The sequence below is a fragment of the Myodes glareolus genome, chromosome 7 (assembly GCF_982192425.1).
Source record: "Myodes glareolus chromosome 7, mMyoGla1.1, whole genome shotgun sequence".
Taxonomy (NCBI): Eukaryota; Metazoa; Chordata; class Mammalia; order Rodentia; family Cricetidae; genus Myodes; species Myodes glareolus.
In genome coordinates this window covers 51,212,873-51,347,063 of record NC_142032.1, presented here as the reverse complement: position 1 = coordinate 51,347,063, position 134,191 = coordinate 51,212,873, and the positions used below count along the sequence as shown (strand labels likewise).

General features: G+C 41.5%; 4 protein-coding genes and 2 long non-coding RNA genes across 14 annotated transcripts; 2 read left to right on the top strand and 4 right to left on the bottom strand.

Moving 5' to 3' along the window:
• Positions 1-24,808: 24,808 nt before the first annotated feature.
• On the bottom strand, positions 24,809-37,104 carry LOC125405902 (B-lymphocyte antigen CD20). 2 transcript variants are annotated; one of them, XM_048442692.3, is made up of 7 exons: positions 36,947-37,103; positions 31,790-31,963; positions 31,230-31,349; positions 29,754-29,813; positions 27,987-28,223; positions 26,794-26,895; positions 24,809-25,576 (listed from the first exon to the last, which is right to left on the bottom strand). In XM_048442692.3, the coding sequence occupies exons 2-7, from the start codon at positions 31,946-31,948 to the stop codon at positions 25,358-25,360; spliced, it is 897 nt and encodes a 298-aa protein (XP_048298649.3). In that variant the 5' UTR covers positions 31,949-31,963; positions 36,947-37,103; the 3' UTR covers positions 24,809-25,357. The 2 variants fall into 2 exon arrangements, with proteins under 2 accessions (XP_048298649.3, XP_048298652.3); XM_048442695.3 differs by lacking the exon at positions 29,754-29,813 and having other exon boundaries at positions 36,947-37,104.
• Positions 37,105-37,483: 379 nt separating this feature from the next.
• On the top strand, positions 37,484-111,293 carry LOC148121409 (uncharacterized). Its single transcript, XR_015738374.1, has 2 exons — positions 37,484-37,717; positions 109,125-111,293. It is a non-coding gene; the product is annotated as an uncharacterized LOC148121409 (long non-coding RNA).
• LOC125405905 (membrane-spanning 4-domains subfamily A member 5) lies at positions 41,592-58,789 on the bottom strand. Of its 2 annotated transcripts, none has more exons than XM_085693644.2 (5): positions 58,515-58,789; positions 49,052-49,180; positions 47,323-47,379; positions 46,074-46,141; positions 41,592-42,461 (listed from the first exon to the last, which is right to left on the bottom strand). In XM_085693644.2, the coding sequence occupies exons 1-5, from the start codon at positions 58,665-58,667 to the stop codon at positions 42,443-42,445; spliced, it is 426 nt and encodes a 141-aa protein (XP_085549770.1). In that variant the 5' UTR covers positions 58,668-58,789; the 3' UTR covers positions 41,592-42,442. The 2 variants fall into 2 exon arrangements, with proteins under 2 accessions (XP_085549770.1, XP_048298659.1); XM_048442702.3 differs by having other exon boundaries at positions 41,597-42,461; positions 46,074-46,226.
• Positions 73,704-94,241, bottom strand: Ms4a14 (membrane spanning 4-domains A14). Of its 2 annotated transcripts, XM_048442691.3 has the most exons (7): positions 92,452-94,241; positions 91,526-91,680; positions 89,698-89,826; positions 86,983-87,036; positions 81,696-81,845; positions 79,572-79,670; positions 73,704-76,349 (listed from the first exon to the last, which is right to left on the bottom strand). In XM_048442691.3, the coding sequence occupies exons 2-7, from the start codon at positions 91,661-91,663 to the stop codon at positions 73,935-73,937; spliced, it is 2,985 nt and encodes a 994-aa protein (XP_048298648.3). In that variant the 5' UTR covers positions 91,664-91,680; positions 92,452-94,241; the 3' UTR covers positions 73,704-73,934. The 2 variants fall into 2 exon arrangements, with proteins under 2 accessions (XP_048298648.3, XP_085549765.2); XM_085693639.2 differs by lacking the exon at positions 92,452-94,241 and having other exon boundaries at positions 91,526-91,805.
• On the bottom strand, positions 96,356-120,588 carry Ms4a7 (membrane spanning 4-domains A7). 6 transcript variants are annotated; one of them, XM_085693642.2, is made up of 7 exons: positions 120,455-120,588; positions 105,537-105,692; positions 103,057-103,191; positions 101,676-101,732; positions 100,255-100,461; positions 97,619-97,720; positions 96,356-96,527 (listed from the first exon to the last, which is right to left on the bottom strand). In XM_085693642.2, exons 2-7 carry the CDS (start codon positions 105,630-105,632, stop codon positions 96,465-96,467), a joined length of 660 nt encoding a protein of 219 aa, XP_085549768.1. In that variant the 5' UTR covers positions 105,633-105,692; positions 120,455-120,588; the 3' UTR covers positions 96,356-96,464. The 6 variants fall into 6 exon arrangements, with proteins under 6 accessions (XP_085549768.1, XP_048298654.1, XP_085549766.1 ...); XM_048442697.3 differs by lacking the exon at positions 120,455-120,588 and adding an exon at positions 119,607-119,760; XM_085693640.2 differs by lacking the exon at positions 120,455-120,588 and adding an exon at positions 119,607-119,699 and having other exon boundaries at positions 105,537-105,758.
• Positions 120,589-123,631: 3,043 nt separating this feature from the next.
• Positions 123,632-129,117, top strand: LOC125405907 (uncharacterized). Its single transcript, XR_007233721.3, has 2 exons — positions 123,632-123,789; positions 123,941-129,117. It is a non-coding gene; the product is annotated as an uncharacterized LOC125405907 (long non-coding RNA).
• The last annotated feature ends 5,074 nt before the right edge of the window (positions 129,118-134,191 follow it).

The following is a 134,191-nucleotide window of genomic DNA, read 5'->3' as shown; positions in this document are numbered from 1 at the left end:
GTTATCCTTTACTTTACAGCTAATACTTACTTATGAGTGAGTACATACCATGTTTACCTTTCTGGATCTAAGTTATCTCACTCAGGATGATTTTTTTTCTTGTTCCATTTATATGATTGCAAATTTCATGATGTTATTGTTTTTTTTTTTTTTTACAGCTGAGTAATACTCCATTGTGTAAATGTACAACATTTTCTTTATCCGTTCTTTAGTTTAGGGGCATCTAGGTTATTTCCAGGTTCTGGATATTATACATAATGCTGCTATGAACATAGTTGAACAAGTGTCCTTGTGATTTGAACATTCTTTGTATTTATGCCTAAGAGTGGTAGGTCTTGAAGTTGATTGGTTGATAATTTTCTGAGAAACCACTTTATTGATTTCTAAAGTGGCTGTACAAGTTTGCACTCACACCAGGAGCTGAGGCATGTTCCCCCTTACTATACATCCTTTCTGGCATAAGTTGTCTTTAGTGTTTTTTATCTTAGCCATTCTGACAGGAATAAGATGGTATCCCAGAGATGTTTTGATTTGCATTTCCCTGATGACTAAGGATGTTGAACAATTCTTTAAATGTATCTGGGACATTTGAGATTCTTCTGTTGAGAATTCTCTGTCTAGATCTGTACCCCATTTTTAAACTGGATCATTTGGTATTTTGATGTCTATTTTCTTGAGTTCTTTATGTGTTATGGAGAACATCCCTCTGTCAGATGTGGACTTGGTGAGGATCTTTTTCCATTCTGTAGGCTGTCATTTTGTCTTGTTGACAGTGTCCTTTGCCTCACAGAGGCTTTTCCGTTTCAGAAGGTTCTGTTTATTAATTGTTGATCTCAGTGTCTGTGCCACTGGGGTTACATTCAGGAACTTGTCTCCTGTGCTAATACGTTCTAGGCTACTTCCCACTTTCTCTTCTGTCAAGTTCAGTGTGGTTAAATTTATGTTGAGGTCTTTGATCCACTTGAACTTGAGTTTAGTGCATGGTGATAGATATGGATCTATTTGCATCCCTCTACATGCTGACATCCAGTATGCCAGCACCATTTGTTGAAGATGCTTTCTCTTTTCCATCTATATTTTGACAAATAAGTCAAAATGTTCACAAGTATGTGAATTTATGTCATGGTCTTCAATTTCATCCATTGATCCACCTGTCCAGCTGTTTTTTTTAGTACTATGCTGTTTTTATTACTATAGCTCTATAATAGAGCTTGAAGTCAGGGATGGTGATACTTCCAGAAGTTCCTTTATTGTATAGGATTGTTTCAGCTATCCAGTTTTTTGTTTGTTTTATTCGTTTTTCCATATGAAGTTAAGTGTTGTTCTTTTGAGGTCTGTGAAGAATTGTGTTGGAATTTTGATGGGTATTGTATTGAATCTGTAGATTGCTTTTGGTAAGATTGCCATTTTTATTATGTTAATCCTCTCAATCTATGAGTATGAGAAATTTTTTATTTTCTAATATCTTCTTTGGTGTAGGAGGCCCTTCTGTATTTGTATTGCTTTTATTGGCTATTAAAGAAACTACCTTGGCCTAGTTGATAGGGCAGAACTCAGATAGGCAGGGAAGACAGAATGGAATTCTGGGAGGAAGAAGGCAGCAGAGAGAGAGCCTCCATGAAGTTGCAAAGTCAGACATGCTCAATCTTTCCCAGTAAACCATGATCTCGTGGTGACATACAGATTATTAGAAATAGGTTGAATCAAGATGTGAGAGTTAGTCAATAAGAGGCTAGAGCTTATAGGCCAGGCAGTAATTAAATTAATACAATTTCTTTGTGGCTATTTCGGGGGTTAAGCTAGCCGGGTGGTCGGGATGACAAGCAGCCCGCTGGCCCAGGTGTAAGCCAGTCTGGGACTGGACGCAGCCCATTCTTCCTTAGTAAATGGACTATGGTTATTTTTCTTTGTTTAAAAAAAGGGGGGGGGAGAAGTGGTGCAGGAGAATTGTCTGTATTCTGTCAATCATGTTTTAAATAAACGCTAATCTTTCTGTCTGTCTGTCTGACTCTGTATGGTTTTGTGTATCTACATAAAATTCAGGGTTTACAAATGAGAAAAATACAATATTTATCTTTCTGAATCTGGTTTATCTTACTCACCCATTTTTCTGCTGATAGACACTAGGCTAATTCCTAACTTGGCTCTTTCGAATGCTGCATTCCTGAACCCAAGGGAAGCAGAAGGGTACTATTTTAAGACTGCAATATATGAATCTAAATTTATTTCCACAAAATAAAAGCAAAAACAATGGAAGATTTAGTATGTAAGGTCTTACATGGGAGGATTACAAATAGTGTTTGGAAAAAGAAGAAGAAAGTGCCCATGAGAATGAAGAACATTATGAAACCTAATGCAGACATTTCGTTTCTGATTTCTCTTTCTACTCTGTTTTCATATAACCCAGGGCAGTCTGGCTAGCCTCCAGGTGATAGAGAAACATCAGTATCTCCCTCAAAGGGTGGTTGTGAGGGTGAAATGGGGTGAGTACATCATCTGATCAGTATGCTTGCTGCCTAGAGCAGTTGCTAAGATGTCCCATTATTGTCTTAGAGGCAGGAAAAGAACCTTCAAAGCTTGAGTTGAAATCAATGTGGGGAGCAAAGGCAGTGGGGGGCCCTAGAGGAGGAGTAACAGACTTGTCATGGGGACTGGAGAGATTAGGAGAACAGCCTGCTCTGAGGCGCACCAATGGAGTCTGCCTGTTTGCTTTAGGTCACAGGGCTTTACGAAGAATCAGAAAAGAGGATCCCAGGAATATGCTGCGAAATACCTGTTCCTCTCAAAACATTTGACCCAAGAGAATGAAAACTCAGTGTACTTAGCATTGATCTCTGAGTTAAATTATTAATGAGCTTGACTCATTAACACATCTGTTCACACACATGCTTCTCCTTTGTGGGGAAGTTTGTGAACGTTTTTGTGTTTGAATCTGAGGAGTCAGTGTTGCTGAAGGAAATTGTAATGAGGTGATTTCCCCGGGGTTCTTGAAGAACAGAATCTGATGTAGTTATTTAAAGATTATTGACTGAGCAGGTGCTCAGGAGGCTGAGGTTAGGAATGAACGGTTTTGTTCTCATGAAGCTTTCCTCCTGGTGATGGAGGCTGACCCAAGTACGGTGTTTTGAGTAAGAATGGCTCCCTTAGGCTCATGTATTTGAATGTCTAGTCACCAAGGAGTAGACTACTTGGAAGGATTAGGAGGTATGATCTTGTTAAAGAAAGTGTGTCACTGGGGGCAGGCTTTGAGGTTTCAAAAGTCTCTGACAGTCCAGCTCCTGACTTCTAGCCTGTGGGTCAGGATGTAGCTCTCAGCATCTTCTCCAGTGTACGGCATGCGGCCATGCTTTCTGCCATGGTGGACTAATCCTCTGAAACTGTAGACCTGCCCCAGTTAAACGTTTTCCTTTTAAGAGTATGAGGGTCTAAGTAGCCTCACAGACACCATTTGAGAGCGACACCCATCTTGAGACATCTAATGACGGGGAGTTGAACCTAGTTCCAGAAAAAATAGCTACAAAAGGTGCTGTGACAATGAAACTTGAGCAAATACTGTAGATGCAGCCAATCAGAAGACAGGGCAATAAAACTTAACGAGGTTCAGATATTTCTGCGGACATCCTGCTAGCAACCTGTGGTTTTGTGCCACTAGCCTGACCAATGATTTTAAAAATCGCCTTGTCAGCCGGGTGGTGGCACACACCTTTAATTCCAGCATTTGGGAGGCAGAGGCAGGTGGATCTCTGGGAGTTCAAAGCCTTCTTGGTCTACAAGTGTCAGTTTCAGGACAGGCTCCAAAGTTACAGAGAAACCCTGTCTCGGAAAAAAAAAAAAAATGAAAGAAAGAAAGAAAAAAGAAAAAAAAATTGCCTTGTCCCATACCTCCGACCCAATCCGGAAATATAACTTTCCACTTGTGAATTTTCCTTTAAAAATCTCCCCCTTCCCTGTGTTTGGAGCCACACTCCCTCCATCCACTGTGTCTGTGTGTTGGAGGGCTGAAGTTCTGGCACGAGCTTGTCACACAAAAACCCTTGTGTATTTTCATCAGAAATCAGCTCCGTGGTTTCCGGGTTGGGGGGCGGGGTGGATCCCGTGACAGGGGCATAACAAGAGTTCTCGGAAAAGAAAAAAAAAACAGAAAGATTTGCTTTGATCCCAGTGTCTCTTCACAACAGTAGAACAATGACTAAGACACCAGGGCAACACACAGTTCTGAAATCGAGCCTCCCCATTAGAGAGGCACATCGGGTCCATAGGTAGCCATTACCTGGAACCTGCATGGGGTCAGGCCTTGCTGTGAGGCACAGGGCCTATGGTGTCTCTGTGGCGCAGGAACAGTCCTTGGTTTAAAAGCAGAATTTCTCTTGTTTCACACACTCTTGGCCATGAGTGTCAGCTTTGTACTCTTTCACTGTCTTAGTTACTTTTCTGTTGCTATGATAAGACATCATTTCCAAAGTAACTTACTGAAGAGAGAGTTGGGGCTTCCGGCTTCAGAGGGTGAGCTCATGGCCATGTGGCAGCAAGTATGGCAGCAGGCCGGCTGACTGGCAGGCAGGCAGGCAGGCAGGCAGGGAGATAGGCAGGCAGCAGGCAGGCAGGCAGGGAGACAGGCAGGCAGACAGGCAGGCAGCAGGCAGGCAGGCAGGGAGACAGGCAGGCAGCAGGCAGGCAGGCATGGTGATGGAGCAGCAGCTAGAGAGCTCCCATCTTGAGACACATCCACGAGGCAGAGACCTGACTGGGAACCACAGGTGTGGGTCTTTGAAACCTCAAAGCCTGCTCCCAGTGGCACACCTCCTCCAACAAGGCTGCACCTCCTAGTCCTTTCCAAATAGTTTTACCAACTGTGGAACAAGTATTTAAATATATAAGCCTTTGGGGGTCATTCTTATTCAAACCACCACACTCATTGATTCTTCTCCAGTTCAGAGCTCTACTTATTTAAAAGAATGAGAGTCCTGATTGGTGGTCTCTTTCCATATTATCCTTTAGGATTGGAGGGAAGGAGTGGAGCCCCATCCTATCTTTCTGTCAGAGAGTAGAAGTGAGGAATTGAACACAGGGCATCCCTGACCTGCATCATCCAAGGCAGTTTCACTCCCACTACCGTGCATTGATCCCTGGAGAAGAGGTGAGAAAGGTACAGAGAGCCTGGCATATCTCGAAGGCCATCTTTTCTTGCTCTTGGTCCTTCTCTGATATTACAGTATCTTAGCTTTTGCATTGTTAACAACAGTTTTTTTAATTTAATTTTATTTTTTTGGGTAGGTATAGTCTATCTTAAAACATCAAAATAAGCAAAGCAAAGAACTTAGTGAAATGTCCTACTTAGTTTTCTGTCTCTGTGGTAAACACCACGCCCAAAAGAACCCCAGGCAGGGAAGGGTTTATTTCATCTCACAGGTTATATTCTTTGTGAAGGGAGTCACAGCAGGAACTCCAGGCAGGAAATTGGGGATAGAAACTGAAGCAGAGGCCGTGGCAGAGTGGTGCTTGCTGGCTTGTTCTCAGGCATGCTCAGTCTGCTTTCTGTGCAGCCCAGGGCACCTGCCTGGGGTGGCACTGCTGCTGTTTTCTAGGCCCTTCCTACATTAGTCAAGAAAATGCTCTACACATTTGCCTACAGGAAATCTGACCAAGGCATTTTTCTGAATTGATGTTCCTCTTCCCAGAAAACTCTAGCTTGCGTGTTGAATGGCAGACTATTTTAGAATGAAATGTTACTGAAGTAAGTGTGGGAAACTTAGAGTCAAACCAAGTCATTTCTTGGGGACTTTTTATATTATGGCCTCTGACTTTCATCAAAGTGAATCTCTGGCTCTATGTTGTTTTATTATTATTATCATGGTCATCATCATTATGTTTTTTTCAAGACAGGGTTTCTCTGTGTATACCTGGCTGTCTTGGAACTCACTCTGTAGTCCAGGCTGGCCTCAAATTCACAGAGATCCCCCTGCCTCTGCCTCCCTGGTATTAAAAGCATGCGCCACCATCGTCTGGCTCATCATTAATATTTAAATATCTCTTCCAGCACTTTTCTTAAGAGTTAGTCATGTAACTAAATACTTCATTGAGTCTGTCATATCAGGTTTGGTAAGACATGCTATTATTTTGCTTATCCCAAAGAAAGAAAAACTCTGCTATTCATGTCTGGTACTGTAAAATTTCAAACATGGTACAGTGTGAGGAAAAATTAAAGAATTAATTCAATACAGTGCATCTAGGAGAAAGATGTCCAAATGACTCCCTTGCAGTTCCGTGTTGGTAAAAGGTCTATAAACACCCCCGAGGATGACCTTTACTTACTATTTTTGACAAGCACCTGTATCAAGTTTATTTAAAATAAAAAAATGTGTCATCTGACTTAAGTCATTTTAATAATGTTTTCTAACATATTGCAGCACACACTTCTCCTGTCATATGCTAAGACTCATCACGGCTGTTTCCTGTAACACGCAAAAGCCAATTTTTAACAAGTTTCATTTCCTCCAAAGATGAAAGCAGAGCTGTAGGTCACAAGCGGTGGACGGCCCCTTACCGTGAGAGCTAATGACCACTAATGTCTGAGCTGTTACAGGACAAGAGCTTTTGGACATTTTAGAGTCATCCACTTCTCAACTGAGCCTGGGAGCTGTGTCCTTGTCCTTGAGGCTGCAACCTGCAAATTTATTTTGACTGTGTTGGCCGTAGTGGTCGTTTCTGTCAAAGCTGAGGATCCAGAGCATGGTGCCTACCATACACACACTACCGTCAACACAGCATTAGGACTTCAGTTAACTGGAAATGACACCTGGAAGTGTGTTAGGACATCAGTGATAACCAGAAGTGACATGAACAGTGTGTAGTGCCAGGTATGCATTGCATCCTCTGCTCTACAGCTGTTGCTGGGATGCAGACTAACATCAGAATTCTGGGTACCTACGGGAGACAGAATCTGTCTGTGCTGGTGCGGCTAGTCTCTGTCCTCAGAATGACACTGCATGGTAGCAGGCAATACATTTTGTTCATTTTGCTAAGAAACGTGGCCATGGTCTTGTACCTACTTGTACCTAGTCTGAACAGTTTCTTGCCTGGCTGCTGATGATTCTTCTTCTTCTTCTTCTTCTTCTTCTTCTTCTTCTTCTTCTTCTTCTTCTTCTTCTTCTTCTTCTTCTTCTTCTCCTTCTCCTTCTCCTTCTCCTTCTCCTTCTCCTTCTCCTCCTCCTCCTCCTCCTCCTCCTCCTTCTTTTCTTCTTCTTTTCTTCTTCTTTTCTTCTTCTTCTTCTTCTTCTTCTTCTTCTTCTTCTTCTTCTTCTTCTTCTTCTTCTTCTTCTTCCTCTTCCTCTTCCTCCTCCTCCTCCTCCTCCTCCTCCTCTTCCTCTTCCTCTTCTGAAAGACTCCCCGCTGGGCGTCTTCCCTCGGGAAGGACCCCGTGCCCAGAGACCAGTCGAAAACACGCAGCCGGATGCAAACAGCAGGAGGTTTATTGGTGGATACATAGGTACCTGCGGGCGACAGAGTCTCTCGGGGACTTGCGCGCCTGCAGGTTGGGGATGAGGGGTTTTTATAGGGGAGCAAAAGCATGGGTACAGAAGCAGAAAAGCTTTCATTTCATTGATCAGTTCAAATAAGGCTAAGCTGAGTGGCACATTCTTGACCTTTTACCTAAATACCAAGGAGGGGGTTGTCCAGACCCACCTGGATACCAAGGAGGGGGTTGTGCTACCTGTTTTTCTTATCTCTTCCTGCCTTCCTAGCTTGGCTGGCGACTCGATGTCTGATTTGCACAGCCCCTGGCTTGTGACGAGCCTCGCTCTGTACGTGACTCAGGCCTCGCAATCCTCTCTTCCTCCCTTGAAGTCTTTGTTCCTACTCATGTCAGTTCATAAATCTCCTGTCCTGCTGCCAGATAAGGCTGTCCTCGTTCTAATCTCAGGTGTCTTTGCTTTAGCATTCTGGAGGTCTTGAATTAAGCCTGTTATTTGTTCAGCACTCTGGAGGTCCTGACTCCGGAGGCCTTAATGGAGCTTGCTATCTGAAAACCTTTGCAGAGCGTTATAACTGTGGTTAAAGTTAAAACCACAGTTTTAACTGTGACCCCAATGAAGTTGGGGTCCTTCATTCCCCCATTTTTCTCTTATAACTGGAGTTAATTCTTTAACTCAAATTGATCATGGTATTTCTGTCTCCTATTGCCTCAGTTGCTAATATTGGAGGGTCAGGACCGGAGTCTGGATAACTAAAAGCCTGTCTTTCATAGGTTGCACCAGGTGATTTAAAATGCAGGGGCCGACTGTATTTATAAGAAGCAAAATAAGTAGGGGCCCAGCTATATATTGAAAACAAAATCAAAAGGCTTGCTCAGACAATAACCACATGAAAACTAGCATTACTTCAGAATAGCTCTTAGCAAAATTATCTGATGAATGAAGCTTGAAAGTAACTACATGGTAGACATTGTGAACCATTGCAGACCTGGGATTAGCACCCATCATTGTGGCAATAGTCTATTGACTACAAAGAGCTTATCTCAGTCCTAAGAAACATATGGATGCCTTATCATTGTAAAACAATGTTTCCCTTAAAAGGCAAGTTCAGTATTATGAAGACAAATCTCCGTTGCTGTAGACACTGGGAGTGTTGATCCTCAATTCCAGAGAATGCTCCTGAGAGGTTAGCTTCAGCCCAGCTGGCACCATATGACATTCACCGGCTTCCATTATGTTCTATAGCATCAGCTTCATCCAAATGTACAAGGGTTGTGCCTATTGTGAGAACTTCAACAAGCAATGAAAGAAAATTCAATACAGAATGATAATGTTTAAAACAAACAATGAGCCCTAAAGCCAGAGGACAGTCAATGTGGAAGCAGAAATCAAGAATTAGGTTTACATTCCCAACACTGCCTACATTAACTCAGACATCTAGCGACCCTCCACAAGCACAACTCAAAAAAGGAAAACACATACATGCTACTACCCAAAAAAATGACCGGAGTCATCGATCACTGGTCATTAATATCACTTAATATCAATGGTCTCAACTCACCTATAAAGAGGCACAGACTTAGAGATTGGATACGAAAACAGGATCCAACATTCTGCTGTCTACAAGAAACACACCTCAACCACAAAGACAGACACCTACTCAGAGTAAAGGGTTGGGAAAAGGTTTTCCAAGCAAATGGTCCTAGGAAACAAGCGGGTGTGGCCATTCTAATATCTAACAAAATCGACTTCAAACTAAAATCAATCAGAAGAGATGGAGATGGACATTTCATACTCATAACAGGAACAATTCATCAGGAAGAAGTCTCAATCTTGAATATCTATGCCCCTAATATAAAGGCACCCACATATGTAAAAGAAACTCTTCTAGAACTCAAGGCAGTCATCAAACCACACACACTAATAGTAGGAGACTTCAACACTCCTCTCTCACCAATGGACAGGTCAATCAGACAGAAACCTAACAGAGAAATAAGAGATTTACTGGAGGTACTGAATCAAATGGACTTAACAGACATCTATAGAACACTCCACCCAAATAGGAAAGAGTATACCTTCTTCTCTGCAGCTCATGGAACCTTCTCGAAAATTGACCACATACTTGGTAACAAAGCAAACTTCCACAGATACAAAAAAATATTAGTGACCACCTGTGTCTTGTCAGATCACCATGGATTAAAATTAGAATTCAACAACAATGGTACTCCCAGGAAGCCAACAAACTCATGGAAGTTGAACAGTCAACTACTAAATCACCCCTGGGTCAAGGAAGAAATAAAGAAAGAAATTAAAGTCTTCCTTGAATATAATGAAAACAAAGACACAACGTATTCAAACCTATGGGACACAATGAAAGCAGTGCTAAGAGGAAAGTTCATAGCACTAAGTGCCCACCTAAAGAAAACAGAGAAAGCACACATTGGAGACTTAACAACACACTTGAAAGCTCTAGAAAAAAAAGAAGCTGATTTACCCAGGAGGAGTAGAAGACTGGAAATAATCAAACTGAGGGCTGAAATCAACAAAATAGAAACACAGAAAACAATTCAAAGAATCAATGAAGCAAAAAGCTGGTTCTTGGAGAAAATTAACAAGATTGACAAACCCCTATCCAAACTAATCAAACGGCAGAGAGAGAACTTGCAAATTAATAGGATCAGAAATGAAAAGGGGGACATAACCACAGACACAGAGGAAATTCAGAGAATCATTAGATCTTACTACGAAAGTTTATATGCCACAAAGTTGGAAAATGTAAAAGAAATGGACATTTTTTTAGATAAGTACCATATACCAAAGTTGAACCAAGACCAGGTGAACAATCTAAATAGACCTGTTAGTCATGAAGAACTAGAAGCTGTTATCAAAAATCTCCCTACCAAAAAAAGCCCTGGACCAGATGGTTTCAATGCAGAATTCTACCAGAACTTCCAGGAAGAGCTAATACCTATACTCCTTAATGTATTCCACAATATAGAAAAAGAAAAGTCACTGCCAAACTCCTTTTATGAAGCTACAGTCACCCTAATACCAAAACCACACAAAGACACAACCAAGAAAGAGAATTACAGGCCAATCTCACTCATGAACATCGATGCGAAAATTCTCAATAAAATACTGGCAAACCGAATCCAAGAACACATTAGAAAAATCATCCATTATGATCAAGTAGGCTTCATCCCAGAGATGCAAGGATGGTTCAACATACGCAAATCTATCAATGTAATCCATCATATAAATAAACTGAAAGAAAAAAATCATATGATCATTTCATTGGATGCTGAAAAAGCCTTTGACAAAATTCAACACCCATTTATGATAAAGGTGTTGGAGAGACTGGGGATACAAGGATCATACCTAAATATAATAAAAGCAATTTACAGCAAGCCGACAGCTAACATCAAATTGAATGGAGAGAAACTCAAAGCCTTTCCACTAAAATCAGGAACACGACAAGGCTGTCCACTCTCTCCATACCTCTTCAATATAGTGCTTGAAGTTCTAGCAATAGCAATAAGACAACATAAGAGGATCAAGGGGATTCGAATTGGAAAGGATGAAGTTAAACTTTCGTTATTTGCTGACGATATGATAGTGTACATAAGCGACCCCAAAAACTCTACCAAAGAACTCCTACAGCTGATAAACACCTTTAGTAACGTGGCAGGATACAAGGTCAACTCCAAAAAATCAGTGGCACTCCTATACACAAAGGATAAAGAAACGGAGAGGGAAATCAGAGAAACATCACCTTTCACGATAGCCACAAACACCATAAAATATCTTGGGGTTACTCTAACCAAGGATGTGAAAGACCTATTTGACAAGAACTTTAAGCCTTTGAAAAGAGAAATTGAGGAGGATACCAGAAAATGGAAAGACCTCCCCTGCTCTTGGATTGGGAGAATCAACATAGTAAAAATGGCAATTCTACCAAAAGCAATCTACAGATTCAATGCAATCCCCATCAAAATCCCATCAAACTTCTTCACAGACCTTGAGAGAACAATAGTCAAGTTTATATGGAAAAACAAAAAACCCAGGATAGCCAAAACAATCTTATACAATAAAGGAACTTCTGGAGGCATTACTATCCCTGACTTCAAACTCTATTACAGAGCTACAGTATTGAAAACAGCTTGGTATTGGCATAAGAACAGAGAAGTCGACCTATGGAATCGAATAGAAGACCCAGATACTAACCCTCAAACCTACGAACACCTAATTTTTGACAAGGGAGCTAAAGGTATACAATGGAAGAAGGAAAGCGTCTTTAACAAATGGTGCTGGCATAACTGGATGTCAACCTGTAGAAGAATGAAAATAGATCCATATCTATCACCATGCACAAAACTCAAGTCCAAATGGATTAAAGACATCAACATCAATCTGTCCACTTTGAACCTGATAGAAGAGAAAGTGGGAAGTAGTCTACAAGATATAGGCACAGGAGGCCACTTCCTAAGTAGGACCCCAGTAGCACAGACAATAAGAGAAACAATGAATAAATGGGACCTGCTGAAACTGAGAAGCTTCTGTAAAGCAAAGGACACTGTCAGTAAGACAAAAAGGCTGCCTTCTGACTGGGAGAAGATCTTCACCAACCCCTCATCAGACAAAGGTTTGATCTCCAGAATATACAAAGAACTCAAGAAACTAGACACTAAAACTCTAATTAACCCAATTAAAAAATGGGGTAATGATCTGAACAGAGACTTCACAACAGATGAACTTCGAATGGCCAGAAGACACTTAAGGTCATGCTCAACCTCCTTCGCGATCAGGGAAATGCAAATCAAAACCACTTTGAGATACCATCTTACACCTGTCAGAATAGCTAAAGTTAAAAACACCAATGATAACCTATGCTGGAGGGGATGTGGAATGAGGGGAACACTCATCCATTGTTGGTGGGAATGCAAACTTGTGCAGCCACTTTGGAAATCAGTGTGGCGGTTTCTCAGGAAACTGGGAGTCAACCTCCCTCAGGACCCAGCAATTCCTCTCTTGGGAATATACCCTAGAGATGCCCAAACATACTACAAAAGCGTTTGTTCAACTATGTTCATAGCAACACTATTTGTAATAGCCAGAACCTGGAAACAGCCTAGGTGCCCCTCAATAGAAGAATGGTTAAAAAAGGTGTGGAACATATACACATTAGAGTTTTACTCAGTGGTAAAAAATAATGACATCTTGAATTTTGCATGCAAATGGATGGACATAGAAAACGTTTTACTGAGTGAGGTAAGCCAGACCCAAAAAGAGGAACACGGTATGTATTCACTCATAAGTGGTTTCTAACCATAATTAAAGGTCTTTGAGCCTATTATTCGTGATCCTAGAGAAGCTAAATAAGAAGACGAACCTGATGAAGATTATTTAGCTATCTGCCAGGAGGTAGGAAATAGTCAAGAGTCCCAGGTAACCTTGGGTGCATGGGGGGGGTGGGAGGGTTGTTGGAAGGGGAAAGGGTTAGAGAGAAGGGAGTAGGGGAGGAATGGAGAAAGCTCGGTTGACCGGGAGGGGGGGGGAAGGGAAGAAGAATGAATGTGGGATCAGGGAAGAATATATTTCAACTAAGGGAGTCATATTAGAGTTTACAGGAAACTTGATTATATATGGGATCCCTGGTCCAAGGAGAGATCCCCAGATTGTTCTCTGGACAGAGGAGGGGGTGCCTGAACCGGCCTTGGCCCGTGACCATACTGATGAATATTTTGCTTATCACCATAGATCCTTCATCTGGCGTTGGATGACGATACAGATGGAGGCCCGCGTTGGAGCACCGAACTGAGCCCCCCAAGATCCAAACGAGGAGCAAAAGGAGGAGGAAAATGACGAAGGACTGCGAGGGATACTATCACCCACTGATACAAGGGGTCGGATCTAATGAGAGTTTACCAAGACCAGATGGACCGTGACTGAACGAGCATGTGATCCAACCAGATTCTCTGAATGTGGCCGGATTTTCTGAATGTGGCTGGCCTGCAGTCTTTATGAGAAGCCATTGACAATGACACTGGGACTGGCTTCCTCTGCATATACTGGATTTTTGGGATCCAGTCTGTTTGGATGCTCACCTTCCTGGACCTGGAGTGAGGGGGGAGGAACTTGGACTTCCCACAGGGCAGGAGACCCTGACTGCCCTTGGGGACAAAGAGGGAGGAGGAGAGGGAGGGGGGGAGTGGGAGGGCATTGGGAGGAGGGGCGTAAATGGAAACTTTTTATAATTTAATAAAATTACTTTAAAAAAAAAGAATTAGGTTTAGTTCGTAAGAGGTACAGAAAAATAAATATAATTAACCCAGTAAGTCCTAAAAGCTCAACATGTCGTTAACACATTAGGCCAGCTTGGTCCTAGGGACAACATTCAGAAATAAAATCCATGGGAGTGTAAAAGGGAGATGGCGTATTAGGATTTATGTTCAGAACTAAAACAAAAATAGAAGAAAAGGCTCAGCAGCATCTTGAGAACCCAGACAGTGGTTCTCCAGCCTTAGCACTAAGAGGGACTGGAATGGTGATCGTAAATAAAACCATATTTGTTTATCTTTTGAAAATTAGGCCATTATATAATCTAAAGCAAAATTTTCCTGTAGAAAAGCAAAACCAGTCAAGAGGTGAGAAAGATTTAAGTGTGCTTGCTTTTCTCTGCCAATATGGTCTAATCTGGAAAAATCTCAGATCGTATAAAATAATTTCTGTCAATAGGTCCCAGACACATAGGGGAGGAACGGAACAGAATTACTCTTCGCTTCTGTTATCTGTTACCGTGTTTAAAAGACATTAACTCTTAAAAAAAATGAGCAGAGTCCTGTGGGCTTCTGACTTCAGGAAAGAAGAGCCTTAAAGGCGATGCAAACCCATCTTACAGCAGATGTGCCTGTCCTGTGCAGGCCCTGAGCTCAGGATATCCATCATCAGAGTCAGCCTTAGTCAGCAGATGCATGAGTAGCAGCTAACTAGCCAGGTAACAGAACTAGTGGCAGCGATTGCTGTAGCGTTTTAAACCCAGAACAGGACAGAGGGAGGTCTGGCCAGTCATTTTGCTGGTTTCTAGGGCCAATTTTGTCAGTTTATATCCTATCTATCTGACCTGAGCTTTGGGGTTGGTAAGCATAATGTAATTTTTAATAGATCCCCAATTGGGCGGCCAGTCCCTGACTTATCTGGGCCACAAATGCAGGTCCATTATCAGATCCAATTACCTTGGGTATCCCAAACCTTGGGAAGATTTCTTCTTTGATCTTCTTAGCCACCGCATTGGCTGTCTCAGTCCTGGTAGGAAAAGCTTCTACCCAGCCTGAAAAGGTATCTATAAAAAACTAATAAGTACTTGTTGCCATGTCTGGCTGGCTTAATTTCTGCAAAATATACTTTCCAGTAGGCTCCAGGCCAATCGCCCCTGAGCCTCTTCCCAGGAGCATATATGGAGTGTCCTGCATTAATCATAGCACAGTTCTTGCAGTTTTTGACTACTTCTTCTGCCAAGACAGAGAGTCTGCCATCTGATTTTCCTCAGCCATAGCATCTCAAGCTTTTTGGTGTCTTGGACAAGTATATGTCTTTTCCTGCAGATGTTCTGTATATTGCTCCATGAATATGAGCAGTGGCAAAAGCATACCTGTTGTCAGTGTAGATGCTGAGACTTTTCCCTCTGCCATCCATAGAATTTGTGTCAATGTCACAAGTTCAGCCTTCTGGGTGGGCCAATGTCCCTGAAGGGAGACTATTTATCCAAATCATTTGCTTCCTGTTCATCATTCCTGCCCCCATCTTTTGCTTACCTCCAGTCTTGTATACCTGCTTGGCTCTGACTCCCAGCCTTGTGCCCCAGGCAAGCTTCGCCATTATTTCCGGCTCTGCCTGGCGCTGCTCAGCCTGCCATTCTGCCAGCCGCCTGTCCTTTCTGCAGATGCTGATATGATCCATAGTCCATCGACGTGAGCAGGGCACAGGAGCAGCAGCCTGGTGCAGGAGAGCACCTGTGGTAGCATTGTGAGTGCTCTATTGCAGTCTGACACAGGTGAGGGGAGCAGACTGCAAGGTGAGCAGCCAGGGCTCCTGCAGGCTTTAAGACAAGTGTGGCCCCAGGACGGTTGCTAGGAGGCAAGGATTTCTCCGATGGTGATGGCATGGGGAGGTGGTCATCCTGGTGAGGAAGGTGTGGTGAAAGCAGAGGCAGGCAAGCAGCCTGCGTCTTCTGCAGAACTGAAAACAGCAGGAAAAGTAAAAGTCCCTCGTTTGGTCAGCAAAAGCCTTTGGTCATACATTCAGGGATGACCAGGGAGGAATGAGTCATTTATGTGTATCTTTATTTGTCTTTGGTCCTCTTCTGTTGCCCAGGCTCCCTATCTGTCTGAGTCCAAATTTCCTGTCTATGATCCCTCCGGTTTTCTCTTTTCTCTGTCTCTCGTTTAACATTTTCTCTGTCTCCCCAAATTCTGCAAGGTATAATCTTGCAACCTATCTATCTGCTGTAACTTTTTTTTCTTATATCTGATGTTGACTGCCCTATGAAGGCCATGGCTATCGCTGCCTGTTGACTTTTAGAGGTTGGGTAAGATGCCTGTAAATCTTCATTAAACATTTAAGGAACATAGATTCTAACTGGCCCCTGGAGAACCTCTCTTTCCTTGGCCGAATTAGTGGGGTGCCTTGTAGCCCCCCTGAGAATTGCCATGAGCCCAGCATTCTGACTGTCAGTTTCTCCCTTTAAGAATTAATTGGACATCATCATGTAGAAGAATGAAAGTGAATCCATATTTCTCTATGCATAAAACTAAAATCCAAACAAATCAAAGAGCTTAACATAAAACCAACAATATTGAACCGCATAGAAGAAAAAGGGTTTTAAATACATTTTTAAACATAGCCTCAGTGGCATAGACATTGAGAGAAACAATCAATAAATGAGATCTCCAGAACTGAGAAGCTTTCTGCATAGCAAAGGATATAATCAACAGAACATAAAATCCTGTACCAGTACGAAACATTTGAGACCAGCAATTTTTTTTTAACATTAACCAACAATAATTTGTAACCAGCCTCTATAAATGATGACAGATATTTATAACATTTATAACCCATAGGATCTGAAAGAGTTCATCACAGTTGGAGTTAAGCCTTGGCCAGCTTTGACCAGAGGTTTGAGGCGCACAGCTCCCAGCTCACGGAGGAAAAAAGATTGTTAACATCTTTGAGTCATAGCAATTATCCAGCCCAGCCATCCACGTGCTTGGGGCTGAGGCTGACTCTCTTTTTTCTTTTTTTTTTCTTAATATACCCTTATGTTTATGGCCATATCTCTAAAGTCTTGTAAGTGATCACAATATCAAAGTCAAGAAGTCATTAAGTCAGTCAGCGTCAGTCAAAGGCCTTACATATACATACACAGGACAAAGACATCAAACAAACCACAGTCTTCAAGCTGCTTCATGGCTGTGACCAGCCCCGAGTTACTCATCAGGGCCCAGGTTGTGGGCGGAGCCGCCGGCGGGGGAGCCGGCCGGGCCGCACCTTGGGCGCCGCCCCCGCGGCCCGTGAGGGCGGCTGAAAGGCGGGGCGCGCCGCAGCGGCCCACAGACAGCGAGAGGGGGAGGGGAGCGCGCATGCCTTCAGGGCCACGTGGGAGGGAAAGACACTGGAAGGCGGCGGCGGGGCGTGCAAGCGCGCGGGGCCGCAGAGGAGTGCCAGGCCGCGACCATAGCCCGAGTCCTCGGTCCCGCAAAACAATGCTTAGCGTGCGGCAGAGCTCTCCTGGCCCAGGGCGGCGGGGGGCGGGGCGGGGCCATTGTCTTCTCCCCCATTGGAGTCCCGCCCGCTACGGCTTGCAGGCCGAGGGCGGGCGGTCGTGGGCAGGGACTCTGCTGCTTGCCCTGGGCTCGCTGGTAAATCTCGCTCTCCGCGGCGAGCACGGCGGGAGGCCAGGCAGGCTGCCAGCCCTCGTGGTTCCCGGCCGCTCGCTCAGGCCTGGGCGCCCGGGAGCCGGGTCCGCGGTGGGCAGCGGCACTAGCGGCCGGCGAAAGGCCGGCACCCAGGCCCGGGGGGGGGGGGGCCGCTTCCCTAGCCCCCGTGCATGCTGCCGCGCTGGGGGTGGATCATAGGCCAAACTCTCCCAGGTACCGATCTGTAGTAAGCTTAAAAGGGGTAGTCAGAGACTGCCCCCTGCTGGTGTTTCCGTAAACAAACAGACAAAACCATAAAGATGCACAATAGGACAAACAGACTGACAATCAAACATGCTGCGCAAACGGAGGCTTACTACGACGGGGCTCCGGATATCCCCACCTCCCAAACGAACCCCGACGCCTCAGACAAACATCCTACACTGGTCATGGGTTCAAACAAACGAGCCCCGTACCTTCGGACAAAGTCCGACTCTGGTCGTGGGCTCAGACAAATGAGCCCGAAAAATCGGGCTCCCAAACTCCCACGGAACGTCTTCCGGGGTGCGGGGGGGGGGGGGAGTTTCCAAGCCCGTCAGCTCCTTCCGAGGCCCGCCAAAATACAAATCGACCCAGCTGAATTGTACAAATTCAAATTCGCAGCGCAACAATCAAACGCCAAAGACGTAAGACAAGTACATAAAACATAGAACATAGAAATGCTGGCCAGCTCACCTCACCTCCCAGCAGTGATTCGGCGGTCTCTGGGATAGGGGCCTCAATTCCCGGCCAACGCACCAAATGAAAGACTCCCCGCTGGGCGTCTTCCCTCGGGAAGGACCCCGTGCCCAGAGACCAGTCGAAAACACGCAGCCGGATGCAAACAGCAGGAGGTTTATTGGTGGATACATAGGTACCTGCGGGCGACAGAGTCTCTCGGGGACTTGCGCGCCTGCAGGTTGGGGATGAGGGGTTTTTATAGGGGAGCAAAAGCACGGGTACAGAAGCAGAAAAGCTTTCATTTCATTGGTCAGTTCAAATAAGGCTAAGCTGAGTGGCACATTCTTGACCTTTTACCTAAATACCAAGGAGGGGGTTGTCCAGACCCACCTGGATACCAAGGAGGGGGTTGTGCTACCTGTTTTTCTTATCTCTTCCTGCCTTCCTAGCTTGGCTGGCGACTCGATGTCTGATTTGCACAGCCCCTGGCTTGTGACGAGCCTCGCTCTGTACGTGACTCAGGCCTCGCAATCCTCTCTTCCTCCCTTGAAGTCTTTGTTCCTACTCATGTCAGTTCATAAATCTCCTGTCCTGCTGCCAGATAAGGCTGTCCTCGTTCTAATCTCAGGTGTCTTTGCTTTAGCATTCTGGAGGTCTTGAATTAAGCCTGTTATTTGTTCAGCACTCTGGAGGTCCTGACTCCGGAGGCCTTAATGGAGCTTGCTATCTGAAAACCTTTGCAGAGCGTTATAACTGTGGTTAAAGTTAAAACCACAGTTTTAACTGTGACCCCAATGAAGTTGGGGTCCTTCACTTCCTCTTCTTCTTCTTCTTTTGAGAAATGGTTTCCTCTGTGTAGCTTTGGAGCTTGTCCTGGAATTTGCTGTGTAGACCAGGATGGTCTCGAACTCACAGAGATCTGCCTGCCTCTGCTCCTGAGTGCTGGGATTAAAGGTCTGTGCCACCTGATTCTTGCCCTGAGTCTTATTCAAACCCCTGCCCATCTCTCACCTTTACATTAAAGACATCTCAAAAGCAGAGTCAACTCTCAGTGTGAATTCTTTGTAGCTTGTTTACTTTCCAGTGACCTGGACTCTATCTTTCTTTCTTTTTTTTCTTTGTTTAGGTTTTTTTTTTAGAAAGTAATTTTATTAAATTATAAAAGTTTCCATTTCCACCCCTCCTCCCAACACCCTCCCACTCCCCCCACTCCCTCTCCTCCTCCCTCTTTGTCCCTAAGGGCAGTCAGGGTTTCCTGCCCTGTGGGGAGTTCAAGTTCCTCCCCGCTCCCTCCAGGTCCAGGAAGGTGAGTATCCAAACAGACTGGATCCCCAAAATCCAGTATATGCAGAGGAAACAAGTCCCAGTGTCATTGTCAATGGCTTTTCAGAAAGGCTCCGGGCCAGCCACATTCAGAGAATCTGGCCACATTCAGAGAATCTGGTTGGATCATGTCCTCGTTCAGTCCCAGTTCAACTGGCCTTGGTGAACGCTCATTAGATCAGTCCCCTTGTATCAGTGGGTGATTGCATCCCTCGCAGTCCTGATTTACTTTTTCATTTTCTTCCTCCTTCTGCTCCTCATTTGGACCTTGGGGGGGCTCAGTCCGGTGCTCCAATGTGGGTCTCTGTCTCTATCTCCATCCATCGCCAGATGAAGGATCTATGGTGATAAGCAAAATATTCATCAGTATGGTTATGGGCCAAGGCCGGTTCAGGCACCCTCTCCTCTGTCCAGAGAACAATCTGGGGATCTCTCCTTGGACCTGGGATCCCATATATAATCAAGTCTCCTGTATACCCTAAAATGACTCCCTTAGTTGAAATATATTCTTCCCTGATCCCATATTCATCCTTCCTCCTTCCCCCCCATCCCGGTCCACCGAGCTTTCCCCATTCCTCCCCTACTCCCTTCTCTCTAACCCTCTCCCCTTCCAACAACCCTCCCATCCCCTCATGCACTCGAGGTTACCTGGGACTCTTGTCTATTTCCTACCTCCTGGCGGATAGCTAAATAATCTTCATCAGGTTCATCTTCTTATTTAGCTTCTCTAGGATCACGAATGCTTTCCTACACACGCGTCCCCTAACCCTGGTCCCAGTGGCCCTTGCTCAGCTCTCATTCTCGAGAGTGTCTCCGTGGTAGTATTCTGCATCTCTTCCTTGCCCCTTGAGGCTTTTTCTTCTTAACTACCTGTGCTGGCTTGAACAGAATGGCTACTGTAGGCTCATAGGTTTGAGTACTTGTTCTCCAGTTAGTGGAACTATTGGGGAATTATTAGGAGGCCTGGTCTTGGAGGAGGTGAATCACTGGGGGCAGCCTTCGAAGTGGCAAAAGACCCAAGCCATTTCAATGTGCTCTGTGCCTCCGGCTTGTGGATGGGATGGGAGTTCTCCACGGCCGTACCAGCCTAAGGCTACGCCTTCAGTCCACCTTCAGAAACTCTCTGGAGTCGTAAGCCCAATAAAACTCTTCTTTTTATAGGTTGCTTTGGTCATGAATGGTTTATAACAGCAACAGAAAAGTAACTGAGACACTTCCAAAACAGGACTGTAAGTCCTCACCTTACCTTCTTAGATGTTCTCAGTCTCATCTTCATGAGTTGCCTTTTCTCTGACAGGTAAATGCAAGCGTTCCTAATGAAGCGCCACTGTCCTCTGGGGACTTTCAGTCCATCAAGTTTCGGAGACTCATTCATGTACTTTCATCTTCCTTTTAGGGATCGCCTTTCTTGAGAAGGAGCGGTGGGCCGCTTCCCACCTCCCGCCTCCCAGCTAGCTTTACCCCTGAAATAATTACACGGAAACTATATTCATTTAAGCACTGCCTGGCCCATTATCTGTAGCCTCTTTTTGGCTAACTCTTACATATTGATCTAACCCATTTTTAATCATGTATGTAGCACCACGAGGTGGTGGCTTACCAGGAGGATTCTAACCTGTGTCTGTCTCAGAGAAGAGAGTCATGGCGACTGTCTGCCTCTGCTTTCTTTCTCCCACAATTCTGTTCTGTCTACTCCACCCACCTAAGGGCTGGCCTATCAAAAAGGCCAAGGCAGTCTTTTTATTAACCAATAAAAGTAACATGACCTTTCTCCATCACCTTTCCTCTTTTTCTCTGCATATATTCTCACCTATTCGCTAAGATTTAGTTCAGATACTTCCTGTTTTTTTTTTTTTGTCACAGTTCACCTTCACTGAGTTTCCTCTTATGCTGTATCATTGAGCAATTATTGGATGCTGATCAATGGGGCTTATTATGTCAGTTATTTCTGGTTGCCTCATATTCATGATAGCTTTTAAAACACTTTTAAATACCATGCAATCCATTCTTTTAAGTTTTTTTTTTTTATCAAATTCACAGGATTGAAGAAAGATCAATTAGTAGCCACTCCACCTCCAGTTTCAGGAAACCATTCTGGACATGTCATATAAATGGAATCAAACAACATTTTACTGGCTTCTTGCTCCTTGGCAAGAAGAGTGCATCCTTTTAAGCGATGAGTAAGTTTTCACATGGGTGGGTCATTTTTCCTGCTCATTCATTAGTTGATAGATATTTGAGCTGTTTCCAATTTTTAGTTATTTTTTCTGTGGATAATTGTACTCAGTTTTGTGTGTTCACATTTCTGTTGTCCTTGGGCATCCATCTGCCTGGTAGCAAACTTCTGGGGCCATATAGAAACTTTGCATTTAGCATTTTTTGATAATTAGAAAATATTTTTACGAAGAGATTAATCACATTAGCCTGTGTTTCGATCAGTATTTTATGAACATTCCCTCCAGCTCCTCACCAGCACTTGCTGCCTTCCTTATGTTGGCAGCCACTCTCATGATGTGAAGCTGTGTCTGTCGCTGAGGTTTTCATTCACATTTTCGTAGTGCATAATGAACCATTTATTTGCTTATTGGCTATTTGTACAATGTATTTGGAGAAATCTGTGCTCAAATCGTTTGCTAATTTTAAATAAAATTAGGCCATTTGCCCATGTATTATTTAACTTAAGCTTCCTCTGTGACTTCTAGAGACAGCACCTTTATCAGATTCAGGATTTGTGTTTCCCCCTTACGTGGGTTGCATTTACACTTTTAAAAATTGTGCCTTCAAGTCATAAAATTTCTAGGCCCTGTAGAGGTGGCTCAACTGTTAGTAGTGTTTAACTGTTCTTGTATAGGGCCTGGGTTTGGTCCCCAGAACCACGTGGCAGCTCACAAGCCCCTTGTCCCTCGTTCCAGGGGATCTGACAGCCCTCCCTCTGGCCTCTGCGGACCCCAGCACACACGTGACATGTGTGCTACAAATAAACTCACAAAGGCTCACATGAGAAGATATAAGTCAAATGAAAATATTTAAAAATCACAACATTTAAAATTTATGATGGCTTTCAATTTTTGCTGGTTGTTCATTATTTTGGTATTACATTTAAGAAACTACTGTCTAATTCAAGGTCACAAATCTTAAGTCTGTATTTTTCTTCTAGGTATTTTTTTAATGGCTGCTCTTACAGTTATGGTTCTAATCCATTATGAGTTAGTATTTTCATACTGTATGAGGTAAACTTTCAATTTATCTATTTATATTATTCTCTGTGTAGCTATCATGCATCCCAATGATCATTTGTTGAAATGATTATTCCTTTTCCACTGAGTTTTCCTGGAGTTCAACTCATTATCCTCGTATACATCTTATTGTCTTCAGTCAAGCACTAACATTTTTGAAGTTAAGGTCTTTGTCTTATTTTTAATTATACCTCTCTTAACAGCTGTGCCTTATCACATTATGGTTTGGCTCTTAAGTCCCCTCTAAACGTCCGCTGCTCAAGCTTGGCATGCCCTTGAAGAGCTGTCGGACCCAAGTCTTTTCAGCTGTCTTTCTGCTCCCCGGCTGCCCCAAGGCGAGCAGCCTCATGCCACCTCATGCCTCCGTCCTTGATACTCTTCTGCCTTGTTGTTGGTCCCTAAATAATCGAGCCACTGATGGGTATCTAGTCAATGGGTGTAACTGGCTTCTTTTGTTTATTTCTTTTACATCCCAATCAAAGTTCCCCCCACGCTCTCCCTCCACCTCCCCTTCCCTACCACGCCCATCTTCTCCTTCATCATTTCAGATACAGGCGGGCCTACCATGGGTATCTGCCATGGTATATCAGGCAATTAACTTTTTTTTTTTAAAAGATTTTGTTCCTTATGGCTACAAAATTGTTTTTACAAAAATAAAAATTGAGAGGAAAATCTAACTTGAAGCTAGAGAAATATCTGTTGCTTTGATAAACAGTTCTGCCATTGGGGAATGTTATCGGATGCTGCGTTGGCAGAAGATTCTTGAGGGGAGGTCAGCAAGAATTTTCGTTCTTCTTAAATAGACGTTAAAGTTATCCCATAAAGAGAAGTGAGAATTTGGTAAAAATGGATTATTTGAGAACCTATCAATAGATAAAGCCCTTAAGGAAATGATGAGTTTCAGAGAGGGGAAACTTAGAAACGGAATACTTCTTTTAGAGATTTCTTCAGCTGTTCCTCACCTCTCACCTCTCTCCCCCTTACTCCAGCCACGGCCATATTATTTCATGTAGACAGGGGCAACTTCCATGTGTTGGATGTGAAGAATCATGCTGTGGCTTGCAAGAGGGAGCAGTAATTAGTAATGATCTACTGGATGAATAATTTCCTTGGGAGCCTGCGTGAGGTTTGTAGGAATAGCTCAGTATGCCTCATGTGTCTCTATTCTAACACAGATTGGTTTACATAAATACGAACTGAGGTTGCAGAATTTGATAACATGAATAAGGAAATACACAGAGTGGACTCAGCCATTGCAACCATGAACACACAGTTCTATTCATTTAGAGCTTGTTTGGAATGCTTCACAAGGGGAAATGTTCGACTTCCATTTTCTTTGTAATTACAGGAAGTACCTCCCACCAGTAACTGCTCATAATATGGGAATATTCTGAGGAGTGTGACTTAAGTTGTCCATATACCCGTCATGCCTAGAAGCAAACTGATCATGACATCTGTTTGATAGGGTATAGCAAGATCTTCTTAGGCTGACAATGTTTCTAGGTCAGGTGCTAGACTCCCTGTACATGAACAGAGGGGGTGTGGAAAAGTACGGTGTCCTGAGAGTTGGCATCTTAACTATGTTTTTTCTAAGCTTGACTTTCTGAGATCATTTATAGTGCTTAGTATCTACATCTTATAACTTGCCAGCTGATTGCATGTTAATGTCTTGACTGGTTTTCTGATACTATAAGTATCTAGGTGTTTTTACTCATGTGGTGTCAAATCCAGTTCTGACTCTTCTACGACTCAACACATGGCTCATAGCCATGCGGACATTGGGTATAAATACTTTGGTCGTTTCAAACATCTTCAGGATTTGAAGAGATGGTTCTGACTCACGTCCCCACAACTATTAGGTGCGATGGGTCAGGATACATTGGCTTGCTCCCTATTTTCAGTTTAATTGTAAAATAGTGCTAGGGATTCTGTCATGGTCATGAGAGATCACATGAAAGTGTTCCGTAAACTGTTCTGCGCTCTGGACAACACCCTGTAAGCACAGCTGTTGTCTATAATGTGAGGTTTGGGTACCTGCTATGTCACACCATCCTTTCTTCTCTTGACTAAAGGGTTCGTGGAGGTAAACAATGTGACCAGAAGCCCAGAAACAGGAGTTGGACAAAGTTAAGACACAGAGACTCGCTTATGTGTAAGGTCTGCTGTTTGTACAGAGACAGGGTTAGTTCTTGCCTTTCGCAGCTTTCCAAATGGGATCCAGAAGCTTGAGAAACACGCTACAGTGACCTTTCCCCTGAAAAAATTGTGCCTCATTCCCTCCATCATTGCTTCTATTTTCCTTAAGACGGCAATGCAGAAAGGACTCCACCAGAAATGTAGGTAGAGTTGGAGAGTTCAGAGGTGGGTGGAACAGCCGTGTGTCCTTTCCCTCAGCTGCAGCTGCTGGTGGAAAAATGGAGAAAAAGCACTACCACTACAAAAATGCCCTTCCCAGAGAAAGGTGGATGAGAAGTGAGTCCTGCAGCATCTCTTCCCTCGTAAAACTCCCAAGCAAGGGACAACACAATCTGCTACAATTGTCATATTCTCCAAATGGGAAGGAAAGCTAGACGTGGCTTCTCTATGCAAAGATAAGCTGTAGAAGCGTGGAGAATAGACGTGGAAGACCACAGGAATGGGGTAACTGTGTGTCTTGGAAGCTCTCTAAATGATAATGCTAATAAAGGAAAAGCGCTTAAGGAGAGATCTCATTTTCCACTGGCAAGGATTCCTGTTCCTGGGGAGGTTCTGGAAAGTTCACTTCTGTTTCTTCTTCTTCTTCTTCTTGCACTGGGATGATTTCAATTTCTTCTTCCTTCTTCAGTTGGGGAGATACTCCGCTCAGCTCAATGATTTCTTCTTTCACCTTAATCGTCTGTTCTTTTTTTTGTCCAGCTGCTAGCAGAACCACGTTCTAGAACATAAACAAACGCCTCTTGACATTTACCCTTGACATGCCTCCGAACACTCTACATATATTCAAATGCCAACTTATTCTCATGTCCTTCATTTAATTAGCCATATACTATAGATACCAGGATTGGCCACTTGGACATGCAAATTCTCATCAAATCACCTACTTATTAAATATCGAGTCTGTGTTAATTGTTAAGGACTTCAGGCATTTGCCATTTTCCCCAGAATAATTAGACCACATGGAAAAATAACACCAAAATAGAGGAGTTGTATTCCAGAACTGATTTGCCATTAGTGATCATAATCTTTTAAAGTTAGTCTCAGTCTGCTGTCTCTCCTTCTGTATAATGAAGTAATCAGTAATGGGTTTAAAACTATAAGCTAAATCTTACAGTCTGTAGTTTTGAGGAAGTTTATAAGAGGGTTGCTATTGGAACATTCATATTTCCCAGCTTTGGAGACTCTTTGAAATACATTGCTTTGGAAGTGAAATGAGGTGAAGAGTGTGGGGAGAGGGGAGCACTGCAAAATCCAGGAAGCAGCGACTTTATCGGCCTCCAGCCTTCAACCATCCCTCGTTATAGATTAAGACGGGAGGGGCATGTGATCAAGGTATGAGTAAGAACAGCCCCCCCCGTAGGCTCAAAATTTTGAATACTGATTCTGTGATTGGTTGAACTGTGGGAATGATTAGGAAATATGGCCTTGTGGGAGGAGACGTGTCGCTGGGGTTGGGCTTTGAGGTTTCAAAAGTTGGAGCCATTCCAGTTAACTCTCTCTGCCTCCTGCTTGTGGATCAGATGTGAGCTCTCAGCTACTGCTGCGGAGCCACACCTGCCTGCTGGCTGCCATGCTCCTCCCCGTGATGGTCATGGGCTCCAGCTAATCTTCAGGAGCCGTAATCCCCAAATGCTCTCTCTGATCACTGCCATAGGACAGTAACCAAGACAGGGGGAGTGGGAGTCTGAAGTCAAGGACAGGAAAGCTGGTGGCAGGCGTGGTTAACTCTGGGAGCTGCTTGACCATAGCCTCACTCACCCTTCAAAACATCTGCTGCCACTACTGGTGCTTTCTGTTGTCCGAAAACAGAATAAAACTATTTTATTCCAGTGAAGGTCCTAGTTTCAAATTTTTGTCAGATTATTCTTTGTAAACAGTTCTTTGTAGATATTAATTTTTCTAGAAAGATGTTGTGGACAGGTAACTCCAACTTACAGATTTGGATCTGGAGCACACTCTTTTCCAATCATTTTCCACAACGCCAGCTGTCACAAGTTTCTGGAAGAAGGCAGAGATCAGCATCACTGACAAAATGCCCTGGAAATCAACAGAACAGAGGCAAAGATGAGATGAACGGTGGTCATGCTCAGTGCTCAGTGATGCCTGCCGCCTGCCGCCGGGAACTCGGTGAGCGCCAATTCAGCTCAGTTCTTCAGGTGAGTAAGCTGCACCGCTGCGAGGAATGGCTGCTACAGAAGGAAGCATCTACAGCCCATGTGCCGAACCCAGTAAGGAAGTAAGGTGGGCTTAGGAAACTGAAGAATCAATTCATTGTGAGAAAGAGTTCCACATTAAATTCTGTCACCTTGGTCAGGTATGGTAGCTTATGGGTAGGGTACTCGACCAGCATACTTGAGGTCCTAAGTTCTAGTCCCACTGTGTAAACTAGGTATGGTGGCAGGTGCCTGTAATCCCAGCACAACGGGAGGTGGAGGCAAGGAGATCAGAAGGTCAAGGTTGTTCTTAACTATACAGCAAAGTGAAGGCCAGCCTGGATTACGTGAGATCCTGGAAATTGGATCCGCTTTAGAGGATGTGGTATCACACCAAGGAAACTCCACAACACTTGGGAAATGCATTGCCTTTCCCCTTTAAACTCTGCATTCAAAGTTCTGTGGGGGAAATATGTTAATAACAATTTAGGAATTTCTTTCATATTTTATTAATAATAATAACATTAATGTCACCAATGATATTAACAATGATGAACACATAAAGTGTGGGGGCACATGCCAGTAATTCTAGCGTTCAGGAAGTAGAGGCAGCATTGTTGCAAATTTTAAACTAGTCTGGGCTAAATAGTCAGCAGCAGACCATCCAGGGCTACACAGCAAGCCCATTTGTCAGAAGAAATAATAAAGTCACAGTTAGCATCTTCTGTACCACGATTCCAAGTGCCTTGCTCATGCTAACTAGTTAGTTTCTCAAATCAAACCAAGGAGATATACAGTATCACTCTCACTCTCCATGTTTTCCAGCTGAGGAGATGGAAGCAGTTTAGGAGGAGGGTTTTTGCCCAAAGCCACATTTGGAAAAAATAGCAGACACAGACTACCTGGACACAAAGTCAATGTTCATGGTAAAACATAGCACGGTTCTTCTCTGGAGGAGCCCTCTTCCATGCTTACCAGGAACACAGACTGCATGCTGTAGCAGTACTGTGTCGATGGGGAATTTTTATCCGAGGAGTTAGCCGGTTCACAGTTGTAGATATCAACGTACAGGTTGGGAGTTTTGCTAAGATTCAGGCGCTCCATTTTTAAAAAATGAGAAACTGTAATGTTCAGTATGTCCATGATTGAAAGAATTATCCCAGAAGTGGCAACAAAGAGGCTCAGAGAGTTCATTATCACTTTTGCTTTGACCTGGAACAGAGGCAGGTTTGTTAATTCAATTTGATTTCTGTTCAGAAAACTTAAAGCTGGGTGTGGGGTTCCAGCTGCCATCAGCCTGACTCACAAATGTGCCACACCTGAATTCTGGTTCTGTTCTCCGGATGGCTTTTAGCCTCTTTGTCACTGTGAAGCATATTGTTTAGCCTCCTTCTCCCTCCTTTTCCAGTCTTCCCATCTTATTCAATCACCACCCACCCAATTTCGAATTCATAATTCCAGCGATCCCTTACCCACATGCTGTATCCCTGAACTTCTTTCATTGTCCCCACCTTCCCAGACATGCAGTAAAGACTTAATGAACATCCAGATTATTATCACTTTGCATAATGAGGCAGTGGGCAGAGGGATAAGAAGGATTTTATATCATGACTAAAGATGGTTGATGTAGCTATAGATAGAACCTTCTAGGTTTGTACCATCCAGTAAAAAACAATGCATCAGCCATAATAATGCTTCCACTCCTTACTGACAATGTCACCCCCAATCAGCTGTCTTCCCCCAATACCATTAGGGCTGTCTCTTGATACACAGGCTAGAGGACATGGTTGTGACTGCTCTGTCCTACGTATCGTATGCCAAGTACCGCGATGATATGGCATTATTGACGGCTGTTTCATGAAACACATATTTCATTCCTAGCTACATGACCTATTAATGGCAATTTGGTAGTTTTGGTTGTATTTGATATTTGTAAACACTTTGTCTCTTCCCCTAAATTGAAATTTTCAGACCGTGTATAGAGAAGAGCCATCCCAGTCCTCTGAGATCCTTACCAGCTCACAGTGACTTAGGTTGGCAAGTGAAGGTATTGTTAGAGGATTTTCTGGAGAGAAATTTGGTAGTGCGATCTGGTCACCCATCCAGATTTAGGAATTCTGTATGTTACTCTTTTTAAGATGCTATAAACGGATCCTTAAGGACAGAACACACTGTAGGCCTTACAGATTACATCATACTGTCACACACAACACCCACTTCATCGTTATCTTGATCTCCTATGTAGGACTAGTCCTTCCATTCATGGGGTGAAAAGTCAGGGGTACCCCTGTATTAACTTACTCAGGGTTCTGACTTAGCAAGAACCTGACTCAAGCATATGGATCAAAACATTTTCCTAAATAGTGTTGGGGAGAAATGACTTTTTCAGAATATGTCAGATCTATCATCTCTACAGGGAGCTTAGCATGGGAAGACTGTTAAGTACTGTCTTCTGAGCTCTGCCTTGGATTCTCTTGCTATGGATAGACTTAAGGCAGATACCAGTTGTAGTTTTTATGAAGAAAATTGTATCGTAACTAGAATGAGATAGGATCCTTTACTCCTAGATAATTTATGATAGCTGAGCTCTTCAAGGGTCCCCAGGACTTGTTTTCAACTGAGAAAGTAGCTATTGTGTCCGGTGTGTGGGAAAGCCATAAAGTAGCTATTGTGTCTGGTGTGTGGGAAAGCCATAAAGTAGCTATGGTGTCTGGTGTGTGGGGAAGCCATCCGATTACTTGCCAAGCTCTTCCTGGAGGTTTGCTCTGCTGCTGCTGCCAGGAGTGATCCCGAAATAATATACTGCAAAGAAAGTGGTGGGCGGGGAGGGGGTGGGGGAGGAAAAGGGAGCAGAGGGAGAGAGGCAGAAAAGGGTCACTGTTTTCCACTGATGATTTATTGAGAAGGAATCACCTACATTTTCAGTATCTTTCATTAAACTATGTGTCAAATTTTATCTCATTAAGTTATTTCTAGATAGCTGTTTTTCTTTGTTATTTAGGCTCACATACCCACTCTGTGCTGTTCAACCCCGGGGGACCATTAGTTAGGAAGACAATAAGAGAGACAGAATTCACACTTCCGTGTCAGTGAGAACCCTTTGGGCCTATATCATCAAATAGAAACATAAGAAATCACCCTCGGTAACATGATTTATTCCTTATCTACACAGGCTGCAAGTAGACTTAGTCACTAGTTTTAAAAACACAGTTAGGACAGGTGTCTGGGAGACATAGGAAGGAGAGAATGTCAGTGTGAATTAAAACACTTATTCTCCTCCTTCTTAAAATAAAAAAGTAAATTATTACTTATTTTATGTGTGTGGATACTGTGAATTGAACCCAGGTCCTCTGGAAAAGCAGTCAGTGTTCTTAATCACTGAACCATCTCTCCAGCCCATCTCTCTAATTGTAATAAGTGAAAATGTTCTTTTGGGGTCATAGTTATTTAACAGCGTTAACGTAGTGCATAAGGCCATACTTATCTTGAGTATATACATTTCACCAAAACGTTGGCCACTATAGGAAGTAATAGTGATTATTTCTCAACTTCCTTTCCTAAGGTTCAAGTGCAGAAAAGTCTTATAACCAATCTGCCTCCATTCTGAAAGCTTCAATTCTGGACTCACCCTTAGAGGGACACAGTCATGAAAAGTGTCCTGTCAAAAAACAAAAAACAAAAAAAAAACAAACAAACAAACAAAAAAACACTACCTAGCCTCATGGCACACACAGAATTATAAGTTTGGGAAACATGAACCTTAAGTAGACCAGAAGAGTGTTGCTGTATTCAGACGTACAGAGGGGTTATTTGGGATTGGAATAATTTCATCAGGTTCCATAGTAACTAACAAGTTGTAGTGAGATGTGGGAGCTGAGGATGTTCCCTTATCTCCCCTCCTTCCCAAATACAAATATCTGGTGTCTCCCACCCTACTGGAGTTAGCTGTGGAGAGACCCTGCTTTGTGCAGTCTTCCTTCCCTGGGAACAGCCGGCAGAGCTCCATTCTGTGAATCTACACGAAGCATGGCCATGTTCAACCACACGAGCCTCATGTACATCATGTAGTCTGTCTTCTTCTCACTTAGCTATGTCAACCTAGTAACCTTCTTCCTGCCAATCCTACTTTCATTAACACAGAAACAATCTAAATCTTCTTGGACATCTTTTTTCTCTCCTTTAACATCTTACAAATGATTGCTGTTTATTCTAACTTACCATGATGCCTCCCCAGAGAGGGTACCATACACTCAGACAGATGGGCGCAAAGACTCCCGTGGGGATCATCAGCAGTCCCCCCAAGGAAATATGGAAGAGGCCATTCATGATCTGGACAGCCTGGGGAGAGAAGAAAAGCACTGGTGGTGAACTGAGCCCATCACTGGTGGAGGTCAAAGGCAAGGTGGGAAGCCTGAGACCAGATTAAAGACTGTGCAAAGGTACCAAATGGAGCAGTAACACTGCTAAGAATTTTGCCTTCGCATTCTCTCCCACTTCACAGGGCATTTCCAAGGAACAAATGTGCCTGGAATTTGAACAATGGATCAGACTGGAAGGTGCTTAACCTCCAAGCCAAGAGATGCTATAAGATCATCCTTCAGTGATCTGGGGGGTAACTCCCCTGAACCCTCTGGCTTAGCCCACTGTGTGAGATATAAAGAACACACAAACTTAGATCTGCCTGTGCAAGGCAGGCTGAATTCCATACACAGCTGGAAACATTAACATCTGTAGGCCAGAGCATCTCCAGGGCAGGGAATGGAAGAAAACAGCCTTACCCCCAAAGCCTTCGATTCCCTCATGAAGAACCTTTGTGTTGGGCCCACCAGTGAAGAAGTCCTCCTGAGGTTCACCGTTTGAGAAGGCTGCATGGCAAGGGGGCCTTTGGTAGACTGTATTGGGAAGGTTCCACTCACTGAGTTTCTGGGTGTTGTCATTCTCTTCTCAAACTCCTAAAAATAAAACAGTCAGGTGAGATCAATGACAAAATCTTGGGCAATCTTATCTTCTGTCACCATCTAAGACTTCTCTTAGTGTTCTCTGGATGGTGCCACTGAGGCATGCCATCTTCCTAGTAGCTTCCTAGTAGGTGTGAGGCAAGGTCTAGCCCTGTGTTCTAGGGAAGGATCTGGAGGGTCTATCACAGGCAAGGCCATACGGGCCCAGGAGTCTGAGCTAGCATGCCTGCTAATCATGTCTGGACACATATTAATGTTCAAACACCACTATGCCGTCAGTTACTCTACCAATGAGCTATACTCCCATAACAACTATGAATTTATGTTCATATGAATTTTTGTCTGTGCTGGTGCTTGGGCCAAGGCCTTGTGAACGTTAAGAAAATATCACTGAAATTCATTCCCGATCTGTGCGTTTTCCCAGCTGGTCCCTCCTTTGGTGTTCTTCTTATGATTTCTGCAAAACATATTTTTTATTGACTTTTTTATTTGTCTCTGAACAGCATAGTGGCCCACAGGTGTCATGCCTGATTATGGTAAGGACTGTCCTTACGGTCAGGAAGGGATAGTTCTAGGCCCCTCTCTCTCTCTCCAACTCTGACTTTGAGCAGGTCACATCAAGAATGTTCTATGCCGTCACATGTAAGATCACAGCCCTTGAGTCAGAGCAGGTCACATCAAGAATGCTCTCTGCCGTCACATGTAAGATCACAGCCCCTGAGTCAGACTGTCTGCTTTTAAACATTGATTCTAATTACTCTGAGGTACTGGACAAGTTCTCTGGGTCTCAGGTTCTTCCACTCTAGACCAGAAGTAGTAATTATTCTTGTCTCCCAGCTTGTCTGAGATAGATAGTGATGGTTCATGTTCGTGTAACTTTTTTCACCCAGGCTTAAACATTAGCTATCCCCAGAGGCCTTGTCTGAACCCTCAGCCTATCATGCATGCTCTTACATATTTTCTCTGCCTCAGTACATCTTGCTCTGTTCACTACATTCCAAGTATTAGTATGGCAAGTTACTTGTTTATTGCAGTCTTCTCTCTACAGAAATAAATGATGTTATTGCCTCTGGACCAGCATCTAAAATAATGTTCATGGTAAAGCTTCTCAGTAAGCATTGAAGGAAAGCTCGATTTATGCAAAGCATGCACATCTTAATAAATATCAGCTGCCTTGTTGTAATTCTTTTCATATACTTCTGAGCTGTAGTTTCCACTTTATCCATCTGTAAAATGAGAACAGTGCCCTTCTCTTAGGATTCTGAAAAATGAGTGCATATATGTGCCTAGGGGAGGAGGGTAGTGGGTGTCGTCTGTTAGTGCTCATAGTTGGTTCTGAGGCTATGAGGTGATGAACCACATTCTTCCCAGCTCTGACAGGCTAAGGCCATCCAGCCTTCTTCACATGCCATTTGCTGGGAGCATTCATCTATTGGTTACTATTGGTTATGTCAACCACATGTATGAATTCCTTTGATACTTTTCTGTGCCCTGGATATCCTTCTTTAGGACCACACCTCTAGCCTCATCCTTATTGATGGTAAGCTGTGTAACGGGCCTTGGGAATTAAGACTACCCGGGCTCCTGAGACTTACGCTAATGTCTTGGAGAGCTGGGGAGTTAACCTCTTAAACTTCTGCCAGTTTTATAATTACAAGGAAATCTCATCTGGGACATCTCTTCTGAGCCCAGTAGAGGCAACAAGGGATGAATCATTGCCTCTGCTTTCCAGAGGAGAGGACAAGGGCAGACAAGTTAGACAACTCACTTAAGTTATGTGTAATTACTAATGATCTGAAATAAAGCCTTCAACTTGTCAACTGCAGTGTCCATGACTCACTACTTTGACTCCTGTGGGGGACAGTTCAGTTTCTCTTCCTTTCTCTTCAAAATATGCCCACTCTACATTACTGAAAGTGATACAGAACATGAGCTGTCTGCAGCATGGGCTTTAGGGAAGAGTTTTTTACTTGATTTCCCTCCTGTTCTAAATTACCAGATGTCACTTGGCCCTAGGGGAATCTACTTCATGCCACAAACCATCTCATGAGGCCGCCAACCAAAATAAAAATTATTTACCTACCAAGGAATTTTTAAATGAGTTCTGGTCTAGAACTAGAAAAATCTCAGAAACCAGTTTGCTTTCATCACAAATAAGGATCATGCCCCTGGATGTGGGGCATGCTTTTGCAAAGACCTTATACGTAGTTAGGGAGCCACTGATACCAATGCTCATTCTGTGAACCCCAGGCTAGACTGTATGACTGTAGTTGTTTAACTGAGCGTTTACTGTGTCCCCAAGGATACTAGCTGTGTTTTTCCCAGCTTTTTTTTTATACCTCTCTCTTTCAGTAAGCATTGCATTTCCTTTTAGTGTGTGCATAGAGGTTCCCGTAATTTTTCCCAGTATCTTTTGGCAATTATGAAATGAACTAAAGTTCACTTAACTTCATTCTAGGGAACTAATTTTAATGATGGTGACTTAAAGTACAAGATCATTACTTATTCAGGGTGATGAAAATGATTGGACTAGCATTACTGTAATTCCACTGCAGTCATCAGAGGCTCCTTAAGTCTTGGTTCTGTGTTGTTGCTGAAATAAACCTTTTATTTGGGCAAAGTCTAGCAGGGCTGTCTGTATGGGCTCTTGGCAATAATAATATGGAGAGAAGAACATTTTTCTTTCTGTTAGAATAGTATCTTTCTAATAACTATATTTCTCCAAAGTGTTGAATAAATATTACTACAAAATAATATTTTATAAACAAATACGACTGACATACCATTTTATGCCAATTATCCACCTCCCCCCACACATGGGGGTGCTGTAGATTGTCTGTGCAAGAAAATTAAGTTCAGTGGAAACACGTGAAATTAGAGCTGGTCCATATACTCCCACAAATGTAGGTTTCTCCACCTTTGCCTTATCATTAAAATAAATTATACAAAATGGCTTCAGTGGACTCCAGCTCACAGAAAAGATTGTCTGATAGATTAGCAGAGGTTACTGACCACATTGGTCAAAATGTGACGATACAGGGCTTTATTTTCACAAATGTGAAAAATGCTGGCACTGAAATCACGACTTGATTTGCTCACACACCGTCCCACTCTATCACCCACTGCAACTCCACAACCCTTTTGGCTTCCAGAGACCCCACCTTCTCATTCCCCTGAAGATATCATAGCATCTTCCACAATCCTTTTTGACTTCTAGAGACACCACCTTCTCATTCCCCTGACGATATCACATTTTCTTCTATGGTTTTGGTTTGAATAATAAGTTTTAGGTCCAATAACTCCATCATCAGCTGAGATGCTTGAAGCCCCCAACCTCAATTTCCCCGTTTGCAATTCAGAATAGCTTTGCACTCATCTTCCCTCCCTCCTGCACTTATGGCCACAGGCAAATCTTCTTACACCTTGCCTCCTCAACCCTCTCAGACCATTCCCTCCCACCAGGTGCTGCTCTTCCCAGAAATCCCTCTTCCTGGGACCCACTCTCGCTCTTTTGTGGCATTACGAACATTTGTGACCTCTATAAAATTAGGATAATATAAGATGTGCTGCAATTGATAAGGTAATAATTTCTCAGGGAATAATTATTATTTCTGGCCCTGATTTAAACAAAAATGTGCTACCTTATTCCCCAGTCCCTAACCTCCCATTTAACAGTCTCACAAGGTCCCCCATTACTACCCCATTTCCCTTTTCCTCACTTCAGTTTTGTCAAATTTTGCTATCTACCCCTTCCCCACTTCCTCCTCGCTTGCATTTCTTCAACCAGTTTCTGTCGCTCAACCGAAACTTCTCTGTAAAAGGTCTTCTCTGGGCACAGTGCCTTGGCTCACTTTGTTTTGTCAACTGCTCAGACCTAAGAGGTTTAAACCAGGGGGCTTGTGAGATGGCTCAGGTCGTGCGTCACAAGCGTGAGGACTAAGTATGGGTCTCAGCATCCACATGAACTCCAGCTGCGGTACTTGTAACTTCAGTGCAGGAAGTCCAGTCCCTGGCATTTGTTGTCCAGCCAGTCCAGCCGAATTCAGAAGTTTCAGACTGAGTGAGGGACCTGTCTTGTGACTGAAGAAGGCATCTACCGTGAAGCTCCATCTTCTACATGTGTGCGTGGATGTGCACAGACACACTCAGGCTTGGGGGCGGATTTTACTCTTGCTCCTTCAGCTCCCTCCCATATCCAGGCATGAGCAAAACCACACTATTCCACAACTGCAGTACCTCTCAGACATGGCCTTTTCTCTACATCTCCTATCACCTGCCGATTTATCCTGATTTCCTTTCCTGGTAGAGCACGAGAAAAAACGATCTTGTGAATCAGACCAACTATCTGACTTATTGGCAAGGCTGATGGCCCAGGTTCCCTCAGAAAACTGACTCCTGCGGTTATCCTCTGACACACACACACACACACACACACACACACACACACACTCTACGAATGTTTACACTAAAGTTATTGAAATTGATCCTTGGAGACAAAAATCAGCTGAAACAAGCGGAATAGAGTTAGATTCTGCTTAAGGCCAGGATTATTTCATGATTTGGCCTCAGACATTCCTAAAAAGATTTTATATTTTAGGTTTGATCTTCATGATGCAGAGGGCCTTGCTCTTGCTCCCATTTTTATGGACAAGAAAATTGAAGCAAGGAGAGGTTTGGCAACTCATCCAAGGTTATGTGGCTTCTATGCAGTAGAACCTAGGTTGAGCCCAGAACGCTAGAGGCTTTATCTCCATGCTGGCATCTGCTCACCACCCATTGCCTACAGTCACTTTGAGAGGGAAGTTAGGAGGAGGGGGTACAGCCAGCCTTGAAATCACCGCAGCTGAAATCACGCTGCCCTTTGAAAGTCTCACCAGGAACACCCCAGTCTGAAAGACTCTCTAGGCTCTCAAACCACGACTCTCCTCATCCAGCCTCTCTTTTCAGTCATTTAAACAGAGCAAGCTCATTCCTTACCTGGGTCTCCAAGTCTCCAAGGCTCAAGGGCCAGTTTAGACACGGCTGAGTCAGCTGTCCGCTTCTCCGATCTCAAGTACTTGAAGATGAGTGAGGTAGACCAGGCCTAGAGCTGGTGCCTCTGATTGACACCAGGTGACAGGAAATTAGCCACTTCTGCTACCTTGAGACTTGATCCAATCACTTTGCTTTGATAGAAAGGATATACAAAAAAGTTTTTGCCTTTCCGGGAGGTTTCACTTCTTGAAAAAGACCCCTGGGGCCTGTCGGCTGTGCTTCATGCTCCCTTGGTTAGAAGAAGTTCTGCAGCCACCACCCTGGAAGCAGCTGTGGGTGGTGGGTCCCTAAGGGCTAGGAGGGCGCTAGAAACTCTCCAGAGATGGGCTGCTCGGGACGGACTTTACCTTCACGCTTCACTTTTAGGGTTGAGCAGGTGGGGAGGCACCCATGCAAAGACGCAGAATCCCCCAACAGGTCCACTTGGGAGTGGTGTACTTGTTACCTTTCAATCACTATTCTCATTTGCTCATACACTGTTCTAGTAGGCTATGTAAATCTTGTGTCAAATTTAGCAGAAATGGCCTGAAATATAATTTGTTCTCCATAGCACATGCACCCAGAAGCGTGAGACAAGCAAGCTCTATTTCGAGTGCTGTGAACTGAAATGCCGCGTTTACATATGAGCCCACCCTTCTCCTCCACCTTCCTGCTGCCCTCTCTCTGTAGTATTGCCTGGAGCTGTATGGCCAAGTTCAGTGCCAGGTCAAGGAGGTAAGTGGAGCGAGTTGGTGGCATGGGAAACTCTAAATATTTGGAGGAGAATAAAAGATTTTTCTTAAGGATATTATTATCCTCTCTTCCATATACAACCTCTATGCTCAAATGTTAGGCTTCTTAATAATTTTTAATTTCATTGTCTATTACTTTATTTCATTAGAGATACAGAGGTGTAGAGAGGTAACTTTGCCCATTCACTCTGAAGGGTTGACACAGGAACTATATTAACTAATCTGAGGCTATTCACCTCTCTCTCGCCTCTTTTTCCCCTCTCTTTTTAAGCTGGTTGGAGACATATAATTAGGATCACTGAGTAGAAGCGTTTCTGCGGAGGCTGGTTTTGGTGGAACATAAAAGGGTCATCACTCCATTACTGAAGTAGTTTATTAGTGGGACAAGCTGCCGTTTGGGTAGAGAACACACTGCCACTCAGAAAACTCAGGTGACAGCCTTTAAGTCACTGGTCAGAAATGCTATAGTGAGGAGGAGAGTGAAAACGGCAGGTCCCCAGACTATTAAAGATTCTTGGGCGTGTATCTGTTGTAGTGTGTCAGTAGATATGATGACATAATGCCTTAGTCTATTTTGTGCTGCTCCAGGAAATAGCCAAAACTTTTGCAAATTTACAAATAACTAAGACTTATTACAATTTATTAGTCTGAGAAGTTCAAGATCAAGGGCTTCACGCCTGACAGGGCTTTTGTGTTCTGATATCCCAGTGAGAAAGGCATGAGGGCAAGAGAACACACATTCGTGGAGTGTCTGGGGATGGGTACCCGCTAGTTTCCATGGTGACAGTGTTAGCATTTATAAGGGCAGAGCCCTTATGGCTAATCACCACTTAAGGCCTACTTCTCAGCAAGGTCACAATGGGAGTTAACTTTTCTAATTAAGGTCTTTAAGAGTATGTTCAAACCGGGCTCTCCAGGCTGGAGGTGACTGTGAGACCTGCAGCTCGTGTCCAGGCAAGGTGGGTGGGTTAGAGATGTGTACCTTTCAATGCACTGTGTGTGGGAGCAGGGTGAGGCCTTGTGGATGTACAGCCTTTGAGAGTCCTGTCCCAGGCAGGGATATACAACCCAACCTTCGTGTCTTTTTCTAAGTTCCATTTTCTTCGCCTTGGGATGTTTATTCTTCTTGCCTTTCTAGCCAGTGAGATGACCTTCTCATGTGAATCCTCCCAAACTGACTCGAATTCAGGCTGTATCTTCAACTCAAGTTGTCTCGGCTAACTTGGACTGAGTGTGCTCAAATGCCCACCACAAGGAGGACTTGCCAACTGCACTGTGTTTGAGTCTCCATTTTCTCCTACTTTATGTTTGATACTTTGTTGATGCTATCACACCCTTAACCAATCTTTCCTTTGAGCTCTCCTCTTGTCATTATCCCATGCTTCTGAGTTTGAAAAGATGTTGTCTGACAGTGTACATAAAAGTAGAACAAACAACTTTTACCCAGTTAGCCTTTGCAGACCCACAGTCTCAAGTCCCTATCTCTCAGTACTGTGCTTCCCTCTTCTGAAGACTGCATTTTAACTATGATTATTTTGTCATTTCCTTACTCAGCCTTTGGTCTCCATGTCTTTTAAAAGCAAGGCTATGCTTTTCTGAGTCTTGTGCTTCTGGAATGTTACAAGACCTAAGGACTCTGTTGGGCTTTTTCTCCCATGAAGGTGAGGACCAGTAAGCTTCTCAGAATTAGTAAGTAAGGTAACGGCCTGTTGACTGCTCAGCAGAGCCCTGGCACCCACAGTTATCTGCCTTCAGAGGGATTTTGTTTCAGAGCATTGGTAAGGGAGAAGCAGGTTCCTCAGAACTGAGGTTCAGTATTGAAGTGAGATTGAATCTGGCTACAGGCCTGGAGATCCCAATGTTGTACTTACAATGTAAGTTCAGATACTTAACATTTTTATAGTTCTTTGTGTTCTGAAGGAATGTTTCCCTGTTTTAATAGGAAAGTAACATTCATCAGATGTCCATTCATGTACCAAACTTTGCCTGTGTAGGAAGTCTGACAACATAGTATCAACTGATCGTTTTATGATTAAAGAAACCAAGGCTCAGGAAACGGAGAAACTAGCCCCCAAACACACTGCTAGAAATTGATAAAATAATGTTTTAAAAGCAAGGAAATCCTAACTATAAGCCCCTATACCATTTACTCAGAGACTTAAAAGCTCCATGTGCTGACAGTTCACAGCAAGGCATTAGGGAGGCGTTACTGAGTTTTAACCTTGGAATTTAAAGCCCATAGTGTTTAAATCCTCTGTTTAAGTCACATGACTTGTGCATGATAAAATAACATCCAATAATTAGTCTAATAAGGCCTTACCTTTATGTGTCAGGTTTCTCCTTTAATTATTTCTTGAGCTTGGACATCACTCACTCAGTTACCAAATATTCTTTGACCAGAACCTCAATACATGGGAAATAAAAACCTTTGTCTCTTGCCCCTCCCCCTCATACATGCACCTTCCAGCTTAGAGCTGAAATGTAAGAAGCTTGTAAATTTATTCATTGGAACAGGATAGAGTTCTTCCTGTGCCCAAGGCAGCATGAACTATGAGGTTTGCAGTTAGGAATCTTAATTCAAATCCTGATTTTAAATGAGATGCCCTTGTGCTCTCTTGGGCTCCTTTGAGTTTCATTTTCATGTCTGTGACCGGAGGCATACCTTCCTTAATGGGCAGCCATGACGTTTGAAATGGCATGGCCAATGTCTCAGTGCTAGCGATGTCAGTTAGCGTAGGGCAGTAAGGTACAGTGTTGCGCTCAGAGTGAGGACCGAAAACCTTCTGACATCCTCAAGACCTCTTCGGGATCCATGAGTTCAAAAGTGTCTTCAAAACAACACGAGGACATTAAATAGCTTTATATTTTATTTATTTGTGTGTGTGTGTGTGTGTGTGTGTGTGTGCGCGCGCGCGTGCCTGTATGGGTGTATGTGCACCGCAATCATACAGGTGTCATGGGAACCTGAAGAGGGTATAAGCGGCCCTAGAACTTCAGTTCTCGGGTCTGTCCAGTGTGGGTGCTGGGAATCAATAGCAGGGAATACTCTATTTTTGAGCTGTCTTTCCAGCTCTCACTTTAGGTCTTTCACTAGAACATACAGGTGTATTCCACAGGTTACAGAGCATGAGACATGATGGACTGTAGGGAAGGGTCATAGAGAGTATCTAGCTGCTCCACCAACACACACACACACACACACACACACACACACACACACACACACACGCACACACTATGATGTCTTAAAGCAGTGACTTCTGCATTGGAATTGCCTGTAAATCTCTGAAAACCGATGAGTGGCTCCTACCACAGGCTGATGTAAGTGATGTGTGTTTGCCCACGGTGCACTGGGCTTTCTGGAAGTTCCTCAGACGATGTGAGTGTGCAACCAAGTCTGCAAAGTGTTTCCTTAGGGGTTTTGAGAATTAAACCAGTGCTATTCTTCACATTACTGTGAAAAATATAGTTGTTTTGGGAAAACATTATTTCTGTCAACATGTAATGACTCTTAACTTTGAAGGGTATAAAGGGGTTCAGAGACCCAAAAAGAGCTTGAGAGATGGATACCCATAGGCTGTGGAACCAGACTGCATGTTGATGTGACCCACCACTGCAAACTTTGTGACCTTGAGCAAATCTTACCCATTTCATGCTTCACGAAATGTTCCTTGTTTGGATGAAACAAAATTTGCCTCAGTATTTTGTGAGGTCAGATGAGCAGCTGCTATACCATTTGACACAAAGTCTGGGATATGGTAGCTTCATTAGTATTTGTCATCATTGATTATTGATTATTTATTCATTTGCTTCTCTGTTACTATGGTAAATACTATAACCAAAAGAAATTTAGAGGAGAAAGGGGTTATGTTTGGCTTATACATCAGGTTTGAGACTCAAGCAGGAATCAGAAGCAGAAATCATGAAGGAATGCTGCTTGCTCTGCTCTCTGACCCATCTCTACAGCTCCTCCCACTGCTGGAGATATCACCTCTCATAGTGCCGTGGTCCCTGCTACATCAAGCCTCACAGTGCCCCAAACATGACCACAGGTCATTTTATGTGGGCAACTACTCAAATCGACCATTCTTCTTCCTAGGTAACTTTAGTCAGTGTCAAGGTAACAATAAAAACTAAACAGCATGCTGCCGTCACTCTTGCAGATGCCTGACTCATAACAGTACACAGTCTTGTGGCTTCAAGGTAAAAGTTTTCATCAACTCATTCTTCCTTTCAATTTATCTTCCAGCTTCATGGAGCAGGAGCCCTTGTGTGGTGTCTCTTGAGGGACTTATCAGGAAACTATCAAGAGTAGAGAAGTCAGATGACATGGTCACCCGAGTTTGAACTTCGGTTAATATCTTTACTTATAGAGTGGCCATGCCACAGTGAGCAAGAAGGATGGTCACACCAAAGTGAGCATTCCGTTGGGTGAGGAAGTGGCCTTGCCAGGGGACAGGATGGATTTCATCACCCAAAATGATCCCCCCTTGAGCCACTCCCAACCTCTTTTGCTTCAAAACTGCAAGTTTTAAGTATGTATGTGTCTTGGCTCTTTCTCATGAGCGGTACTGGCCTCAGAGTTGTGTCGTTTTGCATCTTTATTTGCACAGTGCTATTCAAGAACGGCATTCCCCAAGTTATTCTGAAGTGTACCCCAAAGCTGAGGAAAAGAGGGAGATGAACAGTTCAATAATGCTGAAGATCATCAGCATAGCCAAAATCCCCTGCAACAGAAGCAAACAGTGGAGTCAGGACATTAGGACAGTGATGGCTTTTCTGATCACAATGAAGTAGTCAAAACTACACAATAAACCCTCACCTCTCAAATTAGTGAAGGATACTGGGGATATAAGCTGTACCAGCATGGCATAGGAGAGCATTATTTTCTTTAAGGAAAATCAAACAGAATGTTTGCTAAATGATATGCAGATAATTTTCCATTTCATAGACGCAGCATCCAAAGACGAGTGCATTTCAGAAAAGTAGTCTCTTGAAGGACAAAGACAGAGGAAATCCAAGAGATAGGAGATGGTGGAGACAAAAATAGAAAAGGCAAAGAAAAGAGGGGGAAAGGGAAAACTACTGCTCCAGAAAAAGAGCAGCACACAGAAAAGCAGACACGGAGAGAAAGCTAGACTAGAAACACCACTCAGTCTTTCTAATTGCTATAGAAAATTTTGTTTTGTTTTGTTTTTTGAGACCGGGTTTTTTGTAGCTTTGGCGCTTGTCCTGGAACTTGCTCTGTAGACCAGGCTGGCCTCAAACTCACAGAGATCCACCTGCCTCTGCCTCCCAAGTGCTGGGATTAAAGGTGTGTGCCACCACCACCCAGCTACAGAAAACTTTTAAAGTAGATGGTACCATGCCAGCTAAGAGCACACATAGCCATACACACTTGGCCAGGAATTCACAGGCTGGACCCTGGCACAGAGCTGGTCAAAGCCTGCCCTCTTCCAAGAGTGAATCCTTCTGTTGCCATTGCAAAGGTTCATGTTGTTGGCAGTCTATTCTATGCTATATTTGTCTATTGTATCTTTGTGATAGCTTGAATAACTATTTAATATCCCCTGGTTTACAATGTGTCGTGATCCAATGTGTCATGGTGTAAAAAGTATTTCAATACTTTACTCCTCTGTGACAGAAGCTGATTTATTTCCTTCTTTTTTTCTTTTCCCTGTTTGTTTGTTTTACTTTGAACAATGCCACAGCAATGTTCTTGTAATGCATGTTTCTATATAGGTGGTTTGTTTGCAGTGGAGATCGACACTGGACTGAAGCTGGGTGCCGTTTATGTAAGTGGATGTTGTCTCCCACTATACCATCTCAGATGATGGTGCATCTTTACATCACGTCTCTGTTTGCCATCCTACTTCCTCATTACTCCTTGACTGCAGCCTGGGACCTTCTGATTGAATCCTGCTGGATGCTGAATGCATCAATTAATAAATTTCCAGGCTTTTGATAGACAGAAAGCAAGTTGGGGAATTTTATAGATGACTTAATCAAACTGAGGAAGTTCTTCCTCTATTCACGGCTTGTTGAGTGTTTTTGTCATTTGATGACGAATTTAGTCAAATGTTTTATTTTCTATGTCCACTCAAATATCATGTGGATTTCATCTAGTGTTTTCCTGATATGGTACAATAAATACATAGATTTTCTTAAATATACATTGCATTCTTGAGACTCATAATACCTGGTTGTAGTTGGTGATCCTGTGTATACATCACTAAATTCGACCTGTTTGTATTTAACTGGGGACTTTTACAGCTATGTTTGTAAGAAATATAGGTCTGTAGTTATCGTCATGTGTCTTTGGTGTTTGGGCCTGGTTAATTTCAGTCTTACAGAACACAGGTCATCCAGACACCGTCACAGTGATGTCATGTTAGTAAGGTTGTCTGTTAGTTATCTTTTTTTTTCTGAGACAGGGTTTCTCTGTAGCTTTTTAGAGCCTGTCCTGGAACTAGCTCTTGTAGACCAGGCTGGCCTCAAACTCACTGAGATCCATCTGCCTCTGCCTCCCAGGTGCTTGGATTAAAGGCGTGTGCCACCACCGCCCGGCTCTATTAGTTATCTTAACCTCAAACTAGCATGGGAAAAATAGAAAGATAAGAAAGTCACAATTAATGGCTGCTGGCACTTTGAAGGAGGGCGCTTTTGCTCCAATAATCTTTAATGGAGAACACGCAGCTGCTGATCTCAGGAAGTTTGAGCTGCCTATGAGCTGTGTCATATCTTGTAGAACATCTACTTTGTAATTTCTTAAGGACTGTTGTTTGAGACTATGTGAGGTGTACTGGTGATGGTGGTGGTTTAGTAATGCTGCAATATACACCTTCTCTGAACATTATCTATCTATCTATCTATCTATCTATCTATCTATCTATCTATCTATCTATCTATCTATCTAAAATGTGTTTATATACACATTATATCTAGTATTTTATATATATGTATATATTCTCTTGTTGAAAATCATCACAAACAGTGATGATTAGGCTGTATTATTGGCAGAGGAGCACAGTGTATCTCGTTCCTGTTAGCTGCCATCCATAGAGTCATTTCTTTTTATACATGTTTTCAGTTTGGGTTGGAAAAAGTTAGAGGGACTTTGAGAAGCTATTGGTCATCTATCCCCATATATCCTTTAGCACTGGCAAGATCCAGTTCAAGTTGTGAGCATTCTTGGATCACACAGTTGGTGTCTACTGAAAGTTAAAAATCTCAGGGGGTGGGGATGGGGCTGAGGCGTGGGCAGGAGTCAGATGCTTGGCTTGTGGCTGCAGTTTCTCGAGTTTGTTTTCCTCTCTATGTACTCTGTTCAGTCAGCTTCTGTACCGCTTTGGGGCAGGGCCCTTTGTTTCATCCGTACCTGAAGAATAAGAAGCCTATTGAGGGCCCAGGTCACTGTAGACCTGCCTTGAGTGGACACTGGCCCTTCACCTTTCTCTCAGAATTCGATTTCAGAAGACCAACACTGCTGCTTTTCTTTACAAACTTCTAGTTTGCAAATAGCAAACCTTTAAGCCTTTTAAATGGCTTTGAGTGGGTTTTGTTTTATTTATTTTATAGGTAACACTTTGTTTTCAGAGAAGGATTGATTTGGAAAGTTCTGTTCAGCATGACCAGGACCAGTTCCCTTTTATCTGATCCCCTTATCTGATTTTGGGGGTCCTATTAATACTCAATCACACCAAACACTCTTAGAACAGCTCTCTTTTTACATGAACCCCATTCTCTCAGGTAGTTTTGAACTTCTTCAACAAGTTTTTGGTGGCATTTGGATTAAAGCTATTGCCTCATCTCAACTAAGCGTGCCCTCCACTGTGAAGTTACTCATGTTAGCAGTCTTTAATGTGCCTACTTGACAATCAGTTTACTTCTATATAGATTCATTCATACCTTTTACATTATTTTACATCAATTATTGTTGTATTTGGGGCAGAGCAGAAATGTCTATTTTCAGTTTACTATACTTTATCAGAAATATAATCTAAACATTAAAATCAAATAAAAAGCATAGACAAAATTATAATGTATATTGGGAATTTTGAACCATATGCATACCACTAAGCCTCTATCTTTTAGTATCATTTCCTATATATATTATACTTATTTTGCATGCATGTTTTATACCTTTTATAAGTTATTGAGTGTTTATTGTTCTACTCTACAATGCCTGCTAAAATGTTGGTCTGGTACAGTGAACTCTTGAATGTCTTGAGTAAAAAGAAATGCACACATGTCCACAATACTATCTGGATGGTGCTGGGTGCTAGCCTTTTTGTTTAAACCATTTGCTTCTCATTCTAGAAATGGCGCAGGGGACTTACAATGAACAGAGTGGTAATAGCACCACACTGATTAGCATCTGGAGAATAGCCACAGATGAATTCTCCATCTAGAAGGAAACCAAATATGAGGAGAATGATTCCGGCTGCTGCTCCCAGGGCACTAAGTAAATTCATCACCTGGCTCATTTTTATCTGCAATAGAATCAGAACAGAACACAAGACTCAGGCCTACCTTGTCCACAGACAGAGCAGTGGGGGTGGGCGAGTACTGGAGAGCTAGATTAGTCCCAACACCAGAAACCACCGTGTGATCCTTTAAACCCTTTGCAGCTCATAACAGTCTTCAGGCATTCGTCCGCAGTGGATGAGCGAAGTCAGCCAACCTTTGATCCCCTCTCCATCTAGAGGTAGCTATGGCCTGTTTAAATGTTCCTTTAAGACTGTATTTAACCAAACACTGCACTCATTACTTTGTCACTGGTATCTTCCTAAAATTGCAAACTTTTAGGGCTGGTGAGATGACTCAGCAGATAAATGAACTTGCCACCTGACAACCTGAGTTCCATCGCTGGGGCCCACATGGTAGAAGGAGAGGACCAGCTCCTACAAGCTGTCTTCTGACTTCCACAGGTCCATTGTGACTTCCACGGGTATACCATGACTGCCACTGATACACTGTGACTTTCGTGAGGATACTGTGACTGCCATGGATACATTTGTGTGACAGCCCCAGGTACACTGTGACAGCCATGGGTACACTGTGGCGTGAACATGCACCCCATACACATACCTGATAAAAGTAAACACATTTTAAAATTACAAAATGTTAGGATGTTCTTTGGTTCAAACGACTTACTGACTTATTAATTACTATCTAATGTCTTTGTTGCTTTGAGTGAGATAGAATACTCTATATCTACAAATTTACATAGACCAGCAACATATTCTTTACCTCTGGAGTCTGTTTATGATTAGTTAGGTTGTCTACATCGTGCTGTCTCTGTGAGTCAGACTATGACCTGTTAAAGCATCTGGTCTGCAGTAAAACTACTTATCGAAGAGAATGAATGACTAGATGACTGAGACCCAATCTGCGTTAACAACCTAAGACCATAGACAATAATTGAACTGTTCCGTGCCTCAGTGTCTTTATGTAGAACATGAAACTCAAACATAATAACCTGGAAAGGTCTCCTGATAGCTAATGACTTTTGACTCTGTGATGACTTTTAGAGCCAGGCAAAGTACTTAGTAGTTATAATTTTTATAAGGCAGAACTAGAACTCACCATGTAGTCTGTAGTTTTTCTTTTCAGTGCAATCAGAAAGGCTCCAGAGTTAATGAACTACAAACAAATAGATAAAAAGTATCTTCATGATGAACATGGTAAGCTGATGTCAAGCCTTTCCCAGGTCATGTCTCTGTCCACTTCTTCCCTATGCCTCTCTCCTAAGGTCACAGAAACCCCAGGGAAGCGAGGAGGGTGAGCCACCTCTGTCCACAGAACAGAGGACGAAAAGGGTCATGTCCTTTGTGAGTCACCTCTGTCCACAGAGAACAAAAAGGTTAGGTCTGCTTTAGTCTGAGCCACCTGTGTGAAGAAGAGGCTGTTTTTACCTCACTGGACTTTCAATTTCCTAATCCATTTCCTGTTATTGATATCATGGCTTAGTTTCCAAATGACATCAATGTCATCATTTTAGGAACACTAAGGTCGTATAGTCATTACAGTCCAACCATTGTGTTCTGTTGGATGGGAACACAGGGTACAGTTTTGGTCAACAGACTGGTGAAAGAAAGAAAAGAAAAAGGAAAAGAAGGAAGGAAGAAAGAAAGGAAGGAAAGGAAGATAGAATAAAGGAAGGGAAAAAGAAAGAAGAAAAAGGAAGGAAAGTAAAGAAAGGAAGGAAAGAAGAAAGGAAGGAAGGAAGGAAGGAAAGGAGGAAAGAAGAAAGGAAGGGAAAAAGAAAGAAGAAAAGAGGAAGGAAGGAAAGTAAAGGAAGGAAGAAAGGAAAAGAGGAAGAAAGAAAGGGAGGAAGAAAGGAAGGAAGAAACCACACACACCAATTTTTATGGCGATCGATCAAGTATGGGAGCCTTGTTGCTTAGTGGAAACTTAAAATCTGAGTTTGGCCCCAGCTATGTTTAAATTTTCAGCCTCTTTTTCCAGCCCCATTTGTAGTGGATGCTCTCCCAGACAGTCAGACAATGAGACCTCCCTCCCTTTATATCCAGACACTGCCCTGTTCCCATTCTTTGTATATACTTTTCACCTAAGTAAACAACCCTTCATCTTTTAAGCCCTGGTCTGGCTGGAAATGACTGGACAATTCCCTTTACACTTAGATGTCTTTCCTTTGGAAGCAGCTTCTGCGTCCTTACCAAATACTTGTCATAGCCTGTGGTCTGAGGACTTGTGGCCAGGGACTGCCTTCTACTGAATCCCACACCCTGCCCCTTCTCTGATGCCAACTAAGAAGGTGCTAAATTAATGTGGACTACATGTGATTAAATAAACATCTCTGCGTGGCTCAGAAGGCACATCCAGGAGCTGTCCCTGTCCCTGCTTCTTCACTTTCTGCAGAACAAACTGCTTGCTTATCAACATCAGAAGCAACACCACAAAGATATAAGAAGTACCCTGATCTCTTGGCATGGTTTCTTTCTTATGAGACTGAATGTCCATTGAAGGATAATCAGTGTGCTAAAATTTGGATCCTTATTGTCTTGCTCTGTAAATACAGTTTTTACCATGTGTTGCAAGAAATTGTGGATGAGTTAATGGACCAATAAACAACCATAAACCCCAGAGGAATATTCTCTCAAAATTTCAAGACCCAAAGATGGGCTACCATCAATTCTGGTGATTCAAAGGAGGATAGAAGTAATTGCAATGGGGTTATTAATGCCTTTGTGGCATCTTCTACAGAATTATATACCCAAGTCTGACTTGCTTCATAACTAACACCTTGCCTGGTTGATATGCCTTTAAATTGAACTAAATGCACTGTACTCACCAAAGCAGAGCCCCAAAATGGATATCCTGAGATAAATATAAAAGGAAACCTTGGATATGGGTTTACCAAGGTGAAAAGGAAAACAACTCCAAATGAAAAGTTCATGATTCCACACAGGATCTGGGTGGTCTGCAAAAGAGGGGAAAGTGAATTCAGAAGAGGCACAGTGGTGGCGTCCATTCTACTTAAATCTTTAGTTATGGATTTGGCCGTTACCCTCTTTATAATCTAGGGGAGGATAATGGACGTCCCTTTATAATGTTCCTTGATGTTTTGTTAATCCCTCCATCTGATTTGAATTTAAATTATGGAACCAGCTTGGCCTCACGGGGCTACTCAGGAAAATCCTTTTGGAGGTGAGTGATCCTCTGAACCTTTTGAAGCAAGGTTGCATCCCCAGGCCTGTGCCCGTAAGGCATATTCTCGACCTACTGTTAATGCTAGGCAGGGGGTCTGTGGATGCTAGAGAATCCTGGTGAGGATGGCAGAGAGGACAGAGGACAGAAGGTGTATGACCCAGGAGCTGTGTCATTTGTGAACTTTTCACTGTCCTTCCTCAATCTGTGTGAGGTCTTCTGCTGCAGTACCAACTTCTAGTGGCCGAATCCTAAGAGGCACTTTTTGTCATATCTGGATGGCTGTCCCTCTTGAATGTCCCAATATCAACTCAATCCATATGCCCTCAGATGGGCTCACTTTTCTGCTTTAAGTCTGGTTTTCTGACTTCTTTGTCTGTTGTTGATGCTGTCATCCTTTTAGGCTTGGGGTCATCAGTTCACCTGTTCTTTTCAACTTCCCTGAGTGCCACAGTCCCAAAGTTAGCTAACTTTCCTATCATCTCTAGTTGTGAAATCATGCATACTTCAGCCAAAAGGGTGGCTCAGCAGGTAAAGATACCTGACACCAGGCCTGACAAGTGGAGCTCGATCCCTGAAACCCATGTGGTGGAAGGAGAGAGTGGACTCTGGCCTCCACACATGTACTGTGGCATGCATATGACCATCTATGCACACAAACGAATGAATACAGGTAAAATATAAATAGCAGCCTGACAGAGGTATTACAAAAATCATACATATTTGATTTGTGTGCCATCATCCTGCTGTAGGCAAAATCTGGGTGCTTATTTCATAACTTTGTTTTCCCACATGTTGGTGGATATACAGAGATATTCCTCCATTGTCCGTTCCTCACCCAGGACACTCATTGACTTCTTTCACTTAATAGGAAAATGAAATTCTTTATGCTTCCTCTTGGCTTGTTACCTGCTTCTTGTATCACAGACCTCTGTTATACTGCGTGGCTAGAACATGACTAATTTATCAGGCAGGTCGAGTCTTTTTATTGACCCCTCCCAGCTCTCCTCCACCACCCCCTCCCTTTGCTTCCTGGGCATCACTTTCCAGTGCTTTCCGCATCTAGTGTGCTTCTCTTTTCTTCTTTCATTTCCATTTGTTGAAATTCCATCATTTCTTCAGAGTCTGCATTAACTGTCCACTTCACTGTGAAATGTACTCATCCCCTTTTAATTGTTCCAGCTCTGGCCTCCCATTGCCACTCGTACCGTTTTTACTCTTATTAGATAATTGAAATACAATTCTCAAAATATTCATGCTGTTTTTATGTTTTAGTGACACCTCATTTTCCTGAGTGAAGAAAAACTAGCTTGTATTTATTTCTGTGACTACAGCAACTAACATAGGTGCTTGCACCTCGTTCCATTTTTGTTAAGGTAATATAAGTGATTTCATTCAAAATTGAACTCCATTGTATTTGAAGAAAGACTGAAGCAGATTGCACTAGTGGTCTTTCACTTGCTATAGGATGATCTTTCTTATTTTCTTTTTTATTTTTCCTGAAAAAAGTCTACTTTCTATTTTCCATTATGGGAGACTGGAGTTCTAAGGACAAATATTCTCAAAGATATGGGTGACATTATAACCTCAAACATATCTGACTACCTCTCACTTTCCCATTATCTTAAGAAAGGTTTGATAAATAAAATTAGTATTTGTAGAATGAACGAGATGATTGATGGAGAAATTAATGTATGCCAGGACTCCACCTGTAGACAGAGAACTAAGGCAACTAAGGATTTCTGAGAGGGAAAATTAGTCTTTCCTAAGCTCCTGCCCCACCCTGTGAATTGATTATCCAAGGGCAAGTGGTCAGCAACACTGTCAGAATCAGAAGATTGTTTTTATTTATTTTCTTTTTCAAATACAATCTTTTCACTTAACATAGCTATCCCTATTCCCACTCTCTCCCCTCCTCCTACCCTTCTTTCCCCCCACCTCCCCATCTACTCTTCAGAAAGGGTAAGGCTTCCCGTGGAGAGTCAACAAAGTCTGACACATTTCTTCCAGACAAGACCAAGGCCCTCCTCCCTATATCTAGGCTGAGCAAGGTATGCCTCCCAAAAAGAATGGACTCCAAAATGCCAGTTAAAGTACTAGGAATAAATCCTGGTCCCACTGCCGGTGACCCCACAGAGTGCCAAAGCCTCACAACTGTTCCCCACATCCAGTGGGCCTAGTTTGGTCCTATGCAGGTTCCCCCACTATCAGTCCAGAGTCAGTGAGCTCTCACTAGCTCAGGTCAGCTGTTTCTGTGGGTATCGCCATCATGGTTTTGACCCCTTTGTTCATATTATTGCTCTTTCTTCTCTTGAACTGATCTCCAGAAGCTAGGCTCAGTGCTTGGCTTAGATCTCTGCATCTGCTTCCATCAGTTTCTGGCTGAAGGTTCTATGATGACAATTAAGGTAGTCATCGATTTGATTACAGGGGAAGGCCAGTTTAGGCATCCTCTTCACTGTTGTTTAAAGACTTAGCTGGGTCATCCTTGTGGATCCTGGGAATTTCCTTAGTGCCATGTTTCTTGTTAGTCCCTTAATGACTACCTCAGTCAAGGAATCTCTTTCATTTCTCTCCCTCTCTGACCTCCCTTCTTGAGCATCCCATTCCCTTGTGTTCTCCTCCTCCCTCTCCTTCTTCTTTCCTTCTCCCCTTCCACCTTTCCTTCTCCCACACATACTCCCAATTTTCTCCGGTAATCTTGTCCATTTCCCTTTTCCTAGGGGGATCTATGTGTGTATTTCTTAGGGTTCTCTAGCTTCTCTGGGACCATGGATTATAAACTGGTTATCCTCTTGCTTTATGTCTCATATCCACTTTAAGTACATATCATGTTTGTCTTTCTGGGTCTGGGTTACCTCACTCAGGATTTTTTTTTCTAGTTCCATCCATTTGCATGCAAATTTCAAGATGCCATTATTTTTTTTATTGCCGAATAGTACTCAATTGTATAAATGTACCACATTTTCTTTATCCATTCTTCAGTTGAGGGGCACCTAGATTGTTTCCAGGATCTGGCTATTATGAATAATGCTGCTATGAATATAGTTGTGCAAATGTCCCTGTGGTATGAGTGTGCATCCTTTGGGTATATGTCCAAGAGTGGTATTGCTGGGTCTTGAGTCAGATTGATTCCAAATTTTCTGAGAAACCACCACACTGATTTCCAAAGTGGCCGTACAAGTTTGCACTCCCACCAGCAATGAAGGAGTGTTCCCCTTATTCTGCATCTTCTCCAGCATAAGCTATCATTGGAGCTTTTTATCTTAGCCATGCTAAGATGGTATTTCAGAGTCATTTTGATTTGTATTTCCCCGATGGCTAAGGATGTTGAGCAATTTCTTAAGTGTTTTTGGCCATTTGCAATTTTTCTGTTGAGAATTTTCTGTTTAGATCTGTACCCCATTTTTATTTTTTATTGCTTTATAAATAATACCATTCAAAATTTCCACCTCCTCCCCTCCTCCCATTTCCCTCCTGCTCACCCTTCCGCCTCCCTCCAGTCCTAAGAGAGGGCAGGGTAACCTGCCCTGTGCGAAGTCGAAGGACCTCCCCCCTCCATCCAGGCCAAGGAAAGTGTGCATCCAAACTGACTAGGATCCCAAAAAGCCAGTATATGCAGTAGAATCAAATCCCAGTGCCATTATCATTGGCTTCTCAGTCAGCTCCCATTGTCAGCCACATTCAGAGAGTCCGGTTTGATTCCATGCTCATTCAGTCCCAGTTCAGCTGGCTTTGATGAGCTCCCATTAGATCAGGAACACTGTCTCAGTGGGTGGACCAACCCCTCACGGTCCTGACTTCCTTGCTCATGTTCTCCCTCCTTCTGCTCTTCAACTAGATCTTGGGAGCTCAGTCCAGTGCTCCAATGTGGGTCTCTGTCTCTATCTCCATCCATCGCCAGATGGAGGTTCAATGGTATATTCAAGATAGTCATCAGTGTGGCTCTGGGACAAGGCCAGTTCAGGCACCCTCTCCTCTACTGCCCAAGGACCTAGCTGGGGACATCTCCTTGAACACCTGGAAACCCCTCTAGAGCCAAGTCTCTTGACAACCCTAAAATGACTTTCTTAATTAAGATATCGTCTTCCCTACTCCCATATTTGCCCTTCCTCCATCTCAACCAAGCTCTCCCCAATCCCCTCTTCTTCCTTCTCTCTCCCCCTCTCCCCTCCCCCCCGTAGTGCAATGGATAGCACATTGGGCTTCTAATGACGAAATGTATTCCATTTTTTGATTGAATTATTTGGTAAGTTGATGTCTAATTTCTTGAGTTCTTTATATATTTTGAAGATCAGTCCTCTGTCTGATGTGGGGTTGGTGAAGATCTTTTCACATTCTGTAGGCTGTCATTTTGTTCTAGTGACTGTGTCCTTTGCCTAACAGAAGCTTCTTTTTCAGGAGGTCCCGTTTATTAATTGTTGTTCTCAGTGTCTGTGTTACTCTGTTTTGGCTCTTCTGGGTTTTTTTGTTTTTCTATATGAAGTTGAGTATTGTTCTTTCAAGGTCTGTGAAGAATTGTGTTGGGATTTTGATGGGGATTGTATTGAATCTGTAGATGGCTATTGATAAGATTGCCATTTTTAGTATGTTGGTTCTATCTATCTAAGAACATGGGAGATATTTCTATTTCCTAATATCTTCCACAATTTCTTTCTTCAAAGACTTAAAGTTCTTGATGAATTGGTCTTTTACTTCTTTGGTTAGTGTTGCCCCAAGATATTTTATGTTATTTGTGTTTTTTTGTAAATGGTGATGTTTCTCTGATTTTTTTTTCTCAGCCCATTTATCATTTGTATATAGGAGTGCTACTGATTTTTTAAATTGATCTTGTATTCTGCTACATTACTGAAGGTTTTTTTATCAGCTGTAGGAGTTCCCTCATAGAATTTTTTTTAGGTCACTTATGTATACTATTATATCATCTGCAAATAGTGAAAGTTTGACTGTCCTTTCCAATTTATATCTCTTTGATCTCCTTTTGTTGTCTTATTGCACAAGCTAGAACTTAGTGTACTATATTGAATAGATAGGAGATAGTGGATAGCCTTGTTTTGTTTCTGATTTTAGTGAAATCACTTTGAGTTTCTCTCCATTTAATTTGATGTTGGCTGTTGTCTTGCTGTGTATTTCTTTTATTACGTTTAAGTGTGTTCCTTTTATTCCTCATCTCTCCAAGACCTTTATCATGAAGCGGTGTTAGATTTTGCTGAATACTTTTTCAGCATCTAATGATATGATCATATAGTTTTTTCTTTCAGTTTATTTATATGGTGGCTTACATTGATAGTTTTTGTATGTTGAACCATCATTGCATCTCTGTGATGAAGACAACTTGATCTTGGTGAATGATTTTTTTTTGATGTGTTCTTGGATTCGGTTTGCCAGTATTTTATTGAGTATTTTTGCATCAATGTTCATAAGTGAGATTGGTCTGTAATTCTCTTTCTTAGTTAAGTCTTTGTGTGGTTTGGATATCAGGGTAACTGTTGCCTTGTAAAAGAGTTGGGGAATGTTTCTTCTGTTTCTATTGTGTGGAATAATTTGAGGAATATTGGTATTAGCTTCTCTTTGAAATTCTGGTAGAATTCTGTGCTGAAACCATCTGACCTTGGGCTATTTTGGTTGGGAGACTTTTGATGACTATTTCTTCGGCATTATAGGTCTATTTAAATTATTTATCCTCCTTGATTTAATTTTGGTATGTGATACCTATTCAGAAAATTATCCATTTCCTTAAAGTTTTCCAATTTGGTCGAGTACAGCTTTTTGAAGTATGACCTGATGATTCTCTGGATTTCCTCTGTGTTTGTCCCCCTTTTCATTTCTGATATTGTCGATTTGCATATTTTTGCTCTGCCTTTTGGTTAGTTTATGTAAGAATTTGTCTATCTTGTTGATTTTCTCAAAGAACCAACTTTTTGCCTCATTGATTCTTTGTATTGTTTTCTTTTTATCTATTTTATTGATTTCAGCTGTCAATTCGATTATTTTCTGTCATCCACTCCTCCTGGGGGAGTTTGCTCCTTTTTGTTCTATAACTTTCAGATGTGCTGCTAAGTCACTTGTGTGATATTTCTCCAGTTTCTTTATGTAGACACTTAGTCCTATGACCTTTCTTCTTAGCATTGCCTTCAGTGTCCCATAATTTTGGGTATGTTGAGCATTCATTTTGATTGAATTCTAAAAAGGCTTTAATTTCTTTATTTCTTCCTTGACTCAGGATGATTCCATTCAACAATTGTTTGTTCAATTTCCACGAGTTTATAGGTTTTCTGTGATTAGTTTTGTTGTTGAATTCTAATTTTAAACCATGGTGATACAGTTGCTTATTTATTCCATTTTTTGTATCTGTTGAGGTTTTCTTGGTGACCAAACATGTGGTCAATTTTTGAGCAGATTCCATGAGGTACTGAGAAGAAGGTATATTCTTGTGTGTTTGGGTGGAATGTTCTATAGATACCTATTAAGTCCTTTTGAGTTATGACATCTGTTTATTCTTATCTTTCTCTGCTAGGTTTATGTCTGGTTGACCTGTCCATTGGTGAGAGTGGGGTGTTGAAGTCTCCTATTATTAGTGTGTGAGGTTTGATGTGTGATTTAAGCTTTAGTAATGTTTCTTTTACATATGTGGGTGCTCTTGTATTTGGGGCATAGATGTTCAGAATTGTGACTTTGTCTTGATAAATTTTTTTTCTGTGATGAGTATGAAGTGTCTTTCTCTATCTCTTTTGATTGATTTTAGTTTGGGGTCTATTTTGTTAGATATTAGGATAGCTATACCTGTTTGTTTCTTAGGTCCATTTGATTGAAAAAACTTTTCCCAACTCTTTCTCTGAGGTAATGTCTGTCATTGAGGCTGAAGTGTGTTTATTGTATGCTGTGGTTTTTTTATAAGTGAATTGAGTCCATTGATATTAAGAGATATTAATGGCCAGTGATTGTTTATTCCTGTTATTTTTTTTTTTGGTGGTAGTGTTTGGTTTGTGTGTTTTCCTTTTTGGGGGTTTGCTAGTGTGAGGTGTGAGGTTACTTATTGCCTCTGTTTTCATGGGTGCAGTTAACTTCCTTGGGTTGGAGTTTTCTAATACTTTCTGTAATGCTGAGTTTGTGGATAAGTATTGTTTAAATCTGGTTTTGTCATGGGGTATCTTGTTTTCTCTGCCTATGGTGATTGAAACTGCTGTGTATAGTAGTCTGGGCTTGCATCCATGATCTTTCAGTGTCTGCAGCACATCTGCCCAGGACCTCGGGCTTTCAGATTTTTCATTGAGAAGTCAGGTGTAATTCTGATGGGTCTGCTTTTATATGTTACTTGTCCTTTTTCCTTTGTAGCTCTTAATATTCTTTCTTTATTCTGTAATGTTTAGTCTTCTGATTTCTGTATGGTGAGAAGACTGTTTTTTTGGTCCAGTCTATTTGGTGTTCTGTGTGCTTCTTGTACCTCCATAGGCATATCCTTCTTTAGGTTGGAAAAGTTTTCTTCTATGATTTTGTTGAATATATCTTCTGTACCTTTGATCTGGAGTTCTCCTTCTTTTCTTCCTATTATTCTTAAGTTTGGTCTTTTCATGGTGTTCCAGATTTCCTGGATATTTTGTGTTAAGGATTTCTTAGATTTAACATTTTCTTTGACTGATGAATCTAATTCCTCTATCGTATCTTCAGTGCCTCTGATTTTCTCTTCTGTTATAATTTGTTGGTTATGCTGTCATCTGTAGTTTCTGTTAATTTTCCCAGATTTTCCATTTACAGAATTCACTCAGTTTGTGTTTCCTTTCTTGCCTCTATATCAATTTTCAAGTTTTGAACTTTTCGAACTGTTTGCCTCACCTGTTTGTTTTTTCCTACTCTTTTTTTTGGGGGGGGGCGGTTTCTTTAAGAGATTTATTGATTTCTTCAAATTTTGTGTTTGTTTTTTCCTCCATTTCTTTAAGGGAATTTTTCATTTCCTCTTTAAGAGTTTCTATCAGCTTCATAAAGTTATATTTAAGGTCATTTTCTTCTGTTTCATCAGGTTAGGATGTTCATGTCTTCCTGTTGTATGACCACAAGGTTTTGGTGCTGTCATATTAGTCTTTATGTTGTTAGCTACGTTCTTACACTGCTGCCTTCCCATCTCTTCCTCCAGTGGGTGCAGGTGAGGTCTGTTCTTCAGGGGATCCATATTCCTCCAGTTGGTGAAGGTGGGGCCTGTGGTTGCTCTTCCTCTGGTTGCAGGTAGGTCTGTGTCTCCAGTTGATTCTGATAAGGCTCTGGGGTTCCTCTCCAGGGGCAGTCTTGGTCAGGTTCTCTCCAGGGACAGTTTAGACAGTCTGGGCCAAGGCGTTGTCCAATGGTCACAGATGTCCGGTGATCACAGATGAAGTGTGAAATGGTAGAGGGTGTGTGGAGGCTGCTTGGGGTCTCTGGGGCTTAGTGGGTAAGGGTGGGGCATGGGATGTTCCAGGACTAGGGCCTAGAGAACTAAGTCCTCCAACCAGGAACCCAGAGGCTTACCTCTCCAGGGGCAGTCTGGGCCAAGGTTCCAGAGGTCACAGATGTGGTGGAGGATTATATATATATATCACAAAAATTTGAAAAAGACCACAGTTTTGAGAGGGAAAAGTGGGGGAGGGAACACAGACTAGGTTGGAGGGAGATGATATACTTGATTTTAATTTAAAAAAGAAAAATGAGGCTATTGTAAAGTGTTTATACTTATAAGCATAAATAAGCATATATGTGACTATTATATAAAACTGTGAGTTCTGAACTTGCGTGGGAAGGTATAAAAGCATGTGTTTCAATATGCCTCATAGGGAATCTGGCCTAGCATCTACTTAATTGTAACTTTTTTTTTTCTTTCTGAAATTGACTAGAAAAATCTCAAAGATGGTTAGTTTGGCAGTTATGGTTTTTAAGAGTCCAGGAACATTGAATTTATTTATCTTGTATTTTCCTGTTTATAGAATCTTGTGCATAATTTATACAGAAGCACAGTGCTTACTTCATAATTGGAGTGGAAATGAAAGTTGGAGTTCAGCCCTATTGAAGAATGTGTGCTCAGATAGTTCTTACCCATCCCTGCCCTGTGTAGAATATACATAGGGACACATTTTACTTACCCCTAAGATCTTCAGTTTTCTAATAAGGAGTTTCTGCACTCGGCTTTTGGAGTTATAGACTGAGGCTGTAAGTGTTGTTGTTTGATGTTCTGGGCTGGTGACCTCTGGAGGAAATATCAGGAACATGGGACTATTCTTATTGTTTGAATCCATGATGGTGCAGCTGGTCTTTTTAAGTGGAAGAGAAGGATGTAGCTGGTCGTCCTGTTTAGACCATGTTTGTTTTCTGTACTGAGGCTGTCTAGAGCACTGGCATTATTGTCCTCTGGCTTAGAACCATAGAACCGTAAAGTCACAGAGTCATAGAATCTCAGGAATGGCCAAGAGCCCAAAGCTATGAATTAAAGTGCCCACATCTGTGTGTTGAATAGTAGTCTTGGTTTGTCAGTAGATCAAGTAGACCAAGAGTAGACTCTGTTCTTGGGCAAGTCACATAGTCCTCTGTTCTTACAACTTCCTTTTAGATCCCAAATTTCCAGTGTTTCCATTTTGATGCAGAGAGGACAAAATCTCTCAGACCTTAAAACTATTTAGCCATTTAAAAAAACACACACACACCTTATTCATCTTGCTTTTCACTTAAAAGATATTTTTTGCATCGATATTCATGAGTGAAATTGGCCTGTAATTCTCTTTCTTGGTTGGGACTTTGTGTGGTTTTGGAATAAGGGTGACTGTAGCTTCATAAAAAGAGTTTGGCAATGACTTTTCTGATTCTATTATGTGAAACACATTAAGGAGGATAGGTATCAGCTCTTCTTGGAAGTTCTGATAAAATTCTGCATTAAAACCATCAGGTCCTGAGCTTTTTTCGGTTGGGAAATTTTTTATGACAGCTTCTATTTCCTCACGACTTATAGGTCTATTTAAATTGTTCACCTGGTCTTGATTTAATTTTGATAAATGGTACTTATCTAAAACAAGTCCATTTCTTTCACATTTTCCAACTTTGTGGCATATAAGCTTTTGTAGTAAGACCTAATGATTCTCTGAATTTCCTCAGTGTCCGTTGTTATGTCCCCCTTTTTATTTCTAATCTTATTAATTTGCATGTTCTCTCTCTGCCTTTTGATTAGTTTGGATGAAGGTTTGTCTATCTTGTTGACTTTCTCAAAGAACCAGCTCTTTGTTTCATTGATTCTTTGGATTGTTTTCTCTGTTTCTATTTTGTTGATTTCAGCCCTCAGATTGATTATTTCCTGTCTTCTACTCCTCCTGGGTGAGTCTGCTTCCTTTTTTCTAGAGCTTTCAGCTGTGCTGTTCAGTCTCTAATGTGAGCTTTCTCCTTTTTTTTTTTTTTTAATGTGGGCACTTGGAGCTATGAACTTTCCTTTTAGCACTGCTTTCATAGTGTCCTATAGGTTTGGGTATGTTGTGTCTTTATTTTTGTTGAATTCAAGAAAGACTTTAATTTCTTTCTTTATTTCTTCCCTGACCCAGGGGTGGTTCAGTAGTTGACTGTTCAGTTTCCATGAGTTTGTAGACTTTCTGAATTTTGCGTGCAAATGGATGGAAATAGAAAATATAATCCTGAGTGAGGTAACCCAGACCCAAAAAGATGAATATGGTATGTATTCACTCATAAGTGAATTCTAGCCATAAACAAAGGACATTGAGCCTATAATTTGTGATCCTAGAGAAGCTAAATAAGAAGGAGAACCCAAAGAAAATCATATAGTTATCCTCTGGGATATTGAAAGTAGATAAGATTGCCAGGCAAAAATTGGGAGATTGGGGGTGGGGGTGGGATGGGGGTAAGGGGAGAGGGGGAGAGAGAAGTGAGAAGGAGAGGATGGGAAGAGCTTGGGGAATGGGATGGTTGGGATGGAGAAAGGATGGATATGGGAGCAGGGAAGTAAATATCTTAATTAAGGGAGCCATTTTAGGGTTTGCAAGAGACTTGTCTCTAGAGTGGTTCCCAGGTCCATGGAGATGTCCCCAGCTTGTTCCTTGGGCAGCAGAGGAGAGGGTGCTGAACTGGCCCTATCCTATAGCCACACTGATGAATATCTTGCATATCACCATAGAACCTTCATCTGGCGATGGATGGAGATAGAGACAGAGACCCACATTGGAGTACTGGACTGAGCTCCCAAGGTCCAAATGAGGAGCAGAAGGAGGGAGAACATGAGCCAGGAAGTCAGGACTGCAAGGGGTGCGTCTACCCACTGAGACGGTGGGACTGATCTAATGGGAGCTCACCAAGGCCAGCTGGACTGGGACTGTCAAACCAGACTCTCTGAATGTGGCTGACAATGAGGGCTGACTGAGAAGCCAAGGACAATGGCATTGGGTTTTGATTCTACTGCATGTACTGGTTTTGTGGGAGCCTAGTCTGTTTGGAAGCTCACCTTCCTAGACCTGGATGGAGGGGGGTAGGACCTTGGACTTCCCACAGGGCAGGGAATCCTGACTGCTCTTTGGACTGGAGAGGGAGGGGGAGGAGGAGGCGGGAGGAGGAGGGAAATGAGAGGAGGTGGAAATTTTTAATAAAAAAAAAATTTGCTGAAAAACAAAGCAAAACAAACAAAACAAAACAAAAAAAGATTTTTTTTTTGCCATCTCATTTTTGTAGCTTTATGATATAAATTACCCCAAAGCATAGTGACTTCAAAGAATTGCAGTTTTATATTTTGGGGCACTCTACCATGTACATTGCTGGTTTCCTCAGCTGGTACTGTTCTATAAAGCCCTGCCAAGTTTTGTCACACATCTGTGGCCCGCTAATAGATTGTGTAGTTAGAGGAGTGGGGATAGCATTAGTCACACACCTCATAGTTGTGGGCTTTTGTTTTGTTTCCAGGAAATAATGCTCTTCAGACATCTGCTGAGTCATTTACTAGTGTCCCATTAGCCTTGGCAAACTCTGTAGGCAGTTCAGACTCACGTGATAAAGGAACAGACTTCATCATTACTGGATCTCGTCTATCAAATTGCAAGGACATAAATGAGCAAAAGAAAGAATTTGTTTAACTTTTTAAGGTGTGTGCCTGCATGTGTGTGTGTGCATGTGTGTGTGTGTTTATGTGATGTGTGTATGTGTGCAGACACCTGTGGCGGTCAGAAGAGGTTGACACAGTTCCTAGAGCTGGAGCTCGAGGTGGTTTTGAGTAGCCCAGTGTGGGTCCCTGTCAGAGTGCTGTTAACTATGAACTACTAACTCCAGCTAGCTGTGCAGCACTGCTGTGCACTCTCATTCTGTTGATTTCAAACCTTCCTTCACTGAGTTTTCTGTCGAGACCAGCATCTTGATAGCTGAAGGTTACGTCCATAGGGCACAGTTTGTTTTGAGTGTACCTTCCTCACATTCACCTTAAATGTACATAGATTCCTGCTGATGGTCGGCCTTCATGAAAACCATCAGGTCTTGATTCATTTCCTTTGAGTTCAGGAATCTTTGGGTCAATGTAATGCTCCATTGCAATGGGCTGTGTGAACTTCATTGCCCATGTTTTAGCTTTGCTGTGCGCCTTTTCAAGTTTCTCCATTCCCTCCCAAGCATGGTAACATTCTCATAGCTGCCTGATAAGTGGAGAGATAACTTAATTGTTCATTATGTTTTAATTTATCCACATTCCTTATGTTGCACCACAAGATTCATCCTTGGAGCATGAAAATTCAGAATTAATCCTAAACCTTTTTTAAAGAGTTAAATTAAGTGTTTATTTTTTAAGAATCTTATACATGTTTCCAATGACCTTTTCTCATGTTCAAATAAGTTTATTTACTAGTTTCAGGATCAAGATAAAGTTATCCATTAGCTTCTACATTCATATTAGTTTATTTATTTATTGAAACGTGTCTTATTTAGAGTGATGATGATATAATACAGCTAGTTTGTGTGAATTATGTTCTGATATGTAAGTAAATTTTAGCAATAATAAATAAAAGTACTATCAGTCAGCATTACTTCTTTTACCATTTCTGTTATAACCATGATGGTCAAATATTTTGTCTCACTTTATTTCGGTAGTTCATTTTGACTGTTTCTTTACCAACTGAATATGTGTCTATGATCTTAGCTTTAAGAAGCTTGACACTAACACAGTGAGTTGTTGAGAATGGTATTGTCCTGTGTTTCTGCATTGCAGCCAGTTGTTTGCTGTTAGACATTTTAGGTTTGTTCACACATGGATGGTGAACAAACTTTCACATGTCACATATGAAAAGCTTTACATATCCTCACAGAAAATGTCTTATTTTCTGACATTATAAAACCTCATCTTTTCAGGAAAGGCCCTCTAATCTTTTCAAAATTTATTTATTTATTTATTTAGCCTCCCAACATCAGCCTCCCCTCTGTCTTCTCCCCTCCTCCCCTCCCCGCTCAATCCATCCCTCCTCTGTATTTGCTTAGAAAGGGGCATGCCTCCCACGCACATCAGCAAAGCATTGCACACCAAGCTGCTGAAGACCAAGCACCTCCCCCTGTATTCAGGCTGGGCAAGGCAATCCAGCACAAGGAAGAGGTTCCCAAGAGCCAGCCAAAGCACCAGGGATAGCCCCTGCTTCTATTGCTGGGAGTTCCACAAATAGACCAAGCTATACAACTGTCACATGTATCCAGAGGGCCTACATCAGTCCCATGAGGGCTCCTTGATTGTTGGTTCAGACTCTTGAGTTCCCATGAGCCAGGCTATCTGTTTCTCCCATGAAGGACTGTGAAAAATCCATTTTTTCTCCCAATGTTTTTAGCTATTTTGGGGAACTCACAAGGAAACACTAGAGGAAGAAAGCAACTGGGTTTCTGTTTTGCCGAGTTATCCTGGGCTGGTGTCTGACTTTTGTGAATGGCAACTCTTCCTCAGTGTGTTGTCATTGCACTGAATCCTTACTACTTCCAAGTATTAATAACTCAGCATGTCAAGATGCATGATTATTTTAAAATAAAATTGAAAACTTTTTATAGAGCCCACAAGGGCAGGAACTAGGGAGCGCCTACTGGATGTATCTTCTGATGTAAACTTTCCTGTTCATTGACACATCACTATGTCCATATAACCTCTCTATAGGTAGTGTTCCCTTTTTGACTACCAGGGATATTTCTATCAAAGACAAAATGGTATTTGATTCATGAGCTCAGATGATTTTTAATGCCCTTGCTCTTTCTACTATTTAAGAAAAAAAATATGAAAGGTTGTGTTAGTATTGTTTGGGCTGCTATAACTAAGCACCTGAGATTGGGGGATTTCAACAGCACCATTTTATTGATCCTAGAAAATTGAAAATATGAAATCTGGGTACCAGGAAAATTAGATTTCAAATCTTTTAAGATTAGTATAGTTACAGCATGTCTCCTTTCCCTTTGTTACTTTCTTCCAATCTCTCTCATATACCCCTCCTTGTTCTCCTTCAAATTCATGGCCTTTTTTCACTAATTGTGGCTAAATACTTATATATTTCTAAATATAACCTGTTAAGTCTTTATGTGTATGTTTTCATGATATTTGTCACTGAACAACCATTTGGTGTGCCCTTCTTTAGGAAAGATCTCCCACTTCCAGCTTTCCTCAGTTGTCTGTACTACAGTTCCTTGTGTAGAGTGGAAAGATCGTGGGCTTTTTCTCATCCAATCTGGCATGTCAATTGGTGTCATCCTCATTCAGTTCCTGTCTGGGCAATCATGTTAATAAGACTTCATGGATTTAGTCTTTGACGTTACTATATGACGGAATCTCACAGCAAACTCCCTGATTATGTGGCTCTTACAATTTCTCTGCCCTTAGGTGTGGTTTTGGTTTGTATGCTTCCACTAATACTGAGCTCCACAAATCCACACTTTGAGTCATTGTGGTTTTCTGTAGTGGTCTCTGTCTGTTGCAAAGAGAAGTTTCCTGTTGTGATGTAAAGATTACACTTGTCTCTAAGTTGGAAATGACTTTAATGTCCCCTCCCTGAGGACTAATTTTCATGGTGCCAGAAGATACCATACAAGCTTCCAAAAGAGGTAGTCAACCAACAGTCATACTTAGCTATGATGCCAATGAACCACGTCAACCAGCATGGCACCATAACCTTAAGGGTGTAATAGTGGCACATAAATCTTGGTGGAAAACAAAAGCTCTTTGATTACACTTAAGACCCATTTGACAGGAGGGAAACCATACCTGGTACTAGAAACCTAGTTTTCAGTGTTGGTGAATCTGCAACCCCTAATTTATTAACCCAGCATAATCCCAAACAACAGCTATACACAGCCGTTTTTATGCCAGCAAATTTAGGTTTTTGTGATAGTTTTCTTCTTGGCTTTTAGGCGGCTGATTTCTTCTGATGCCTTTATATGACATTTCCTCAGATCTCTGGTGTCTATGTAAGTCTCTCTCCCCTCCTTCCACCCTCTTCTTCCCTCTCTGTCTTGCACTTTCTTCTCTTCTTTCTTTTCCTTCCTTCCTTCCTTCCTTCCTTCCTTCCTTCCTTCCTTCCTTCCTTCCTTCCTTCCTTCCTCCTTCCCTCCCTGCCTCCCTCCCTCCCTCCCTCTCACTCTTTCTTTCTTTCTTTCTTTCTTTCTTTCTTTCTTTCTTTCTTTCTTCCTTTCTTTTTTTTTTCTTTTGGATTTTCGAGACAGGGTTTCTCTGTAGCTTTTGGTGCCTGTCCTGGAACTAGCTCTTATAGACCAGGCTGACCTCCAACTCACAGAGATCCTCCTGCCTCTGCCTCCCAAGTACTAGGATTAAAGTTGTGTGCCACCAACCACCCAGCTTTCCTTGCCTTTTATCAATGTCTCTCTGTTTCTTTTTCTGTCTCCACCCCTGCCCCTCTGTGTGTGTGTGTGTGTGTGTGTGTGTGTGTGTGTGTGTGTGTGTATGAAATTGTTTCACAATGTAGCCTAAGTTGGCTTCAAGCTCACTAGCCCAGGCTGGCTTTGAACTCACAATTTTTCTTCATATTCTTGAGTGCTAGAATTATAGTCATGTGCCTATAGTAGAGCCTCCTACCATGAGGGTCAGACTCTTCTGTTTTCATCAGAACCTAGTATCTTCAAAACTCTCTTTCCAATGTTATCCATCTTAGGAGTTAGGACTTCTGCATTCGAATTTAGAGGTAGGATATTTCAATCCAAAGCAAAGAGTTAATTTGATTAATACTATAAAGCAACATCTATCACCTACTTGCCTGTCATCTATCCATCATCCATCTATCTGATTTGCTCACGCAGACATCTAGGACTACTACAATTTTTGGTTCAAGAAAAGCTTCTGTGGAACAGAATAACCTCCCTTTCCTGATGGCCACTATTTAAAATAAGATGACTCTTACAGAATTTTTTCTGGAGTTTCTAAATAAACTCTCCAGTTTCATCATATATAAAGATGCTAATGAGGCTCTTTTCAGTCATAGAGCACTGTTAGTCATGGCATGACCTGGCTTCAGAATCTTATAAAATGTCCCCACCTACTGCTCCTACAGAGTCTGGGTGACACTACTCAGGATGCTTGAAAACGCCTCTCAGAGTTCAGAAATAGAATGAAGTTCATTGCCGCCAAGTAGGGAAAGAGAGGGAGGAGCTTGGGGGTTTGAGTTCCCAGATCAAGTACAATAGACAGGACCCACTGTTGTGTGGTCTGAAGGAACCTCCCCCACCCCCCGCTCATCTGTAGATGATAACATTTCTGAAAACTAAATGCAGAATCTCATTTATCAACTGGCTGGGCTACAATACCAGGGGAATTCTCTCTTGTTCAGGGACACCCCTATTAAAGTAGAGACACTGGAAGAACAAATGAGATTCTAAAGTTGGAATGGCTAAGTACGGTAAGACTTTAAAAATCTGAAAACAGAGTGCTGAGGAGTTCTATCCAGAGAGGTGAGTGGGTGCTAGCCGGTGCGGTCTGTCCCGGAAGAGAGCAAAGCCCCCCCCCCCAGCTTCTGTGGCAGGGACTTTGGTGTTCCAAGTATCTCCTCCCTGCCCCCACTGCCGCCCTTCTGTCTCCTGTGTCCTTGGAATACCAGCTGTCCCTGTTTCAGTGCTGTGGAGTTCTATCCAGAGAGGTGAGTGGGTGCTGGCCGGGGCGGTCTGTCCCGGAAGAGAGCACAGCCCCCCACCCCAGCTTCTGCGTCAGGGTTCTTGGTGTTCCACGGGACGCTTCCCTGCCCCCACTGTTGTCCTTTGGTCTCCTGTGTCCTTGGAGTACCGGCTGTCCCTGTTTCAGCACTGAGGAGTTCCATCCAGAGAGGAGGAGATGGGCAGGCACCAGTGCAAAAATTCCTCCAACAACGTGAAAGGCAACATGACATCACCAGAATCCAGGGATCACGAAACTAGAAGAACTGAACACCCTACTCCAGAAGAAATGGGAGAAATTGACTCTAAGCGAAGCTTTATGAAAATAATAGAGGAACTTAAACAGGAGGTGAAAATCTGCCGTAAAGAAATGGAAAATAAGTATAACAAAAAGATTGAGGAAATGAGTAAAGAAATGGAAGAGAATTATAACAAAAAGTTTAAAGAAATGAGTAAATCCGTAAATGAAATTCTGGGAAACCAAGAAAAAACAATCAAACAGGTAATGGAAACAGTTCAAGATTTGAAAACTGAATTGGAGGCAATGAAGAAAACACAAACCGAGGGCCGGTTGGCTATAGAAAACCTAGGTAAACGAACAGAGACTTCAGAAACAAGCATAACTAACAGAATACAAGAGATAGAAGAACGACTCTCAGACTCTGAAGACACCATAGAGAAAATAAATGCTCTGACCAAAGAAAACAGCAAATCCAACAAATTCTCATCACAAAACATTCAGGAACTGTAGGACACAATAAAAAAAGCAAATCTAAGAATAATAGGGGTAGAAGAAGGAGAAGAATTGCAGATCAAAGGCCCAGAAAATATATTCAACAAAATTATAGAAGAAAACTTTCCCAACCTAAAGAATGATATCCCTATGAAGGTTCAAGAAACATACAGAACGTCGAATAGACTGGATCAAAAAAAAATCCCCTCGCCATATAATAATCAAAACACAAAACATTCAGATTAAAGAAAGAATATTAAGAGCTGCAAAGGAAAAAGGTCAAGTAACTTATAAAGGTAAATCTAACAGACTTACACCGGACTTCTCTATGGAAACCATGAAAGCCAGAAGGTCCTGGCTAGAGGTACTGCAGAAACTAAGAGACCATGGATGCAAGCCCGGACTACTATACCCAGCCAAGCTATTGTTCACTATCAATGAAGAAAACAAAATATTCCAGGATAAAAACAAATTTAAACAATATGTAGCCACAAATCCAGCCTTACAGAAAGTATTAGAAGGAAAACCACAACCCAAGGAATCCAACATTGCCAATACTGCCTACAATAACTCAGACAACTAGCAACCCTTCACAAACACATCTCAAAGAAGGGAAACACACACTCTACCTCCCCCCACCCCCAAAAAGGAAAATATCCGAATATCCGGAGACAACAACCACTGGCCATTAGTATCACTTAATATCAATGGACTCAATTCACCTATAAAAAGGCACAGACTTAGAGATTGGATACGAAAACAGGATCCAACATTCTGCTGTTTACAAGAAACTCACCTCAACCACAAAGACAGACACCTACTCAGAGTAAAGGGTTGGGAAAAGGTTTTCCAAGCAAATGGACCTAAGAAACAAGTGGGTGTGGCCATTCTAATATCTAAAAAAATTGACTTCAAACTAAAATCAATCAGAAGACATGGAGATGTACATTTCATACTCATAACAGGAACAATTCATCAGGAAGAAGTCTCAATCCTGAATATCTATTCCCATAATACAAAGGCACCCACTTATGTAAAAGAAACACTTGTAGAACTCAAGGCAGTCATCAAACCACACACACTAATAGTAGGAGACTTCAACACACCTCTCTCACCAATGGACAGGTCAGTCAGACAGAAACCTAACAGAGAAATAAGAGAATTATTGGAGGTATTGAATCAAGTGGACTTAACAGACATCTATAGAACATTCCACCCAAATAGGAAAGAATATACCTTCTTCTCTGCAGTTCACGAAACCTTCTCGAAAATTGACCACGTACTCGGTAACAAAGCAAACTTCCACAGATACAAAAAAATATTAGTAACCACGTGTGTCTTGTCTGATCACCATGGATTAAAGTTAGAATTCAATAACAATGCTACCCCCAGGAAGCCAACAAACTCATGGAGGCTGAACAGTCAACTACTGAATCACCCCTGGGTCAAGGAAGAAATAAAGAAAGAAATTAAAGTCTTCCTTGAATTTAATGAAAATAAAGGCACAACATACTCAAACCTATGGGACACTATGAAAGCAGTGCTAAGAGGAAAGTTCATAGCACTAAGTGCCCAATTAAAGAAAACGGAGAAAGCACACATTGAGGACTTAACAGCACACCTGAAAGCTCTAGAAAAAAAAGAAGCTGATTCACCCAGGAGGAATAGAAGACTGGAAATAATCAGAGTGAAGGCTGAAATCAACAAAATAGAAACACAGAAAACAATCCAAAGAATCAATGAAACAAAAAGCTGGTTCTTGGAGAAAATCAACAAGATCGACAAACCCCTATCCAAACTAATCAAATGGCAGAGAGAGAACATGCAAATTTATAAGATCAGAAATGAAAAAGGGGACATAACCACAGACACACAGAAAATTCAGAGAATCATTAGATCTTACTACAAAAGCCTATATGCCACAAAATTGGAAAATGTAAAAAAAATGGACATTTTTTTAGATAAGTACCCTATACCAAAGTTGAACCAAGATCAGGTGAACAATCTAAATAGACCTGTTAGTCGCGAAGAATTAGAAGCTGTTATCAAAAAATCTCCCTACCAAAAAAAGCCCAGGACCAGATGGTTTCAATGCAGAATTCTACCAGAACTTCCAGGAAGAGCAATACCTATACTCCTTAATGTATTCCACAATATAGAAACAGAAGAGTCATTGCCGAACTCCTTTTATGAAGCTACAGTTACTCTGATACCAAAACCACACAAAGACACAACCAAGAAAGAGAATTACAGGCCAATATCACTCATGAACATTGACGCGAAAATTCTCAATAAAATACTGGCAAACTGAATCCAAGAACACATTAGAAAAATGATCCATTATGATCAAGTATGCTTCATCCCAGAGATGCAGGGCTAGTTCAACATACGCAAATCTATCAATGTAATCCATCATATAAATAAACTGACATAAAAAAACCATATGATCATTTCATTGGATGCTGAAAAAGCATTTGACAAAATTCAACACCCCTTTATGATAAAGGTGTTGGAGCGATTGGGGATACAAGGATCATACCTAAATATAATAAAAGCTATATACAACAAGCCGACAGCTAACATCAAATTGAACGGAGAGAAACTCAAAGCCATTCCACTAAAATCAGGAACACGACAAGGCTGTCCACTCTCTCCATACCTCTTCAATATAGTGCTTGAAGTTCTAGCAATAGCAATAAGACAACATAAGGGGTTCAAGGGGATTCAAATTGGAAAGGATGAAGTTAAACTTTCATTATTTGCAGATGATATGATAGTGTACATAAGCAACCCCAAAAACTCTACCAAAGAACTCCTACAGCTGATAAACACCGTTGGTAATGTGGCAGGATACAAGATCAACTCAAAAAAATCAGTGGCCCTCCTATACACAAAGGATAAAGAAGCAGAGAGGGAAATCAGAGAAACTTCACCTTTCATGATAGCCACAAATAGCATAAAATACCTTGGGGTAACTCTAACCAAGGAAGTGAAAGACCTATTTGACAAGAATTTTAATTCTTTGAAGAAAGAAATTGAGGAGGATACCAGAAAATGGAAAGATCTCCCTTGCTCTTGGATTGGGAGGATCAACATAGTAAAAATGGCAATTCTACCAAAAGCAATCTATAGATTCAATGCAATCCCCATCAAAATCCCATCAAACTTCTTCACAGACCTTTAGAGAACAATAATCAAGTTTACATGGCAAAGCAAAAAACCCAGGATAGTCAAAACAATCTTATACAATAAAGGAACCTCTGGAGGCATTACCATCCCTGACTTCAAACTCTATTACAGAGCTACAATATTGAAAACAGCTTGGTATTGGCATAAGAACAGAGGAGTCGACCTATGGAATCGAATAGAAGACCCGGATATTAACCTGCAAACCTATGAACACTTGATTTTCGACAAGGGAACTAAAGGTATAAAATGGAAGAAGGAAAGCATCTTTAACAAATGGTGCTGGCAAAACTGGATGTCAATCTGTAGAAGAATGAAAGTAGATCCATATCTATCACCATGCACAAAACTCAAGTCCAAATGGATTAAAGACATCAATATTAATCTGACCATTTTGAACCTGATAGAAGAGAAAATGGGAAGTAGTCTACAAGACATAGGCACAGGAGACCACTTCCTAAGTAGAACCCCAGTGGCACAGACAATAAAAGAATCAATGAATAAATGGGACCTCCTGAAACTGAGAAGCTTCTGTAAAGCAAAGGACACTGTCAGTAAGACAAAAAGGCTGCCTTCTGACTGGGAGAAGATCTTCACCAACCCCTCATCAGACAAAGGTCTAATCTCCAAAATATATAAACAACTCAAGAAACTAGACACTAAAACTCTAATTAGCCCAATTAAAAAATGGGGTACTGATCTGAACAGAGACTTCACAACAGATGAACTTCGAATGGCCAAAAGACACTTAAGGTCATGCTCAACCTCCTTAGTGATCAGGGAAATGCAAATCAAAACTACTTTGAGATACCATCTTACACCTGTCACAATAGCTAAACTCAAAAACACCAATGATAGCCTATGCTGGAGAGGATGTGGAGTGAGGGAACACTCATCCATTGTTGGTGGGAATGCAAACTTGTGCAGCCACTGTGGAAATCAGTGTGGCGGTTTCTCAGGAAACTGGTAGTCAACCTCCCTCAGGACCCAGCAATTCCACTCTTGGGAATATACCCAAGAGATTCCCTATCATACTACAAAAGCATTTTTTCAACTATGTTCATAGCTGCACTATTTGTAATAGCCAGAACCTGGAAACAACCTAGGTGCCCCTCAATAGAAGAATGGTTAAAGCAGGTGTGGAACATATACACATTAGAGTTTTACTCAGCGGTAAAATACAATGACATCTTGAATTTTGCATGCAAATGGATGAGAATAGAAAACGCTTTACTGAGTGAGGTAACCCAGACCCAAAAAGAGAAATATGGCATGTACTCACTTATAAGTGGATTCTAGCCTTAATTAAAGGTCTCTGAGTCTATAATTCGTGATCCTAGAGAAGCTAAATAAGAAGGTGAACCTGAAGAAAATCATATAGTTATCCTCCTTGATATTGGAAATAGACAAGATTGCCAGGCAAACTTGGGTGCACGGGGTGTGTGGGGGGGTGGACGTAAGGGAAGATGGTTGGAGAGAAGGGAGAGGGGGAGGATTGGGGATGGCTTGGGGGAATGGGATTGGGGAGAGGGAGGAAGGATGGATGTGGGAGCGGGGAGGTGTGTATCTCAACTAGTGAGTCATTTTGGGGTTTGCAAGAGACTTGATTCTGGAGGGGTTCCCAGGCCCAAGGAAAGGTTCCTAGATTGTTCCCTGGGCAGCGGAGGAGAGGGTGCCTGAACTGGCCTTAGCCCATAACCATACTGATGAATATTTTGCATATCACCATAGAACCTTCATCTGGCGATGGATGGAGATAGAGACAGAGACACACATTGGAACACTGGACTTAACTCCCTAGGTCCAAATGAGAAGCAGATGGAGGGAGAGCGTGAGCAAGGAAGGCAGGTTCGGAGGGAGCCTTCATCCTACGATGGATGGAGATGGAGACAGAGACCCACATTGGAGCACTGGACTGAGCCCCCAAAGTCCAAATGAGGAGCGGAAGGAGGGAGAACATGAAAAAGGAAGTCAAGACCGCGAGGGGTGCGTTCACCCACTGATACAAGGGGACTGGTCTGGTGGGAGCTCACCAGGGCCAGCTGGACTGGGACTGAAGGAGCGTGTGATTGGACTGAATTCTCTGAATGTGGCTGACATGGTGGCTGACTGGGAGGCCATTGACAATGGCGCTGGGTCTTGTTTCGTCTGCATGTGCTGGCTCTCTGGGATCCTGGTCTGTTCGGATGCTCACCTTCCTGGACCTGGAGGGAGGGGGGGAGGAACTTGGACTTCCAGCGGGGCAGGAGGCCCTGACTGCTCTTGGGTCTGGAGAGGGAGGAGGGGAGGGAGTGGGGGGAGTGGGAGGGTATTGGGAAGAGGGGAGGAAGTGAAATTTTTTTATATAAATAAATGAATAAAAAAAAGAAAAAAAAAGAAAATCTGAAAACAATGATGGGTCTACTATTTTCAGGGGAGGAGGTCTCTCTGTCTCCAGCGGGGCCCGGTTATCTGTGTGAACAATCCCTTGCTTTAAAAGACTCTGATGGCCTCTCCTGAGGGAACCACTGTGTCAGACATTCCTGCTTCCAATCAGGACATGCCTCTACCCACCCTCATTGTTTCTGTGCTATAACTGGACTTTACTGACCACAGGCCCCAACTTTGTGGTAAAAAAAATTGTGGCTCAGGAAGTTTGTTAGAATACATAAAAAGTATGTGAGGTCCAACATTATGTGCTTCTAAAATTAGCCCTTAACTCCAATGCCTATTTCCATTCATGTTCTTGAGGTTTTTGTATTTACAGATTAGAAAGTTCAGGTGCACACACATGCAAAGAAAACACCGTGAAGCTGAGCAAAATGCAGAGCTTCAGAGTTGACAGAAAAGCAAGATTTTAGCAAAGGCATCAAAGATGAAGAGGATAGAAAACTGTGCTTAGCTTGAAAGACAGAGGGGAACTGACAGGTTTTTTTTTTTTTTACACAATTCATTTTGACCACAGAGGGTGAAATTGACTCCCAATACTGACAAAGCTGTGAGTGCAGGCATGTGTGAGAGAGAGAGCTCTGGAGCTTCTTTCAATACAGTCTAGTTTGCCATATTTTCTATTATAATATGCACATGACTACCCTTCCATGACTTCTACTCTTCTGTCTCTAGCTTTGCTTCCTAATTCAGAAAGTTTTGGGCAAACATAGTACACGTATCTTCAACACAAATGTGGGGAGAAAAAAATATTAGCATTATGAGAAAATAGATCCATTAAGTAGTAAGCTGTGAGATGAATTAACAATCATACATTGGAATACTATAATCAATGACAAAATTTTATAGCTTAGATGAGATTTATTTCTTCACTCCCAGAAGGTTTTGATATAGTCTTGACATTTGGCTTGTTTTCATTTTGTTTTAAAAAGGAATGAGTTCTTTGAAGGTCCTGCATGCCCTTTATCTCTGGTGAGTGAATTAGACAGCAAGCACAGGTTAGAGAATCAGCTGCTTCATCCTCATCTGGCTCCATTATCTGGGGTCTGTGGTTTTTGATTAGATGTGTATGTCAGTCTGAGTCCTCAGATTGCTGTTGATCTTTTTGATACCATGAGGAAGAAGTGGCATTCAGATCTTTGGATGAGTCTGAACAGGGCGTATTGTTCTGCACCTCTTGCTCTGAAGCTATATTGGATAAACAAGTTACATATGTGTATGGAACCAAGCTCTGACAAGAAACAGGATTATTAGCTGGCCGTATGTCTTCTGACTGCTGGTCTTTTGGTTTCTGGCATGTATCTTCTATGTCTTGGGGTTCCCTGTCTCTTGTTTGTACATCATCTGCAGCATACATATCTCCTCTTAAAACACCAGATTGTTGGTCATTACCTTGACACAGACCCACTTGAAATATAAAGTTACGCAATTGACGATCTTGGGTGTGTTGGACTATGGTGCTGCGGGGTTGGATTTCTTGGTATAGTGCCCTTTGCCTTAAGGATTCTCTTTCTAATAACTCTTGAGATTCCCAGTCCAGGGAAGGCTGTATTTCAAACTGCCATTCTTGTGCTTTCCAATCTTTGTTTCTCCAGCCTTGACTTCTCCAGTCCTGGGATCCCAGGCTAACAGGCTGCCAGGATGGAGTTGACCAGTATGAACATGACCTTTCTGTGAACTGAAAGCTTTGAGAGTCCCAGTCCAGACATGACGGCACTGGGGCTCTCCTTACTAGCACTTGCTGTCTTTCTTGCAAATCTGGGGACTGGCTCTTCGGGACTTTCTGCTCTAGAGGCTGCTGGTCTTCAGCTGGTTGAACTTGTTCTTCTGGACGCTGCATTTTATCAGACTGCTGATCTTCTTTCTTGCCAGTAAGCTGTTCTTCTGGGCTTAGCTCTTCTACAGATTTTTGGTCTTTGCTTTGCTCATCTTGGGGTTGTTGTACTGGAACCTCCTCCTCTTTGGCCTGCTGCTGATCAGCTTGCTGGTGGAGGAATAGCTCTGGGGTTTGAGTATATGCATCTTGTTTCTCTGTGGTGTGCTTCTTTGTGGATAGCCAGGCTTTGATTTGCTGATCTATGGATTTCCGTCTTGAAGTTTTCCTTTGTAAGTCTACAGAATGTCTCCTTGGGGCTTCGTCACCTTTGATTTGTAGGTCCAGGGAATGTCTCTTGGAAGAGAATTTTCCATGTTTGCCTGACAAGGATAAGGAAAGTCTTCTTGGGGGTTTCTTGCTCATATTAGACATCCATTCTTGAGTCAGTTCCATGACTTCTGTTCGAATGTCTCTATAAAATATTTCTGGATCTTGCTGAATTTGAACTTGAGTGTTTAGTGCTTGAAGATCTGAGAATGACGTGTCGTGGGCCACTGTATCTTGGGTTTGTGTGCTTTGCGATGTTTTTTCTGGAGGTAGTACATCTTGGTATTTCATATCATGTGATGGAGTTTCTTGAGAGGGAATCTCTTGTGATGGAGTTTCTTCAGATTGAGTCTTTTGGGATGGTATGTCTAGAGTTAGTGTATCTTGGGATGGAGTTTCTTGGGATGGAGTCTTTGGCGATGGAATCTTTGGAGATGGAGTCTTTGGGGATGGAGTATAATGGTGTGGAATCATTTGGGATGGAGTATATTGGTATGGAGTTTCTTGGGATAGAGTATTTTGAGATAGAGTATCTTGGGATGACAGTTCTTGGTATGGAGTCTCTAGGGATGGAGTCTCTTGGGAAGGAGTCTCTTGGGAAGGTATGTCTTGAGTTAGTGTATCTTGGTATGGAATATCTTGTGATTGAGTCTCTTGGGATGATATGTCTTGAGTCAGTGGATCTTGGAATTGCATGTCTTGGGATGGGGTTTCTTGAAATGGTATGTCTTCAGAAGGCAAGTCCTCAGATGTCAGATCATAAGACATTGAAATACGGGATGATGTGAGTTTAGATTGTAAGACTTGTGTTGACAGAGCTTCCATTAATGTTTGGGTTGATAAACTGTCAGGTAACAAAGGGGATAAATTATGTGAAGATGGAGTTTTTAGAAATTTGGGTGACATATTTTGGTTGTCAATCAATTTGGGTTGCAGATCAGAGGTTTGATGTGTAATAGATTCTAGATCCTCATCATTCAGGTTATTGCTAGACTCTTTCTGGGAAGGAATATTTTCTGAAGACTTTGGTGTTAATGGGGGAGGTAAAGCATCCAGTTTAGTTTCTTCCTCTAAGGAGGGTGGAGGAATAGTCTCCTGTTCATCTGGAACATGCATAGAAGATGTACCCTTATCACTTTTCCGTGAGATATTTTTGGGAGCTGAAGGATTTCTTAAGCCTCTTAACTTGAAGAAAGCATAACCCCCTAAAAACATGGTTGTTATGTTTGAAGCTGTATTATCACTGGGAGATTTTCCTTGAAACTCAAATTGTAATGGATTATTTTCTTCGGGCACAGGCTGTTCAGTATTTTGAGGAACTTCTGAAGGGAAGAAGAATACAGCCTATAATACCAAGGGGAAAGCAGAGTGTTAGTAGGCCACAGCTGTCTTTTTGTCATTTTCTTACTGTATTCTCATACTATATTTCCTCTCTCATGTTCACATGTAAGTAGAAGGGAGATGAAGCTCTCCAGCCTCTGCTGTGTGTTCATCGGCATTGATTTGGATGAGTCACTATTCTTATATCCTAGATACTGAACAAAGAGATTTGACCAAAATTGCCTTTTTTCATACTGAATAATGCTAATTTTTCTAAGACATTTGAAGTATCCAGTTAATATTCATATATTTGAAATATCCAGTTAATGTTCATACACAAATGTATACTGTTTGATTTGTTAATTATTTAGATGAACTGAATGTTGGTGATTATAGACAATCAGAATTCACCCTTTAAGTGCTGACAATTATAACCAGAATAACATATGAATAGATGATGATGAAAATCACCAGTACGATGCCTACTATTGAAATAGGTACTAGGTTCCAAGGAAGAAGTTAATTTACAGTATCATTTAAAAGAATGATACATTCAAGAAAAATGTCTATCCAAGAAGATGAAAGACTTCTATGTTGAAACCTCCAAAATATTGCTGAATATATTTGTAAGAAGAACTAGACAAATGGAGATCTTCTCCATATTTATTTATAACAAGACAAACTTGTTTTAAAAAGTCAATGCTATGCAAAAATATACAGATTCAATGCTATCCATATCAAAATACACATAACCTCATTCTCAGCTATACATAAAACATATTTCAAACTTATATGGACTCTTAATGAGGCCAGCATAGCAAAACTATTTAATCAGAAGAAGAGTATTTGGTGATATAATAGTTGCCTATTTTGAAACTTCAATAAAGTTATGGTAAGATAGACAGGTAGATAAAATAGAGGACCCAGAAACAAGCATGATATAAATAGTTCATTGAGTTTCAACAGTGATGCCAGGATCACTCTGTGTGAAAGGACAGTCTTTTTTAACAATCAGCACTTGGAAAACTGTTTAGCCACATGCAAAAAATGGATTGAACCTTTACCCAATACTGTAGACAAACATCAGTTCACAGTGGATAAAACATTGAAGCCAAAAAGTGTGCACTTTGGTGAGCCCTATCCTCTTTAATTCCTTTGTGCTGGAATGGTGCCTCCCACATTCAGGATATATTTTATCTACCCTTTTCTTTCTGAAAACATTCTCACAGACAAACCCAGAGGTCTAAAGTCATCTAGGCTCTTTCTAATCCAATCAAAATGACAACCAAGATTAGCTGTCACAGTTGGATTTGGTGGCAATTTCATGAGTAAGACAACAAAAGAGGAATGGGGAGATGGTTCATTTGGTAAAGTGCCTGATGTACAAGGCAATTCTGAATTCAGATGGTCAGAAGTCATGTAAAGAATGCCAGCGTGTTCTTGTTACCCTAACTTTGGGAGCATGGAAATGGCCTAGGCAGTTCCATGAACCCCAGGTTCAGTGAGAGATTCAGTCTCAAAAACAAACATAGTCTGGTCCAATTGAAGAAAAATACACAGTGCTGACCTTTGGCACATACAATGTGCATGAATACACATGCATATGCCACATACTAAATATCACAATATACTCAAGCATGTAATAACAAGAGAAAGAAAAGAATACAGAAATCATATTTGATAAAAATATAACTTTTATGCATTTAAGATACTGTCCAGAATGTAAAAAAGGTTAACAATCTGAAGGGACAGGGTGGGATGAAATATTTATAGACCATATGTCTGATAAGAAATTACCAAACTGTATATATAAAGCACTACAGTTCAATAACAACAAATGAGCAACCTAATTAAGAAATGGGCATGGGTCTATAAAAGTCTCTTGTTCAAATATCTACCTCTGCTAAGAGGTGTATGACTATCCATCAAGAAAATCCACATTAACCTTTGGGATGGTGGGGTTGAACTATATCTTGATTGTGATGTGTAATTTGTCAAAACTTGTCATACAGCATACTTAGAATGGGTGTGTTTGATTGTTTAAAGTTAAAAGCAAGCAAGGAAGCAAGCAAACACTGTAACTGGAGATGTCTCATTCATTCCTGGCCACCCAGATCTGAATAAGTACATAGAAACTATATTAATTCCATCACTGTTTGGCCTACTGGCTCAGGCTTCTTATTAATTAACTCTTACATCTTAAATTAACCCATTTCTATTAGTCAGTGTATCACCACAAGGCTATGGCCTACTGGTAAGGGTTCGGTGGCATTTGTCTCCTTTGGCAATTACATGGCATCTTCTTAACTCTGCCTACTCTCTCTATATATCTCTGTTTGGATTTTCTCTCTGGCTTTATTCTGCCCTGCCATAGGCCAAAGAAGCTTCTTTATTAACCAATGGTGATAAAACATATTCACAGCATACAGAGGGGTATCCCACATCAAAACACTGTCAAGCACAGTTCAGATTGCTCTTGTAACTCAGAAAACATGGCCAGGAGCAGCACTACACTAGTCAGAACAAATCCTATGTTCTGTCATACTGGAGATGTTAGTTAATCCCTAAATCTTAATTCATTTTGATGTAAAATAAGGGTGTTGGTATATATTAAAATGGTTATTATGTTGACACTGAGTGAGTATAATATTGTTTGACATTATAAACAATCAGTAAGGGTATATGCTCCCAATGTCACAGTTCTATGGATTTTCCACAAAGTCCCATATTTTCTATTATTTTCAGGATGATAAAGAATCCTATATGAACAGAGATGGCTGAGGACAGTATATAGTACAAGAATGGAAACAAGTTATCTTAGAGTGAGCATCACTCTTAAGCTTGGACCCTCTAATCTTCCTAATTTAGGAGTTTCAGTGTGGCATCTGAGCATATTGCTTCTGCACAGAAAATAGATGTCAATGTGAGGTGATGATCTCAGTGTGGATGCAGCAGTACCAACCTCTGTGCTGTTTTTACCCTTAGAGAGAGGGAGTGGGAGGACAAGAAAATCAGGAGCGTTGGAAGCTTGTAGACAAGTTGGCCTGGAGTATGCAGTAGTGAACAGCAGGAGAGGCCTTTTCTCAAAACAAAGGTGAGGACCAACATCTGTGGTTGTCCTTTTATCTCCACACTCACACTGTGGCATGAGGGTGCCTGCTCCCTCACACACAGGAACACACACATATATACACACGTACATGCGCACACACAGATACTCAATCCTCATGATAATCTTGGGCTCACCTTTCTTGAACTGGTCCAGCAACTGCTTCTTAAGGATGCAATAGTCAAAGAGATGCTGAACTCCGCTATGGTGATGATTAATAAAACTGACAAAATTCCCTAAAAATAAGAAGGAGAAAGAAATCATATTTAGGACAGAAGCAGCATCACTTTAAAAACAGAAGCCAAGAATACCTAAGACCTTATGACCAAGTTTGGGAAAACTTATATTCATGCTGTTCTGTAGCTATTAAACGTTGCATCATTTTCATGTCTTTCTGCTAAGGAGTGGGTAACAAACTCCAATATCAGTTGGGCTAAGATGGTCTCTAGAGTGAAACAAGGAGGGCACAGTAGAATGCGGCAGCATTCCTATAATCACCTGCCATTTAATTACAAAAACTTGTTTTGTTTCCTGTGTGAGAATACAGTACCCCAATGCCTGCTTTTTCCTGCCTGAAGACAGCTGGGTATGCACATGTTTTGGAAGTGAAAGTCAGCTATGTATTCACCTATGTGTCAAAGAAAACAAACCTACAAGATGGATCGAGTACCCAGATTGACATTTTGCAGGCGCTACTTTAAGGTAATGTCTTCATTGAGAGGCGGGATGGTGCAGTGTGGTTTTCAAAAAGCTTAAATACTGAAGGCAACAAAAGCTGGGTACAATTGTGTGCAAGGTCACACTTACACTGGGAACATGAGTAAAGCTCTCTGCCTCTCAGTGTCTTTTGAACACATGCAGAAACTTAGATAACGGCCTGAAGTGTGTAATCCCCTGTTGTGTTAAGTTCCACACTGTCTGCCTTCCAGCAGGAGAGAATTGGCCCCAGTCCTTATAAAACTTCCATCATATGCACTTGAATCAAGTACAACAGGATTTTATTTCCTATAATTGTTTTCTGACTGTTCTTAGGAACCCAAGTATAATTTGGGACTTTATCTCAGCACACACAAGGAGGTCCTTTGGTTCACTTCAACAGATGATTACAGGAATTAAATCAAAGGAGATAATTTCCCATGTTTCTACTTCACTTTTGTTCTTATTGGTTCAAATTTTCAAATTCTAGGATCCAAGTCTTCAAGATGTTGCTATCAGAAACAGATTAAAAGTCCAGAGTTTTCTTTAGGGCAATGGAAAGGGTCCATTGGCATCTTTGACATGATTGAAAATGATGTTGGGGCTAGCATGGTGACAGCACTTGGTATCAAGCCTGACAGCCTTATTTTAAGCCTCAGGATCCTCATGTTGAGAGGAGATGAAGAACTCCTGTAAGCTGTTTTCGAATGTTCACATGAAAGCTATGGCATTGTGGACCACACATACCTCAAGTAAATAAATGTAAAAAATAATTAAAATAATTATAATGTCATGGATTGCTTATATGATAGACTCTTAAAAACCTTAATTTTAATCAGGAGCTGGAGATAGTCAGATATTTTAAGCACTGGCTCTTTCCTGGAGGACCTGGCTTCACTTTCCAGAATCCACACTGTAGCTAATAAACATCGGTAATTTTAGTCCCAGAGCATCTGGCACTATATCTTGGCTTCAGAGACTAGGCATGCACATGGTGCATAGTCCCACATTCAAGCAGCACACCCACACACATACAAAAATAAATTAACAAAAACCACATGTATAATCATATTCTCATAAATTAATATATCGTTTACCCTACCAAGTAAAAATTTACAATTGTAGAAAATGGCTTGTGTATTTAAAAGATTGAAAGTCCTCACTTTCTCCCTCCATATTTTGTTTTATACCAATAGAGTAACTTTTTGATTAGCAAAAGGTAAACTCTAATACAATTGAAGTAATAATAGTTATAATATAGCTATTGAGTATTTATATTTTGTCAAGTATTATTTGAAGTAATCCTTATCACAGGTCAATGAGGCAGCTTTTATATTAATATCTTAAATTTTTACAAGAGAAAACAAACCAAGATATGGAGACTGTACAATGTTACACCAAGAATACAAGCTCCCTGGAGTTATAAGTGGGATTAAAAATCAAGAGACTGTGGTTCTAGAAGCAGCTATACATGAGGTCAGGGGTAAAAAGCAACTCATCACTGTGCCATGGACGTAGCCTGGCTAAGGTTCCACAGACTCCTCTTCCAGAATCAGGTCACTCACAAGGAGAAGCGTTCTGCCTACAACACATGTTCCTTCGAGGGAGGGCGCCTGACAGAATTTGTGCTGCTGTGTAAAGCTGATGAGGATCAAGGCAATCCCAGCTAATGCAACCAGCGAGCTGAGGATGTTCACGGTTGTGACTTTTTGTCTCTGGAAAATAGATATAAGACAAGATAAAGTAAATAAAAACTAAAGATAAAGATACCTTGTAGGAAATTCTCAGAACTTTTCTAGTTCTAGAGGCTGCATCAGGTCCATGGGATTGGAAGGTTTGACAAATTCTGTTCTGATTGGTCAAAGTCAGAAGGCAAAGCAAACTGTAGAATGAGCCAACAATGCCCTGTGGCTAGCGATCCTGAAATGTCCATCTCAACACAAACCATCTTTCACAACCTGGAAGGATATGGTGCCTTGGGAAGTATCTCACCTTGGAAATCGGACTTGATTTTGAGTCCTGCTTTTATTAGAACTTGTAGCAACTATTTAATCTGTCTGAGTCTCAATTTCTACCTTTGAAAATGAGAATGACTTAACTGTAGTCATTTATTTTCTAAAGGTTTAGTGCATATACTGAATATGTATCATTACCACGTTAGGCCCCAGTCATATAAAGATTCATGTGGGAACTGACAGTTCACCATCTGGCTCACTTACATTGCCCAGGAAGATTCAAACAATGACCAACACAACTGTCTGGTTAAAGATGGTAAAATCTGGACTAGGGGTTAAAGTTGCCCTGGTCTTCGTGCTCCAACATGGGAGGCATAAAAAGCTGATTGCTCACTTAGTTCCTTTTAATTTTTAAAATTATTTTACTTATCTTTTTTTTTTAAAAGTAATTTTATTAAATTATAAAAAGTTTCCATTTACGCCCCTCCTCCCAATGCCCTCCCACTCCCCCCCTCCCTCTCCTCCTCCCTCTTTGTCCCCAAGGGCAGTCAGGGTCTCCTGCCCTGTGGGAAGTCCAAGTTCCTCCCCCCTCACTCCAGGTCCAGGAAGGTGAGCATCCAAACAGACTGGATCCCAAAAATCCAGTATATGCAGAGGAAACCAGTCCCAGTGTCATTGTCAATGGCTTCTCATAAAGACTGCAGGCCAGCCACATTCAGAAAATCCGGCCACATTCAGAGAATCTGGTTGGATCACATGCTCGTTCAGTCACGGTCCATCTGGTCTTGGTAAACTCTCATTAGATCCGACCCCTTGTATCAGTGGGTGATAGTATCCCTCGCAGTCCTTCGTCATTTTCCTCCTCCTTCTGCTCCTCATTTGGATCTTGGGGGGCTCAGTTCGGTGCTCCAACGCGGGTATGTATTCACTCATAAGTGGTTTCTAACCATAATTAAAGGTCTTTGAGCCTATTATTCGTGATCCTAGAGAAGCTAAATAAGAAGACGAACCTGATGAAGATTATTTAGCTATCCGCTAGGAGGTAGGAAATAGTCAAGAGTCCCAGGTAACCTTGGGTGCATGGGGGGGGGAGGGTTGTTGGAAGGGGAAAGGGTTAGAGAGAAGGGAGTAGGGGAGGAATGGAGAAAGCTCGGTTGACCGGGATGGGGGGGAAGGGAGGAAGGATGAATGTGGGATCAGGGAAGAATATATTTCAACTAAGGGAGTCATATTAGAGTTTACAGGAAACTTGATTATATATGGGATCCCTGGTCCAAGGAGAGATCCCCAGATTGTTCTCTGGACAGAGGAGGGGGTGCCTGAACCGGCCTTGGCCCGGGACCATACTGATGAATATTTTGCTTATCACCATAGATCCTTCATCTGGCGTTGGATGACGATACAGATGGAGGCCCGCGTTGGAGCACCGAACTGAGCCCCCCAAGATCCATATTTTACTTATCTTATGAGAATTTCATTTGTGAATATTGTGTTTACCTCACCTCCCCCCAACTCCAGCTTCTCCCATGTTCTGTCCCCTCACTCCTCAAATTCATGGCCTCTAATTATTAATGATTATTTTTTACATATATGTACATATAAATTTATAATACAACCTACAGAGTTAATTTAGTGTTGTTCATTTGTATGTTTCTCTAAGACTGAACACTTGGGATTAGATCACCTACGAGGTTTATCCCTGGAACAAATTGATTGTCCCTATCTTAGCAGTCATAGATTATAGTTCTTCAGCTACTAGATTGTAGTTCTGGGTGAGGCCTCATGATATTTCTCATTCATATTAGCATGTCAGTTGTTGTCATCTTTCAGGTCTTATTTAGGTAACCATGGTGTTGAGATCACGGTTTCAGATTCCCTGTCATAATGGAAGATGCAGTCTTACAGTAGATGCTCTGGCCCTTACAATCTTTCTTACACCCTGCGTGCTGTCCCCTGCGCCTCCAGTTGTACCGTAGATAGATCAGTTGGTGTTGGGCACCCTCTGCTTAATTCCTTCTATTCATTCCCAGTACATTTGATGGGAAAGATGGGCATGTCTGAGTTTCTTACAAGAAAGCTGTGTTGTGGGCATCATATTATTTCCTTCATAGTCATTCTTAATTTTTAGAGAGAAAGTGTCATTCCGGAGTGTGTCTGCTGTCCCTCTATGGGCTGTATCTTGTCTGCTGAGGTTGGAAATGAAGCTGTGTGTTTACATCCTTGGAGCTGTGGCAAGACCGGAAGTGCTCTTACAGCTGTTCACCTGAAGCTGAGATCTTCATTGAAGAAGATCTTTATTTGGTTTTGGCAAAGCAAACAAAAACCTCAAACCCCAAAAAGACCCAAAACCAAGGAGCATGCAAATCTGTCATACACTCTCCATATTAAGTCCTTTGGTCTCTCTAGTCTCTGTTTTGACTTCCACAGGGAACATTAACAGACTCGGGTCTCTGGTGTGATCCCTCATGCAGACTGTGCCTTACAAAGAGCACACCCAGCCTTAGTCCCATCTGATTCTTATTATGGGATTGTCACGTCAGGTAGACCCTTGCTAGCCATGAGTTAGAGATGCATGGGATTAGGAACTAAGTGACTGAGGTCATCTCATGTGTGATGGAAAAGCTGTTGTGGGAACCAGATCTGCAGTCCCACCCCGTGTGTCATGCAATGCCTTCATCCATCTGTAAAGCTCTCCACGAGGCATAGATAACCTTTGTGGGTGTCTCAGCTCTGGGAGAAGATGATATAGGGGCTGTCAGCATCTATCTCCAGAGGAGCAGATGGAGGCATCCATCCCTCTCCCTAGGACCACTCTAGGGTTTGTAACTATCCCTGAGGAAATTGACAGAGGGCCATGAAAATGGATCCAGTGACCATGAAAGGAAGCCCATAACTCTAGGGCTTCCTGCAATGATTAGATGAGAATAAGAATATTTACACATCACCAAACCTTTTGTAAGTATTATCTTAGTCCTCAAAGTAGCTCTTAGGAATCTCCCTTCAAGTGGACAGAGCAATGAGAGCCAAGCAGCTCTGACTCAGCCCTACAACCAGGACAGGCAGAGAGAGGAATATAAGGTGGCAGGAGACAGAAGCTCAGGAGTCAGTCTGAGGTTTCATAGAGAAGACATTCAGTCTAAGAACATTCAGTCTAAGGACTTGTAGACACAGGATACCCCATTCCGTCTGAGGATTTCATGTAGGTATAAACTAGTGACTGGCTGCTCTGCTTTACCCCCTAGTATCTGACTCTGGGTTTTTATTATTAAGACCAAGTAGAAATTGCACTACAGCCTCCGAGCAAAGCGCCTATTGTCATTGGAGGCGGGGCTGGGGATAGGAAGTGAGGGTGGCAGGGTTCTGGGGGTGGGTTTTGGTTCAGGTAGTGTTTTTCAACTTTGAGACTGTAGATGTTTTGGTCAGATGATTTTTCTATTGTTGTAGGAAGTCTCCCCGTGTTGCCATTGTTTTAAAGCTTGTTTGAAGGGGGCTGAAGGGAAGACTCAGTGGTTGAGAGCTGGCTGCTTTTTTAGAGGACCCAGGTTCAGTTTTACAGTGACTGATAAATATCTGTAACTCCAGTTTCAGGGGATCTGATGCCCTCTTCTGGCCTCTTTGGGCAAAACACTCCTACACATAAAATAAAAACATAAATTCAATCATATAGTTATTCTCCTGGATATTGGAAATAGACAAGGATGCGAGGCAAAACTTGGGTGCACAGGGGCGTGGGGGTGGATGTAAGGGGAGATGGGTAGAGAGAAGGGAGAAGGGGAGGATTCAGGAGAGCTTGGGGGAATGGGATGGGTGGATGGAGGAAGGATGGATATGGGAGCAGGGAAGTAAATATCTTAATTAAGGGAGCCATTTTAGGGTTTGCAAGAGACTTGTCACTAGAGGGATTCCCAAGTCCAAGGAGAGGTCCCCAGACTGTTCCTTGGGAAGCAGAGAAGAGGGTGCCTGAATTGGCCTTGTCCCATAGCCACACTGATGAATATCTTTCATATCACCATAGAACCTTCATCTGGCAATGGATGGAGATAGAGACAGAGACCCACATTGGAACACTGGACTGAGCTCCCAAGGTCCAAATGAGGAGCAGAAGGAGGGAGAACATGAGCAAGGAAGTCAGGATCACGAGGGGTATGTCCACCCACTGAGACCGTGGGACTGATCTAATGGGAGCTCACCAAGGCCAGCTGGACTGGGAGTGATGGAGCATGTGATCAAAACAGACATTCTGAATGTGGCTGTCAATGAAGGCTGACTGATAAGCCAAGGACAATGGCACTGGGTTTTTATTCTGCTGAATAGACTGACTTTGTGGGAGCCTGGTTTGTTTGGATGCTCACCTTTATAGACCTGGATGGAGGGGGGAGGACCTTGAACTTCCCACGGGGCAGGGAACCCTGACTGCTCTTAGGACTAGAGAGGGAGGGAGAGGTGGGGAGGGGGGGAGAAAAGGGAGGCGGGGTGGAGGTGGAAATTTTTAATAAATAAATAAATAAATTTTAAAAAATTCAAAAGGAAAAAGTATGCTTAGAGACAACCATGGCTCTTACCCTCAATAGTATACCCCACCTAGTTGTGAACCAAAAGATATCTTCGGACATTGTGAACTATTCCCCGTGAAAAGAGAAGGAGCAAAAATCTACTCCCAATTAAAAATAATTTAACTACAGCAATATAGGATGGTTCCCAATGGGTAACTTTCAATTCTCTTGACAAAAGAAGTGAGAGAAAGGGAAAGAACATAGGGCTAAATCATCCACAGGTTGGGTTTGAACCACAAGTTTGATGCATAAAAGATCTTCCTGAGAAACCCTGAAGCTTAAGGTCAAAGCTGCTACAAAGTAAATGGATTTTAAATCAGATAAAAGTTATTAAAACTACTTACCGGATTTTGTCTTAATTTATCATTGTACACTGTGATGAATCCTGCCAGAAAAAACTGTTCAGAAGACAAAAGGCAATGGTTAACAGGTGGTCCATCTAATCTGTCTACAACACAGTCTCCTTTGGGTTTTCAAACTGTCAGCGGTACTCCCCCTCCCCAGCATCTAGCCTTTCTAACCTGAGTGGTAGGGAGGAACATCCTTGTTTTAATTCCATCTATAGGGGTTGTCATCAGCACCTGGGGACATTTGGGTCTTAGCATCTAAAATCCGTATGCTGCAAGACAGACACTGGGAAGCTTCTGCTGGCATCTTCCTCTGCTCCACCTGGCCCCCCACCTCCAGACCCCCTCTAGCCTTTTCTCTTGGGGCCTCACAGTATCATCTTCCTTTCTGGGCAACCACAACATCTTTCTAGTTGATGTTCCCAGGATGGCTGACATCCTTGAATTCATTTTCCCCTCAAAAACCCACAGTGAACTCTAATGAGAACACACCTTTCAACAAAAAGAAGACAACGGTCATCAATAGACACCATTTGCCCTGATGCTGAAATGCACACAGCCATGTTTAATGCTGCCCTCTTCACAGTAGCTAGAGGTGGAGTCAGCTCAGATACCATTAGCTAACGAGCAGACAGTTACTAGGTGGCTCCATGTTACGCCACGGCCGCGGCCATGCGTTTTTCTCGGTTATTTTCCCATGACACACCCTTAGCTAGTGCCTTTCTCCTCAGTTCATGAGAACCCCTGTAGGAAGTGCTTCTCTGCCCTGGGCCCTGGTGGGTCCTCCACTACACCCTCCCTCATACAGTTCTCTGGAGCACTTCTCCTAGGTGTAAGATCGTCTGTCACATTTCTCGGGAAGGGCTTTTCCCCACAGTACTTAGAGATCTGGAACATTACCAAGAAGATGCAGTTGTGTGTCCAATAAATGTCTTTCCCATGAAGACTGATTTGTTTTAATTTAAAAATTCATTCTTTTTTCAATTTACATACCGATCGCAGTTCCCCCTCTACCCCTCCTCCCCCCTCCCCCCACCTCCCACTTGGTTCCCCATCCACTTCTCAGAAAGGGTAAGGCCTCGCATGGGGAGTCCACAAGTCTTCTTATCAAGTTGAGGCAGGCCCAAGCCCCTCTCCCTAGTATTGAAGCTGAGCAAGGTATTCCTCCATAGGGAATGGGCTAGAAGAATTGATTTTTTTTTAAAGCATAAATCAAGCCTTACTAAACTTCACACCTGTGACTCTCACAACTCATATTGGGAGAATTTGCTTGGAGAATGGGGAGGTGAAATCTGGGTCCCTTTGGTTCTTTACGTTAGAGTGAGTGCAGTTTAGGAAACAGAGGCAGAGATGCACATCAGAGCGCTGAACTGAGCTCCCAAAGTCCAATTGAAGAGTGGAAGGAGTGAGAATATGAGCAAAGAGGTCAAGACCATGATGGGTTCACCCACTGAAACAGTCTACCTGAGCTAATGGGAGCTCACCAACTTCAATTGGACTGGGAAGAAACCAGCATAGGACCAAGCTAGTCCCTCAAATGTGGTTGACAGTTGCATGGCTGGGGCAGACTGAGGGGCCACTGGCAGTGGCACCAGGATTTATCACTACTGCATGTACTGGTTTTTTTGGGATCCTGTTCTCTTTGGATGGATATTTTGCTCAGCCTAGATATAGTAGGGAGGGCCTTGGTCCTTCCTCAGAGCAATGTGCCTTACCCTTTCCGATGATTGGATGGGAGTGGGGGGTGGTAGGTGGAGGGAGTAGGAGGAGGGGAGGGAGTGGAAACTTTGATTGGTATGTATAATGAAAAAAGATAATTTGGGTTTTTTAAATAAATAAATAAAAAGAAATGAATACTAAAAAAACAAAAACAAAAAAAAAACAAACAAAAAGAAATCAACCTCCTATTCTTTCATTGGGAAAATGGAATGTTATCATTTGTTTTGGAAATAGAGATTATTGAAACGGCACAGAATGCTTATCAAAACACATGACTGGTTTTCATAGAGACAGTGGTCCCGTTAGTTCTTTATTTCAGTTATTTGCTTATTGATTGATTGACCTGTGCCTTCATTCATGCATCTCATATCTCAAGCATGGTCCTAATTTCTGAGACTATCAAAGGAAGTAAACAGACCCGATTCTCATCCTCTTGTATGTTTTAATGTGTGAGATACTCTAGTGAGTTTACCCTTAAATGTGCAACAAGGGATGAGGAACCAAGGCTGGAGGGTTCAGTGGAACTAGCATAGTACTAAGAACCAAATTGATGACTCCATGGTCACCTGTCAGTGATAGTCCTAAACCCTCTGGGTCTAAGAAGGGTGCTGAGCTGTGATGACCCTCAAGTTTTCCTTCTCCTTGAGTCCTGTTCTGTGAGTGACAGCAGCATGAATTCCTGTTCTCAGGTTACCATGTCTGCACACGGTAAAGTAGACTGTCTGCCCGCTTCATCATCCAGGTTGACACTGCGGGATGCACTCTACCCATGGGCTTTGGACAAGCACTGTGTACCTAGGGACAGCTGTTACTGTGAGGGGGGCAGACAATGGCCAATGGGATAATACGGAATGCTTTCTTTTACGAAAGAGTGGTCTGCCTGTTTGGTGTCCAGGAAGGAACATACTTAGGAAATTTATTGTCAACGAACTGAATGCAATTCCTATGGTCTTTATAGCAATTTCCAACATGTTCTTAGCATGTGGTACTTACAAAAAATGCTCCCCAGAATGGATATCCTGTGAGGATCACGAGAGGAAATTTTTTGGAGAAAAAGATGAAATTAAATGCTAATATAATCCCAAGGCCCACAATGACCAGAGAAAGAAGAATCTGGATAGCCTGGAAGGAGAAAATAAACATGAGGTAACACGAGCCCAGGCCTCTGGCTGCACATCACCCCAGTACAAACATCTCATGTCCCCATCATGCTGAGTCCCTCCAAAGTTTAAGTCTTCACTCTGGTCTTTTACTATTGCCCAAGATCCCCAGTGTATCTTGTAGCACGTGTGACTAAACCTAGATTGCAAGCTTCTTAAGGACAGGTCCCCAAACTACTCCCTTACCCCCTTCCTCCTCTGTCACCCTGGCATATTCTGGTTATCCTCACACTTAGCCTCTCCAATCGACAGTGCTGAGTACAGTCCATCCTTGGTTTGCATGGGAAAGCGGGTGGGAGGCTTGGTTCCAGGACCAAAATCTGAGGATGCTTAAGGCTCTTATGTTAGAAATGTTATGTATAGATAATCTACACACATCTTCTGCTTTGTACATTGTTTTTCCAGACCGGATCTCCTGAATTCCAAATTGTGTTCAAATCATTAGGTAGCACAGGGTGATTGTAATCACCTGGCTCTCCTGACTCCACCTCCCAATGCTGGGATGACAGGCTAGCATCACCACACCTGTTTCCTCCTGTATCCTTTAAATTGTCTCCTAGGATGGTAGTATGCAATTGGCCACATATACAAGCACCAGAAACCTTTAAGCATCATCTGCCTAGGAGTGAACAGAGCACTTACTAGAATGTAAACTTATGAAGTAGCTGTTTATTACACTGTCTGTGGAATGTGTACAAGAAAACTAGCTGTACATATTCAATATAGGCATAATTTAAAAAAATATTTTCATTTCATGTTATTTGAGCCTATGCATCCTTAGACCTACACTCCACTGATGAACTTTGACCTCACCTTCCCTGCTTTCTTAGTTCTGTGAGAGGCACTGCATAGCCTGGGGCCACTTTCTAAGAAGATATTTGGAAAAATTACATAGTTTTCTACTTCCCTTGTGTTGGAAGCCAGAGATCAGAACTAGCTCCCCATGAAACAGCCATAGGACTTCCCTGGGCTTGGTGAGTTATTAGACTAGTCACTCCCGAAAGCTACTTAATCCATCACCTCGAAAACATTTCTGCATCGACCACTGAGAGTTAACATATAATTCAGACCAAAGGCAAACTGCGTTGTCCTTCTAAAGAGTTCTTTTGTTTCTCTATTTTAATCAAAATCCTTGGAGATGGCACATGATGACTTTTCTCTGAGGATCCATTTTTTCACAAGCAATTGACTTAGATGTGCTGCCTTTTCAGTTTTTGAGTAGTTCATACGTGAATGCAATGTATTTATCACATTAACCCATTACCTTCTTTGAACCTGCTCGCATCCATACTGAACCTTTCTTTTCCCCCACTAATCCTTAATTTTCATGTCTTTTTTGGTGACTCACTGACAATAACTTATGTTATGGGGTTATTTATTGGAGCATGGGCAAAACTTATCAGTAGCTACACTTTTGGGGGAAATTACTGATTCCCTTGCTGCCCCCAAAAAACTATTATCTGTCAATAGCTCTCTGGGGAGAATGGAGACCAGTGAGCTTCCCTGACTGTAGAAGGATACATTGTAGATGAAATGGCAGGGAGGAAGGGCGACCAACTCCCTCCCTGAATATGATTGCACAGAGCTACCTCTGTAGACAAAAATGGAGATTTGGCCCCTCTTCTCCCTTATGGAACGATCTATGAAAAGGCAGAACTCACCCCCAAAACTTTTGGCTCCCCCTTCAGGAGATCGAGCAGGGAATTATGAGGTCTGTAAGGAAAGGCAGTCAAGATGGTTTCATTTGGGTCTATAGTGATGACATGGCTCCTTCTTTTCTCCTCAGATGGTGACTCCATGATTCAGCGGTAGAGCTCTGTTAGGAGAAGGAGCGAGAGGACATTGCGGCCATAATCATGATGTATTTCCTCCCTAGGGCCACATGGAGTCCTGCGCAATGAGCCCGTAGCAATTGCATAGTACTAGAACCACAGAATCCCAGTCATTGAGTCATAGAATCTGAGAATTCTAGAGTGTACCAGCCTTCTCGATTCTTACAGAGGAAACCTGGAAAACTGGCTCTATTATAAGCTTGCTTAAAAAGCATATAGTAAGCACAAAATTAGCTAGATGGTACACACAAAACAAGTGCCTGTACCTGTATGCACACACACACACACACACACACACACACACACATATATATATACATACATGCACACATATATTTCACAATTATGCTCTGATACTCTATCAATACTAATTACAATTATACATGGCTTAGAATTTTTCAGGCTAATCTTTTATATTCATGTATTTATTATGATTTCAACTGCTAAATCGCTGAGGTAAGCAGTTAGATAAGGGCAAACATAATATTTGCAGGAACCATCTCCGATATTTCCTAGATTGCAGTAATCACAAATACCAGGGCTTCTTAACATTTACATGCTGTTGCCTGGACATACTACTTCTCTTGAACTTTTTGTGGACTTGCTTATGAAACACAAAGGCACTAAGCCTTTGGCACCTCTGCTATGTCCCAGGCACTGTAGGTGACTGTGGGTGTGGTTGGCAGTGGCACATCAGACAGTGAGCAGTGCTCAGACTGAGGAGCAGAAGGATCAAAGTGCCGAAGGATAGTTACCAAAGGAGAGGTAAAGGAGGCTGTCCTTCTGTCGCCAGAACCTGTGTTTTTACTCTTCAAACATACTTCCATCCTTTTGCCAATGGAGTTTCCTTCTTTTAGGAAAAAATGTTATTATTTAACAAAATCTCTTAATACTATGAAAATAGTGAATTGTGATTATGTTTTCAAGATTTTTAAAGTATATTAAAACTTGCATATACTTACAGTGTTCAGGGCAATGTTTTGATACACAGATACACTGCATAATTATTACCATAATGAAGGCAATTAATGTATCCATCACCTTAAATTGTTATTGCTTTTTCATTTTTCTTCTTGTGGTAAGAAACTTTAAGATCCACTCTTGGGGCTGAAGAGATGGCCCAGTGGTTAAGAGTTTGTGCAGAAGTTAAGGAAACAATCAGTTGCGTGAAGGATCCAGAGTTGGAGGGAATCTTGGCCACCTACACATCTGACAGAAGATTAATATCCAGAACATGAGGATTTCAAAAAACAGGTAGTCATGGAAACAAATGATCCAATTAAAAAATGGGCAAAGGGTCTAAACAGAGAGATCTCAATAGAAGAAGTAAAAGTGGCTAAAAATAACTCAGAAAGTGTTCATCATTCTTAGCAATTAGGGAAATGAAAATTAAAACAACCTTGAGACTTCATCTTATTCCAATCAGAATGGCAAAGATCAATAAAACAATTGACAAGAAATGCTGGTGAGGTCACAGGGAAGGGGAACCTTCAGTCTCTGCTGGAAATGCAGATTGCTGCAGCCATTCTGGAAATCAGTACAGAGAATCCTCAATAAACTAAAAATAAATCTACCTTTTGACGCAGCTACACAACTCCTTGATATATGCTCAATGGAGTTGACACCCTACTCCTCAAATACGTCTCAGCAGTTGCATTGCTGTCTAATTCACAATAGCCAAGAAATGGAGACATCCTAAATGTCCTCCGACAGAAAAGTAGATAATGAAAATGTGGCACATATACAAAATGGAATGCTATTTATCTTTAATCAAAAATGGAATCATGAAACTTGCAAGTTATTGGATGGACCTAGTAAAGATTATATTGAGTGAAGGAACTCAGACTCAGAAAGACTAATGATTTATATTCTCTCCCATCAGGGCTAGTGAGGTCAGAACCTTAGAATAAAACTACTACCTCCACCCTGCTGAATCAGCTCAGTTCCTAACCACACTCTGAATTGGTGCGGGAGAATTATCTGTATTCTGTCAATCATGTATTTTATTAAAACGCTGATTGGCCAGGCAGGAAGTATAGGTGGGTCAACCAGACAGGAAGTAGAGGCGGGGCGATGAGAACAGGAATAGTCTGGGAAGCAGGAAGCTCCCTCTTCCATTTCTGCCCAGACCACTGAAGATGCAACATATGAGCTGACAGCTGAAAAAGGTACCAAGCCATATGCCTAACACAGACAAGAATTATGGGTTACTGTGAGATGTAAGAATTAGTCAATAAGAAGGCTGAGCTAATGGGCCAATCAGTTTATAACCTAATGTAGACTCTGTTATTTCTTTGGGACTTGCCGGTTGTGGGGTACAGAAACCCCAACAAGCCGGCCCTCATGTTACACTGAATCTTACCCACAGATTAGTAGCTATCACCTCTCATCAAAGAAGCTTCTCTTTACAGCAAGTGGAGACCATCACAGAAAACCATAGCTGGACACGATCAATGAATCATGGGAATCCCAGCTCCAGTGGTACATCTGTATCACAGCTCCTGTATCTTGGCTCAGGGAACATCTCAGAAGAGTGGGTAGAAAGATCCTAAGAACGAAAATACCAGGATGTCTGTTTGAAACAGTCTTTCATAGAAGTGACTGCTTGAACGAGATCTGAAGAATGGCAGTATCAATAGATATGTTAATGTGGAAGGGAGAAAAATCTCATGGGGTTCTACCCCAGACACACAATTACTGGCAACTAATGACTGCTAAGACAGGAAAGGTTAGCTTCTCCTAGGGGTGAGCCTCCTAACTGGTTGTCCAATACAAAGGGGTCAACCCTGAAACCACATACACACAACCATTTTTATTATGGGTATAATGATATTATATAACTATTATAATGGGGAGGAGACATGGAAGCAGTTCAAGGGAGGAGACTTGGGAGAGGCTGGTGGGAGGAAAGAGAGGAGAGAAGTGATGCCATTATATATTTTTTAAAAAAACTTTTTATTGTTTTTTTGTGGATTTCGTATCGTGTATCCTGATCCCACTCATCCTCCCCTTCCCCTGATTCCATCCTCTGACCTTGCAATCTCACCCCCAAAACAAAATCAAATTTTAAAGTAAAAAAAACAAACAGTGTGGGCACTGTAGTGTGTCACAGTGTACCCTTCAGTCCACACGTCATTACTTGACTCATTGCAATGAGTCAAGGATCTGGTTCAAAGCCTCTAGCTTCTGTTACACTATTGACTCTGGCCCTTCACTGGGATTCCTCTTGGATATCCTTTTGTTGTCCTGTGTGGTAGAGATCCTGATGTTTTGGATCTGTAGGTCTGGCCCCTTCACATGCTCCAGCAGTCCATAGGTGAGGTGGACATTGAGGTGGGCTAACTCATAAGCCTGGCTCTGGGCCTGGGTGGTAGCTGGGTTGGTCATCCCGCCAGCCTACCCTCATTGTTATCACCCATGCCATTATATTTGAATTAGAATGTTTGAAATGATGGTGGTAATGGCAATGATAAGGAAAAGGCAGTAAAGGGGTGCACTGCTCTTTCAGAGGGAAAGACAATAAAGGGGTGCACTGCTCTTTCGGAGAGAAAGACAGTAAAGGGGTGCACTGCTCTTTCGGAGGGCTGGAGCTCAGTTCCTAACACTGATATCTGGTGACTCATAACTGCCTAAGGGGCATCTGACACTTCTGGCCTCTGAGGCACATGCATTCATATACATGTATGTACACACGTGTGTGCGCACACACACACGCACACACACACTTGTTAAAAAATGAATCCAAGAAAAAGAGATCAGCTCTCTTTGCACTCTGCTTTCTGAGTTCTCTATAGATTTTACTTGTCTTTTTATTGTCCTCAGGCATGTAAGAGAATGATCTATGCTTGTATGCATTTCCATGGCATGTTTGGAAACCTTGCATATTTATTTCAGTTACACATTTGTTTCTGGGCAGCAAAATTGGAAGTTCTCTTTCTTGGGTGAGCAATGTTGATTTTTTTCCAATCCAGGATTGAAGTTGCTATTGCTTTTCTACATCCAATGGCTTATTCAATCTAGTACTTAGATGAGAGAGTATACCATGATTAATTATAGTCTTCAAATAAAAAATAAAGCCAATATGTTGGGTTGCTAACTCAGTGGAAGAGTTCTTTCCTAGCGTGTGCAAGGTCCCACATTCAATACCCATTCCGAATATATGTGAAGTCATTAAGTGAGACAGAAATAAGTCATTGTCTTGCAACAGAGTCTCACTCTGTACCCAAACTGACCTTGAACTTCAGCCTCTCAAACCCTGGGGTTACAGGTGTGAACCATCATGCCTGGGTATGATCGATTATTATTTTTCATTGCTGGAAATCAAACCCAGGTCCTTGCACAGACTGCCACATTTCCAAAGGCTGTCAGATGGCCTAGTAATGCATAATGTCTAACAGTTAAGCAACAGGAATGTGCAAGCAGCACCGAGAAGGAGCCTGCCCAGCTGCATGACCTTATCAGTGTCCATCAGTACAGGACTGCACACTTTCTCGTCTGACGTCAGACAGACGAAGCACTGTCTGTGTGCTCTCTTTGGAAAAGCTATGAAGTCTGTGGTCATTGTAGAATGTTGGGCCCTAGAATCTTGCTGACCGGATTTTGAGGAAATGATTTCCAGTGGAAATGAAGTGGCTCATAATGAAAGCACTACAGGAAAGCTTTTCTTCAGAAGCTTTATTTGGATCTCCCAAGGCTGAGATTTCAGGAACGATGAGCCGTGCTCTGCCATGAGCACTGGTTTTCTTCCTTCTTCTGCTGTGTTTCCTACTCATGGCCCCAATGAACTGCTTTTGACAAGTTGATCTTGTGACTCAGGCATGAAATATGTACTCTAGAAGGATAACATTTATTAATCGATTGGAACATTTTGATTTTCGGGGCAGGGTTTAAAATGTTTTCATTTATTTCCCTCAAATACAATAATATAATACATATTATAGTAATATTTTATAGTAGTATTTTTGCAACTTTATCATAATATGTAACTGCACCAATATTAATTTCAGTCTCCATTTTCTCATCTTGTTGCTTTATAGTAACTTTGATGTTGAATCATAATTCGTTCAAATTATAACATTTTCTATCGTGTAACATTTAGGAGAAATGAAAACAGATTGGAATTACAACATAAAAGGCTAAGAGGAAGCAAGGGAAAGAGCAGAAAAACAAACGAAAGAGTAACGTCTTGGTAAAATTGCATTAGCCAGGGCTTGGCCATGGAGACAATGTCAGTGTCCACGATAAGAGCAAAACTGTATAAACTTCCCCACATATTTTTTATAAATTCTGGTTCATTCATGAAATTTCGTGAGCGAACTTTTAGAACCAGCTAGTTTCATGGGGCGGACTCTCTATCAGCGCTGCTATCCTGTAGGCACTATCTGATCGTGTTGATATTTTGTTTGTGATCTAACAAATAAAATTTGCTTGAAGATCAGAGTGTGGAGCTAGCCACACTAGTTAGCCATAGAGGCCAGGCCGTAGTGGTATACACCTTTAATCCCAGTACTTGAGAATCACATGCCTTTAATCCCAACACTAGGAAGGTGGAGACAGAAAGGGATATGACTGAGCAGAGAGTAGAATATAAGGCAGGAGGAGACATGAGCTCAAGGCATTCAATTTGAGGATTACTAGAGACAAGATCTTGCCTTCTTTGGTCTGGGATTAGGTCGAGGTAAAATTCTCTCTAGTGGCTGAATCCTTTACTTCTCTGATCTTTTAGCATTTACCACAATATCTGATTCTGGGTTTATATTTAATAAGAATAATAAGAAAGTGTTTGCATCTGATTCCAGGTGACAATTCACTGAACACTTATTTTCGTTATTAAAGTCACTTTCCATCGGATCCTTTGAGCCTGCATCATTGCAGCTCAGAGTGGGGGCACAGCAGGTGTCCCAGAGATATCAAGGTACTTACCCCAGGCTTGTTGGAGTAGACTTGCTTCCACCAAAAGACAAAACTGTACGCAGCTAGCAAAAATTCCATCACAGTGAAGATGAGCATCAACACCAGCCCGCTCTGAAAAGCAGCACAAGCCTGGGTGGGACCCCACACAAAGCCTTTGGGCCCTACTGAGAGGGGGTGGGGTGGGACAGGGCGGGGCATTGAAGCACTCAGCAATGGAGACAAGAAGGAGCAGAGACAATGGCTCAATCCTCTTCTCTTCTTAGTGATCAGAAAGAGATGAGAAGGAAGAGTGACTGGCCATCGGCTCTGCTGGTCTTCACCATCTTGTTTGTCCTTGGTACTTTTCACTCAGCCTGTTTTCAGGTGCGCATTCAGATTTACTTGCCCTGTAGGGTCTTCCCTGGGTTCCTTCAGCGTGCAATTTCACGGCTCCGATTCTGGAAATTCCTCAGATAATTGTTTCTTCATAGTGTCTGTCCCCCACACTTTTCTATGAGAGCTTACTCCATGTTTCCTTGTCACCTCAGAGTCTGTCACTCCCATCTCTCAAATTTGATATGATTTCATGAGGTATTTCCTCAGGTGCATCAAATCTGCCTTCACTGACCTCAGCTTTGAATCTCTAAGATTTTGTCGTTTCTCGTCCTGGTTTCTGTTTATCAGCTCCCCCTGTCCTTTTTATCACACTGTCCTTGTCTCAGGTTTGGTTTTGTCCTACTCAGGGCTTCTGTCACAGTTATAAAACACCATGACCAAAAGCGCCTTAGAGAGAAAATGGTTAATTTCAGCTTACACTTCCAGGTAGTCACTGAAGGAAGTCAAGGCAGGAACTCAGGGAAGGAACCTGGAGGCAGGAGCTGAAGCAGAGGCCACGGAAGGACATTGCTTATTGGCTTGTTCAGCCTGCTTTCATACAGCACTCAACAGGACTGAGTGTTTCCCTCACATTTCTCTTGTTTATCATTATACAGTTTAAGTGCATATGTGATAGTGACAGTACGAGTGTGTGTCTTCAATATATAAGATTCTTATAAGTGGGGATTATTGCTATGTCCCTAGACAGCTTCTTTACGTCTGATTTTGCAAGGACCTGAGGAGTATCAGGGATACAGCAGCAGTTTTAAAATCCCTTTATTAGAAGCCTCCACCCCTGCCCTGCCTGGTGTCTGTGAACTGTGGGTTTAGTTAGCCATCTGCATGGGGTTGAGTGAGCTGAGGGCAGGGATGCGTGAAACTTCCGGGGGCATTGAGTACCATTTCCTTGTCTGATGTCACAAGTCAAATGACTTTCAATCTCTATTTCTACTACATTTGTAGGGCTCTTGGTGTGTGCAGACAAGTCTGACAACCCCAAACCCTACCTGGGCACTAACAGTCCTCGTCTCTAGCTCCTGTTTCTGTGCAGACTCCCCCAGTTTTCTGCTTTGATGATTTGACTTTAGAATCCTAATTAGCTTCTGCAACCTACATCATCTTTATTTCTTCCTTCCTTCAGCTCGTTTTTATTTTCTTCCAGTTTTAAGTACACACACACACACACACACACACACTGTTACTTCTGTTCGGGTTAATGCTGTTTTTATTAAATATTAGTATCCTTTTGAAGTTGGTTTACTCTGCCATGCTGCATCTTTTCTGATGCTACGGAAGTTCTTTTCGGCTTTCCTTATATGAGAGTAGGAAATAACCTGTTGTACTAAAATTAATCTTAATTAAAGCAACCCCCCAGGATCACAATGAGAGGACCCTTCTCTCACTGCTTTACCCGGTTTGTCTTGCAGTGTGACCTCCTGGGCTTTCTCATGCTCACTTCTAACCAAATAAGTCTCTGCTCTTTCACTTCCTCAAGGTGCCAGGTCAACACTTTTGATCTACTCACATGGCCAGGCTCAGAGGGATGTGAGTCCAAAAACTTCCACACATTCTCCAAGACTCCTAAGTCAGACGGACACAAGGGAATGAAAGATATTGGCTTGGTCACTCATTGCTCCCGCTTGGAGAAGTCATGAAGGAGCAATCTTCATTTTTAAAAGACTCCTTATTATGGTTTAGATACTATTACCCTACATTTAGAAAATGGACTCAGCCAGGCTTGTCACTATCAGTAGGTGATCAAATTTGGGTGAAAGGTGACAAGAAAATTCTGCCCGGGAACACTGATGGTTTTCACAGGAGTCATGTCTACGGGTCAACTGCCTCCTACCCCTTTCCTCTTTGCCAGTCCTGAGCAGATGTGCACTTGAGGAAATTAAGCATGTTACCTGCTGCAAGTCTCAGAATACAAGTGACTAAAAGGCAAGCATCTCTAATGGGTGGGGCTTTCCAGCTCCAGGCAACAACCACAAAGGGCTTCCCAACTTCAGGTTCAACACGCATAACAAAGCCTAGCATTGCCTATTGTGATTTAAAGCTCTCCATTGTATTTTCTTCAACTCTCCGCCTTCTTCCCCTCTTTCCCTCTTCCCCCCATGCTTCCTACATCCCCAACACAATCTGCTAACTTTCTGTCATACTCATTTTTTTTTCCCCTGTCTGCCCCGAACAGTCAGACCAACAAAACCAGAGATTGCTGAAAAAGCAGAAATTACTCAAAGGTGAGAGACTGGGGGTTTCCATGCCAAGACATTTGGCCTGGAATCGCTTACCATGGCACTGACATAAGCAAGGAGACAGTTCTTGTCTTCATTCATCCAATAGTGGGATTCCGAATAAAGAAATAAGCCCAGAAATCTCTTCTCTGAACTGCAGCGTGGAGAGGCAGTCCCCAGGGCTATGAGGTTATGGGTGAGGAGGAAGAGGCCAATGGCAGCAACAACAGAGCTTGCTGCATTGGAGGCCAGGCTGCTCAGTGCCTGGAAGAGAGATTCTGTGTTGGATTCTCATCGCCAGCTTAGGTCAGGGTGCTCTGTTCCCTCTGCCTATTACACTGCAGTGGTCCTTCCCAGAGTTGTTTCTAATAGAATCTGTGGCCTCTCATCAGGGAGACTATGGCTAATTTGTCTTTGTATTGCTCAGCACTCTGCAGTTTTTCACGAGACAGAAAATGTGTCTTCAATGGGATAATGTGAGCAGCTCCTCACAGTCTGGCTTCCTGACTCTCTATGACACTGAATGCTGAGCTGGGACTCCTCAGCCTGCTGCTAGGATCTCCACTGACTTGTCCAATGCTCTTAGAACTTTCCTTTGAAGACCTCCTAAAATATGGCCTTTGGCATCCTCTGGAGAACCCAGACTATACTTTTACCTCACATCTTGAAGCGGCTTTAGAGAATAGTGAAAGCAAACTGAAGAGCTTGGATATCCTAAAGCAGTGGCTCTCCACCTTTGTAATCCTGAGACCCTTTAATAAATACAGTCGCTACGAGGTGATCAGGCCTACGGGAAGAGAATGTACTTTCATCTGACAATCAGCTAACAAATGTGCACTTCTTTTTTCTGCCCAAGAAAGGGCAAGAAGTATTGGTGTGTGGGCTTAGTCCCTGTGGTGCTAGCTATGCCCACCCACAGACAACACAAGGAGCAGGCAGTAGCCTTGAAAACACAGTAAGAGGAAGCAGTAACACTGCTGCTCTTCCGGCCACATGCCCACCCAGGTGGGAAAGGCACACCCTGACTCCAGAAGCCACAGGGTCCGGCCAGCTATGGCTGAGAACACAAAGGTGACTTAGGTGCTGGCACCTGCTCCTGATGGCTGAAGCCGCAGTATAAACCCAGGGGTTATGGGGTGATTGGAGAGTTCCCAGCACTGGGTAGGGTCATAATTCTGGGCTTGGAATCAGGAAATGACTCCCATTTCAACTGTTACTAATCTCTCTGGATGTGTGACCAGGCAAGTCCCTTTCGACTCTGGATTTCAGTTTTCCTCCCATCATATGTGGAAAATGAACATGTTCACTCAGAAGTGACGTCCCAAGTGTGTCAGTGGGCCAGATGAAGAATATACACTCCCTAACCTGTTCTGAACTTTGTTTCCCCAAACTGTGCATTGGAGAGCTGGAACTGCAACAATTAACTATGCGGTTTCAACTATTACAACCAACTAGAGATTGATGGTCTTTATACTTACAAAGGGTTTGATTGGGATTTTCCCGGAGATTATCGCGAGAGATCCAACAAAAGCAAACTGTTCAGAAAGAGAGAAAGGAAAGAGTTGGCCTAAGCTGCTTTCAAATCACTCGCAAAAAGCAATGAGAAACTTCTAGGGGGACAACCCTGCAGGAATGATGTGTCCATATTACTAGGGAAGCTTCATATCTTCATCTCAGGAAAGTTGCGTTTATGTTATTGGGAAACAGCAGTTGCTGCAGGCAAGATACAACCAACACCTGGCAGATACTACTAATATTGAAAGGGGGGACTGAGACAATATGAAGACAAGAAGGACAGCAGAAACACCTAGGAATGAGCCTCTCATGTAACAAGGGACAGAGAAATATGGAGTTGAAGCTGTTGGTGTAGATGGAATGAGTTCAGCAAATCAGGAAGACAAGATACGACATGAAGCCTTGCTTGTGGCCCCTGAGAAGGCAGTACTTGATCATAGTGGTACTAGGAGCCCAGCAAGCAAAGGTGGGTGGTCTGGGAAGCTGGAACACTGATTATGCTTGTGGCATGAGTATTGTGTAGCCACAGAAAATGAGAATCAAAAATGAACTAGTAGTAGATTCCCTAATGAAATGTGGGGGCTGCCACCATGGTTACACAGTTAACCCCACAACAAATTGTGCTCTGGGGACAGAAACAGGCATTCTTGCACACTGTGTAGTTGTTCTCATGCAGGGCCCATGGTCACTAAAACCCCTTTGTAGAATTCATCTTCCAAGAATGTTCCCCTTTCCCTCAGTTTTACAAGATTCTCTATTGAAGAGAAATGATCATTGGTAGGAGGTATACATCGGGTTTAGCTACCCTGAAATAAGATCCAGTAGGATCCTTGCCCGTGAGCCATTATCTGACAAGAAGCCCAAGAAGTCTGCAGATGTTCAGGGTTACTGCAAGCATAAGAATGCCTCTGTTTCCCATGAACAATTCTGTCATTACTGAGATAAATGTCTGCCAACTGTGGTGTCTGATAGAGGTTCCAGGTCAGTATTTCTCACTCTACCTGAGAAGTTGATTACTTTTCTACTGGCTAGAAACCAACAGCCGCTTCAAAACCTCAGAGAGGGATGTCAATAATATCCCCCTTGTCTAAGAGGATGTGGTGTCTGGTAAGAAATGTGCTGATACACCCAGTGCGTTGTCTTCTCCCCCTGCCTCCTGTTCTAACGAGACCACTCAGGAAGTGCTGACTTTTGAATGGGAGAGACAGGGCATGAGATAATGACAGGAGTGTTAAGATGGCCTCCTCCTGCCTCCGTTCCTCTCGAAGAGGAAGCTAGTTTATCACTAGTGCCTGGTGTATAGTTAAGAAGTATAAACACCTTTGGAGATCATACTTTACTCACACACAGGGATCCAACAAATGGGTACCCGAACAACGAAGTGGTGAAGGCTGCTGGGTTGATGTAGGAAGAGTAGGAAGCTGACACAAAAATGCCCCCAAAGCTTGCAATCGTCAGGGCACACAGTATCTGGATGGTCTGCAGCAGACAAGACAGGGGTTTCTAGAACATTCTTTAAGTAGATGCAAAGGATTATTTGAATACAAACTGACTTATCAGGAGTGTAAAATATGTTATGATTTTCTGTATTAAAAGGGGGAATACTCAAGGAACAAATAAGTCTGCTCTAAGAGAAAAATCCAAAATTTACTTGTTTTAATTTTTGGAAGGCTTATTGAACTCAGGAAGTGATTGTGCAAAAGTCATATTACTTAAAAATTTACTGCAAAAACCATTTCATTTTTTTGTAAAGTCACTGGGAGAAGTTGTATGGACTAGAGTCCAGCCAGGTGAATGCAGAGAAGTGTCAATGTAGGCCTCAGCTTCAACTGAGCTGTTGAGAATAATATTTCTGGTGCTGTCACTTGTCCTTTTTTATCTGTCATTTGAATTTAAAAATCATGTGATTGTCACAGCACCAGGTGTCAGGCTAGTTTGCATGTTTAAGGTGCCCGCATTCTCAGCAGTATTCGTGACATCTGTGTTACTGACGAGGAACATGAGGGAGTTAAGTTGTACAAACTTGCACAAATGTCAAAAGACCAGGAACCTTGTTTGGCCTTTCCAGTTTGAATGAGAATCTGTCCTTCTATTCACTGGTGCATATGTATTGTAATTCACACCCAGATAATGTAACCTAAAAGAAAGAGATGTCATCTATTACCACAATTCATCATTGACTACCCATGTACCAAGAGGCAGGCATGAAGTAAATGACAGCCACTCTGGCAGACCCTTACATCTTACATGCGCCTTGTAAAGACAAGTTTCATGGCAAGTGGGGTGGAGCATGTTATCAAGGATGGGGCCCATCAGGGATAGAGATTTGTGATTAAATAGATGGGAGACACTGGAATGTAACAGAAGATCCGAGAGAGAGAACACGCATGGTTATAGCCACCTAATATTTGTCAAAGGTGTTGTCTTCAACAAATGTCACTGGGGAAACTGGAAACCCACATGTCAGAGAATGAAGCTACATCCCCATCTCTCACTTGCACAAAAATAATTCAGAATAGAGCAAGTATGTCAGGGTAAGAACTGAAGCCCAGAAGCTGTTAGAGTCAAACATCAGGAACACACTTCAAGATGAAAGGGTTTTATGAGAAGAAGCCCAATAATTCAGTAACAATGGGAATAATTGAAAAGATCGCACGGAATGACAAAACTCTGCCTAGCAGTGGAAGCAAGCATGAGAGTGAAGGGAGAGTCTGAAAATGGAAGGAAGCCACTGATGACATATATCCTATGTAAAGCCCCCAAGTTAACCACTAAGAAAAACAAGGCAACCAATTAATAGGCTTGTGAACCAAATACATAATTCTCAAAAGAAGGAATAAAGGCAGACTACAAATATTTAGAGGAAACACAGCATCCTAATGACTGATTAGAGGGATGTAAATAAAAGCTGCTGTCAGATTCCCTCTCAATCCAGTCAGACCGGCTATCATCAAGAAAGCAAATGATCTAACGTCTGATGAGGACGTGAGGAAAGAGGAACAGCCAAACGCTGCTGGGAATGTAAACCAGTGTGGCCCCCGGGGAGATCAACATGGTGCTTCCTCAAACAGCTGAAACTAAATTAAAAGCAGCATATGATCCAGACCATGCCTCCTGGGTCTATCTCCAGGGGAGTCAAAGTCAACATACCACAGAGAGGCCTGCACATCCAAGCTCACTGTTACACAATAGCCAAGGCATGGGCCGAGTTAGATGTCCTTCAGCAGAAAAACACAGCGTGGTCTTTATACACAATGCAATTTTATTCATCCATGAAGGAGAGTAAAATAATGTCCTTTATTGTGAAATGGGTGGAATGAAGGATCATCATACTAAATAAAATAAGACAAGCTCAGAAAACAAATACTGTGTTTTCTCTACTATGAAAAATATACATTTAAATATATACATATATACATAAACATGAGAATAGAAGAGGCACTACTAGGGGAGGGGAAGTGGTCAAAGAGATGGAAGATAAAACAATTAGAGGGAGAAGACAAATGCCATGCTCTCTTGATGTGGGATTTCCCTCTGTATGCTGTGATTACCGTTAATGAATAAAGAAACTGCTTTGGACCTATAGCAGGGCGGAACTTAGCTGCACGAAAGGCAAACGAGAAGAAACTAATTTCTTAATTATGCAGTGTTCTGGTGAAAAAGGCACAAGTAGTTTTAATTTTTAATTATTTAATTAAGTGGAAACCCTAGGAGAGTACAATTTCTAAAACAGTTGAATTTCACAGTCTGGTTAGCTCAGACCCACTATAGCTCCATAGTCTGGACACAGTCTTTGTGTTCTCCTTCTAACAAGATGAACTTACCCCAAGAACTGTGGCTTCCTTAGGCACAGCAACCAGCAGGTCATCTTTCTGGTCCATGTGTCCAGCTTCCTTTCTTTTGTGAATAACGATGTCCATTGGAAGGCAGGTCCCCAAACGCTCTTGATGCCAAGCTGCAGAAGCGTGATGCTGACGATGCTAGAAGAGGCACTGAACTCATCAGTTCCTAGGGCTTGACTGACAGACACACACAGGCACCAGAGACTGTAGGGAGTGAAGGATGGTTTCTCTTTCTATGAGAAGTGGGTACATCCAGGGTGTGATGACCAGAGCCTGGCTTGTTTTCTACAAACAAAACTGGAACCGAGTTTCAGGGGGAGCTTAGGAGAGTTAGCTTGCTTGCTGCACTTCATTCATGATAAAAAAGAAACATGCTATTGGGGAAAATTGCAAACATCTCCAGGCATCCCACAATTTGGAGGTTAGTAATCCAAGCATAATTTACTCTGCAGTCCTGAGTGGACTCGCCTCACGCCCATCCCACAAAGCCTTTGCTTTCAGCTCCCTTTCTCTACCTTGTGTGCCCCTGCTTCCCCAGTAGTGCCCCCTACCACATTGACCCTCACTCTGAAGCTGTTTATGCTGTCTAACCCCTCACTATTCATTTTCTCTCCATTAAATTATCGGGGAGTACTTTTCTGTCTACAAAAAGAACACACCTAATCCAGAATGTGCACCACTTTTTAAAAAACTCACGTTAAATTCCAGGCACTTGAACACCAAAGGTCTTAATCCTTCTAAGGGTCTCACATTCTAGATGTTAACTACATTTCATATATTAGTAACTCAGAACTAATAAGTTGAAGGTCACAAAAAGCACTTACCTGCTGCATCGCATGTGTTTAATAATACACTGTAGCAAATATAATTATCCTTAGTTTGTTGTTTGCCTAACTTGTGTGTACCTGGGCTGTATCTACTGGGCTCAGGAGCTATAAATATTTTCCTCTGTGTGACAATAATTTCCTCTATGTGATATTTTCACCTTGCATCTTCTTCATTCCCAATATCAACAGTTCCACTCCAGAAGAAAACAGTGCTCCACCAGATCAACAGTACCAAAATGAACCCCAGAATCTTGTTTCTGCTGGGGGAGACAGGGACAGCACTGCTGTGGATGTCAATGCTGTTTGTACCTGGAGCACCGGCTGTCACTCACGAGTTCACAGTCCGCCCCTAGGCATGGCTGTGATCCTTGGGGACGTGTGTTAAAAGTGTTTCTTTCCAGAACTGCTCCCATATTGGGAAACCTGGATTTTGACTTGACTCTTGTTGTTAAATACATCAACGCAATCCCTTCCAGTCAACCTTAATAACCAATCTCCCTGGTTCTGATTTCTTTCCTGGGTTTTCCAGGTTTCATATTCAAGAACTCTATCTTATCCATTCTAAGTGCTGTGTTAGGAACTATAAGCCTGGTTGATTCTCTCTAGCCTGTCAATGTTGTGCCTTTATTTTCTGTTATTTTAAAATTGATCGATTTGTTTTTCTTATGAACATGAAAATAAAGTTTGCACCAGGTGGTGACGGCACATGCCTTTAATCCCAGAACTCTGGAGGCAGAGGCAGGTGGATCTCTCTAAGTTGGAGGTCAGCCTGGTCAACAAGAGCGAGTTCCAGGAGAGGCTCCAAACCTACAGAGAAACTTTGTCTCAAAACAAACAAACAAATAAACAAATAAGTAAGTAAGTAAATTAAAAAAAAAAACCCGTGTGTACGAATCTGGATGTTCCTGACTCCTCGCGAGTGAATCTGAAATCCCCCGTTCACAGTTTATGTTCTTCCTTCCTCACTTCTCCCTCCTCGTTATTTGTGATTTTACCCAAATTATAACACTGTACAAACGGTCGTTCCGTGCATTCAGAGCTTCTTTCTACTTATTTGTCAGTAGACATTTTGACTAATTAGTTTAAGAGCCTTAAGTATAAAAGCCAAATGCGAGATTCTGACATATGCCACGACATAGATGAACCTCAAAAACAAAACCAGTGAAGTCAGTCAGGTAGAGAATGTCGGATGCTGTGCGGTTCAACTTACAAGGTTCCCTGACTGCTCAGCTTTGTGGAGAGTGGAGTGGCAGCTGCCAAGGGCTCGGAAGGGCTGAGGAGTAGCTGTTTAGTGGCTTTGGTTCCACTTTGTAAAGATGACCAAGTTCTGAAGTTGGATGGTGGTGAGGGTGTCACAACACGAATGGCTTTGATGCCCCTGAACTGCACACGTCTGTGGTAAGAATGCTACGATTATGTAAGCAGAGTTTAACTCTGAAAATCCCAAATGAATGAATATCTAGATTCATTAAACCCAGCACATGTTCTTGAACATTTTGGTTGTTTCTTTTTTTTTTTTACTGCCATGATCAATGCTGTAAGAAACATCTGTGTACTTTGAAATATTGTACGATTTATGTTTATTTTATCTACTAAATCATATTCTTATGATAGCATGTAGAGGTGTGTGTGTGTGTGTGTGTGTGTGTGTGTGTGTTTTAAAGAATTTAAGCTATTGCATTTAAATTTGGATATGTAAAGTTATTTTAGGAACAACTCTACATAATGCAAGGGTTTTTACTTTTGAGTTTTTTATGTCTGCTGCCTGACATCATTTGTTCCAAATCCAATAACGGAGAGGATGCTTTGTCCTCCAGACTTCATTATAACGAGGTGAAGTGGAAGTAGACCAGAGCTTTTGAAAAAGGTTCAAAACTAATCCTACTATTCAGGCAAGCAGCTCTGCACAATACTTTTCTGTGTTACAATATTAGATTATAATTATAGTTTCTAAATTGAACATTTGCTTTATCCCAATCTTCACTGAGAACAAGTTTTGTAAGAACGGATGATAACAGTGGGAAACTGTGGAAGGACATCCCTTCACATCTCAAGTGAAATCTAAGGGTAGTGTGCTTTTTCACAAGTAAGTAAACAGAGGCCCCAAAAGAGCATCAGAGTTACCAGTTCATGCAGGTGATTAACAGAAAGGACAGGATGCAAATCTAGTTCCCTGTCTCTCTCAAGCACAATCTCCCCCAGGAGTTCTAAGCCAACCGAAAGCGCTTACCTATCCGCACAGCCCTGTCTGTGTTCCTATGCCTGCTCACTCAGGTTCAGGGAACTACCTTCCACCAGCTGTTTCCTCCAGAAGTTTCACTGTCTGCTTTCGACACTCAGGCAGTCTGTGATTTCCCCGGAAGGTATTCATGATTACTCAAGATGTGAAGCTGTGGTAATTACAAGCAGTTGGCAAATGAAAAACTGTTCTGCTTCCCCTTTCTGAATTTTGAGGTTTGGGAAAAAAAAAAAAAAACACAAAATAAAAGTTTCTCAAGAAACAAAGAACTGTGGTCCCATTGGAACTAATTCCCTGCATTTCTATGTGGGGTGAAGCAAGCACATTGGTTGCATTAAATCTGTCTTTCTATCTGCTGAATGAGGCATGGATGTTAATAATTTGATCCTCTGGCTGTTGCAGAAGAAAGGAGGGGAAAAGTTTATAAAAGAGAATTATTTCTAATGACAACAGTACAGAAGGACTTGAGATAATTTCAAATTTTTCTTTGTGCAATCTTTCTAGACATTGAAGAAAGAAATTGAAGAAGATACCAGAAGATGGAAAGATCTCCCACGCTCGCAGATCAATAGGATTAATATTGTGAAAAAGGCCATCCTACTAAAGGCAGTCTACTGATTCAGTTCAATCCCCATCAAAATTCCAGCACAATTCTTCATGTAGAAATACAAGACAACCCAGGGTAACTAATAAAATCCTGAATTTCAAAAAAAAAAATAAAACTGCTGGGGGCATCACCGTTGCAAATTTCCATTTGTATTACGGAGCTATAGTAATAAAAATAGCATGGTATTGGCATGAAAACAGACATCTCAATCTATAATAGAATTGAAGACCTAGACTAACTCCACACAAGTACGGACACCCGAGTTTTGACAAAGAAGCAAGCAAACAAACAAACAAAAATCTACAATGGAAAAAAGACAGTGCCTTCAATAAATGGCGATGACCACACTGGAGGCTTCATGTGGAAGAATGGAAAGAGATCCATAGATCTCTGACCCTGCACCAAAGTCAGCTCCAAATGGATCGAGAGTTTGTTGTTCCAGAAGGGCAAGTGACTCATGGGGCTAAGAATGCTTCAGTGACACAGTCAGGGGTTTTCCAGTTCCCTCCCCAAGCTAAGTTCAAGGTTTGAAATGTCCTCCTTGGGAGAGTTTGCCAGCAGTCCTTTCTCAGGGTCTCTGTAAGCTGAAAGAGCCTATGGAGACTCCGTTGCTGTTCCTATTGGGGTTGCCTTTCCAGCTTCTGACTTTGAACAAACTTTTTTTTTTCAAGACAGGGTTTCTTTGTAGCTTTGAAGCCTGTCCTGCAACTAGTTCTTGTAGACCAGGCTGGCCTCAGACTCACAGAGATCCAACTGCCTCTGCCTCCTGAGTGCTAGGATTAAAGGTGTGCACCACCACTGCCCAGAGAACAAACATTTTTGAGGGCAAAATGCTTCATAGAGCTTTTGGAAATGGAGATAATTGCCAGCTAGTTGGAAACCACTCTTCAGAAGTAAATCTCAAAAACTGCTCACAAAAGAAATACTGGTTTCTTCCAGTGGAGTCTCAGGCACATTTTTAAACCTTCTTGTCTTTTGCTTATCCATTTTGGTTTCTGATCTTGTGTTTTTATGGGGTGTGTGTGTGTGTGTGTGTGTGTGTGTCTATGCATGTGTATGTGTTTCCTGTGATTTTCTTTTATTTTCTCTGTTTTTTTGTTTTCTTTATTTTATTCTTTTTTTATTGACCTGTTTGTTTCCTAAAGAGAGAAAGAAGACATGGAGTTGGGTGGGTAGGGAGGTGGGGAATATCTGGAGAAGAAATAGTGATCAGAAAATACTGTAGGAAAGCAAAATTTTATTTTCAATAAAAATATTTTTAATAAAAAGGAAATCCCCCCATAAGTTAAAAATGGAAACAAATACAGAAAACCAAACCTCATGCATTGCATTAGTCTAAAAGAAGACCACCGATAAAATGGCAGAAGGAAGCAGAAGAGGAATACTGCAGAGATGATAAGAAAGATGGAGATACCAACGTCATGATGGATGTTCATAAACTACTAGTATACTTGAAGCTACAACCATTGTGGACATAAATTATCATGTCCCTAAGAAGTTCTGAGAAGATAAAACCACCAGTGGCCAGGCTTTATATGGGCCCTAAGCATGACTTTGCTGTAAACATAAGCACAAATTAATTTGGTTTGTTTGTTTTGTTTTGTTTTAATTCCATATGATAGCCCCCACCCTTTATCTGGAGTCTTGCTTTCTGTGATTTTATTACTCACAGTCCGAAGTGGTTTGAATTGTTTACAGATAATTGTAAAAACAAGTATTTGTCAGCTTAAAGTTTCCATTCTCTGAAGTATGGTGACATTGCACCATAAGTGAGGCAGACAGGCTAATCACAGTATATTATAATTATTTTATGTATATGTAGGTAAAATCTAAGGTATGTGAGTCTGAGCCATGCAGTTTGAGACATCCACTGCTGATCTTGACTTAAATCTTCTGAGAACCAGGTTGGGATGGGAATGGACACAGTGTTCCTTAAGCATCTAACAAGCCTACACTTATAGAATAGGGATTTTCTTTTTCCAATTTTTTTTATTAATCTATTTTCCACTCAGACAGAGGCAGCCACTCTCCTGGATTCCTTCCTCCCAATAAATCTCTTGAGTGAAGTTTGCTGTACTGACTTTCTTTTGCCAGAGAAGAGCAGAGATGTAACAGCTCTCCCCAGAGTGGAGCAGAACTGCTACATTTCCACTGGAAAACTCCCTTAGTAGAGCAGAGCTGGACCAACTTTCACTGGAGCAGAGCAGAGGTCTAACAGCTCTCTACAGAGGGAAGTGGGGCGAAGTCAGAGCAGAGCAGAGGTGAAACACTTTTCATGGGGGAAACTTTCCCAGGGAGTTGAGCACAGCTGTAACACTTCTCTGAAGCACAACAGAGCAGAACAGAGAGGTAACAACTCCACTGTGGAAACTCTCCCATGCTGGAGCAGAGTTGTTACACTTGGATTAGGGAAACCTCTCCCAGAGCAAGGACTGTTGACACTTTTCTGAGGAAACTATCCCTCATGGGAACAGAGCTGTAACACTTCTTCCAGAATAGCTTTTCCTTCCAAGCTGTAGGCATTCCTTAACTTCTGACTGCCAGGATATTGTTCCCTTCAGAGCTGTAACACTTAGAGGTATTCCTTGGTTTCCATCTACCAGGAAGTCTTTTTCCTTCAGGGATGTAACACTTAAAGTCATATATTGAAGAATATTGGATTTGTTGAGAAAAAGATAAATGAACACAAAGTTAGGTGGGAAGAGAGGTAGGGGTGGATCTGTGAAGAGTTGGAAGAAGGTGAATGTGATCAAACACATTGTGTGGAATTCTCAAAGAACTGAGAACATGTAGTAAAATAAAGAAGTGCCTGTAGTGATATTTTGTTTGTTTTAGTAAATAAAACTTGTCTGAAGACAACAATGCAGAACTAAGCTACTAGAAGCCAGGCAGCAGTGACACACACCTTTAATCCCAGGACTCAGGAGACAGAAGCAGATGGATCTCTGAGTTCAGGGTCACCCTGGGCTACACCAGATTGATCCAGTATCAAAAAGAAACAGAGCCAGGGGTGTTGACTCACACCTTTAATCCCAATACAAGGGAGTCGCATACCTTTAATCCCAGCACTGAAGAGATAGAGACAGGAAGAGATATGGCTGGGAAGAGAGAGGAATATAAGGTAGGAGGAGACAGAGCTCAGTGCAGTCTTAAGATGCAGTCTAAGGATGCAGTCAGAGGATACTGTCTGAGGAGGCAGTCTGAAGACAGGATTACCCCTTTGGTCCAAGCGTTGGTAGAGGCAAAAGGTCTTTCTAATGGCTGGTCACTCTTTTTCTCTGATATCTCATCCCTTAATATCCGATTGTGGGTTTTTATTAAGAACAATTAGAATTTGTGCAACATCTGGTGCCCAACTTTTGGGGCATGAATTCATTTTAAAAAAAAAAAGCCATTTGCCTGTGGCTTTGCAGCCACTGGTATAGGCATGAGTTACTCATGGCCAGAGTCACTGCCCTACTGGCTAGGTTTTCCATCTTTCCCTCCTGGTGGGCTTTCCTTGGACCCTGTTCTTGGGCTGCTACCAAACTAGGCAACTGCCTTGAAATCCCATCAGGCCTTTATTGTTCTGTGCAGCAGCAATAAGTCTCACATCTTCATTGTTATTGGTGGCAGATTTGGTGAGAAAATTGGGAATTTTAAAGCAATGAATTAGTTAAATGAGAGTTTTTCCCACATTAGAAAATGGAAGTCACAATTACTATATAGAAAAGTTAGTTCTCTGTTTGAGTACATGATACATGATTAAAATGTGGAACAATTAAATGAAAGAATAATCAACTGGGATTGATATATTGTTAATTATTATTTTGATAATTCTTGTCCTTTTGATAGTTTTTAGTTTATCTCTTAAAAAGTTGCTTGGTATGAATGTTAAGATACAGGCCTTAGAAAAACTTAATCAAACAGATCATAGAGATATTCAAATTCAGACAGAGGAACTTAATAGAGAACCAATTTCATCATTGCATCATAGGGTTAGAGATGAAGATTGTCAAACAACCAACCTTAATAGATCCAGTAACCTTACAGAAATTGCCAAATGATAGATATACCCAAGGCTCTGTAAGAACTGAATGGACTCCTGTGGTAATGTTAAATTTAAGGAGTTTGAAAGAAGTGATAGTTTCATATGGGATGCAGTCACTTTTTGTGAAGCAGATGTTAAACTCATGGTCAATTTGTAATAGAATTATTCCTAAAGACTGGAGAGATTTGGCTATGACAGTCTTGGAGCCTGATCCACAATTACAATGGAGGACCTGGTTGAAAGAAGAGGCTGAGACCACTGAACACATGAGTAGAGCTAGAGGCATGAAAATATTTCAAGATCAACTTCTTGGAGGAGATTATGCTAATATAGAAAGGGTATCCCTGTATCATAGCAACATATGGCTTTATGCCATTCAGCAGTTTTGAATGCTTGGGACAGAATTGAAGAAGTAGGAAAGAAGACTGAGTCATTTACTGATGTGTGATTTCCCTCTGTATGCTGTGAATATGTTTGATTACCATTGGTTAATAAAGAACCTGCTTTAGACTATGGCAGGGCAGATTAAAACCATGGTGAAAAACCAAACAAAGGTATATAAAGAGAGTAGGCCGAGTCAAAGAGATGCCATGTAGTTGCCAAAGGAGAAAGACACTCAGAACCTTTACTGGTAAGCCACAGCCTCATGGCAGTACACAGATTAATAGAAATGGGTTAATTTGAGACATAAGAATTAGTTAATAAGAAGCCTGAACTAACAAGTCAGATAGTATTGTAATTAATATGGTTTCTGTGTAATTATTCAGGTCTAGGTGGCCAGGAAACCAACCAACAGTCTCTGTTTATAATTTAATAAAGTCATACAGGTCTGAAAAGAAGCCTTAACTGATTTTTTTCAAATATTGATGTCAGCAGCAAATATAATGAACCAAATTCAGAATCTAGACAACTAATAATTGAATCTTTCTGACTTTAAAAAAAAAACAGCCAAAACAATCTTGTACAATAAAGGAACTTCTGGAGGTATCACAATCCCTGACTTCAAACTACAGAGCTACAGTACTGAAAACAGCCTGGTATTGGAAAAAAAAAAAAACAAAACAGACAGGAGGACCAATGGAACTGAATCGACGACCCAGATACCAACCCATATACCTATGAACACCTGATTTTTGACAAAGAAGCAAAAAATATAAAATGGATAAAAAAGCATATTCAACAAATGGTGCTGGCATAAATAGATATCAACATGCAGAATAATGAAAATAGATCCATATCTATCACCATTCACAAAATTCAAGTTCTAGTGGATCAAAGACCTCAACATAAAGCCAGCCACACTGAATCTCATAGAAGAGAAAATGGGAAGTACCCTTGACCACACTGGCACAGAAGACTACTTCCTAAACATTACCCCAATAACACAGACACTGAGAGAAACAATTAATAAATGGGAACTCCTAAAACTGAGAAGCTTCCGTAAAGCAAAGGACCTGGTCATTAAGACAAAATGGCAGCCTACAGAATGGGAAAAGATCTTCACCAACCCCACATCAGACAGAGGGCTGAGCTCCAAAATATAGAAGAACTCAAGAAGTTGGTCAACAAAAGAACAAATAATCTAATAAAAATGGAGTACAGACCTAAACAGAGAATTCTCAATAGAGGAATCTAAAATGGCTGAAAGACACTACAGGAAATGCTCAAAATCCATAGCCATCAGAGAAATGCAAATCAAAACAACTCAGAGATTTCATCTGACACCTGTAAGAGTGGCCAAGATAGAAAAATACTGATGACAACTTATATGAAGGATGTGAGGCAAAGAAAACACTCTTCCATTGCTGGTGGGAGTTCAAACTTGTTCAGCTGCTTTGGAAATCAGTATGACAATTTCTCAGAAAATTAGGAAACAATCGATCTCAAGACACAGCAATAAAGCTATTGGGTATATACCTAAAGGATGCTTAATCATACAAGGACATGTGATCAACTATATTCATAGCAGCATTATTTGTTATAGACAGAACCTAGAAACAATTTAAATGCCCCTCAACCAAGGTATGGATAAGGCAAATGTGATTCATTTACACAATGGAGTATTACACAGCAGAAAAAAATAATGACATCTTGAAATTTGCAAGCAAATGGATGGATCTAGAAAACATCAAATTGATGAGCTAACCCAGACCCAGAAAGACAAATAAAATATGTACTCACTCATATATGGCTTTTAGACATAAAACAAAGAAAAATCAGCCTACAATTCACAATCCCAGAGAACCTAGACAACAAAAAAGGTCCCTAAGAGAGACATACATGGAGCTAATCCACAAGGAAAGTAGAAAAAGACAAGATCTTCTGAGTAAATTGGAAGTGTGAGGATTATGTGAGGAGGTAGAAGGGGAGGAGGAAGAAAGGGAAAATAGCGGAGAAAAATATATAGCTCAATAATAACAAGTAAAAAAGAAAATGCTAATTCTCAGTAAAAAAGATAATTAAGCCTTTAAAGGCAAGAACAGTGCCTTTGGAGAACTGGATCCAAGATACAATCAATATTGAATCTCATGACCATGATGATACTTGAATAGGAGAGGTGATTTTCAGAGGTTTGAAGAAAAATAGGATAAATAAGGAAATGCAAGTTAGTAATTAGTCACCTATTCCAATTAAATTTGTAGTCATCTTCTGTATGTTTTTAAGGTCAAAAATATATGGTTTAGATATATGGGCTGTTTTCAAATACTTCAGAGATCTACATAATATGACATTTAAAATATCTTAATAATGTAGGTTCTTTTTTTATGACAATGAGACATATCTGATTTTGGCAGCACCAGTCTACTTCAGAGAAGTTAATAGCCATTGAAGAACCTCCACATGGAATGTCACTAGGCAAGAAAGTGTTTTTGCCTTGATTACTGTTGGTATGCTGTCCAAATTTGACAAGCAGGACACAAAAGAAAGTGACTACAAAACCTTGCCAGGTCAAGGTGGGACAGACCTTCAAAAATTCTGCTTCATAGAAAAGTCTGTTGAATATTCTAGGCTTGTAGGCCAAAGATGGATGGCCCAATGTTACAGAGGAACCTTGACCAGACAGACAGCTGTTTTTGTCATTACTTACATTTTTTGGAAGTCTCTTGTTTATACTTCCTGCTTACTCAGTTAATATTATTTTCTTCTCTGGTTCCTGATGGAGTTAAAGACTAGATTGTCATAGTTATTGTTTTCCTTGCTTACCAGACTCAGAAAAGAAATTTGTAAAAGAAATGCAAAGTATATAAGGTTGAGAGACATAAAAAGATTTTGAATTGGTAATGCAAGTTAAAATAGAAAGTGAATTAGATACAACACTTTAGACTCACCAAGATGAATAGATAATGGAGTCTTTCCTCTGAATTTGTAAAATACAAATGGACTAGACATTGTTGATGTATTTATTGCCTGTATATATTGTATATAGTTATTGTACTTATTGTATATAGTTTTTCTTATAATAGTTATAGCTTTCTGTTTTAAATTTTAGGCAAAAAAGGGAAAAAGTAGTGATATTTTCTTTTGTTTTTAACAAATAAAGCCTGAAGATCAGAGTGCAGAGCTAAGCCACTAGAGGCCAGGCAATAGTTGCACACACCTTTAATCCAGGATTTGGGAAACATAGGCAGACAGATCCCTGTTTGTTCAAAACCACCTGGGATACACAAAATTGATCCAGTCTGAAAGAGAAACAAAGCTTACACAAAAGTGAACCCATGTCTTGGGATCCCATGTCTTCAATTCCAGCACTAAGGAGATGGAGATAGGAGGGATATGGCTGGGTAGAGAGAGGAATTTATAGCGGGAAAAGACAGAAACCCATTGTAGTCAGAGGATGCCGTCTGAGATCAGGATTGCCCCTTTGGTCTGAGGATTTGGTAAAGGTAAAGATCTCTTTAGTGACTGGTTACACTGCTTCTCTGATCTCTTAGCTTTTAATCCCTAATATCTGACTCTGGGTTTTTATTATCAATACCTATGAGAATTCATGCTACAAGCTTCAGACTATATACCAACTCCAGACTAAAAGCTAGTCCTATGGATAACACAAATGGAGCTGTTTGAAACAAGAGTATTGATCAAAGTTTATTTCTAAGCTTCATCAGATTTGACAGGGTGCCATGAGATTGAAAGATAAAACAAATGTCACTGAGGTGCATTTTGCCATGTCATTGTCTTGAAAGGTAAATGTTGACCACACACATGAGTCAAGTTTAAAAACACAACTAACTCCCCACTTCTCTCTCACACACACACAAGCAAATGTTTTTAAAACTATGCCAGAAAGGGGCCGGAGGAGAGAGGTATCAACAGTTAAAAGACAGATTGCTGCAATTACAGAAGACCCAAGTTCAGTTCTCAGCACTCATATCACAACTGCCTGTAACTCTAGTTCCAGAGGGACTGACCCCTCCAGACTCCAAGGGCATTTGAACTCAATGTGCATATACTAACACACACATACACACACACCAATGATTAAAAATAATTAAATCTTTAAAACAGGAGTTAATTTTAAAACAATAAAAAGTTGAAACAAAATTGACAGGTTTCCATACTCATTTAAAAGATTTTGAAAACCCTAGACTAATAAATAAAATATATTAAAAAGTCGAGTTAGCCTGCTATGAATTTGCATTTCTCCCTTTGAATTTCCAAAATCCTTGTTATTTATATTAGAGTAACATGAACTCAAGATATCTGAAGAGACAACCTTATTCTCTCTGTAACTGTCCTTTCTGGATGCCCTTAGTGGAGAATTCCCCACTCTTGTTAAAATCTAAAGTAAGTTCTTTTTAACCAGAAAACTAGCATTCAATCTTATATAAGAATCAAAACCAGCTATTGCTTAAAGCCCTTCTTCTTTAGATTGAGTTTGCTGCAGACTGGATCCCTAGCATGGGGACTAAGGGAAAATGGATGCTCTTTACCTTCTCCACCTCGCCTTCCTAGTTTTCTGAGTTCTTTATAGAGTCAAGGACAGGCATGAGAAGAGAGAAGGGAGAGTCAATGTCTTTTCTAGCTGGCTCCTTCTGGCTGGGTGTCAACATTCTCCAGGCTGTTAAAGCATATGTGATGCCATTACTGAGGCTCTCTGCTAGGTTCTTGTTTCCTTTTCTTTTAATAGTGTTTTGAGAATTTCATACGTGAGTACTATGCTTACATTGCTTTTACCCCTCCAACTCTCCCTTTGCCCCTCCACTTCCTAGTCTCTTTTTAAATCATTAATATTGTATATACACAAACACATATGTACAAATATATGAAATACTTTGTACATATGTATATAAAATACACACAATGCAAGTATGTGTGTATGTAAATACAACCTGCCAAGTCCATTCAGTGTCACTCATATGTACATGTGATCACTTGAGACTGGATAGCCTATTAGTGGACTCATCCTTGCGGAAGACAAATACTCCTTTCAAAAACCATTAATTGCCCATAGCTCTGCATCTAGGGGTGGAGCCTTGTTAAGTTGCCCCATGGCGACTTATCAAATTGTGTTGTTATTGTGTGGATCTTCTGTAGGTGATCATATCGTTGGTCACATGAACTCTGTCCTACCCCTGGGTGTGAGTCGGAAAAATCTCCAACCTCCTCCTTCTCAACATATGCTTTCTCTGCCTTCATTTCCTCCTTAAATGGTCTAAGACTGCCCAGGTAAAGGATCTTTCACCCTCTGCATGGCCTACGTGCAGAAGTAAACATCCATTTAAATGCAATCTACTCTTCCTGCTTAGCACATAGTGTAATTATATATTTGCCACATTTCCCCCTTTTGTCTAAATAAAATGAAAGTTAAAAAATATACACAAAGGACAATTATCAGGTAACAATAACATTTACAATTTTCAGTCCACTTGTATTTGACAAATTTGGAGAAATTACTCTTTTATCTATCTTATCTTGATGAGTTCAAAGTTTTACACCTAAACCACTTTTTATTGTAACTTGCATTACTAACCCAACACTATCTTTTTAGACCTCAAAACATTTCCTTAAATAAACAATTTGAGGTTTTGTGTCTCTCAACTTTATACACTTTATACTTCTTTTATGAGTTTCATTTCTGAATTCGGTAACAAAGAAAATTGTAACTATAACTATTTCATCTTCTTCTCTATCACAGATTTGAAAAAAAAACATAATATTACCCGAATAAATAGGAAGTGCAGAACAAGCAACTTCTGAAACTATAGAAATGACAAAAAAAAACCAGCTAGCTGACTAAACAGCTCATCCAAGGTTCCTATGTAATGTTGGGATGCCCATCTTGGACTTAGAGGCCTAGAATATCTGACATACTTTTCTGATGAGCAATAATTTTGAACAAAGGTCCTACCTTGTCTTGGTAAAATTTGTCAGTTGCTTTCTTTTGTGTTCTGTTTTTGTTCAGTTTGTACAGCATACAGTCAGCAATTGAAGCAAGGGCAGTTTCTTATCCAAATGGCTAACTTTGCCACATTCAAAGCCTAGTTTGGTTTTGTGCAGGTTCCCCAGCTGTCAGTTCAGAGTCAGTGATTTCCCACTAGCTCAGATCAGCAGTTTCTGTGGGTTTTCCCATAGTGGTCTTGATCCCTTTTCTCATATTATTGTTCCTTCCTCTCTATGACTGGACTCTGGAAGTTTGGCCCAGTGCTGAGCTATGGGTCTCTGCACCTACTTCCATCTCCCCTTTTTCCCTTCAGAAAGAGATCCCTGAATCTACTTTAATCTTCTTTTTTTAAATTTTTTATTTATTATGCATACAATACTCTGTCTGCATGAATGCCTGGAGGTCAGAAGAAGAAGGCACCAGACTCATTACAGATGATTGTGAGCCACCATGTGGTTGCTGGGAATTGAAGTCAGGACCTTTGGAAGAGCAGGCAATGCTCTTAACCACTGAGCCATCTCTCCAACCCTCTACTCTAATCTTCATTCAGTCTTTTATTCCTAGCCCTTACCAATAATAACTTGTAACCAACCCCTCTAAAGGATGACAAACATCCATAATCTTCTGAATGACCAAAAACCACCCACCTCACCTCTTGGGAATGTGGGTGTCATGTTCTCTAAAATGCTTCCTGTTGTCTGGGGGCAACAGCATCTTTGGACCCTGAGGAAATTGGAATAATGGCCAAGTCCTAGGAGAGCTAGTTGTATTATTTTCTGTTTAGTCTCTGTGTGATGGGAAAATGTAGAGCTTACCTGAAGTCTTGACTGGACAGTCTGTGAGGCTGGACCATCTCGGTTAGCAGCTTTGAAGTTGTTTGTGTGTAGGATTTTGAGGAAACTGCAACAGAGGCATTCCAAGAGGCTATGTCACCTGGGCTCCTTGTCTTTATTGGTGTCTGCGTTTAAAGGGAACACATATATCTGTATTAACACAGTATAAAATGTGCAGTGTGTCACAAGTTAGCTAAAGATTTTTTTTTGTTTTATGGTTGAGTAGGTAAAAGACATCTTTCAACTTTAGAAGTCTGGTTGGATTGTATAACCAAACTGTAACATAAATCTCTACTCATCCATATGAACCGATGGCATGTAATAATAAGTCCTGAGGACTCTGTAGCCAATAAGATTTATCATGTCTCACCCAGTCTCAGAGCTGTTCCCATGTTGAGGGATCAGCTCATACATCATCTGTCTTGTAAACTGTTTTGACTTTTCCCCTCAAGTCTGTAGCCAAGATTCTCAGGAGCTCTTCCCCAGTCAAATCTGATCTTGATTAACTTTGAAGGAATCCAGAGCTTTTTGTTTCCTCTGGAAACAAAAGCATAACCTCTCTCCCAATGCAACACATTGCCCGACTTCTACTTTGAAACTAAGGCATTCCTAAAGTATATAGGCTGATTTAATTCACCAGTCCCTCCCACACTCCAATGTCTCTCAGCAGCTGCTGTTCTCTGTTCATTAGCATTAAAAAAATTCAAAGTCAACAAAGCACTATACATGATACATACACATGATAAAGATGGTCAATGTATTTCCCGTCTTTACATGACTCCTTAAAATATTACCTCACTCTCTCTTGAAAGACTTTATTATTTTTAAACTATTTATTTTTCTACAACTCTCTGTACCCATTTTCTTTTTTTTTCAGAATCTAAGCACATTTTAAAACATACTGTACCATTTTAGTGTGTGTTTGTGTGTGTGTCTAGACCTTGCGTTACTAGGCATCTGCAGCATTCTTTGGCAATGTGACACAAGTCTTAAACTGTCAAGTCAGCCACCACATGACTCAACTTAACACAAAGTGCTGGCACATGGTGCTGGTGGCTGACTCCAGCCTACAAGCAGCAGCTGGAAGCCACATTTCTGTAAGCTGTGACCCACTTGAGAGTATGTGGGACTAGGAAGCTGTGTCTGGGTCCTTGTTTGTGTGTTTGGAACTTTTAAAGATTTCTCAGGTCCTATGTGGAAATACTTGCCCCTGTGTTGGGCAATATATGTTATGAGTCTTTTTCTGTCCCATCAGCCAGCACACAAATAATGACACAGAGGCTTCTTATTAATTACAAAAACTCAGCCATATCTTACTTAAACTTGTTTCTAACTTGCTCTTGACATCGCCCATTTCTATTAATCTACTCGCTGCCAGTGGCTTGTGGCTTTTATCTCTCCTCCTGCAAGTCCTGCTTCCTCTGTGTCTGGCTGGTGACTTCCCCTTTCTACTTCCTAGAGTTCTCTCTGTCCAGAAGTCTTGACTATACCTTCTGCCTAGCTATTGGCCATTTAGCTTTTTATTAAACCAAGCACAGTGACATATCTTTACACAATGTAATCAAATATCTCACAACAGCCTCTTAATCATTAAATTTTGTTTTATACATGGATACGGAAAAATCATTATTTTGGTCATTTATTTTGTATGCTCCATATGCCCATATGTAGGCCCCATATGCCCATGGCCTAGATACTGTGTTCCTGCTTCTCCTGCCTAACACCCTCCCTGCTTCTTTCACCCTTTGCTGTTTGTTTACATTCCTGGCATGTGATCTGGTCATGCTGGGATTCTCCCTACAAAGGATCAGGTTCCCCTGTCCTCCCACTCTGAGATGCATAGGTGTTCCATTCTTGTGTTTCTATTCTCCCTTACAGCATCTGCTGATGTGGCCCTCAAAGGGACCACCTGTGTGCTAACCTGGCTTCTGCAGCCTGCTCCATAATTTTTAAGTTGGTCAACTGACACAATTTCTTGAAAAAAAATTTTGTTTATCTGCTAATTAACATATATGTGTAAATAATGTAGCCACAGTATGCATATTTTGTGTCTGTGTATGTGTGCTTGTTTTAAAATCTGTAAAACTTATAACCCCAGATTACAATAGCTCTGGGAAAATGCAAACAAGTAGACAGCTGCCATTACTGGTTGTGGTCAAAATAGAAACCTCAGCACCACCTTCCGTAAGAGTACCCACATGCGCTGAACCTACCAAGGAGACATTCTGCCTCCAATATACTTTGGTTTACTAAAATTTTCCTTCTAATCTTCTTGCCTCTACTAGCATTAGTAAGTTGTAACTGATTGGGTAAACAATATGCCTAAATTTAACTTATATGTTTAATTTGGATATACCCGACAGGTAATGAAACCCTGATTCTCAAGCGCCTTTATAGATCTGTAACAAAAGAGCTTCTTGTGACAGAGAGACATGCCAGCTCCTGCAGCATCCTTTAGCTCCTTCGAGAAGATGCATGGTTGCAGAAGACCTTCTGCCTTGAGGCTTGCCTTTGGATATGGCAAAGCCACCCACACAGCAAAAAGCTGCCTTCCACCGCATCAGCTTCCTGGACACTATACCAGGGGATTGATCATCTCACCCTGCCAAGACAGGTAGACTGAACCCTACCCACACAGAAAAATCTTCGGGCCTGCTGGGCTCAGCAGTTAAAGGCAAGTACTGCTTCTAAGACTGGTATTTTCCAAAGACTATGGAGAGACTTCTGATTGCCTGCGTAGCTAAAAATAGCTGTTTCACTCCTGCTTATTTACTTATCCCTCTTAGATCTGTCTGATGGCATTGATGACTTAAGGTACTAGTAGTTCTTTACTTCATTTGTTAAGTTTCCTTCTAAAAATACAGACAGGTCTGCCTCTTTCACAGGCTTCGTAGTCCAAAATTAACAGGTTTCATATGTATCTTCGGAGGTACAGTTTCCAATTTCCTTTAATTGTCTACTAAAATGTTCATGATTTTAAGCCTAAAAGCCATAGTCTTTTGCTATAACACCAAGATGTAAGTCTATTCCAGCTGTCTTACAGATACCTGCAGGTTCCTGAGTAAAGTTCTGCTGCTGTATCAAGAAATCTGATCTGGTGAAAACTGACAGTCTCCTGAACCTATTTTGACCCCACCCATTTTTAAACATATTTTACAGGTCACTCCTCCTGCCTGGGCCAAGACTAACCTATGGAGGGTTCTCCAAATAACACCAGCACTTACACCAGCTCACCAGCTCCTAGGACTTCACCATTGGTACCATCTCTCCAGGCTCGTATGGGCACCTATCCAGCAACTGAAATCTGTTTTTAAAGGGTATATCTGCTTTCATCTCATTCATTCACCCTTGCCTCTCCTGTACAACCAGGACACTTGTCTGTCTCATTCTTTCTGGCAGCTAATCACCTTCCCTATGGCTAGCCCCGTTCATAGGGCTGATAATAACAATCAATTTTTTTTCTCCTAGCAACCTGTCTTCTCATCACCCTCAAGGAACAGATGCCTGAGGTCTCCAGGATGACAGTTAACCAGATGCCTCTCCTGCCATACCTTCCGCTGAGCATAAGCCCACCAACTCCCAACTCTCCCCTTCCCCACATCGCCTCATGCCTGCAGAAAGCAGTCAGACTTGAGCCAGCACTCCTATACCCAAAGAGTCTGGAATGTTTGGGTTCAGGCTTCACCCCAGCCCCTGGCATCCATATATCCAAAGAGTCTGGAATGTTTGGGTGGAAGTTCCATCCCAAGCTTTCTCCTCTGGGAGTTGTCTCAGTCTGGACTCCAAAAGTTCGTCAAATGATGACTCCCCGCTCCCCAGAGATGCTCAAGACCACTCCCACAGGGTATTTAAACAGCAACCCAGAGAACAAACATGCGGTTTTCCAGTCTTCCTTTTCTGGCTCCTCTCTACAAGTATGTGCCATCATTCTTGGCCTTTTTACAGTTTTTTATAGCCCTTGACTTGCCTAGAACTTATTATGCAGACCCCAGGCTGGTCTCAGACTCAGAGATCTGCCTGTTTGTATCTCCAGAGTGCCAGGATTAAAGAAGGCATGTGCCACAACATCTGTCATGCTTTTTATCTGTTTTTTAACATGGGCTCCTGGAATGAGATATGTTTGCAAGTCAAGTTATTTTTTCTGTTAAGCCATTTCCTCAGTCTCCAACTATGACTTTTGGTACTCATAGACTGTTCCCATTTCCTGTCTGACACCCTGCGAATCTCATTTCCCAACCCTTTGTAGTTGATGGGGCTAAATGACCAGAAACAATGTCAACACTTTCAGACTGGTCTGCCTGCTTCTATGTCAGTCCAGGGTGAGTATGGAACATTCAGGCTGAAGATGGCTGTGAATATTTACCCAGTTCCTTGCTGGGTGATAAAATAGAGTCGCAGCCCACCTTGGGATAAGAGGACTTAACATAAATAAGGAGCCTCTTCTTTGGCTTCGTAGAACCTCAATCTTATCCATTCCCTTTTCTCTCATTCCTAGATATACATCTCATTAAGGACATGGATTACTGGTTCATCAAAGATTCATCAAGAATTATCAGAGTCACTGATGATACTGAACATTTATTGACTATATAAATATTCAATAATAGACCATAGTCCATACCAGATATGCAACTGACATACAAGGTTTAAGCATGCAACTATTAAAAGAGGAGAAAATAGGAGTTGGGAGGGTGACTAAGTAGTTAAAGACACTTGTTTATACAGAGGGCCAGAGTTCCGTTCCCAGCACCAGCATCAAGTGGCTCACACCTGTCTTTAAATCTAGACCAGAAGGATGTAACTCCCTCTTCTGCTTCTGGGCATCTACACTCACATGACATGCACACATTTACACATAAATTAAAACCAAATTAATTTTTATTATTTTCTACTATTCCAGGAAGACGATAACCCTAGTATTGGTGTTTTCTGGGTCTGGGTCTTCAGGGCGTACTTTTGGCAGAGAATCTCTAGATCTATAACTGTGATGTCCCATCTCATCATTTGGTCTTCCTCAGTTGCCCTGGGCATGCTCCAGCCATGACAGCAAGATATCTGAAGGGACCCTGCAGCACATCTGTAATTGCCGTGACTGAATGGGCACAAACAGCTCCCAGCTGGGCCTAGGTTTCACTACTGGCCCCAGACTGACCACACATATGACAGACAGCATCACATCTTCTCTAACCTCTTCCGGCTGATCTTGCAGATCAGCAGTGTTGCGTGCCTTGTTCCAGCTTTCTCAGCTCTATTAACTTCCACATCTTGACTGCTACTCTTAGGGTGCACTTAGAGCCTTTCTCTGTGGACATCCAGTTTAAATAGCACCATTTGTTGAAGATGCTTTCTCTTTTTGCAGTGTGTATTTCCAGCTTCTTTATCAAAAATCCGGTGTGTGGATTTGTGTCTGGGTCTCCAGTGGATTTCATTAATCAGCGTTTCTGTTTTTGTGCCAATGCTATGCTATTTTTATTAATATAGCTTTGTAGCTATTTTTTATCACTATAGACTTATTGCTATAGCTTTTTTATTACTATCATTTTGTCTTTCTCTGAGATAAGGAATGATGATACCTCCAGTAGATATTTTATTATTTATGATTGTTTTAGCTATTTTTGGTTTGTTGTGTGTGTTTTTCTGTATGAAGCTGAACATTGTCCTTTCGGATCTATGAATTGAGTTAGAGTTTTGATGGAGGTTGCATTGAATATGTAAATTGTTTTTGTAGAATGGCTATTTTTACAATATTAATCCTACTGATCCATGAGCATGGGAGGTCTTTCTGTCATCTGATATCTCCTTCAATTTCTTTCTTCAGTGTTTTAAAATTTTTATCATACAAGTCTTTCACTTGCTTGTTTAGAGTTAATCCCAAGACAGTTGGAATACCTTGGTGGAAGGTGTTGTTTCCCTGATTTTCTTCTTAGTCCATTTGTATATAGGAAGACTACTGGTTTTGGGGGGTTAATTTTGTGTTCACCTATTTTGCTGATAGTGCCTATCAGCTTTAGGAGTTTTCTGTGGAAATTTTTAGGGTCACTTATTATACTATCATATCATATGCAAATAAAGATACTTTGACCTCTTCCTTTCCAATTTGTAGTATTCCCTTGATCCCATTCAGTTGTTGTATGTGTCCAGCTAATACTTGAAGTACTATATTGAACAGCTGTGAAGAGAGTAGACAATCTTGTCTTGTTCCTGATTTTAGTGGAGTTGCTTTGAGTTTCTTTCTATCTAAGCTGATGTTATCTATGAGTTTACTGTACCTGCCTTTTGCTATAGAATATTATTTTAAGATGTATTATATTTGTTTATACTGTGGGACATTTATTTAATGATGCAAATATGTGTTGTATTCTTTTATGTTGGATCTTTTCAACTCTGCAAAGCTGTGTTACTTTACCTGTCTAAAACACCTGATTGGTCTAATAAAGAGCTGAACGACCTGGCTGTAACAAGGAAGGAGAAAGGATAGGTGAGGTCGGCAGGCAGAGAGAATAAATAGGACAAAAGAAATTGGGGAGAAAGAGATCAAGGAGCGAAAAAAAAGGAGGAGAGGAGGATACTAGGGGCCAGCCACACAGCCACACAGCCAACCACAAAGAAAGAAGTAAAAAAAAAAAGTATAAAGAAATAGAGAAAGATATAAAGTCCAGAGGCAAATAATAGATGGGATGATTTAAGAAAAGTTGGCTAGAAACAAGTGAAGACAAGGCCAGATTAAAACAAGAATAAGACTCTATGTGTGATTTATTTGGGAGCTAGGTGGTGGTCCCCAAAAGAGCAAAGAGTCAAAAGAGTAAAATAAAAACAAAAACAAATAAGAAAAACAAAACAAGAAAACAACCTACAACAGTCTTAATTATGCAAAAGTGTATCTCTTATATCTCTAATCTCCTCAGGACTTTTATAATGAAGTGGTATCAGATTTGTCAAGGCCTTTCCTGCATCTAATGAGATAGTCATTTGGTTTTTATCTTTGAGTTTGTTTATATGGTGGATTATGTTTATCAATTTACATATGTTAAGCGATTCTTGCCTCCCTGGGATGAAGCTTGCTTGGTAGTGATGGATGACCTTGATATGTTTTCGGATTCAATTTGCAAGTATGTTATTGAGAATTTTTGGATCTATGTGCATGAGGAAATATGATCTGTAATTCTTTTTCTTTGTTGGGTCTTTGTGTGGTTTAGTTTATATGACTTGGGTCCTGTGCCTTCATAGACTAGGAATATTCCTTCTGTTTTATTTTGTGGAATAATTTGGAATGAATTCTTCTTTCTGGTAGAATTCTGCACTAACACCATCTGGCTTTGGACTTCTTCTTTGTTTAGTAGAATTTTAATTACTACTTCTGTTTCACTAGGGATTATAGGTTTGTTCAAACTGCTTATCTGATACTGATTTAAATTTGGTAATTGGTATATATCAGGAAAATTATTTTTTCTTTTAGATTTTCCCACTTGGTGGAGTGCAGGGTTTTAAAGCATGTCCTAATGACTCTGGATTTGCTCATTGTGTGTGTTACCCTTTCATCTCTAATTTTGTTATATGGATATTTTTTCTCTGCCTTTAACTTACATTGGCCAAGGTTTTGTCAATTTAATGATATTCTCAAAGAACCAAGTATTTGTTTCATTAATTCTTTCTTTTTTCTTTTCAAGACAGAGTTTCTCTGTAGCTTTGAGCCTGAACTGGAGCTCACGCTGTAGACCAGGCTGGCCTCATACTCACAGAGATATACCTACCCCTGCTTCCTGAGTGCTGGGATTAAAGGCATGGGACACCACTGTCTGAGTGTGTTGTTTATTTGTTTTGTTTTTCTATTTTATTGATTACTGCCACACCAACTCCAGTGTCGTCTGTGTGACATGATATATGTCATTATGCCGGATGGGAGCAATGTGTCCCATGGGACTAGGCTTCCTGGAGGTCAATGGCAATGGCCCGATATTAGTCACTGCTGAGGCATAGAAGGGTTTCTCAATTAGCTGGCTATGCGGGATATGGGCTTTGCACAACCTCTTTCATAATAATGATAGTCTTTATATATACAAGACAAGGATCATTCTCTTCAGGAACAGCTCTGGGATAGGGAAACACGGTATGGGAATGTATAAGACTACAGCAGAACCTTTGTCGTACACGGGGTGTATGATGAGCAAGGGAATAGATGGGTTAATGTTGATGGACAAAGACTGTTATATTATACTTTGAACTTTATGAATAGGCTTGCTAGATCCCAACCCCCATGGTGTCCACTGCATAAGAAGGTACAAGAAAGTATATTTCAGCAGGTGCAGAGAACTGATTAGACATATTTGGTCACTAGATGAAATAAAGAAAGGGTTAGAAAGAGGAAGGGCCATGATAGCAATAATGAGACAGAAACTTCTGTTCATAAGAAGAAGCCACTTGTTTGAGGTTTATGTTCCCAAGCACAAGATTTCCTCTTCTAAGGATGCTTTATGTCTAACACCTGTTCCTGATAATATACTTTTCTTAAATATCGCTGATGTGACTAAAAGAAGCTTTCATACTGTGCCAACCAATGATACATGCATGACCTTCTGATTTGTTCTTTGTTTGAATACTATATAATGAAAACATGAATTCAGTAAAATCGCAGCAGATTCCAACTACTCTCTTGTGTGTTGTGTCTGTCTGTCATTCGCCGAACTTGTGCCTTCCTGTTACCAAGATCCTGCTTCTCCCATGGTCTGAGTGGCTCCCCTGAGCCGGTCCGTGGCAGGTGGCACCCGAACAGTGACCTTGGACAGGTAATTCCTCTCTTTTCTAGGTAACGAGTAGGCTCTTGCCAGGAATCTGCAGTTCCGCTGATCTTTTATTTATCCTCCAAAGATCTCTGATTGTATTAATGGCTAGGTCAGCTATAATACCAGTTTAAGAGCAAGAAGGATATCCAGATCCTTATACAAAGCTATAGCCAGCTTGTTAGCTCATTATATAAAAAGGTCTAAGGATATAAAAGTTCATAAACATTAAGGGTCAAAAAATTAATTTAAGATAATACTAATAAACAATAAAACAATGACTATATACAGTTTGGGTTACAAGCTCAAGATTTTCTGTGTTTTTGTTGGTACTCAAAGGTATGAGTCTAATTTTACTCTTTTATAGATACCTGTTATTTGCTATTTCTATAATATGGATTTTAATATGGGCCTAAAAGTTTCAAATGTATTAACTTCTGTTCCTAGTTTAAATTTGTCTCAACAGGTTTCCCCTTGGTTAGCAGACACAAACAAGCATTAAGTGCTGACTACAACTTGTTCGAAATGACTGTAGACTGTGGACTTGCTAAAAACTGATGTGGACCAGTCTAGCTGATGTGAATGCTCCCTGGCTCTTCAACAAAGTCCACAAACCAAATGTTCCTAAAATTTTCTCTTTTTGACTAGCATTTCACCTTTGTTAACTCTTGACAATGATGCCCCAAAGTCAGCTGGAAACAGTTAAAAGAATACATTGTCCAATAATCCCTGGTTAAAATGCTAAGTCAAAAGAAACATACTAAGAATCTATAATTATAAGAAACAATTTGTCCAAAGTTAGCAAAGCCAGCTCATGATTGAGCTGACCCTTAGGACCAAGAGGACTGGGAAAATGTAGGACCCTCACGCCTTATTCTCAAAGGGGCAGAAAAAATTTCCTACCAGAATGCTTTCCGTAACAATGTTAACAATTGTTAACTAATTATAATGATAACTTCTTTATAGACTTTTTTATGCCTTTACCTTCCTGTATTGAAAAATTAGAGATAAAATTCAATTTTGGGATGGTAGTCTAATTGGCCTTCCCACCTGGCTCATTTGTGGGTTTCCATACTCAGCAGCTAAGTTTCACCCTCGAGGAATTCAGATAGAAATACGGGACTTCTCTAATACAGCAGGGAACCATCTCTATAATAATTACATTAAGTTCCAAGCTGCAAAATTTTATGAATATAATCCTAAAGATCTATATAGAGAACCAGTCCAGTCTCCAGGGTTTGTTGAGCCACCTGGGTGGTTCACAGTCCTAACAATAATCTTACTCATGCTCACCCAGACTTGTTTCACCTTGCAGCCACTGCTAATAAGATATTTCAGAAAAAGCTGAACACAACTAAATCCATTCCTGTTTAAGTTCGTACTTGTGTGGCTTATCCCTATGCCCTCATATTAGGTGTGTTTTCTCACATTAATATTTCTCAGAAAGGGAAATGCTTTAAGAAACAATGTTTTGCTTGTTGTTTGACCAATTATATTGGTTCTGCATTGGATAAGGATCTTTCTGTTATGATCATTGTTAAACGCCCTTCCTTTGTTATTCTTCCTGTTGACTTAAAAAATGAAACTTGGTATGAAAACTCTGCTCTGTAGACATTGAAGAAGTTTCATAATCTTATGGGGCCTAAGTGTTTTGTGGCAGCCATTTTACTTGGAATTTCTGCACTCGTTACTATACTTACCTCCTTTGCAGTAGCTACAACTGCCTTAGTAAAAGAAATTCATACTGTTCATGTAGTTAATGAAATGAATTAGAATGTTTCTGTCACCTTATCTACTCAGTCACTTATTGACAAAAAGCTGGAGTCTAAGATTAATGTCTTAGAGGAGATGGTTTTAGCTTGGGCCAAGATTTAAGTAATTTACAGACTAGGTTAGGGGCTAAATGCCATGCTGCATACAATTTTATTTGTGTTACTCTGTTACCTTATAATACTAGCCAGGATTGAGATAGAGATAAAAACCATTTACAAGGGGTATGGCATGATGCTGATATTACACACGATATGGAGGCCCTGCAGAAAGATATTGCAACAATTAGTAGCAGTCATCTCTCTGAGAGATCCCTTGACTCCTTGGCTGCAGCTTTAGAAGCTGATATCATATTCCTTAATCCATTATATTGGTTACAATATTTTATCTTTATTGGGATTCTCATTTTTCTCCTCCCCCTAGCAGTTCTGCTGCTTCCTTGTCTCTTCAGATTGTTGCTCAAGTCCTTGCATACAATGAAACGAGATATCCTTGAGCTATGTCTTAAAAACAAAACACCGGGAAATGGCACACCAACTCCAGTGTGTCATCTGTGTGACATGATTTATGTCATTATGCCGGATGGGAGCTATGTGTCCCATGGGACTAGGCTTCCTGGAGGTCAGTGGCAATGGCCCGGTATTAGTCACTGCTGAGGCATAGAAGGGTTTCTCAATTAGCTGGCTATGCGGGATATGGGCTTTGCACAACCTCTTTCATAGTAATGATAGTCTTTATATATACAAGACAAGGATCATTCTCTTCAGGAACAGCTCTGGGATAGGGAAACACGGTATGGGAATGTATAAGACTACAGCAGAACCTTTGTCGTACACGGGGTGTATGATGAGCAAGGGAATAGATGGGTTAATGTTGATGGACAAAGACTGTTATATTATACTTTGAACTTCATGAATAGACTTGCTAGATCCCAACCCCCATGGTGTCCACTGCATAAGAAGGTACAAGAAAGTATATTTCAGCAGGTGCAGAGAACTGATTAGACATATTTGGTCACTAGATGAAATAAAGAAAGGGTTAGAAAGAGGAAGGACCATGATAGCAATAATGAGACAGAAACTTTCTGTTCATAAGAAGAAACTACTTGTTTGAGGTTTATGTTCCCAAGCACAAGATTTCCTCTTCTAAGGATGCTTTATGTCTAACACCTGTTCCTGATAATATACTTTTCTTAAATATCGCTGATGTGACTAAAAGAAGCTTTCATACTGTGCCAATCAATGATACATGCATGACCTTCTGATTTGTTCTTTGTTTGAATACTATATAATGAAAACATGAATTCAGTAAAATCGCAGCAGATTCCAACTACTCTCTTGTGTGTTGTGTCTGTCTGTCATTCGCCGAACTTGTGCCTTCTTGTTACCAAGACCCTGCTTCTCCCATGGTCTGAGTGGCTCCCCTGAGCCGGTCCGTGGCAGATTACAGCCTGAGTTTGAGTATTTGCTGTTATCTAATTCTTTTTGAGCGCAATTTCTTGTTTTTGTTCTAGAGCTTTCAAGTGCTTTTAAGTTTCTAGCATGAGATTTCTTCAATTTTTTTAAGTAGACAATAGTGTTATGAACTTACTGCTTCCAATAGTCTTCATTGTGTCCCATAAGTTTGGGTATGTTGTGTTTTAATTTTCATTGAGTTCTAGAAAGTCTTTATGTGTTGATCTATTTTTCTTACTACACTGAGTAGTTCAGCTTCCACGAGTTTAAAGCTTGTTGTTGTAGATGACCTGCTTTAACTTGCATCTGAGCATATAAAATGTCTTTTACATCTATTTGATTTGTACATCAATTAGTTCTGGCATTTCAATCTTTGTGATCAAATAGAATGCAGAGTGTTATTTCAATTGTCTTTTCTGGTTAGTTTTGGTTTGAAGTCTATTTTGTCATGTATTAAAATGGCTACTTCAGCTTATTTCTTATGTCCATTTTTCTTGGAATATATTTCCGACTGTTTGCCTGGAGGTGATGTCTATTCTTTATGTTAAGGTGTGTTTCTTGGATGTGCGAGAAGGATGGATCCTGTTTTCACATCCATTCTGTTAGGCTGTGTCTTTTTATTGGGGAATTAAGACGCTTAATGTTGAGAGATACCAAGGACCGATGGTCGTTGATTCCTGTCATTTTGTTGTTGTGTGTTTATGCTTCCCCTCTTTTGATTTGCTGGTCAGTGATTGTTTATTCCTTGTGTTTTCTTGGGTATGGTTAACTTCTTTAGGTTGGAGTTTCCCTTCTAGCATTTTCCATTGAGTAAATTTATACATAGATATTTCTTAAATTTGGTTTTTATCATAGAATGTCTTATTTTCTCCATCTATTGTGATTGAAACACATCTATTGTGTTTTCCTTGGTATATTACTCTAAGCTGGCAATTGTGATCTCTTAGAGTCTGCAGAACTTCTTTCCAGGCCCTTCTTGCTTTTAGAGTCTTCACTGAGAAGTCACGTGTATTTCTAACAGGTCTACCTTTGTATATCACTTGGTCTTTTTCTCTTACAGTTTTTAATAATTTTTTTTGTTCTGTATGTTTCTGTATGTTTAGTGTTTTGAATATTCTGTGCCTACAGGACTTTCTTTACTGGTCCCGTCATTTTCTTGTTATATAAGCTTCTTGTATCTTTATAGGAATGTTCTTCTTTAGGTTAGAGAAATTTTTTTATGATTTTATTGAAAATATTTTCTGGGCCTTTGGCCTGGGTTTCTTCTCCTTCTTGTATTACTATTATTCTTAGATTTGATTTCTTAGTCTTTTTATCATATCTCAGATTTCCAGAATCTTTAATGTTTTCTTTGACTGAGGTTTCCATTTCTTGTGTCTTCAATGCCGCAGATTCACTCTTTCATCTCTTGTATTCTATTGGTAAGGTTTGCCTCTGTGGTTCCTATTTGAGTTCCTAAACTTTTCATTTCCAGGTTTCCCACAATTTGGATTTCCTGATTTTAGGCCTTGAGTTGTCTTGTCCATTTCCTTCCACTGTCTGTTTGTATTTTCACAGATGTCTTTAAGGGATTTATTTTCTCTTAAAAGACCCCTATCATATCCATAAAGGCTTTTTATTTGTTTGGTTTTGTTTTTAGAGACAGAATTTCTCTGTGTAGCTTTGGAGCCTGTCCTGGAACTTGATCTATAGCCCAGGCTGACCTCGAACCCACCAAG

Excerpts from the sequence above, each read along its gene's own strand:
- LOC125405902 (XM_048442692.3), bottom strand. The coding sequence starts at position 31,948 with ATGACAACACCCAGAAACTCAGTGAGTGGAACCTTCCCAATACAGTCT. Across the intron at positions 31,350-31,789 it reads GGGAATCGAAGGCTTTGGGG|GCTGTCCAGATCATGAATGG; the intron begins GTAAGGCTGTTT and ends TTCTCTCCCCAG. Across the intron at positions 26,896-27,986 it reads GCATGCAGTCTGTGTTCCTG|GGCATTTTGTCAGTGATGCT; the intron begins GTAAGCATGGAA and ends GTTGATTTCCAG.
- LOC125405905 (XM_048442702.3), bottom strand. The coding sequence starts at position 58,667 with ATGGATTCAAACAATAAGAATAGTCCCATGTTCCTGATATTTCCTCCA. Across the intron at positions 49,181-58,514 it reads GAAAACTGAAGATCTTAGGG|ACCACCCAGATCCTGTGTGG; the intron begins GTAAGTAAAATG and ends CCTCTTTTGCAG. Across the intron at positions 46,227-47,322 it reads GAAAAACTACAGACTACATG|ATAAAAATGAGCCAGGTGAT; the intron begins GTGAGTTCTAGT and ends ATTCTATTGCAG.
- Ms4a14 (XM_048442691.3), bottom strand. The coding sequence starts at position 91,663 with ATGGAGTCACCATCTGAGGAGAAAAGAAGGAGCCATGTCATCACTATA. Across the intron at positions 89,827-91,525 it reads GGGAGCCAAAAGTTTTGGGG|GCTATCCAGATTCTTCTTTC; the intron begins GTGAGTTCTGCC and ends TTCTCCTTCCAG. Across the intron at positions 76,350-79,571 it reads GCTGGACCAGTTCAAGAAAG|GCTGTATTCTTCTTCCCTTC; the intron begins GTGAGCCCAAGA and ends TTGGTATTATAG.
- Ms4a7 (XM_048442697.3), bottom strand. The coding sequence starts at position 119,672 with ATGCTGTACAAACTGAACAAAAACAGAACACAAAAGAAAGCAACTGAC. Across the intron at positions 103,192-105,536 it reads AGGAAGCCACAGTTCTTGGG|ACCATCCAGATACTGTGTGC; the intron begins GTAAGTTCATCT and ends TGTCTGCTGCAG. Across the intron at positions 100,462-101,675 it reads AAATCCCAATCAAACCCTTT|GCACTGAGCAGCCTGGCCTC; the intron begins GTAAGTATAAAG and ends TCTCTCTTCCAG.